The 121,896-nt window shown below is 33.2% G+C and overlaps 3 protein-coding genes across 8 annotated transcripts in view; 1 reads left to right on the top strand and 2 right to left on the bottom strand.

Annotated features, from left to right (window-relative positions):
- Positions 1-14,724, bottom strand: part of LOC128222271 (uncharacterized) — a 53,834-nt gene extending 39,110 nt beyond the window's left edge. Inside the window, exon 1 of the mRNA XM_052931232.1 lies at positions 14,703-14,724. The gene's annotated coding sequence lies outside the window, so the exon portion shown is untranslated. The remainder of the gene's footprint in view (positions 1-14,702) is intronic.
- Positions 14,725-24,576: 9,852 nt separating this feature from the next.
- LOC128222378 (uncharacterized) lies at positions 24,577-25,539 on the top strand. Its single transcript, XM_052931352.1, has one exon. It carries the CDS (start codon positions 24,577-24,579, stop codon positions 25,537-25,539), a length of 963 nt encoding a protein of 320 aa, XP_052787312.1.
- Positions 25,540-51,793: 26,254 nt separating this feature from the next.
- Positions 51,794-121,628, bottom strand: LOC128222651 (calponin homology domain-containing protein DDB_G0272472-like). Of its 6 annotated transcripts, none has more exons than XM_052931744.1 (12): positions 121,525-121,628; positions 76,465-76,501; positions 64,852-64,953; positions 64,462-64,524; positions 64,073-64,168; positions 61,991-62,035; positions 59,898-59,939; positions 58,944-58,991; positions 58,136-58,177; positions 54,931-55,032; positions 54,637-54,672; positions 51,794-53,677 (listed from the first exon to the last, which is right to left on the bottom strand). In XM_052931744.1, exons 2-12 carry the CDS (start codon positions 76,497-76,499, stop codon positions 53,671-53,673), a joined length of 618 nt encoding a protein of 205 aa, XP_052787704.1. In that variant the 5' UTR covers positions 76,500-76,501; positions 121,525-121,628; the 3' UTR covers positions 51,794-53,670. The 6 variants fall into 6 exon arrangements, with proteins under 6 accessions (XP_052787704.1, XP_052787703.1, XP_052787707.1 ...); XM_052931743.1 differs by lacking the exon at positions 121,525-121,628 and adding an exon at positions 106,407-106,692; XM_052931747.1 differs by lacking the exons at positions 64,462-64,524; positions 121,525-121,628 and adding an exon at positions 106,407-106,692.
- Positions 121,629-121,896: the final 268 nt, after the last annotated feature.

Consider the following 121,896-nt stretch of genomic DNA (forward strand, 5'->3'; position numbering starts at 1 on the left):
CCTGTGTGTATTTATATTCCGCTGGCTTAATTCTGATATTTGCGCAAGCGTCAATGTAACAAGTATACACAACGTATGCACTTGTACTGTGCAGAAGCTTTAAATACACATCACTTCATAAAATAAGCACATTCTATGCTGAAGCGTTTAAGAAACACCAACTCATTTATTCGAGTTATACAAGTCGGTTCACTACGCTTGAGCTTAGGAACTAGTCTACACCAATCTTGTTATCTCAATGTCATCACTTGTTAGCTGAGGGTTAAACCTATATAAAACTGCCATAATAAACACGACCTAAGTAAAAAACGCTTTATCGCGCTGTGTTCAAAAGCAGCAAGTACTAATGTTAGCTAAAGCTGAATGGTAATACTGTATAGGATAAATCTCTTCTTACCGATATCTAACATATTTGTTCGGATACAGAGGTAAAGTTATTTCACTAATAACGAGAATAGGTAATCAAAAATGCATCCGATTTAAAATGAAAATTTAAAGTATCGATTACATCGTAATAATTGATATTGTTATGTATCTATTTTGAGAACAAAGCTTTGCATATCAAATTTCCAAACTATTAATCATATATATAACATATTTAGGCATAATTTCTACACATAGAGGCTCATTGACTATAATACTGAACAGATAACGATAAGAGAATACCTTCGACTTCTAACACAAATATACGGTTCTAAGTGTTATGACAGCACAATGCATAGTTTTGACAGTAACGGGCGTAGATAAAAAAAATGGATTTTACTTTCGTGATAATTAACTAGATAGATAACTTTCAAGTTAGCTTTATTATAATAATGGAACTTCCAATAAAATCTGGCTCCCTCAGCAGAAATATGAAGCAGCTGAGTAAATTAAGTAAATAGTTTTGTACAAACTGAATACAACGCATGTAAGGCCAAATTTCTTAGTAAAAATAGTACACATTTAGAAGTTATAAGTAAGTAGTACCTTCATCATGGGTTTTGTTGAATGTAGAAAAAGGGCGTAAATGTTACATGGGAAAATATCTATCAAAACCATTGTTCGATTTTGCGATTATTTTAGTGAAATATCTAAATTCCAGAATTACCCTCCAATAAATCTTCATAATTCGAAGTTCATATTATATCCTAAATTGTTTTGGAAGATATTGACTTTAAAAACTAGCCAGGATTCTTTTTGAAATAAATACCTAGTGTTTTGCTTATTTTGACCTTGTGATATTAACTTATTTGATTTAGGTGTTAACAGCCATAACAGAAAGCCCTTGGGTTTATTTTTCATCTCATTCAACACCTGAAGTAGAATTCGTAATATTGAAGTCGACATAGCATGATCAACTAGTTTTGTGAATAAATAAAACTCGTCATATATTTATATATTTAATACGAATAGTATCATATGACAGAAAGATTCGCAAGGCCGATGCAACATTTCATTATACAAACACAGTATGTAAATATGAACAAGAAGAGCAAAGCATTCAATCAGTTGAGATGTAACGAAACGGAAAATGAATCAATTTGTCGAAATCATGTGAGTTCATTGAAAGTTGTAATTTTAATCATATTGCATTTTAATACATTTGTTTTAAAGTCGACCATTATGACATACATTATAGCGCTATACGCTGTACCAACATAAGATGATACATACATATGTATGATCAAAAATATTATTGTTATGTGTTTTGAAACAGTTTTTGCTGGAAAATACTGATAAGCGCAAACTAAACTTTTATTCCATAAGATAGCTACTATTAAAAAATGATGGAATTCTCATCTATATCAAAGATAATTTACCATTCAAGAATATGCATCTGATAAATGAAAATTTAGGATCATTACTGACAAAAGGATATATTTGCAGACCGACACACCTGTTCATTATACAAATATAGCATGTTAATATGAACATTTAGCTTAGTTTTAACTCATTAAAGGCGTAATGAAAAGTGTTTACCAATTATATTTTGTACTTCGAAAGTTATCATAATAGAAATTAATTAACCTGAACAATGTTGTTTAGTTTTATTTAACAATAGTATAATTAACCAAAATCTAAACAATCTTTATCGAATACAAATTATTAGGCCATGATGAATTGATTATTTGTTCAATAGCATTAGCCTTGAATATTAAATGAACAACATTTAACAACCATCCACAAGATAATATAAGATGATTTATTTACTAACATTCAACACAATATTTGATATATTTATATAAATTTGTGGTTATTTTGTGATATTGAAGCAATATATAAAAGCTTATAAAGTTGATATCTTTGTATCTCTCAACTCCATTGTGGCAAATGTGAAGCAAAATGACAAAGGTGAGCATAAACCTTCGCCACACATGCACATCATTAACCTGGGCAGTACTACATGCACTAAAGTAGTATGTTTTATGCACAAAGCAAGTAATCACGACATTGTTTAGAACTTTGATCTTCCTTCAATATAATAATGCTGTCATTTACTAGAGCAAATTATCACGACATTGTGTATAACTTTGATCTTCATTCAATATACTAATGCTGTCATTTACTAGAGCGAATTATCACGACATTTGTTTAGAACTTTGATCTTCATTCAATATACTAATGCTGTCGTTTACTCGAGCAAATTATCACGACATTGTTTAGAACTTGGATCTTCATTCAATATACTAATGTTGTCGTTTACTAGAGCAAATTATCACGACATTGTGTAGAACTTTGATCTTCATTCAATATACTAATGCTGTCATTCACTAGAGCAAATTATCACGACATTGTTTAGAACTTTGATCTTCATTCAATATACAAATGCTGTCATTTAAAAGAGCGAATTATCACGACATTGTGTTGAACTTTGATCTTCATTCAATATATTAATGCTGTCATTTACTAGAGCGAATTATGACGACATTGTTTAGAACTTTGATCTTCATTGATTTTACTAATGTTGTCATTTACTAGAGCGAATTATCACGACATTGTTTAGAACTTTGATCTTCATTCAATATACTAATGCTGTCATTTACTAGAGCGAATTATCACGACATTGTTTAGAACTTTGATCTTCATTCAATATACTAATGCTGTCATTTACTTGAGCGAATTATCACGACATTGTGTATAACTTTGATCTTCATTCAATATACTAATGCTGTCATTTACTAGAGCGAATTATCACGACATTGTTTAGAACTTTGATCTTCATTCAATATACTAATGTTGTCATTTATGAGAGCGAATTATCACGACATTGTGTATAACTTTGATCTTCCTTCAATATGCTAATGCTGTCATTTACTAGAGCGAATTATCACGACATTGTATAGAACTTTGATCTTCCTTCAATATACTAATGCTGTCATTTACTAGAGCAAATTATCACGACATTGTTTATAACTTTGATCTTCATTCAATATACTAATGTTGTCATTTACTAGAGCGAATTATCACGGCATTGTGTAGAACTTTGATCTTCATTCAGTATATTAATGTCGTCGTTTACTAGAGCGAATTATCACGACATTGTTTAGAACTTTGATCTTCATTCAATATACTTATGTTGTCATTTACTAGAGCGAATTATTACGACATTGTGTAGAACTTTGATCTTCATTCAATATACTAATGTTGTCATTTACTAAAACAAATTATCACGACATTGTGTAGAACTTTGATCTTCATTCAATATACTAATGTTGTCATTTACTAGAGGGAATTATCACGAGATTGTGTAGAACTTTGATCTTCATTCAATATACTAATGTTGTCATTTACTAGAGCAAATTATCACGACATTGTGTAGAACTTTCATCTTCATTCAATATACTAATGCTGTCGTTTAATAGAGCGAATTATCACGACATTGTGTAGAACTTTGATCTTCATTCAATATACTAATGCTGTCATTTACTAGAGCAAATTATCACGACATTGTGTAGAACTTTGATCTTCATTCAATATACTAATGCTGTCATTTACTAGAGCGAATTATCACGACATTGTTTAGAACTTTGGTATCATTCAATATATTAATTATGCCATTTACTAGAGCGAATTATCACGACGTTGTTTAGAACTTTGATCTTCATTCATTATACTAATGTTGTCATTTACTAGAGCGAATTATCACGACATTGTTTAGAACTTTGATTTTCATTCAATATACTAATGCTGTCATTTACTAGAGCGAATTATCACGACATTGTGTATAACTTTGATCTTCATTCAATATACTAATGTTTTCATTTACTAGAGCAAATTATCACGACATTGTGTAGAACTTTCATCTTCATTCAATACACTAATGCTGTCGTTTACTAGAGCGATTTATCACGACATTGTGTAGAACTTTGATCTTCATTCAATATACTAATGCTGTCATTTAATAGAGCGAATTATCACGACATTGTGTAGAACTTTGATCTTCATTCAATATATTAATGCTGTCATTTACTAGAGCGAATTATCACGACATTGTTTAGAACTTTGATCGTCATTGATTTTACTAATGTTGTCATTTACTAGAGCGAATTATCACGACATTGTGTATAACTTTGATCTTCATTTAATATACTAATGCTGTCATTTACTAGAGCGAATTATCACGACATTGTGTAGAACTTTGATCTTCCTTCAATGTACTAAAGCTGTCATTTACTTGAGCGAATTATCACGACATTGTTTAGAACTTTGATCTTCATTCAATATACTAATGTTGTCGTTTACTAGAGCGAATGATCACGACATTGTGTAGAACTTTGATCTTCATTCAATATACTAATGTTGTCGTTTACTAGAGCGATTTATCACGATATTGTTTAGAACTTTGATCTTCATTCAATATGCATATGTTGTCATTTACTAGAGCGAATTATCACGACATTGTATAGAACTTTGATCTTCATTCAATATACTAATGTTGTCATTTACTAAAACGAATTATCACGACATTGTGTAGAACTTTGATCTTCATTCAATATACTAATGTTGTCATTTACTAGAGGGAATTATCACGAGATTGTGTAGAACTTTGATCTTCATTCAATATACTAATGTTGTCATTTACTAGAGCAAATTATCACGACATTGTGTAGATCTTTCATCTTCATTCAATATACTAATGCTGTCGTTTAATAGAGCGAATTATCACGACATTGTGTAGAACTTTGATCTTCATTCAATATACTAATGCTGTCATTTACTAGAGCGAATTATCACGACATTGTTTAGAACTTTGATATCATTCAATATATTAATGCTGTCATTTACTAGAGCGAATTATCACGACATTGTTTAGAACTTTGATCTTTATTCAATATACTAATGCTGTCATTTACTAGAGCGAATTATCACGACATTGTGTAGAACTTTGATCTTCATTCAATATACTAATGCTGTCATTTACTAGAGCGAATTATCACGACATTGTTTAGAACTTTGATCTTCATTCAATGTACTAAAGCTGTCATTTACTTGAGCGAATTATCACGACATTGTTTAGAACTTTGCTCTTCATTCAATATACTAATGTTGACATTTACTAGAGCGAATTATCACGACATTGTGTAGAACTTTGATCTTCATTCAATATACTAATGCTGTCATTTACTTGAGCGAATTATCACGAGATTGTGTAGAACTTTGATCTTCATTCAATATACTAATGTTGTCATTTACTAGAGCGAATTATCACGACATTGTGTAGAACTTTGATCTTCATTCAATATACTAATGCTGTCATTTACTAGAGCGAATTATCACGAGATTGTGTAGAACTTTGATCTTCATTCAATATACTAATGCTGTCATTTTCTAGAGCGAATTATCACGACATTGTGTAGAACTTTGATCTTCATTCAATATACTAGTGCTGTCGTTTACGGATACCCCGCTACGAATTTGGCGTGATTTAGAAACTACTATATTTGACCTAATATTAAACGAGTTTATTTTAGCCGACAAAAACTAGAAGAATAAAATAGTTTCAGTGTGGTATAGATTATACTTCTTCGCGAAATATTATATACACTTTCTGAAACAAATAACAGTCCTTTATGTATAACTGAACTGTCGATAATTGAAAAGACATGTGCCGTTGGTAATCTTTACTCTTATCCAATTGGAGCGTAATCATGATAAGAGCTATGATTTCACAATCACTTATATTGTCTACAAACTAAATTCCTTGAGTAATGTTTTTCAATAGACGTGATAAACCTTACTGGTTGTAATCAGTACTGTATGTTACTATGGAAAAAATATCTTTCATGGAAAGGACTAAATTTAAATATTCATTCCTTTCCAAAGTCAATTATTTTAAGCCTAAAAGATGTATTCATTACAATTTAAGTTTAAACGGCCGACAATGAAATATAACTCATGTGATTGCATTGTTACAAGTAGGACGTAATTATACTGAACCCAAGTACAAAGTCAATATTCCACATTCATATAATTACCAAACTATATAATCAGATGTACTCGTTTCAATAGATCAGCCTTTAAATGCGAACAAAGGAAACACGCACTGTTAAATCATGGGTAGGATGACAGATATTTACAAGCATTTATAATATGGTTTAATTCTAATTTGTGTAAAATAAGTATAGGTTTAACATTTGAATGGAAATATAATTATACAATTTCGTACCATGCGCAGATTTATATGTATGATAAAAGAAAACATAGGAGACAAATGTAACAGTAAACATGAACAAAGCTCAAAAGAACAGATAACAAACAAGTAACAGACAAGAATATAAATAACGAAGAACAGGCTCTTTAAACGAGAGACAAAACTACCACAATTAACGATCATGGAATGTATTCATTGAAAGAAGTACACTAATAATATGTACTACAGAAACAATCCCAGTGTCATGTTTACAGGCACACTTATCAACGCCAAAAAGGCACCAAAACAAATGACGAAACACTTCAATATATGTTGATGTCTTTTCTGAACATTAAATTACTGACAGTTTTAAATGCTATACATTCTAAATTGTTGCCTTTATCTGTTTTTGTCAGAGTACTTTATAAGAACAAACATAGACAAAGATATCATCAAATATTTTGAAACTAATGATTTTTAAAAATGGCAACGTCCCTGTTCAGATCTGGTTAACATTTGTGTATGGACAATATTTTCTCTAGTGTGTTTAGAAGGCCAAAACACCTCTTGAGACGCAAATGATAATAACATATTAAACCTGTTCTCAATGTTAAAGTAATTGAAAGTATCACCATATCATACACTTTGAAACCGGTTGACAATACACTCGCTTGATATATGGCCATCTGATCAAATTGTACTATGCTAACTATCTCAAAAACAGACTTCATTTTTACATGAACATATTGATGATCGCAAACTTTACTTTTATTCAATAAGATAAATGTAATAGAACAAGTGTTCGATATTCCTAGCTATAAGTCTAAGCAATATACATGAGTCTTTATTTATGTTTGACTGTTGGATCATTTGACGGGAGATGTACATTTGTTCATGTCTTTTCTCAAGTCAATAGGTTTTCCGTCTTACTTCGGCAATCAAAACGTATTAATCATATTTTGGTTCAAAACTACCTATAAGACAAATCCGAATTTGATTTAAATAGATTATCGGTGTCATAAATGGCATATTATGTATTGTCGCATTTTAGCGGTATTGAATATGCGATATCATGCCAAGGGATAAGTTAAGTCATAAATTATGAAAACATTTAATACATTCAATCAGAAGAATACAAATCTTGTCACGCAATAATATCGACAGAATAAAGATATTTAACGACTTATGTTAATTTGCATTGAATAGTACTTTAACTGAACTATTATTCTAGCAGTATCACCTTACAATGTTACATTATAAAGCAGTTTTGTTAAATAATTCACATAGAAATAAATGGTATACTAGTCTACTAGTTTACTGCTATTATCTTAAATTATTAACTCCATGTTTATGTTACAGAAATGAATATTTGCTAATAAATCAGAAACTCCATAAATCCCCGAATATTTGCAAACTAGCTCGTTGTCAGATATGTCGGAGAAGGCAAGAGTGTCGTCATTTCCTTTCTTTTCATTTCTCTTGTCAGCGTCAACGCAAAGAACTCTACTTTAAATACTGTCTATATCACAAAAGCTATTGTCTTCACGATATTTAAACTGTATGAGACAGAATGAAATGATGTCAAGAAATATCTTATCAAAAGTTTTAAAATTTTTAATATTTTATAAAATTACAGATTTTAACTAAATAGAAATGAAGATGTGACTGAGGTTATTTTAAGGGTTCGGTTTGCGGAAAGGAAAATGTTTGCGTATAAAGCGAATAATGGACAATGATTACACATTTTGCACTTGTCATTTATCCACAGAAATTATATTTTAAAGATGCCTTCGTTCACATAAACTACCTTATATCTCCTTAAAACAACTAAGCAAGATTAATCGATTAAGTATTTCCCTGTAAAATGAGTCATCTGTCTGATTAAACGAATTACTTTGTCGTTTAAAGTAAACACAAAGTCGGAGTTGAATAAGATATGACTTTGTTTGAATAATGTACTAAGCCTTTTAAAAAATAATACAAGTCGTTATACAGGGATACTTCGTTGCATAGCACAATACCAATATTAACAACGTCACAAATTAAAGTTTTCGTAAATTACGTTTTATAATTTTCTTTCCTTTCACGAATTACTAATATTATTGATTTTCTTTAAGGATATGGTTTGAACATTTACTTTCAGCTTTCGGGATAGCGTACGGGTAACAAATCGCATTGAATTGAAACATCTCAAAACGGTTGTCATTCGTGTTTATGCAAAACACAATGAAGTTTAACACGTATATACAACACCGACCTTGTTACACACAGGATTTTTAAAACCAAAACCCAGGGCACAGACTGCTATTGCGAGAAGACAGATTGATACTGGCAGTGGACAGACTGCTTTTGCCAGGGGACAGACTGCTAGTGCCCGGGGACAGACTGCTGTTGCCAGATGACAGACTGCTACTGGCAGAGGACAGATTGCTACTGGCAGGGGACAGACTGTTTCTGGCAGTGGACAGACTGCTTGTGCCAGGGGACAGACAGCTATTGCCAGATAACAGAATGCTACTGGCAGGGGAAATACTTTTTCTGGCAGTGGACAGACTGCTTGTGCCAGGGGACAGACAGCTATTGCCAGATAACAGAATGCTACTGGCAGGGGACATACTTTTTCTGGCAGTGGACAGACTGCTTGTGCCAGGGGACAGACAGCTATTGCCAGATAACAGAATGCTACTGGCAGGGGACATACTTTTTCTGGCAGTGGACAGACTGCTTGTGCCAGGGGACAGACAGCTATTGCCAGATAACAGAATGCTACTGGCAGTAGAGAGACTGCTTCTGGTAGGGGACGGACTGCTTCTGGCAGGAGACATACAGCGTCTTGAAGGGGAGAGACTGCTATTGCCAGAGAACAGAGTACTACTGGCAGTGGACAGACTCAATAACAGAGGCGGGTGCTAGAATTAACGTCCAAAGAAGCTAAATTTAAGGGAGATCAAACAATTACGTCCGTGAAAAATCCTGGTAATACAAATTATGTGTTGTATGTTACCTGCTTTAGAACTATTTTGATTTCCACAGGGAAATGCAATATTTCCATGCGCGATGCAAAATCTTAATTATAATTTATATTTTGTGCAAATACGCACTTTCCTTTATATTTCATTGCCTGTACCATCACGCACCTGAACATCTCGTTCGCGTTACTTACGCATAACAAAATCTTATTCATTAAAGGCAACATTTGAACATGGGTCATCTTTTCTATTAGGCCATTCCACAATTCAAACGTTGCAGGGGAATGCCAAAAACTAAACAAAAGTTTAAATACAAAATTTGTAGAAGATAATACTGCATGAGTTGATTATTTGTTACTGTAATTGTTTGGGTGAAGAACAAAGGGGCATCAAATAGTATTGATCTTGAACGAATACACCCGTTAATCTCCATACGATAATTGTTTAAAATTGAATTGAATTAATTCATTTGACACCTCATTATTGTCGCAAAATATGTTTCAAATATAATTGAATAGCAATTCATATTTTAAAACTTAATAACATCACAGACCGACGCAGTAGTTCATATTTTAATTCACATAAATGATAAGATGTATGGATTTCAATTTAAACTTTACACTTAATAAAAAAAACTTGTTTAGCTTAGCTTTATCCCATTTCGTACGTAAAGAAAAGTGGTTTCCTGATGGGAACAAACAACTCAATATGTCCTAATGTTGACAGCCCATTGAATTATATAATACGTTATTAAATATTGTTTTGATATGGTTGGTTACCTGCCTAATTACCTAGGCTGTATAGTTTCATTATAAAAAATATATGGGAAATTCAGTTACCTGATAATTATCGCTAAATAACGTTGTAAAGTTGCATGGATACATTACTTAATTGTATACTAAATACATGTAGTAGATTGACTTAGTTTGTAGAAGGTTATAATTAACTTAATGATAACCATGCAGGTGTCCGGAAATACTATTCTACTATTGATAATTTATTTGTGCTGCGTTTGATAGCTGAATACCTAATATTAAAGAGAAAAAAATATTCTTCGTTTTCCAGAACAAATTTGACTCGGTGTGGAGAATAGGATTACGGTCAAACTTTACCAAATACAAATCATAAGACCATTTTAACATGATTCTATATCTTATATCATCAGCTTTAAATATGAAATAGTCAACATTTACCATCCAATCAAAACATGTAATTCGATATTTATTTTCAAACATTCAAAACAATATTTCTTATATTAATATTCATGTTTGAATACTTTGTGTAAATTAAGGGAAACATTATAGCTTGAAATCATTTCATTATTTATATCTCTAAACTCCTGTGTGACAATATGAGGGCAAAATGATGAATTAACATACATGAACTTTGCCACACATGCACATCATTAACTATGGCAATACTACATACACAGTAGGCATATGATATATGCACACAACAAATAATCAAGACAGAGAATATAACTTTGAACTTTATTCAGTCGTCAGAAGTGGTGATAGCAAGATAAAAATGTTCATGTTTTCACGTCCTTTATGATAACTGAATATCCCCAATTATAAGTCTAAGCAATATAAAAATTGTACACGAATATTTATTTATGTTCGACTTATTTATATCAAAAACATGTCTCTTGACTGTTAAACCATTCATTAAGAGTTGTTAATTGTAACGTGTGTTTGCACAAGCTTTGGTTTTTTCGTCATATTTCGGCCATCAAAAGATATTAATCATATATTGGTTTAAAACTAACATCTAATAAAAACCCAAATTTGATTCAAATAGGTGTATCGCTGTACAAGCGACATACAATTGATTGACGCAATTGTAGCGATATTGAGTATGCGATATAATGCCAAGGGTTAAGTTAATTCAGTTAAGTTATAACTTATCGATACCTTTAATTCATTCTACAAGAAAAACTCGACTCTTGTCACGCAAGAATATCAACAAAGGGATGATATTTAACGACTGATTTTGATCTACATCTATATCTTCTCAACTAATTCATATTCTGTCATCTTACAATGTTACAATGTGTGTAAAAACACTTAACGAGCGAATCAAATGGTTTACTAATCAGATACAATGAATGTCTGTAGCTGGTATTATAGATTTTTATATTTTCGACTCCATGTTTAGGTTTTGAACCAGTTTTTTTTTCGACACAAGAAATATCGCCGGAGAGAATAAATATCACATAATCTGCATATATCGACAGCAAAAACTGTTGAAGTTGCCAAAACTATGGTAAAAATATTGAAACAAACCTACCAATACATGCACAACGAGTTTTTAAATACTCTATTTGAACAATAGATATATGTAAGAGGTCAACGTAATTGTTCGACCAATGGAAAGGCAATAGGTTCAAGTTTCAGAATATATTTATATTTAAACACAACAGAAAGCAGTCTTTAATTTAATCAGGTTAAGCGAGAGATCTAACAGTTGATGGCCAAGTTTGAAGGAAGATTACAAAATAATATGTATACCACTAAAATAGTTTGCTAGTTTGTACTTAAACAAAATAAGTGGATATGCAACTGATACTTGTAAGTACATACTAGCAATCTTTGACCATTCAAGTTTTACATAGTAAAATCAGCCCTTATTAAGGTCGTACTCACTTAAACGGTATTTAATACAAGTATTTACCTCAAAACATTGTATATCTTTGATAAAATATATAGTTTATAAATGCCTACAATGGAATGTCTGACGCGTTCTGTATCAGAGCGTCACAGTAATATACAAGTACAAAATTGCTGTAGGAGACAGCAAAAAAGGCTCGCCCTAAATCGATACATAGCAATGTACAGTTAGTGTTAGTGTTTCGTTGGGTGGGGCGATATCGGCAGTTTCAGTACTGACACATGGAAATTTTAATCAGCCTAGGTTTGTTTTATTACATGTATATAATGCAACCATGGATGAGTTCACAAATCATATTCAAATAATGCATGACATCTTCCAAGCTTTATTTTACTTTATGACAGGTTTTGAGTAATATACTTTGTTTGAAAAAATAAAATAGCTGCACTTTGTGTATTTTGAAGTGCTGAAATTAGAACGAATAGGCACTTTAAATGACTATAAGACTAATTTGTTCTCGTCAAGTTAGTCAGGAAACAATGTAAAATGGGGCAGAATGAACTGAGAAATAAAAAAGTGGCAATATGCAAAAACAAAAATTTAAGTTAAAAAAGAATTGACTAGAAATGAGTGTGACATGATATTCAGAATGCAATCAACAATATATGGTATTGAAACACAGATGTGTCCTTCAAGTATGAAATATGCAACATGTAATACACAGTTTCATAACATATACAGGTACAAATAAACCTGAGAAAAAGCAAACTTAAAGTCTTAAATGAGTAGTTTGAAATGGGATAATTGGATGCTAACATATATATATATATATGGGAATGATAATGACATACTTTTAAAAGCAATGAGAAAGGATTATTGAAAAGTTTTATATATGGTCTAAATTTAGTTATTTCCACAAATGAATGTTATCATTGTGTAACAAAAGTTCAACGGAAAGGTTGGTATGCAATAGAGTGACATACTGAGCATTCAATAAAAGAACAAAAAAATACATTGGCAAAAAGTTATTGAATACAAAGTAAATGTTTACAATATACATGTAAGAAAATGAATGTGAGAAATGATCATATTCGAAGGACACGAAGAAACATGCAACAGCTATTCCAGTAAAACATATATCTCACATGGGAAAAACAATTATTATAATAGTACATTAATGGGTGTGTTTGTTCGATAATTTGACTTTAAAAGGATAAAATTGCTTCTGTAGGGGGTGAACTAATTAAAAATAAATGTCCCAAGTTGTTATATGTTTAAATGGACAATGACACTTAATCTGAGTCTATAAAATTTGAGCACAATTACTGTTCGAGATCAATATTAAAAAACAGGAATTAATAGCATGTACATTAAACTGCGGCCTTCAACCGTCAGACATTATAAAACAGTTTGGCCAAATTGCTATAAGATATCAATACTGAAGAGTAGTAAGCAACAGCATGTAAACGAAACTCCGGCCTTCAATCGTAAGTGATTATACAACAGTTTGGCCAAATTACTGTGGGAGATCAATACTGAAGAGTAGTTAACCATAACATGTAAATCCAACTGCGGCCTTCAACCATCAGAAATTATACAACAGTTCAGCCAAATTACGGTAAGAGATCAAAACTGAAGAGTAGTTAACAACAGCATTTAAATAAAACTGCGGATTTCAACCGTCAGACATTATACAACAGTTTGGCCAAATTACTGTGGAAGATCAATACTGAAAAGTAGTTATCAACAGCATGTAAATCAAACTGCGGCCTTCAACGGTCAGAGATTACAAAACAGTTTGCTGTTGGACTAAAAATTAGTTCACAAAACGTGCTATTGTTTACAAACAAACACCCGAACTTACATCGACGTCGCGTATAATCACTTTTGCGCATGCTCAAAAATTGAAAGGAGATATTGACCTCCGGGCCTTCGTTTATACCCATCGCATTTTATAAAAAAAACGGTTGTCATTGGTGTGTATGCAAAACACCTGCTTGCTACAGTGTAAGATCGCAATGGAGTTAACACCTTGAACACTTACAGTTATAGTTCACTCAGCGCCGCCCGTCAAATTCAACTGTTCTTGCTAAATCTATGAAATATATTTCGATCTAACACTAAAACAAGTATCCAGTCGATATAGTTATGTACTCGCATCAAGTATAAGCACATGCTCTCTTCGGGCGTTTCCGCGATACCAATTACTTTTAAACGAGTAACATAAGTTTAAAGACAAACAAGAGAAGGAGGACTGCGCATGCGCTTAAAAACTAGTCTATACGAAACTTAAAAACATGTTCATTATGTGCATGCCGTCGATGAACTCTTTCAAATTTAGTTCATTAAAACGGCCCACGACTAGTTAAAATAATATCGTTCAATACTAATAAGCAATCTTCATAATATAGCATGTAAGGTTTAAAATTGCTTATATTTAATTAGAGAACAAAGCTTTGTACATCAAACTTTAAATAGTTTCATTTAATTACTATACGTATTATACTTACTCGTTTATCCGCCGAGTTATATGTGTTATAAGCCGAACAAGTCAAGTAGTTTCACTGAACATGGACTTAAACACTAGTCTACAATACTCTTGGTACTTCCTTTTCATCGAGTGTTGTTAGCCGAGGGAGTCAGCTTTAATTTAGTTATTTAAAACGGCACAAGTAAACACAGCCGGCGCGAAAAAGTTTGATCATATTTCACAGAACACATTTATGCCAGATTAAGCTCAAAATAAATACAAAATAACTTTCGTTTATAATATAAATCTCGAGTAATTGACAACTAGCCTATCTGTTGGAATATGAAGGTAAAGACATGCCGCTACTAACGAGAACAGGTAATCCAAAATTGTTCTTTAATTTACAATGAATATCTTAAGTATTGATCAATTCGTAAGGTTTGTATTGTTTTATTTCAATACTGAGGACAAACCTTTGCATGTCAAATTTCTAAACGCGTCATCTTAATCATTAATGTTTTGTCATCGATACCAAATAAAGTTTAATTAGTCAGTTCCAAATTTTTAAGATATGTTAGCACTTAAGTTGACTGCTCTTCTTTCAATTGATGATATCAATTCTGCCCACTTACCGGATATATAAAGCACCTCTTTAACCTAGGTTATTCTTTTTTGTGCATATATTTATAAAATGAATAAAAGATAAAAGGTATGGCTTTGTAGATTTCAAAACCAAAAAAGGTACAAAGGAAAACACTTTAACTAGTATTTTGCAAAATATTAAGTGGAAACATTTCACGTTTGCATGTTAGCAAAGGTATTGGTGAAATTTATTTTCTGATATGTTCTTTAACTTGTTTAAGCACACATTTGGTTCAACGTCGTTAACCTTACTACTCAGGTTAAAAGCAGGTAGCCAGTTTTCATGGGCTTCCGATTATTAATGTTGATAACAATATTGTGCTAGATTATAAATGTTATTGTTCGCAAAATACTGTGGCATAAAACGGCATGCTCATTCGCTAATTTCATATCGTACAATTCAATCTTTATTTGGTTTGAATATAAAGATTTGTCATTTGTTATCCTGTTACTTGGAGTTTGAATACTTCTGAATACATATTTATTTCAATGCATTATCAAGCTAAGGTAAGACGGATATAAAATTATATCGGAGGTGTTTCCTTTTTTAAACATGATGCTCATGATATTAAACTGTTTTGTGTCAAAGTTTATCATAAAAAAAAAATGTATACAACGGAAGCCATGAAAGGATATGCATTAGATAGTATGTATATGTTATAGCTAACTTATTCCTATTTTTTGTAATTTTTTTATCAACAATCGGTAATGATGACCAGGTTTGTACGCTCAATTTCTGGGGTTAACGTTTTTCAACGCATTGTCATGGCTTGTGTTGATGTAAACCCAGTTTCGGATGTAGCCGAGCTAGTTTTCATGAGTCATTTGATTATGCTTCACACAACTGAACCGCAATGCATCACAACATATATTAAAGTAAGGGATGTAACAGTTTTATCGTTTCAATTGCAGATTCTCCATGTTTGTATGCAGACGTACGTACGGGTACAGTTATTTCCAGATATTTTTACATACAATAAGGCTGATTTTACTCATATTGATAAACATAACGGTAATTATTTTTTTAGGATGAGGAATGAAGGTAAATAATCTGGACATTGGATTTGATCGAGTTCCTAGTGAAATTTCATGAATTAGAACGTATGAGTAATAAAGTATATCAAAATAAATATTATAGGTTAAAGAAAGCTTGGCGAATACCTAACAATTGAGAATATAATTGGACAGTCTTTAGAGATAGCGACAGTAATTTTAAAAAGTTGCAGTTAACATAACTGTGTCTCATTAACACATTTTGTGAAGCGATTCACGGATGCAAATGACAATCGCTTCTCCCTCAATAAGTATTTGATAGCATATTAACTGTTTCCCTCCCAGTCCCTAATGTCAATAAAACAGTTTTGTTACTTAACAGTGCAAAAATGCGACAATGCAGCTGATTACTATTCAGTGTTGCAGACAAAAACGTTGCAAACGTGTGTTGGTTGATGACCAACAAGATCAAACTGTTGATATATAAGTGTCACATATTGCACAGCGTTTGTAACAAGCATGCCAATGGCCAGCAACATCTAACTCAAATAATGTTTAAAATTGTTTCATAAGCCCGTTTTAAAAACGCTTCAAATGTGGATATTCACACACTAATGAATGGGTCAATTGCTGCACGTTGGTGATATTATTTGAAACACTATGTGAGGGTATTTCATTCGCTCATTAGCAGTCTTTGTAACGTACATATTGATATAATGAGACTTAAAGCCACGAAAGTATACTAGCGCTTCACAGTGTGTTAGATAGATATCTTAGGTACCGTGGTGGTCAACAATCCTAGGCAATGCATATGTGTTTCAAAAGGAGTAATAGGAAAGATTTTAAGAGAGCGGTAATCGGACAACTTTAACACGCAAGCGTTAGCACCCTCAGGTCCGTTCCCGAAGATAAGATTACCATGTATATTGCCTAGTACTGATTTGTTTCTAGAAGCAGACCTAAACAAATGAAGACGCTTCAGAGCAAAAGTACGGCCCTCGAAATTGAGATATAAAACATAAATACCTACATATACATGTATTGATTTATTTTTAAAATTGTTACACTCTTTAAAAAAGGCATATTTACCACACATTGGCGGTGCAAGCCTGTCTTCATGGCTGACACCCCACCGTTAATGGTCACAAGAGTATGCACTTAACAATTAAGCAAACATAAAAAGTTGTTGTTGTGTTGTTTTTTTGTGTTTTTATGCAGTTTTAAATATATCAAATAACGTTAGCTGATGTAGACTCGGTAAAGAAAATACGAATTATTATGTAATGTATTTTAGAAAGCAAAACGAGACATAAATTTTTCATACGTTACAAAAATGCATCAGACATCTGGAAAATAAACAGGTACATGTTTCCATAATTCTACATTTTATGCATGTATTGCTCTATCTCATTTTGTAAAAGTTTCAATCAAGTTTGTTCATACGGTTTAAAAACATGCGATTTACCTTTGATAAGGAAGTTGTTTTACAGTGTATCTTCTGAAGTTTTAAATCATCAACCTCATTTTTTTTCAACTTTGATTACAATATCAGGTAGGCACGAGTCTACAATTTATGCCCATTACCCAAAAAACGAACACATCAATATATCACACATTTTCTTATTTAAAGAAAAAAAATGTGCTTATCACCTATACAAACAAGATCGGTATAACCCAGTGCATAAGCTGCCTTACCATATACTCAACGTAATGCAGGCTTTACTTTGAAATTGAAGTGATAAGACGAACATTTTATGATAATACAGATGGACAAATCAATATTTCAAATCCAAGGTATATTAACTCTTATCTTAAATATGTTTTCCTTACTCTCAATATTCAATAAACTCAGTGTAATGTTTGATGCGTCTGTTTTGGCCAGTCTGCATTGTGATTGTTAACTTATTTTGGTGGATAAATAGCGAAAAGCAAATTTACAGGTAGGTTGGAAACGTTTCATACTAGAATATTTATGTCTATTATTCAATCTGTAAGTAGAGCCGTTCGTTAAGGCCCGTTATTAGACTTTTATTAGCACCTTAAAAAAGTTTGTATTAAATTACAAAAAGTACAGACAAATCTGGATGCATCTAATCATATAAGGTATCCAGGATTTTATTTGAGAGATGTGTTTACCCGATTGGCATACAATTCATAATGATGAAATAATAATTGTGTTATCTTAAAGTGTGTATTTAACCAGACCGTAACCAATTCATCGTCCGGTGTAAAGCATATTATGCAGTAAACATATGAATGAATTGTTCATTAAATAATTGTGATTTGTTAACCACTCTTTTGTAGTGGTCTTATCATCATTCTTAAGAGTGCAAACTTGATAACAATAAAGTTATACAACGTGCCCTAGAAAGAAAACTGCAATGTGTAAAGTAAATGACAATACAACAAATAAAGCTTTAATTCTGATGATCATAAAGCGAAGTTTGTTTTTGTTTTTATTTTATTATAGATAAAATAATATTGTAATTGTAATTGGCTGATGAGGTTCATGTACAGGTATCGGCTAATGAGGTACTTGTAGAGTTATTGACTGTTGAGGTACATGTATATATATTGACTGATGAGGTACATGTGCAGTTATTGGCTGATGAGGTTATGGGCAGTTATTGGCTGATGAGGATCATGTAGAGATATAGACTGATGAGGTACATATACAGTTAATGATTGATGAGGATCATGTAGATGTATAGACTGATGAGGTTCATTTACAGTTATTGGCTGATGAGGCACATGTATAGTCGTTGACTGGTGAGGTTCATGTACACATTGATTAGTGAGGTACATGTCCAGTTTTTAACTATTGATATAAATGTACAGTTAGTGACTAGTGATTAACATGCACAGTTATGAACTAATGAAGTATGTATACATACATTGTCTGATGAAGTACATGAACAGTCATTGGCTGGTGAGGTTATGTCCAGATATCGACTGATGTGATTTATAAGCTAAGAATCAATGTTATAATTCAGAAAGGAAACTGTTTCATTGAAACACACTAATAAACAGGAAAAAGAATCAATAGTTGCTATGTAGTGCGATTTTGTATTATGAAGGTATACTGCATAAAAGCATAATTAACGAAATACCACAGATAATATCGCATAAGAGAAAAATCTATTTCGAAAACTTTATTCATTTATTAGCTCGACTATTCGAATAATATGGAGAGCTATACTACTCACTTAAGCGTTGGCGTCGGCGTCGGCGTCGGCGTCACACCTTGGTAAAGGTTTTGCATGCAAGCACACATAGGTTTATATCTCAGCAACGACTTGAGGTATTGCATTGAGACTTGATACAATGGTTCTCAACCATCCAGCATACTTAAACAACCAAGATAGATAACTCTTATTTGCATTTAATGCAAATAATTGCCCATTAATATTTGACTAAGAAATTCTGGTTAGTGTTTTGCGTTCAAGCACCCATAGGTTAATATATCAGCAACTACTTCAGGTATTGCATTGAGACTTGATACAATAGTACTCAACCATCCAACCTACTTGAACAACCAAGTAAGATAACTCTTATTTGCATTTAATGCAAATAATTGCCCATTATGATTTGACTTAGACATATTCAACAACTCAACGTAATGAATAACGAATTTAGATAACTGTAATTTGCAAATAATGGCCCTATATTATTAGACTTAAAAATTCGGGTTAAAATTTTCCATGTAACCACATTTATGTTAATATCTCAGCACATCATGTATTGAAATCTAATTTAACAGTAATCCATGCATGTTTCGCCAAAACCTTTCAATCTTTACACTGAAAAGCGGCGGAATAGTTGAGCGCGCTGTCTCTGTGACAGCTCTTGTCTTATTCTGGTATGATTTAAAAATATGTGCAGTGTTTACACAGATTCTCTCAGCGTTTGGGAGTATACTTTACCGGCACAAGATTATATTCAATTTACTTTCGGTCAACTAGGTCCAAATTAGACCCCGATAAATAGATCTGAAGCCATTGCAGAACGAATTTACAGGGGTGTTATTACAAATATGCTCATTTTTGGACAAGGTCCCTGTCCAACATATACAGTTGAATAAATTATCAGCTGTTTAAACTAGAGGTGAAAAAATACAAAGATCTAAAGAGCTTACTGTTTTTGGCTATATTGGTCGGGCCTTTATCTTTGTACTTTAGATAGGTATAAATAAGTTAATTAAAGACCTTGCCTCATAGTAATATAAAAACTATGTACTAAGTTCTCAAATATTTAGATTCATCAATTATATTGAAATATATTTTTTTTTTCAGTCAAAAATTGTCGAACAAGAAGAATGGATTATGCACATTTCAAAATGTTTAACCATACAGCACCCAATGAATATTGCAATTGCAATGACAAGACGCTGTTTTATGAAGAAGACGACAAACTGAATATAATTTATTTTCAGTTTATTTCTTATTTATAAATTAAAATTGATATCAACGGTTTCTGGTTGAATATTGACCCACTGAATATTTATCACAAATATTATTGCCCTAAAAATGCAGGTATGCACACGATATGCCTATTGGTTTGTGTGGGTGTATTTACCACAAAGCACCTCTCATCCATTGATTCAAAAATCTAGGGAGATGGTTTTTTTATCGACGTCAGACATAAATTCGACGAGTCGTGTATGAACGTATATATTGCTCAGACATTTTGGCAAATAACAATATCTTAACAATATCTTAAACACAGTTGATATATTGTATATGAATATCTTGATATCCAACATTCGGATGACTTGATATGGCCTGCCGGATAATTACAATGATATTCCAGAGTGGCACTCTTGGGGCATGTGAATATTAGTTAAAGTGTTACCATTGTCAATGAACTAAATGTTTTTTTAAATGCTTTCCATGTCTGATATGAGAGAGGTCTCAGACTGTTTCATTTTTTTTAAATAAGCCCGAATAAAATGGTTTATTCGATTACTACCGAGCATCATTAAAATATCACCTGTGCATGTGCAACTTGTATGACGTCATTTCCTGACGTAGTACACAAGTTGACACCTATGGTTGCCTGGGACAATGACATTAACTTAAATGTTAACCATATTTGCTAACAGTTTTGTATTTACTTCTTTTTTCTTCGTTAATGATTGCAGTAAGGAAAAAAAATAAAAAATAAATTATTAAAGTATTTATGTAGTATCGAATAGAACTTGCACACACGTCAAATTTGTTGATGTGATACGTGTTGCAAAAAGCACTGGACTGCTTGTGAATTAGGGAGGAAAACGAATTATCCGTTGAAGAAAGTTTTCACTTTTTTATAGAAGTTGATAGCGTATTGATAAAGCATTGATAAATCTGAGGAATGGTATCGTTTTAATTATTCTTTGGTATTAACTTTGACATATCGTTACACGGATGTTCCCCGCATATATCATGAATACAATGAATGAATATAAAGTCGAACATATTAACATACACATGGACTACCTATATAAGCTTTTCGAAGTCTACAAAAGTGGTCAAAATTTCATTAGTATGTCTGACAAAATGCTGTTAACATTCATGAAAAAAGTCATACCGAAACGTCTGTATCCAGGCAACATAACTTATGTCAGAAAATCTTTATATCAGTTTTTGGTTATTCGAACATTTAAAGTGGTATCTGTAACGAATGTGCGTTACAGCAATATTGCAGTGGTATTTTGGTAGTTATAGATTGATCCTGCTCAAATCAGCAAAAGACGAGCGTTTTGATAATCTATGAAATATTATATATACATAACAAACATATGAATCTGTAGCATATAGTAATTTGAATTTCTTTCCTTTAGTTTAATCATAAACGAGCCTCAAATAAATTACATACTGAATGTCCCTTGTAGTAAATAAATAATTTTAAAAGCTGGAAAAAAGAGAAATGGCAACTGGTGCTATTAGTTTTTTAGTTATCTTGTTAAACGTTATATTAATAGTATATACATTTATTATATTCATGATGATTCCTGACTATCAAAATATGTATAAATGGCTGTGCACACGCATATAAACACTTGCTTCTTGTACTCGTAATGTTTTCTTTTTCATGAAAGACGAGGAAATCCGACAACAAATGGATAGCTCTAGCCGGTAGTATCACTATTATTATTTGACTGATATAATTATAGTACACATCTATTGTTTTACTATCTGTGAAATATCTGTCATATCGTACAACAAATCATTATTGACCGAAGCATAAGCGGTCCTTATGGACAGCATGTTTCACAGCTGATAAATCAAAAAAATATTTCATTGCATAATAGTATTAAACTTGGCTTTTGTTTCGGAAATATTTTTTTTGGTAAATGTTGATTTGTTGAGGCAGGTAATCCAGAACTCTTTCTTAACAATAAATATGCAAAAAGCTGCAGAAACATGCTCAGTAGCAAACGCCAAAGACACAGAACACAAAATCACAAACAAGAAACACAGAACAGCACAAAACTCTACAAACAGCACAGTGCATAATATATATAATTGGTATGTTTATCAAGAACTGTTAGGTACTGCCTTGGAAAGGTCAGTAAAATGTATATTTACTGGGGGTTTAAACAAGTTTATGTGCACAAACCTCACCCTTATCCCAACGATTCTTAATAAAGTTAAAACGCAAAAGGTAAATCTTATCAAAGTATGTATTAACTTGAGAACAATTATCAATAAAACAAATAATAATAAAAAACGAAATGGTAAACCCCAAGCACTTCAATGATTAGAGATCCCAACTCTATCTGCAGACGGAGGGAAACAATTCAGAGCACCTAATGCAAATACTTTTCAAAGATAGATGCAGTCATCGTTAGAAACCAAAAACATCACACCCAGTCTGCCTTATAAAATAAAAGGTTTAAAACTGTGTGATCATAGAGTTTCATACTAAAAAGCATCATTAAACCGAAGATAGAAGATTGACAGCTATAATATTGCATGTGGGGCCTCCAACGGATAGACAAAAAGAGGATAATTCAGAAAATGAGGTTAAATTCTAAAAACATCGGAAAAAAGCATAAAAGAAAAAGAAAACTCGTGAAAATATGTTTTTCCATGACACTTCTCAAACAGAATACGATCTTACTCTGAAATAAACAAATATCCTCTATATCCTTGTAAACACAACTTAATTTTTTCGATTTTAAGGCATGTCCTTAATTCTTACGTTACAATGGTAACATGAATTTGAATCGATACAAAATAATGTAGACAGAAAGGGGTATTCAAGTGACACTAGAAGTATTCAAACACTTTATGTCAATGACGGTTATTCAACATGCATCAAAGGTCAATTACTTAGAAAAAATATTGATGGATGAAGTAAGCTCATAACAATCATGATGTCAACTTGAAGCATGATTCACCATCGTAGGAAATGCATTATGAATAATAAACATGTATTTGTTGTATTATTATTCATAATGCATTTTACCCACAGGAAATATGAGTATTAAACATGATCTTAGAATCAAGTTTTAATTATATATGAGTGAAGGAATTATTGACGGCGAAATATGGAAGGAGCAATAATTGTTTGTATCCTTTAGAACAACCAGAAGCCTGAAATTAAAAACATAAAAAACAACAATACCATTTCCTTCCGTAGAAATGATATTTAATTGCGAAAATTTCCCAACCAGTGAGTATAAGATGTCTAGGCCAATCGGATGAAGTTAACTTTTGAATAAATAATGATATGTTTTAAATGCTTCGTTTCAGGCCGGAAGAAACCCTTCAAAAGCTGATGAAAAATAATTTAAGGTAATGATTTTTGTTTTACGACTCTTTTATCAATCATTCACTTTGCAGTATCGTACATTGAAACAAGCAAGGCGAACATTGCATGGAAATGTAATGCCTGCCATCCATAATGAAAATGATTATATACAAACAGACGCGGTTATGGTTATCAATATGCATGATGGCGAAGATCAGACAGCACATATGGAAAACAATTATATGCAAACAAACGCGGTTATTGAAACGAATGATCAGAGTGGCGAAGATCAGATTAAACAAGTATAGGGATTTGACCGAAGCCAAGACATGACACAACATCTTAACACATTATCACCTTGTCATGAATTGTATTTGTATAACATTGCGCGCGAACTTACGTAAAGTGACGTCGCGGCGTATGGCCTTAACGTCGACGTCACTTCCGTTGTATATATGATGGTTGAGTAAAAGGATCGAACCTGACACGACGTGTTGTTTACTTACTCAGTCTTACAAAGACATTTTGGTGACAAAGCCAACATGCAGCTGACAAAGCTTACTTCAATGCGAGATGGACATAGGAAAGTTGTCGAAAACCTACTTTTGAAGTTTGAGGAGGAATCATCTAATTTTAAGCGCATCAAGTTGCTGGAAATTCTAGCGGAGAAGGCGGAAACCATCAAAGCCTTATGTGAGAAAATCGTAAGTCATGCAGAAATTGCTGACTTGGGGACGGAGCTTGTTGAAAGTGAGGAATACTCTACCGACCTTGAATTGAAACTGCTGACACACCGTAGACAAACACAACTTGCATCCGAGAACACAGACTTATCCAAGAGTGACGAAAACAAGAATCGCAATGCAGAGGCGATACAGATAAACGAACCGTCAGCGCCATCAGAAGTGATGCCACAGCTTTATCACAAATTGCCACACCTTTCGCTGCCGAATTTTAATGGTGACATAACCGAATGGCAAACTTTCTGGGATTGCTACGAGTCGTCAGTGCATTCGAACCACACCCTCTCTTATGTTAAAAAATTCAGCTATCTGCGATCGTTGTTACATGGAAGCACTGCCTCAAGTATTACTGGTTTCCCATTAACGAATGCAAATTACGCAAAAGCCGTTGAGCTACTAAAAGAACGTTTTGGCCAGACGCATAAGATCATCAGCACGTATATGCAGTCCTTGCTTGAACTGCCACGGCCGGAGAATACTCCGCACAGCATACAGACTTTTCGTGATAAAATGGACACATCCATCAGAGGCCTCGAGTCCTTAGGCCAGTCTCAAGAATCATATGGCGACTTGTTAATTCCCATCATCAGAGACAAACTTCCGAAAGAGCTGAGACGTAATATGGTCCGTGACCATGGCGACCGACCGTGGACGCTACCGGAAGTGAGACGAGCCATTGGAACGGAAATCAACGGAAGGAGAAATCCCAGTATTCCAGAAACATCACATGCCAACAGCATCCTTCCTTGCCGGAAATGGTAGAACAAACAGAAGCAGACGCACAAACGAAAGGTATAGAAACAAGTTACAAATTATCTTAGTCGAGTGACATGTGATTTTTGCAATGGAGATCACAAATCGTCTGATTTTGAAAGACTAGCCAGTGTTGATAAGAGAATTGAATGCTTGAAACGTAAACGATTGTGTTTCAATTGCTTATCAGACGACCATCAAGTATCCGTCTGCAAGTCAAATTTCAGATGTCGCAGTTGTCAGCCAAGGCATCACACCGCTATATGCGTACATCAGAGGACAATATTGCTTAGTTGTGGATTTGGATACGTTTGGTATAACCATGAGATATTAAATATTTATTTTTTTGTCGAAACAATCACTGAATGACCAGTATCGCCAGGAATGGCACTCTTTTATTATAGATTCTAAAAAAATACCCTTATTTTAAATCAAGTTTGTGCGTCAATATACGCAAATATAAAAATGCTCTTGCGTGTTGCCGATGCTCATCGCATAACCTTGAGATTGCAAATGGTCGATACTCTAATATTCATCGAGATCAAAGGTTTTATAAATTATGTAAAGATGTTGTTGAAACAGAATACCATTTTTTATGCATTTCATGCATTGCATGTGTTTGATTAGAAATAAATTAAAGCTTAAATTGTAAAGCATGACCAGCAACTCGCGGTTAGTGGCTTTGGTAGCTTCTGATATCATCTTAAGGAAAACAATAATGCGCATAGCAAACTTTTGACCGAAAACATATGTGGTCTTTATTTCCCGTATCCGAAAAGATGTCACTTATTGCATCCAACACATTTATGAAGAACATCTCTTATATAAAAACCGAACTGGTAAACTAGGTCAATAATCTGGTTATAACTGTAATCTTATCCATTTGACACGTATACATTTAAATTTGTGCATAAAACATTATAATAGTTTTCCCCTTACAAACCAATTACTCAAGTAGTTCGTGCTCGTATCCTGAGAACAAATTTCTCAAGTAGTTCGTGCTCGTATCCTGGGAACCAATTACTCAAGTAGTTCGTGCTCATATCCTGAGAACCTATTACTGAAGTAGTTCGTGCTCGTATCCTGAGAACCAATTACTCAAGTAGTTCGTATCCTGAGAACCAATTACTCAATTAGTTCATGCTCGTATCCTGAGAATCAATTACTCAAGTAGTTCGTGCTCGTATCCTGAGAACCAATTACTCAAGTAGTTCGTGCTCGTATCCTGAGAACCAATTACTCAAGTAGTTCGTGCTCGTATCATGAGAACCAATTACTCAAGTAGTTCGTGCTCGTATCCTGAGAACCAATTACTCAAGTAGTTCGTGCTCGTATCCTGAGAACCAATTACTCAAGTAGTTCGTGCTCGTATCCTGAGAACCAATGACTCAAGTAGTTCGTGCTCGTATCCTGAGAACCAATTACTCAAGTAGTTCGTGCTTGCATCCTGAGAACCAATTACTCAAGTAGTTCGTGCTCGTATCCTGGGAGCCAATTACTCATGTAGTTAATGCTCGTATTCTGAGAACCAATTGCTCAAGTAGTTCGTGTTCGTATCCTGAGAACCAATTGCTCAAGTAGTTCGTGCTCGTATCCTGAGAACCAATTACTCAAGTAGTTCGTGCTCGTATCCTGAGAGCCAATTACTCAAGTAGTTCGTGCTCGTATCCTGAGAACCAATTACTCAAGTAGTTCATGCTCGTATCCTGAGAACCAATTACTCAAGTAGTTTGTGCTCGTACCCTGAGAACCAATTACTCAAGTAGTTCGTGCTCGTATCCTGAGAACCAATTTCTCAAGTAGTTCGTGCTCGTATCCAGAGAACCAATTACTCAAGTAGTTCGTGCTCGTATCCTGAGAACCAATTACTCAAGTAGTTCGTGCTCGTATCATGAGAACTAATTACTCAAGTAGTTCATGCTCGTATCCTGAGAACCAATTACTCAAGTAGTTCATGCTCGTATCCTCAGAACCAATTACTCAAGTAGTTCGTGCTCGCATCCTGAGAACCAACTTGATTGAAGCTAAATTCTTTGAGCAAATACCAAGTTTATTGGAACCGAAATCGAACCACCTACCTGCGTACTGAAAACTATGTCAATGCACTTGAAAATTGCCTACCAAAAAAGTTTTCAGCCTCGTATAACGAATATAGTTATTTGTTTTGGTGTGAGATCGCATCAAAAGCTAACTTGTACAAGTGACATTGCCACAGGTGAAATACTTATTTTTGCTGTTTATAACATCTTACACTGAACCAAACTTTAACTTTGATTCATTTAATGTTATTATGTATTTGATTGGAAAATTGCGCCAATATTTAGTCGAATAATCATACCCGAAACACGCGCGTCAGTTTAGAATTTCGGAATTCGAAAAACTGGCTGTTAAAATGGTAGGTTATTAGGATATCAACCACCACTATTTGTTTAATTAACGAACGAAGAGCATGTATTATATATATAACAACATCTACATCTATTTCTGTTTACTAACATCGATTAGGCTCGTTCAAACGTCTAGGTGACCACTGTCATTTATATCCACCATTCTGTATTATTCTACAAATATACTTCACCAATACACTTTATACGTTGTCTGATTTTTATATTTATATTATCCTCACTAAAACGCTTATTTGATGAGCAAATTGTGATAATTTTCTTTGCAAGCAAAACAAGCAAGGTAACGAGATGTACATTTGATTGTTATTGTAGCTGTGAAATGATTATTATATAAATGTAAATGGAGTAAAATTGATGTTTTCAGGATAAGTGGATCAATTTCGAAGACTGAAGAGGAAACAAGAAGGTTATTAATATTTGCAATTGTCTCTTATTTTTTTTTTTTTTTTTTGGCTTTTATAAAATGTCCCTTCTCTTCAAATAAGGCCAATATTAATTTCGTTGAGCACAGGTTTATTTTATAAATGTATGGTCTATGAGAGGAAATATTTGAAACGGGAGTTGTAAGAAATCAGTATTATACGCTTGTCTTATTTTCGAAAAATAAATCGTATTGTCATAGCGTCTTCGTCGTCGTTTTCGTAGCGTACAAAGCATTACCCTCGCCATGACCCAAAATCGTTCATATTACACTTAATACATACATTGTCAGTGACAATACTAACATGTTCCTTTTTGAACAGCTATTGTTTAAAGGATAACTTAATATTATGAGCTCCAAATCTACCATTTGCTCTTAATTCGTTAAAACAAGACGTTTTGTTTCATGCATTTGATTACCAATTTTTGCAAAGAAATGTCAAATCTTGGAAATAAAGATGCTTTATATAATTGTAGATTTGGTTACCACTAAAAATATACAAGTAGTACATCAACATATACATGTATGCTAAATAAGGAGACATTTCAGATTGCGGGGTGAAGAGTCTGAGATGAAAGTTCGGCACGAAAAGTAAGTTTGTGTAGTGTTATTCTTTTATTTTATCAACTATTGTGACTGCAATGTCATTTCATGGACATTAAGATGTAGCGCGGAATAGCTTTTTTAATATTGGGGCGGCACGTAAATTGACAGTGTTTTTAACTATACAGTCGAAACTCGCTATGTCGACATTTTGTTTTGCTTAAAATTTAGACTGTTTATATTTCGGTTATATCGAATGTTTGTTTTCCCGATGTCCCAACTAATTCGTCATAGCGAGTTTTGACTGTATATTAAGAAATGGGAAAACAAGAAACGAAAAGTGTTTAGAGAGTTTTGCCAAGTAGGCTACGTATATATATTTCACTAGCACATATTAAATGTACATTCATTTTACACGTTTTACTTTCACATGTTTGAAATTCTTATTCATCAGAGGTTTGATAATGACAAATTTAACATCTGATTCAATCGCTGCAGAATCGAGTGCAAAACTGTAAATACTGATATCACCGTGGACCAATCGAAACGCTCGTCACATTAATCATACTTAACTTATTTATTTTTTCATTAAGTTTGTAGAGTTAAGCACTCTGTTTTGATACGAGTTTGAGTTTGTTTAAGGAAATATCATTTTCAGCGATTTACCATTAACACACAATGCCATCAGGTACGTAATTTTATCATGGACAAATATTTTAATGAAGTCATAGTTTGAACGCGAACAAGTCAATCATCATATATCGAAATAAAGATACGTAACATAACATTAATCTTAAACAATACATATCAGTTGCATATGTTTGGCAAATGTATGTTTTAGATTGGAAGTAGTTTTAATGGCAATATGATTAAAACATATCGGGACTATACTTAGGCACGGATATATAGGTCCGCGACTTGGGAAAGTGGGGTGGGGGTGGGGACAATAGTGTGCAAATGTTCCTTATGGGTGGACCTGTGGAGGGTGGTTTAGACATTGACACAATTCATTAAAAAGTAAATTACGGTATACTCGCCAAATTATAAATAATCAAGCATATCAACCCTAAAATGTGTCCAAACAATAAATGTGGTAATCATAAGTATATTCCTCTCAATGTCCTCTCGCATGTCATAAACGATGGACCAATATTACATAATTTGCCCCGCAGAGATGACACATATGGAGGGGCCATACACCAATATCGCGCATTCCAAAACAAAAGTCCAATTATGACTGACATAACTTATTTAACGGATTTGAAAATAAGTATAATTAACTTTCCCTGGATCTTAAGTAATCAGATAATTTTGAATTCATGTATGTTTAATATCGAACGACAGATATATCGAGGGTTCAAAAGTAAAAGGTGTCAACATCAATTTTGGTCAAATATGACATTTTGTGTTTTATCAAACATACGAGTTACCTTTTATATGTGGGTAAATTTGAGCAAAATACATTCAGGGAAAATTTGTTCAGGTAAAAGGTTACAAGTACAGTTGGTACATTCATCCCAACAACATGTAAACTTTTTTACAGTGGAAAAAGGTGCTAACTTTCCTTGTAACCTTTTACCAATAAAATGAGGCTGTATTTATTCAAAAACAGAGGTGCTAAAATCAGTTATCTCCTTTTTCCAGGAACTTTTCTGGCTAATTGTTTATCTTACCGGTCAAGCTGGGGTTTACTACTAGAAAATGAATGATAAATATCATTTAAATTGTCTTCATGTTTATGAATGTTGGGATGCTTGATTTGACTTCTAAGGTGAAACAATATTTTTGTGTTATGTTGTTTAACCTTTAAGTTGATATTCAAACGTCTGTTTTATTTAACTGTTCTATAATACTAGAACAAATGTTGAAGTGGGCTCATATTTTATAATCATACTAATTAATACCGTAATATCATTTTAAAATTATTAGATTTAAGATATCGTTTATTATATCATACAAATGCAAAAAAGGCTACACATTACATTAAAATAAAATAAGAAATGAAGTTGTACTACAGGGTTAAAATTGTTCTTTACTAAATGCATTGATCGTTGATTATCTCAATTGTTTTGTAATCGTTTTTCTCTCATTTTCTAAGGCAATAACAATTGATATAAAGTTAAACCAGCATTTATAAACGTGCTTATTGGCATAATCCTGATCTTTGATTATTTGATAAGAATTGTTTTATCATTTATAATATACTTAAAGGTCTCAAATTAATAGATTGTGTGTTGTCTTAAACTATGTTCTTAAAAGCGCATATCTCTAAACAATTTTCAAAACAAATCAAATATCTTTAACTTGTGTAGAGGTAGAAAACGAGTGGTCTGTCTGGTCAGTCAGTACTGAAGAATAAGTTGACACGTTTGTCATAACTCATCGTAACAGCAATGCTCTTTAATTCAATATGTTTTATGCAATCAACATATTGAAATAATCGTTGAGTGTTTTATGCTATACACATATCGTAATATGAACGGCCGTGAAAGAAAAACGTCCATCGGTTTTGAAACGAGTACCAATACAGACCAATAATATAATAGCCTTCGAACGGGGTTATTATTGTATAACATTAGGAAATTGATCGATTATGAGGTGTTCTATGCAAATTTGATTGAAGGTGTTACAAAATCAATGTTCAAGACGAACGCCGACAGGGGTTTAAAGCTGCTTCAAATTAACACAGATCTGGACTAGGTTATAGGTCATAGTTTCGATGACCTAAATGATAAGCTATTAGTAGAATGAATCCATAAAATTGTGAGGGCGATGTATTAAAAGTTTTTATTTTATTGAGGCACAGAATAGTTCTGAAACATGAAAGCTGTTACATTGGTCAATGGAATGTAGGTGTGCAAATGTAAGTGAGTTTTGTGTCAAATGCAATATTTCTGCAGAATTTCTTGTTGATCACAATACGAAAACCAGGTACAAGGGATGGTAACGACGAGGAAAACATATTAAGAAATTATGAGCAATAGAAATGAAACGGACAAAAAAGGAGATGTGAACATTGCGAAATGCTAGAGAAAAAGCACATTCTGTCAAATGGAAATTATTTATTCGGAAACAGCATTTCTGTTTAATTGTGTACATCATTATTACTGAATGATATACACTATTTCATAGAGAGAGACATAGGTAATGTTTTTATTACCAAATGCATATCCAGTTTTGCTTACTATCTGATATTAAGTCATCAATTTTTCAATATTTAACACTTTACTGTTACAGTTTACCTCATTTCTTATTGTGTTACAAAATGCATTAATCGTCTAAATAAAGAGACCGCATGACTTTATTGGTTGTAATTTTGTCTTAAGATACATGTCTAATTATATTTTTTATGAGCATTACAATAATTTACCTGGTTTTCCTGACAGTTTAAAGGGTTAACCTGCATTCAGCCCATTTCGCTTCTAGAAATATTCAAACTTGATGAACTATTATAGCGACAAAAGGTGCTATCTGCACGTATATCATAGACTTAACGGAAAACGGAGGGATTTCAATAGTTTCGATGTTTCCGTTTTTCGCCAAATGTTGAAATTGGAAGTTGGCACCTTTTACCTTTGAACCCTCGATATACCATATATATATATATGTCACTTCTTAAACCTGTGTTTCGAGGGTTTTCTCATAAACCTTAAAAAGGACCAATTGTAAATATCACCTGAACATTAAAAAACAATCAAATGAAATAAAACATATTTTCCAATCAGTATCACAGGAACTGGGAATATATATTAACAATAAATGAGCTACGCCGGGTTGAAAATATTTGCTTCTATATGGATTCTGTATCAGCCTAATTGTCGGACATATACTGGTACGACAAAATTTCACTATCGCCGCGATTTTGGAATTTTAACGAATTAAAGATGTAAATAAAAAATATGCGATTAACTTGTCATTAATTATCATACAAGAAAAATGAAGAGCTGGGCTTTTGTTGTCAGGATTCCTTGTTGTAATAGTGTTTGTAAGGCTTTTTTCAATCTACAAGGTTTGCCGACTCAAAGATAATCTATAAATAGAAAACAGCGAAACGTCTCTTATTGGCTGAAATTTTCCGCTGTTTGCACTCAGAATCTTGGCGATTGAACCAGAGTATGGTACGCATAGCATCACCCCTCTGGTGTGTACAATAATTATGTTTTAGTGACAAAACCCACATGTACCGCAATGACAATACACCCGGCTTTAATGCAATTATAGTTATGTCGACTAAAAGTCATGGACTTACTTTGACGTTCGTTTGAAGGGGTGCTTAAATTTCACAATCCCTTTGATATATTATATAAAACATTTGGTACACATGTTATCATTGATAATACTCACATGTACAGCAATGTTTATAACTATGAGTTTAACGGTAGTATTGTTATGACGCTATTTCGACTGAAAACACGGACTTACGTTGACGTTCATTCCGTAAAACTTTTTTTATACCGTTGAAATGTGAAGATATTTATTAGGAAAGGATATAAAAAATATGATTAATTTTAGTCAATGTTTAACCACTTTTAAAAAGTGCTGATGTTAATACTACTATTGCTTTAACTATTTTCAAATACCAAAGCCCAGTCCAAAACAATATTTGAAACATTTAAAAAAGAGATAGAGACAGTTTGGCATATAGACCGTCACTAATATATAACGATCCGCCTATGCAGCATGACATATTTGCTTCTTAGTTTATAGACCCAGACTAAGTGTTTTCTATTATTCGTCGGCCGCAGCATAACGCGGAAAGCGGGTTTTGTAGTTCCCGAGATATCCCTAAAGAAAATCAATAATATACATTACCAGCTTTTTGACCGAAACATGCATGGTTTGTATTGCCCGTGGTCAGAAGGATTCAGTTTTGATGAGGAGAACAATGTGATTGTACATTGTAAAGAAAACCGCATTGTTAGAAAAGCACATTTGACTGTTATTGTATGTCTGTTCATCATATAATATTGCATGGAATAATCATAATGTTTTATTTCAGGTTCAGTGATCAAATTTCTGAGATAGATGAAAGACGAAAAAGGTTTTTATTATTTTAATGTTTTGTCTTCTCTTATAAAATGTCCCTTGTTTTTTTTTTTCTTGAAAAGAGTCCAAGTTGTCTGTTGTGCCCACGATCTATTTTTAACTGTATTGGCAATGAAGGTTTGTTTTTTTTAATTTTGAAATGAATTATGACGACGACGACGACTACCTCTACTACTACAACAACTACAAATACGTCGACTGCTGCTACTACTACAACTGCTTCTATTACTTCAATTGGAACAATTATATGACGAATACTCCGAACATGATTTATTTTTGGTGTATAGTTTTCACTTTTTAGGGGCTTCACTTATATTGGAAATATTTGTTAAACCGCTAGTTGAGAGTGTATGGATTATACATTCTCGGTGTCTTAATATCATGCGAGGGCGCAGCTATAGTGTAGTATGAAAGCACGGAATGTTTATATCCAATTTATCCGCAGATGCTAACTGTTGAGATAAGATGATGACTAAGTATTGCCGAAGGTCAATGTTTGCTGCCGATGTCGGTAATAATCGAATAAGAAATGTAAAAATCTGTTATCCCTAGAAGGACTGTCATATCATGTAACAAGATCTTAAACCAAGTATTTTATCGGATTTATCATAATGACTATCAATATATATGAATAAAGCTAGTAAATATGGTCACTATCATTGCTTATCAATCTTGAAGCATCAATATGACACAACTTCCTTTCTGTGAAAAAGCTATAAATGTGTCAATAAAACATCCTAAGTCTAGAAAACATGACAAAAAAAACAACTTAAGAATTATACTTTGTACATTGCATTACTTTTTCTCATTACTACTCAAATTCACCGATAGTACAACACTGAACTATGTTCTTACATATAAGCAAGTTACTTGCAATCGTATCCTGTGAACCTAATGTAACGAAGCAAAAGTCCTTGAGCAAATGCTGCCATATTTTAATTTTAATCATACTGCGTACAAACCACGCGAGTACTGAATTAGTATTTTTTTTCCCTTGAAAATCACCTTTTACAATGCGGTTTTTAGACTCACAAGTCCAAATGCTAAAAAAATAATCATGCCTTGCTTGTAAATATAATACGTTTTGGTCTCGATACAATGTGATCCCTGAAAAAAAATCAGATATAAATACAATATATCTTGCATTATTTGCATAAAATGGTTAACAATTCGTAATAGTCTTTATTTTACTATTCACCGCTATCCCTGAACCTTATATATGTAGTATTAACCCATCATTTAGAGATAAAGATATTGTGATGCATGTGTGAATTGTTCCACAATAATGTGAACTCCTGTTATTTACTTTAGTGTTGTATGGCATGCAAAATTTAGTGACATAAGACTTAAAAGTCATTTAGTAATACATAAAGTGTAATTAATAACAGCAATCATCGATGAAATATAGCATTGTAAGAATGTCAGAAACTCTCGTAAGCCTAGGCATAAAAACGTTTTTGAGGGAAGCATGCTCTTTAGCCAAATTAACGTCATATCAAAAAGAAATATTCTATTCCATCCTTCATGGATGCGTTTGTTTTGTTTTTGATAGACAAACAGTGTAAAACACGAGAAACAATGCAATCATGTTTCGATTAATTCACCTTTCAAACGGTTATTTTACCATATATAAACAATCCACCGCTGTTTTCAATTCACCACCGAATATCACTAAATAAAAGTTATTCTATTGCTACTGTGACATCTATATCAGTTACTTCTGACTTATTTTGTTCTCGTATTTTTCAATTTTTCTACAATAAAATTAATGAATACAAAACCCGTACATACTTCTTTGTATGATTGTTTTAAATATATTAGTATTCAGTGTATGATTTAATCCTTGTCTTTTCAAGAGGGGACGTAAAGTTAAAAGGTTGGATGATGGAAACAATGTGATAATTTATGTTGTAAGCAAAAACTTAATGTTATGAGATGCAAATATAATTGTTATTGATTTTATTGGGATTATCAAAATACATTATATGGAGTAAAATTAATGTTTAGTTTCAGGTTCAGTAAACAACTTTCGAAGATTTAAGAGGAACTTAACAAGGTATGTATTCTTTGTATACTTCCTCTGCTTTTACTTAAATGTGTTGGCAAGTAGAGGAACGTTTGAATTTTGAAGGAAACGACGATGACGACTACTACTACTTCTACTACTACTACTACTACTACAACTACTACTACAACAACTTCTATTACTACTACTACAACTCCTACTACTATAACTACTACTACTACTACTACTACTACTACTACTACTACTACTACTACTACTACTACTACTACTACTACTACTACTACTACTACTACTACTACTACTACTACTACTACTACTACTACTACTACTACTACTACTACTACAACTACTACTACTACTACTACTACTACTACTACTACTACTACTACTACTACTACTTTTACTACTACTACTACTACTACTACTACTACTACTACTACTACTACTACTACTACTACTACTACTACTACTACTACTACTACTACTACTACTACTACTACTACTACTACTACTACTACTTCACATATCTTGTTTAGGTGATAATGTTTGTCAAATATGCTACAAGGAGTATATAATGTAATTCTAAATATTCCTGAACATAAACAAATAGTAGCTCGTTCTTACTTTTTGAACAAAGTTAAGTATTTGATGTATTTAAGTATAATGTAGTTCAATATTTAATATCGTTACGAACTAATTTCTGCAAAATGCATTTTTTATCATACATGTATGAACAAATAACACACTCTGATTTGAACTTCTGTAGACGATTTACCTTTGATTCAATGATCATTCACTACCTTATAGGGCACCTTTTGGAAATTTTGATGAAGCAAACACATTGCAAATAAATTACATTTACCACTTCGTATACGAAAATGAAGTATATCTATTTAATAAGATAACATGCTTATGCCTTATTTCTCATAACACTCGGCATTCATTGTATATATTTCAATTGATGTATTCCATATACACTCTTAGATTGACCCAACAACATGACAGTGACTGCCTCTTATCTTGGAAATAATACATATTTACTTGAAACGCCTTAAATTATGTCGTTTCGAAATTTTAAAAACAATTAACAAGAGGATAGTGAGAAACTAGAGAAATACCCAAATATGATAATTCCTTATTTCCAAATGTAAAGTCTATCGATAAACGTTACAATACCATTGACAAGAGGATAATGAGCAACTACAGAAATACCCAAATGAGATAATTCCTTGTTTCCAAATGTGTAAACTATCGATAAATGTTACAATACCATTGACAAGAGGATAGTTAACAACTAGAGAAATACCCAAATGAGATAATTCCTTGTTTCCAAATGTGTAAACCAGCGATAAACGTTAGAATATCATTGACAAGAGGTTAGTGAGTAACTGGAGAAATACCAAAATGAGACAATTTCTTGTTTCCAAATGTGTAAACTATCGATAAACGTTACAATACCATTGACAAGAGGATAGTGAGCAACTAGAGAAATATACCATTGACGTAAACCATAAACATGGGCCGGAAAGTATTACAGTGTACAATCAACGGTTCTCACTAAAATCATCGATGTTACCGAAAGTCACGTTGCAAGGTACATACACGACAACTTCTATTAGTAATACCTGCGGAAGCCACACGGACTTACATGTTGAAAACGGATACAAAACGCAGAGATTTGAGACATTTACCATGCTGTTAAACGTAATGTATGAACGCGTGCATGCGCTGAAAATAACTCTTATATTAAACGTTTGAATTTTTAGAAGGAACTTGTGCTACATAAATGGTATTTGTACATAAAGGAACAAAGTAGATAAGTTCAATGTATTGGTTTAAACGATCCAGTTTATGTCACTTCTACTCTAGTTGTAAATACTGTTCTACCAAGTATTTTCTAAAAAAAAAAGTTGCTTGTTGTTGTTTTTAGGCTTAGTTTGTTATTATTCCTTATCTTTTTTCAATCGAATATGATAAATAATTTCTAGATATTGCTAATGAGTTTGTAATTAAATATTTAAATGTGCACTTTTTAATCGTAATGCCTATATTTGATGTAGTACGAGACACGCTTACTATACTTTTGTTATAACTCCGAAAGTTTATCGATGTAATGCTATATCCAAACGCTTATTGATAAATCAATCATTCCTCCATATACTTTGAAATTTCCGAACTTTTTTATCTAGAGGGTGGTTTAAGACGCCCCTCTTTAAGGTTATAGGAATCATACTGCAAAGGCCCACAACAATTTCTTATTCAATAGAGCTTGTGATTTCCCTTTATAAAAATTGGAATTTGTAGTATCATATGATGTCTTTTTTATTAAACCTAACAGTTTCAAAATTTAAACATTTTCAAACAAATTTATCTGAAGGAACTTCATAGTGCTGTTAAGGGCCCTTGTCATTATGTATGATTTCAATTGGTATCTCCTCTATAATATCTATAAGACAAACTACAGAAACAAGTCCAGTAGTCGAAAACTGAAACATGTTCTAAGACAAAGTAGAAAATAAAGGTGAGTGTGCGGCCAAATGAACCCATTTGTATTTATTAATCATATGATATGTTCCAAATAAATATGCCAAGATTTTACCATATTCTAAGTTCATTAATTGACGTATGTTAATGCAAATGGCAGATATATTATAAAGTAGAGGTCTGTCGTGTTACATTATTCATTCAATACATTCCTGCAAGTTCAGGTAATTTATTGCAGTCTTACAACTGTTATAAATATAAGTCCGTGCACGGAAAACGCATTTCTGATATGTCATGACTATGGCTAATGTCGTATTCCAGAAAATCATTTCATGTATCATTGCTACCAAAAAGTTTATTTTTAAGATATAGTTTGAATAGTAGTATCCAAATTCAATGAGTAAGTACGTCTTTATCAAAGGCATAAATAAATTGTGCATGCGAATTTAATGATGAATATACACCATTATTAATCATTTAGCCTCTCATACATGCTTATAAATATTAGTATTTGTGTACATTTCATCTATTTCATATTATCAAAGTATTGTGTATCTTTAGGAAATTAAAATATTTAATTGAATTGAATTTGGCAAAACAAATACTAACAATACTTGCATACATGTTTGCATGTCGAGGAACAAGCGTTAAAAATAAAATGGTTCAACTAAGTTAGCCCAGGATAATTTTTTTCTACACTTAGGCCACACCAAATTAATGTTTGGTTCCTCGGATTTTTGCCCAAAAAAATTGGAGCGAGCGAGCGAAAAAAAAAAAAAAATTTTTTGTCAGTTTTCATAAAAACCGAAGCGAGCGAAGAGCGAAAAATATATTTTTCCTTATATTCAATATAAATAAGAAATACTGTTCAAAATAATTGCCCTTAACCCATTTTAATGCCATTTTGAACTGAACTTCTTATGGACATTGGGAAAATGTCGGAATACATACTATTTATTCATCAGTTTAGTACAAACATTATATGGATAAATCTAATTTCTTATATAATTAAAACGTACTTTAATATGACGATCATTCATAATAATAAATAACCCTGCTTTTAGTAAAAAGTTTGAAACGACTTATATAGATCTACCTGAATCAGTTTAACATCATATGCAACTGTATTTAGACATAATTTAGGATTGATTTTGGATTTGTAAAAATGATCACTTACACAGGCATCATCAAACATCAGACTCCTTATAACATAGACTAAATTTTGTATTTATTATCACAGGAAATGCAATGACATGTGCTTATTAAAACAAAAAGAACAAGGGTATTTTTCAGAGTACTTTTTTTGGTTATTTAGATGTTTTTATGCACCAGCCAATTGTTTATGCCCCCCCCCAGTCCGAAATAGCGGGTACTTTGACTTCCGGTCTCTCAAAACCCGGGTGAAATACCTGCAGGGACACACTGCTGGTAAAATCCTTGCCAAATGGCCCCGCAACCCCGAATAACTATGTGAGGCCCATTCCCGACTATTTTAATTATGAAGACAAAACCACATTCACTAGGCACTGCGGGGCCACCTGAAAGGTAAAAACACAGCCCATTGCCTCTGCTGTCCCTGGTATACCCCTGGAACAAGGGCGAGAGGTGGGCAGGGCAATGGTTACAATTGACAAGTGCATTACAATCCCAGATTATGCTGCAAATAAAAACAAAATATAAGGTGATAAACTTAGGCTTACTTATGTTGAGGTATATCCAGTCCAGTGTTTATATCGCTATTTGTGAAAAGATGTTTCTGAAAAGAAATATGTTCAAAACTGTTGTTTTGTCAGAATTTGATCAAAAATGAGCTTGATACATCAATTTGGACCAAACAATGACTCATGTTCCAGTTCAGCATCGTCGTAACGAGGTAAAATTTTGGTCTATTGTATTATGACTTGAATAAAATAGTACCAAGTTGATCATTCCGATTTCCATTCAAAACGAGTCACTAATTACGCAATATAATCGCTACCAGTCTCAGATACACATGCTTTATTGCATAATGATTGCTTAAAATAATGATCCTTTAGTGCATGAGACGATCAACAATGACTTCAAGCATGCTCAAAACATATTTATTGTCAAAAATAAGATTAAATTTCCAAACTTCGAGGCACATTGTTTATACCGGAAGCCGCCATTTTGATTGAACTTATTGAAACCCATGCTAAACCGATCGAGATACAGTATAAAAACACTACGCATCGGTAACTTTCCTTAAAAAACAACACGAAAACTAGCGTAAAAAAATTATGATTATTTTTAGCCTTTTAATAAATTATTACCTGAAAAAAATTGTTTGGCGATCAAAATGGAGGTGCGGGCGAACAATTTTTTTTTATTTTTTTTACATTTTCAAAAAAATAGGAGCGGTAAATCCGAGGAACGAAATATCAATTTGGTGTGGCCTTATTGTAGAAACTGTTCACAAAATAAAGTTAAATTGCATTTTTTTTTCCGAAAATACTTTCAGGCCAAAATCAGATTAATCTTTGCTTGTTTAAAATGATGTCGTATCTAGTTTACCTATCAAATACAGTTATGGATAATTGTTACAATAACTCGTTTTGCAAAATTTGATCACAAATCAAATGTACGCTTTTAGCGATACATTTGGAATTTATACGTATTCAAATATTTCATATAATACATTGTAGGCAACAAACAAATATGTCAGATCTGAAAAGGATCAGACTTTTGAATATTACTGTTATTATATCGTCAATAAAGTGTTCTTTTTCAATCCATTCGGATATTAAACGATTGACTTAAAGTTCAGTGATTTAGCATAGAACGCATTAATATTCAAGCTTATTGTATAAACATGGCTACTTACCAACGGACATTGTCAGTTATACACCCCCCCCCCAATTTTATTTTAAATAAAATGGGGCCCTTTTGTTATGGTTATCAACATTTAAAGCATGTTTCCCCGTCATTCATAACATTGTGTTATGGTTGTTGTCCAATTATTCCTTCGTTTATCATGTATTTTCAATTTTACCTTCTTTTTTTTCTCCACTTTTTATGTTAATATATCATGTGCATGTAATGCTAACAAATAATATTATTGTTATATAATTAGCAGATACATTTTATTTTTATTATGAAACAGTATCCTTTTGAATAATATGATATTTGTTCTGTTATAATATTCATCTATATTACTTCAATATTATTTCTAAATACATCTTTATTACGATGACTTAATAATTCAAAACAATTTGTCTTTGATAACAATAACAAAACTTCATCTTTACGTTTAAGGTAAATGTAAATCCTTGTTCACATTATCAGTGACATCTGTTACTTACCATGTTTGTTTGGATATACGCTGTTGAGTTTTTTTGTTTTTGTTTTTTGGTTTAACGATGTTCTTTAAACTTTCTGTTCTGTTTCTAACCCGTTTGGTATTTTAAAACACATCCAATGCAAAGGTTTCTACTGCAGTATATCTTTATAACTCTATGTTCTAGTGAGTTGGGTAACATGTCTTATCAATATAGCGTAAATCGAAGACTATTCATTTAGATTCTAGATAATATTTCTTTTAAATAACTGGGTTTACTTTCAAAGTGTTATTTTTAGTAAATCGGCCACAGTGTTCCAACATTTAAACTATTTAAGTTTACCTTTAGTCATAACAACCATTTCTCCATCACTATACACTTCATTACGTGCATTTAGCACCTCGTTTATATGTATCAAACCAATTTCGTATAATTGATTTTTGTAAATTATTATAATTCTGTGTTATTAAAAGTATTTAGAGGATTTATGAATATTGCATGTTGTATTGTAAAATTACATATTTCCAGAATATATTTTGTTAATTATCGTGCATTTGTTACAGTTACCAACAATTAAGGCGTTTGTGTTGGTTATAAACTGGTTTCGGTTTTATACACGAACTGTGCATTTGTTGGTACTGTTTCAAATAAAACCCAAACCATTTTTTTCTTTATTTTAAAGAAAACCGAAACCGGTTTTCAAAAACTATCGAAACCCCTACCGGAGGCGGTTTCATCGCTTCGTTCCTTCCGAAAACTAGTTTACTTTGAAACCAACATGGCGGATTGTGATCAACCATTTTGTTGAAACTCAATCCTTTTGAAAACAATTCCTTACAATGGAAAAATGAGCTAAATGATAAAGGTTATATTTATAATTAGAAAAAATGGCTACATGTAGTAGCTCCATCATGTTCTTTAAACTGTACACAAAACCATGCATTTGTTACTTCAAGCCAAACTATCAAAACAAAGTTCGAAACTGCTGAAACCATTTACAGCAAAACTGAAACTGGTTTGGTATCAACAAAAACGCCCTAAATATCGTTTCAACCTGATTATATATGATTTGTAATACATAATAGCAACTTATATATTATATGGCTTTTCAAATTCCACCGTTATCATTGTTTGAGACCATTGGTGACCTGAAAAACAAAAATGTAAATTCACAATATTACAACAAACAGAACAAACATCTTAAAATGCGATTATACTGAAACAAGGAAAGGCCATACAACATGCCCAACTTATACAGCCTAATAACACGCTAGACAAAACTCAAACAAAATCGCAACAAATTACAACACATGCCTTTTATGTCTGTAATAGTAAAAGTATCATATACATTTTAATGTTGAACTGGTTACAGTCTGTTTTTATATGTCACTCCTACCATTGTTTTATTATCATTTTTATTATTTTATTTATGAACATCTAGATCATCATTTGGCTGCTTTAAGTTCAGTTTTGGTAATCTTTCTTCTCATTTTGAAGGCCTAAAATAAATAAACCCGTTTACAATTAAAATGTATACATATTTGCTTTGCTTAAAGTATCGAGAGCAAAGTCAGTTTGTGCCTTTTCAGACCCATCAAGCAGAATTGGACAATCAAGACAAAGTGACCCCTCAAGCAGAAGTGATGTATCGTTAGCAATCTCAAATAAGTGCATCAACAGAAGATATTTGCCGTCAACGACCTAAAATAGGTGTATCAAGCAGAGGTGTTGTGTCTTCATCAAACTAAAATAATTGCATCAAGCAGTATGTATCGTCAGTAAACTCATAATATTGTTTCAAGAAAAAAAAAACACACACACTAATGCCATTAAGCGTTATTTGTAACGCATGACTAGCAACATGCTGAAGAGGTATTCTAGTATAATGTATCAGGAACACATATTCCTTGAACCTGAATTGTTTTCTACTTATAAAGACACTTCATGTAGCTGGCGTGTTTACCACTTATACGGACACCTTTTGAACCTGAATTGTTTACAATTGATACGGACACTCCTCGTGACTGAATTGTTAACTATTTATACAGTCACTATCTGTACCTGACTTATTTACCATTAATACTAACACTCCTTTTACTGGTTTTGTTTACCATATATACAGACGAACCTTGTACCGTACCTGTTTGCCACATATTTAGATATTCCTTGTACCTGACGTGTTAACCATTTTTACAGACCCCCTTTGTACATGACCTGTTTGCCACATATACAGACACCCTTGTATCTTACCTGTCTGCCACTTATACAGACACTCATTGTACCTTATCTGTTTGCCACATATACAGAAACTCCGTGTACCTGATTTGTTTACCATTTATACAGACGCACCTTGTATCAGACTTGTTTGCCACATATACAGACACCTCGCCTCATGGATGAAACGCCAGCCCACCATACAATAAGTCACCTCCTTGGGAAGACTCATAAACTTAGCTCCAAAAACAGGTACAAAGCCTGAATTCCGGTGAATGGCACTAAGTTGTTGGTAATATGCATGATTCACGCAAAATAATTAAGGCTGCGTACAAAGCAAATCGAGCATTGGTTGCAATATTCGGATAAACAATGATACTATCTTAAACAAATCTAATCTTCGACGCATCAAAATGAGTAAAACTAGAGTCTTACAGTGAATGTAAAGGTCAGAGATAACTATTTTTTTTACAACCGCCTGCCTCCGCCGGTAAAAAACTGTCTAACCCACGGAAAAAAAACTTAACTTGAGCAATAGTTTTAAACATGTAAACTTTATGGAAATGATCAGCATAATATAATGGCAATCACTTCAAATTGAATTACAGCTTGAAAAACGTTTACGTTTAAGTCGACACAATAATGAATTTGAACGCGAAACTTCGACATTTCGTGCCATGAATGTTGGCTCGCACGAATTATCCTACGTGATTTTGGGTGTTTTGTACCCATTGGGAAACCGATTCGGGACATGCCCTTGCCACTGGGATGTTAACCTGTTTAACTGTTGAACATCTACTCCGAATTATATTTTTCGCATTTTATATTCATGACCCAATTAAGCAGCTAGGAGACTTGATATAAAATATGTCAACACGTTTCTACGGTAGGAATACCGCATTAAATTGGTAAGGCGTCTGCAGTAACCGATTAGAGTTCCCCAGAGCAATGTCGTATCCTTTTATTCGCCCCTTCCCTTTTATGAGCTAGTTGCCAAGACGAAACTTAACACAAATCACCAATACCTAATCGATATCATACTGCTATAATGTTGTTACGACCCCCAAACGCAACAGAGAAAGATAAACAATCATCAAACATTACACTGAAGCAACAATTATTTACTTAAAACTTTATAACAGTTATTTCAAGTAAGTTTGGATAATATTAATTAGTACCTAAAAAAACGAATAAAGTATTTTACTGATCCTGGTAGTCTTAAATGTTTACAATTGAAGTCAATATGAACTATTGAATATACTTTATGAGTATTATTGATTAATATTAAATTGTACATGTCTTTTAGACTATTTCTTAATAGGTTCAAATATAATTCTTGCTAAATAATATAAATAAATTCAAGATTTTCGAAAGTTTTCTAATATTATACAGAATTGATTACTTTTTAAAAAACATTATTTTTTCATTAGACCCCAGATTAGAGAAGTTTGCCCTTATATACAGATGATAATATTCCGGTACATTCTACAAAATCTGCAGGAACGTTTACTCAAATTCTATAAGAATTTTGTTATTCTTAAACTTGTATAAATGGAATAAATAGAAAACTCGAGAACATTCTAAACAAATATTGACAAAACACATTCGAAAGGTATAAAGAAAAAAGAAAAATAGTTTTTTTTACTGAATCTAGGTCACCATAAATAAAAAAATAAACAAATAAAACGAAGATAACTAAACAAGAGATTTATAATACATACACACGTAACACTGTATATAATATGTGTGTGATTTAATCAGTAACAAGGCCATCTCATATGTATCACAACCTCCTTTTGCTCAGCATGCCGATGAAAAGCGACATTAACGGATTGGGATCATCGTCATCTGTCTATATCTAGGCCAACTGGATGGTGGTCATCCTGACCTCATCTCTGAGATATATGACTCACAGTAAAGATATTTATGGTCTGGTCATGTGGTATCTTTAAGCATGTTATGCCGTAATGATATAAAACATAAATTGATGTAATCGGTATTGGAGTCGTCCTATTCGACGGCCTCGTGCATACATCTAAAAGCAGCATGACAAATGTTTATTAATTATCAGTCTCCTACGCATTGATCCCCATTGATGATATGTGCACATCTCTGCCACCACGTACAAACGTAGCTGGGTTTCGGCTAAATAAAAAAGTTGTATACAGGTATTTATGCAATGTGTTATACAGATCCGTTCAATGATGTGTTTTTTTAACGCTAAAAATATATTTCATTTCAAATAAAGGTGTGAAGTTCTCTGTAAGGTAATTGTGCCATACACTGTGCTTAGCATGAATAACCGGCCCATTGTTTGTTGAATTCTCTGTAATGTAAATGTGCCATATACGGTGCTTAGAATGAACAACCGGCCAATCGTTTGTTGACTTCTCTGTAAAGCAAATGTGCCATATACGGTGCTTAGCATGAACAACCGGCCCATTGCCTGTCAAAATATATTTAAGGCAAACGCGCCGTATACGGCTCTTAGCATGAATAATCGGCCTTTTGTTTGTTGCGTTCTGTGTATTACTTATGTAAAAACTACAGACACAAGCTCAGTAGCAAAAAGGTAAACCCGGTTTTAATGGCACTGGGTAAACGCCAAAGACATAGAACACAAAAACAAAAAATCACAAACAAGAAACATGGAAGAACAGCACAAAATTCCACAAACAGCACAGTGAAATCATACTATATATAAATAAACTAGGTATGTTTATCAAGGATTGTTAGGTACCGACTTGGAACGATCAGTAAAATGTAAATTTTCTGGGGTCTATAAACCAGTTTACGTGCACAAACCTCACTCTTATCCCAACACTCCTATATAAAGGAAAAACGTAAAAGGTAAAGTATGCATTAACTGAGGAAACTTATTATTAATTAAAAAAAATAATAATAAACTAATAGGTAGACCCCAAGTATGATTTAATATCCCAATTCTATCTGCGGACGGAGGAATACAATTCAGAGCACCTAATGCAAACAACTTTTCAAAGATACAATGCAGTCATTGTTTTAAACTATGAGCATCACACACTGTCTGCCTTATTAAATAAAATGTTTAAAACTGTGAGTCACCAGTCATTAACATTTAACATTACAGCCAATGGCATGATACCATCATATTCAAACATCGAAAATCCTTTAATTCATTGCATAGCAAGCATAAAATACATCATTTTATACATGTTCAGGTGTATGAAAATAGCTTTGCAAAACTTAAGAAACAGGGTATTAAAAAACAATGAAACTAAAAAGTGCATGTTCTTCAAAAATATGCATATAATTTAGTGTCAAGATCACCATACAAACAACACTATCGACAGTTAGTCTAAAAAACCCGTAAAGGTGTGTTTCACTGACCGTCCCATGGCGGTAATTACATCATTTATAAATTAAGATATGTTGATGCGTTTGTGGTCTGCTTATGGTGTTTAGACGTTTGTATTTCTCGCTCGATGCCGTTTCAGCTCAAAGAGTGTGCCTCTAAACAGGTTTTTTAAAGTTTTACTACTGGACTTGTCCCTGTAGTTTTACTATTGTTAATTTGTTGTGACTGCTTTCGTTTTGATAAAGTGAATGAATGCCATTTGTTTCATGATTTTTCATGTTTACAAAGATATCACCAAGAAACTAAAACTCCTTGTTGATTGAATGCTCCGGAACAGTTCGTGAAACAAAGTATTCCTATTAAAGAAAGTCATAGTATTCGTATTAACAAACAGTGTTATTACACGCTAGACGTAATATGCGAGTACCATATAATTATACATATATATACATATAAAAAGATCAGTAAACAAGTGAAAATAAGTTTGAGACCTTAGCGTGTGCCTCTAAACTTGGCTTTTATTTAAATGATTGAGTACTGGGTTAGTCCCTGTTGGTTATACTGTACTATTGTTAATTCACTGTGCTTGCTTTCGTTTTAATAAAGTGAAATGTATGCCATTATGTTTTCATTTTTTGATATTTGCAAGATAATGGTTATCATCAAGAAGACACCAAACATTGTTAATTGATAGTATTAATATACAATGTTAATACACGCTATACTAAATAATTATATGAGAAACATATAATTTAGCTGCAAAATATGATAAGTAAGCACGTGTAAATTTAGTTTAAATGTGTAACATAAACCACTTAGTGACAGTAAGCACGCTAAATACTATGGAAAAAACAAACAAAACAACGAAGTGTAAAGACATGTTATAACGGGATGCTCTCAAAGTTTTGTTTCGACACTAAATATATTGTTAAATGAGTTTGATCGGATGGCTCGGCAGTCTTACATATTGATCATCGTATCATTGCCTGTTTTTTTATAAGATATTAACATCAATCTAGTTTCTCATTTACTGAGTGACAAAATACAATCAATGCAAAAAAAACATTAAAATGACGAACAACTTCAAATATATAACAGCTTCCATAATCGCAAGTACCGCTTCTGTTTCATTTGAACTCAGTTCATACCACGACGTCTTGATGGACTGAAACAAGAACGGTAATTTATTGTATTCCTTTAACAAGCTGTCATCTGTTTAGCATTTAACAGAATATCAGCAACGATCTATTGTATTATCTCTACAAACTATGTTAGTGCAAAAAAAAACAGGAAATAAAACAAACTGTTTGACTCAATTATATTAGCATGGAGAGTTAACCTCTTTTAATAGCAGTTTTTTCCTGTGGGCAAACCTTTAAAGTCAGGGAGAAAACTTACGTTTTGCACATGTTACATAAAAAACGATAAAGCACTACATTTTTAAATTGCAAGGAATGTTTGCATGAGATTAAGAAAGACGATACAAACAATAGTTGAAAAAAAAATCAGTAAATATTTATACACTCGAACCGTCAATGTTCTATTTACCGCTTCCTTGTAAATAGTTGTAAATAGTTTGAGAATATTATCTCGTCCGTGTAGGCATGTTGACGCGTTCATCGCGAGATTATACAATTCCTCTCAAAACATGATACTCAAAAACTCGTTTTTGATGTGCATTCTTAAACCTTTGTGACGTAGACACACATTTTACACGTGTCCCCGTTATCAGCTAGACGCTATAACATGTACAGTATACACAAACATGACGCAGAACTCCAATCATAGTCCACAAGTAAATGTATCTGATTCATATAACACATTACTAGCTAATCCCTCGGATATGTACCTTGACCAATTTAGTATTTAAAACCCTTTAAGTTTGACCTTACATTCATTTGATTAATGTCTCTTAATAGACAACGGTCAGTTATGTTCCGTAACAGGCTCATAAAATATCGAAATACCCCATGCTCGATAGTCAGGCGTTCTACAAACTGAGCTACCCAACCACGATAACTCAAATACTCTCTGACATATGCGATTCAGGACCGTGACAGTAGGTATTCGTCGCAGAATTCCTTAACCGTTCAATTAATTAACGTTCTCGGCTTGTCCAATTAGTCTAACATATAAAGTCGGGCATTCACGTCGCGCGCTATGTGTCACATAAAGGTGTGCGGTCAGTTCGGGAATCGAGACCGCTACTACTGGTGTGAAGGTCGGTGCACTTTCAGACATGAGCGAGTCAATATCTTGACCCAAAAACATTCTAATGAGTTATGAAAGCAGGATTATGTATGCGACCTGTTACCAAGTTATTTTTGTAGTTAGCGTTATGGTGAATTTAAGCGCTACCGATCTATTGATCATAATCGATACTTACACAATGATTTGTTTTCGACATCCAACATTAAGATGTATCGGGGTTTTAGGATTTCAGTTTGTTCCGTCAGACACCCATTTAGGTCGGCGTCAAACACACTCAATTAAACATTGTCTTAGATTAAACACAGAAGGATTCGGCGACTATAAGCACAAAGATATCTAATAATGCGATGCAACGCATCAATAACCGGTATGTATAATGTTTAGATCAAAGATAGCCAATTAATGAAATATAGCCTTTGAATATAAAATAAGCAATAAATATGCTATGGATTTATACCGAATGGCGCGGCCGCAATCTCCCGCTTCCAAAGCCGGTTATCAAGCGTTATCGAACATATGGAAAATTACAAGAATCTGTTCAAGACACTGATCAATTAGGTTTGCAATTTGGTTTACGTTGTTATGGGAACGTGCACATGTTTATCTGTTTTAAGTTATTCCGTTTGTTCATAAATACCATTACATCTACACATAATTGATATTGTGATCCCGATTTGTTACAGATATTAGATTACATTTTTACAATATATCGATATCAATAAATGTTTCGATTACCGCCTTAGCACAGGATCGCGAGCTTGAAGTTGATCGAAAACGTATTATATTCCAGGTTTTTCTACCAATTATACTGTTAAAGATATCTGCAAAGTAAGATGATAGTTATTATGGTCAGTCTGTTATTTGTTTCTGTACATCCAGTACATTAAAGATGTCTGGGCGGGTAATCGTGATAATTTCCTAACATAAGTTATTTTCTTATTTTTTGAATAAAATGACTAAACATATTTTAAAGCTTAATTTAACATGCGTTGGCACAATATTTGTCTTTGTAACTGATTTTAACTCCGAAAATATCCCCGTCAAACCTAATAGATATCACATAATACATGCATCTTTGGAACGGAATTTTATAGGGTTGCAACTAAGGAAGAGCAATTTATTGAAACAATACTGGGTGCTTTCTTTCTCTCGACATATGTAAAATCTACTTTTTGTATAAATGATACTCCGAAATGTAAATGTGTTTGTAAATACAAAATATACATTCGAGCTGTTATTTCGGTATAATATAGTTTACATGTAATTGTTCATAAAACAACTTCTGTTAAATTTTCAACTTAGTGGAAAAGTGCCTTTTCTAAGTTATCTAGTTGTTGTGTGCACTGCTGTTCAGAATATAAAATCATTCGTTCGCAGGTCATGTCTGTATTTAATTGTTGTGTTCACTAATGTTCTGACTACATTCATTCGTACTCAGGTCATGTTTGTATCTTGTTGATGTGTGCACTGATGTTCCGACTATAATCACTCGTTCGCATGTATCTAGTCGTTTTAAGGTTATATTGTTTGCTTTGTATAATTCTAAATTCGAAATGACTGACTATTACCTAATATAATGTTAGGTCGTACATTTGGAAAGTTCATCAAAAAAGGAGCATGAGTTATTGGGTGAACCGAAACCCGGACAAGCCGAAATAAAATAAATTTGTCAAAAATGATTATCAGGTGTTACCTAGTATTTTTACCTATAGATATGGGTTTTGTACGCTTTTCATATGAGAAACACTTGAAACCAAACCGCACGAACCTACGTGTTCGCAAATGCACATGAGCCCAGAAGGACTCGGGCACGTACACTGAACCGCCATTGCGGTAACTATTTCGAGCTCTCCGGAAGTGGGCTCGACATAAAAAGGATACTGCAACCTGTTTATTTCGTGTCAGTTCATACAATACATCTGGGCTTCATTCCTCAAACGATCATAAGTCCACCATAACATAATCAAGCTAAGCACACTGTATTTTTTGTATAAATCAATTTCTTTTATGAGTTTTGAGAAAACTCAGGGAAATTATGTTCAACATTATAACGGTAATTTATGATTTTACATTAACGTAAACAATGAATTCTTACAAGAAACTTTGACATTGGGAACCATTTATGTCCAGTTCTCAAATATGTTGGATGTCACAAATTGTCCCAATAGTATTTGGATGTTTCATACCCATTGGTAAACTCGTTCGGGATAATCCTTAGTAACAATGATACGTTGAAGCGGTTTTTGTTTATCCCAAAACGATTGCATATACATTGGCATATCATTTTATTTCTTAAAATATTGTATAAAATATTTGAATATCTGCTCCTCCAGGACAAAAACATATATTAAACGCTGACATATTGCCTACCGTCTACGACCGTACTTTCGGTTCCAAGATTCAAAACCACATATTTGAGTATAAAGAGTATTGGGATATTGTTGCAAATATTATTTTCTACCGTTGCGATATTCAATACATTTATATCGAATGAAGCGACAGTTTTAGAGTTGAATATCAACATTTTTCTCATAGGGCGAATGCATTTACGATAAAAAATTGTTTATCCCGATCCGAGCGCTGAATACGGTTTACAGGCTCTCCTTTTTCCCACTTCAAACTAATCCACCTGTACACCCTCGTACTATTGCATGCGCTAGTTCTCTTGAATGTGCTTTACTGTCTCTTCTATATACCCGCTTGAAATAAATCCACCTGTACCCCCTCGTACGTTTGCATGTGATAATTCTCTAGAAGAGATGCACTTGGCATCATCAAGCGTGTCTACATATACTTTTGTTACTACTAATTCAATTTAATGCTCAATCTTTGATAAGGATCTTTTTTTTAAGAAACTTGAAATTTACAAAAGAATCCAGATAAAAGAAGTTTGCCCATATATACAAAATCGAAAATTACATAAAACATTATCTATACCTAAATTTTCTATTCTAAAACAACTATTTATAGAATGAATACAATTCTTATAACATTCTAAACACATCTCGAATAATATATGCTTGACTGTCATAGGATAAATCATACTTTAGTTCAATGAATCTATGTCACCATGCAGATAAAAGTAGATAAATAAACATTAAAATACTCCGTTTAAAGAAATGGTTACTGAACAGCAAATTGAGGTGACTTATAAAGGAGTTGATGTGTATTGTATAGTGAAACGGCATACTAAAATAATGCGAACATGCGTAACATCCAATATTAGGTATAAAGCTCAAACCACAAGCTTTAACAAAGTCGAAGGCTCAAACCACGAAGTTAAACAAAGTCGAAGACTCAAATCACATGCTTTAACAAAGTCGAAGGCTCAATCCACAAGCTTTAACAAAGTGGAAGGCACAAACACAAAACCGAATTTAACGTCGCTTTAAACTATCAATAGAACGCCAATGGAAAAACATTATGCCTGATGACCCAATAATATATTGGAATAATATGAAAGGGTTTAGTGCGAAGAAAAAGCGTTTTTATTATATTATACATAAATAGAGTAAACCTTTTCTTTTCATTTCGAACTACTGCACAATTGGTAATTTTATTTCAGATTTGAGTTTTAAAAAACATAACCAAAATATCATCTGCCATAACTCTATCTTTAATGATTTGTTGGTCATTTGTGTTTACATGTTGATAAACACCTACTCAGACCCTTTTAAGTACTTCCACAATTATTTGGGATCACTAGGTTTTTATAAAGTCACGTTACAGCCAGTGGTTTGACACAATGAAATTCTTATAAGCACAACGGAAATCCTACAATTCACTTAAAGCAAGCATACAAATACAATCCTTCATACATGTTCAGGTGTATAAAACGAGATTTGTTCAAAAAAGATACACGGTATTTTACAATCCAAACAACAATGTCAACACTTGAAATCCACAGCAAACTTGCATTTTACTCAGCATTCCATATGGTTATTTCATCGATAATTTTGATGCGTGTGTCGTCCGTGTGTGGTGATTTACGTGTATTTCTCTACTTCATATGCCTGTGGGGTCTATGTGGGGTGACTAACAGTTTGGTTTTCTTGTTCTTTGTGATAGATTATTCCACTGTCTTTATCTCGGTATCTGCTGGTCCGTACCCATTCAGATAGAATCCATTTCGCTATTTCTAGACTTAGCATATGTTTTTATGTACTGAAACACAAAAGGTTAGGTAAAATATTCCTTTTAAAGATGTTATATCGTTTATACGCAGCATAAACTGTATATAAACAGCATATAAACAGCATAAATAAGTATATACTGTATAATCTCTACACAACACATCTGTAATTTCTGTGTACGTTAGTGTAAAAGAATAGGAAATACAGGCAATTTCATCTCAGATCTTTTCAGCATGCTGAGTAATGCAAGCGTCATCCTTTTATTATAGCTTTCATACCTATAGAAGCATGATAACAATCCGAAGTCTCGGATAAAATCAAGCTTAAACACTGACATTGAACTGCCAACATCATGTGTCTTTAGCAATTGTTAGTTGTCCAAGAGGTAAAGTATATGATACGGATGATAACCGACGGCTATATATGGTATATTGTGATAGGACGCTTTTCTGGTGATCTGTATCACGTCGAGTTCGATGTATAAACACGTATCCTACGTTGACGTGTTTACTGACCGAACAAGAGCTGCTAAGATGGTTTATTTTAATAGAAATCATCTTCAAGAGAAGTAGTAGTACAAACAATATTTCTGGAATTTCTACCTAACTAATTTCTAATTTTTGCAGAATTTATCAGGCCTGTGAAATGTAAAGGCGTATTCTATTTACCTAAGTAGCCAAATATGTTATATATGATTTTCGATCAGTTTTTAAATTATATATAGTTTTTACAATGTAGTTAAAACATTGTTATTTAACATAACGCACCAATCTTAAAAGTGTATATAAAACACCAGAAATGATATTGCAATCTATCTTAATCATTTCAATTATCCGACTGTATTAATTTTTGTTTGAGAATAAAACTAATAAAACTATATAAAGTACTTATATTGGCCAAATTTTGATAAAACAAAAAGAAAACTTTTTTATCAATAATTATTATAAAATTATTATGAATATAAGTCAGAGAACGTACAAAGCTACATACCCGGATATAAACGTGTTCCCCAGTATTGAAATGTTCCTGAAACAAATAACAATGTTTCATTATTTCGTTAGGTATTACATATTATGGAATAATATAATTCAATTTTTATTCATGATATTATATTCGGATTTATCTCATTAGTAGTAGTAGTAGTAGTAGTAGAAGTAGTAGTAGTAGTAGTAGTAGTAGTAGTAGTAGTAGTAGTAGTAGTAGTAGTAGTAGTAGTAGTAGTAGTAGTAGTAGTAGTAGTAGTAGTAGTATTTGTACAAGTAAGGGTTGCCATTCCAGCATTACCATTTTCTATCTGGACATTCTGTTGATAGTTGAGTTGTATTGAACCCAAGGAAAACTGCTATCGCAATGCAAATCAGCAAACATACCAACCATAACCTGAAACTAGATACAATTCAGTATAAATAAGTGTTCGAAATTTACTCTGTAAAATTAATTGTTAGGGCAAAATAAATTAACCCAAACTCTCAGGGGGAGAATCACAACGTCCAACTGCGAGTGCAAAACCGCTAAATCCCAACTACCAGGGAAGGACCTTTAACGCCCAACTGAAGTGCAAAACCGCTAAATCCCAACTACCAGGGAAGGAACACTTACGCCAAAATGTCAATGCTAAACTACTTAATATAAACAGCAAGGTGAGAACCAATAACGCCAAACTGTCAAGGGAGGATCACTAACGTCCAACTGCAAGTGCAAAACCTCTGAATCCCAACAGGCAGGGTAGGACCAATAACGTCCAACTGTAAGTGCACAACCATTTATTCCAACTGTCTGTGGAGGACCATTTACGACACTTGTAAGTGCACAACCATTTATGCCAACCGTCTTGGGGGGATCAATAACGACCAACTGTAAGTGCACAACCATTTATGCCAACTGTCTGGGGAGGATCAATAGCGACAACTGTAAGTGCAAAATCATTTATGCCAACTGTCTGGGGAGGACCAATAACGACAACCGTAAGTGCACAACCATTAATGCCAACTGTCTGGGGAGGACCAATAACGACAACCTTAAGTGCACAACCATTTATGCCAACTGTCTGGGGAGAATCACTTACGACATCTTTAAGTGCACAACCATGTATGCCAACTGTCTGGGGAGGATCACTTACGACAACTTTATGTGCACAACCAATAATGCCAACTGTCTGGGGAGGATCACTTACGACAACCGTAAGTGCACAACCACTAATGCCAACTGTCTGGGGAGGATCACTTACGACAACTTTATGTGCACAACCATTAATGCCAACTGTCTGGGGAGGATCACTTACGACAACCGTAAGTGCACAACCATTAATGCTAACTGTCTGGGGAGGATCACTTACGACAACTGTATGGGCAAAACAACTAAATCAAAACTGTCAGGGTAGGACTATTAAAGCCCGACTGTAAAGGCAAAAACTTCTTATCTCAACTGTCAGAGTACCACTAACGCATAACTGAAGGGCCAAAACCACCTAAAAGGACCACCACTTACCCCATACTGTAAAAACAAAACAACTACACCCCAAAAGTCAGAGGAGGACCGCTTACGCTGAACCATGAATTGATGAATCTCAATAATTATAACAAGTTTGAGTAAGTGCTTCCTAACGAACGTTATGGTAATTTGATAGTAGTTAAAAATGACTGATGACTGTAGCAATTTTGGTCTTTATCCATGTTCCATTAAACTTTGCCTTGATCAAATGTTAAAGCGTGTTAGTCTTGGCTCTTTAGTTCCATTTAGTAGTATTAGTACAAGGGCCTAAATGTTACTGGATAACCGCTAACCTCCAAGAGTAAGGGAAATACCACTGACGCCAAGTTGTTGGTAGACGACCATAAAAGCCCAACAGTTGAAGATTAACCACTAACGCCAAACAGGCAGGGGAGGACAAAATAATGACCATCTGTGACAGGATTACTCTTAATGCAAAACAGTAAGGTGAGGACCAATTATGCTTAACATTATGCCGATGACCACTTACGTTTGTAAGTGTATGACCACTAACGCCTAACATGATTTTAAGGACCACTAACGCCAAAAGGTTAGTGAATCAGCACTAACGCCAATCTGTGAGTGGATGACCACTTTCGCCAAACAGGAAGGTAAGGGCCACTAACTCCCAAGTGGATTACCTCTTACGCGCAGCAGGAAAGAAAGTATAAATAACGCACAGCTATGAATGGATGACCACCACCGCCAAACAGAGAGGGAAGGTCCACTTCCCCCAAACTGGTATTTGGTGACCACTTACGCCTAACTGGATGCGAAGGACCACCAATAGATAACTGATATTTGATGACCACTAGGGCCCAACAGGTAGGGAAGGACCACTTACGACCAACATTCATTTGATGACCACTAACTCCCAACAGGAAGGGAATGACCACTAACACCAAACAGATAGGGAAGAACCACTAACGCCAAATTGTTATGTAATGACCACTTACGCCCAACAGGTAGGGAAGGTACACTAAGGCCCAATTGTTATTTGGTGACCACTATCGCCAAACAAATAGGAATGGAGCACTAGTGCCATACTGATATTTAATGACCATTCACGCCCAACAGGTAGGAAGGACCACTAGTGCTAAACTGGTATTTGCTGACCACTAAGGCCCAACAGGTAGGGAAGGACCACTGGTGCCAAAACTAATAGTTGATGACCACTAACGCCCATCAGGATGCGAAGGACCACTAACAGCTAACTGATATTTTATGACCACTTAAGCCCAGCAGGAATGGAAGGACCACTAAAGCCTATTTATTAATTGATGACCACAAACGCTCATCAGAAAGCGAAGGAACACTAACGCTCAACAGGTAGGGAAGGACCAGTTACGCAAAACTGATATTTGATGACAACAAACGCCCAACTGGAAGGGAAGGACCATTAGGGACAAACTTATATTTGGGGAACACTAACACCCAACAGGTAGGGAAAGACCACTTGTGTCAAACTGGTATTTGATGACCACTTATGCCCATCAGGAAGGGAAGGACCACTTACACCTAACTGGAAGTTGATGACCACTAACGCCCAACAGTTAGGGAAGGACCATTGACAGCTTACTGGTATTCGATGACCACTTACGCCCAACGGGATGCGAAGGACCACTATTCTTTTTTTTAAATAATCAGGACTTGATAAAATAGGGACATCAGTACTGCTTTTTGATCCGGAAGGTTGTATTCGACCACTGGATTTTTGAAGATTCGGATTTCACGAGGCGCGAGTAACCCTTTTATTATATACATTGCTGGTTAGATCACTTAAAAGCCACATGTTTTCATAATAAATGTCATGTTAACGACGATTTTAAAGCACTACTTTGTTTAATTATGTCATTTTACCATCGCGCAACGAAACTTGTTATGGCGTGACGTCACAAGAGTGGTATACGGCCGTGTTGCACTGGAGTGGAATACGGACTACCGTATTTTGCGATATGTATCGCGTGATTTATGATGGGTATATAATATAACAAATTACCTAAAGTTCTTTTCATTCAACCTTTGAATGGTTTCGTCCTTCCTGGAACAAACTTATTATAATCTAAATAGTTCAACAATACTTTTTAAAAAGAAGATGATTTTATTTTACTATTCAAGTATACGCTATAGGTTCTAAACAAAAGGAGTAAATACATAATTTCTATTCCGCGTTGAATCATGGCCAAACATATATTTGCTCGTAGTTTATTTCTGCATAACATCTAATAATATATCTTATTCTAATGCACTAAAACGAAACTCTTATTGATTTCCAAATCAAATGAGGTGAAACCTATAAATCAACTTAAATATGATGAATCTGAACAGTTACAACAAGGTTAGTTTAAACATATTTAATTTAAAATGATTGTGCAATTTTTTTACAACGTTATATTAATCACTCTCGTTGGCCCGATTTTACCCAAGAGTGTGGTCTTGTGTTGTGGGGGAAACCGGAGAACCCGGAGAAAAACCACTTGTCCGGCTTGGTGACCACGAACCAAATGCACATGCGCCCGAGCCGAAAATCTAACCCGGGTCGCCTAGATGAGAAGCGAGTGCGCTAACCACTGCAGTAACCGGACAACCGAAGGTTGAGTAAGTGTTTCCCAGCCAAAGTTTAGGTAATTTGATACCTGTTTATATTGACTGTTGTATGAAGCAATGAGTCTCTTTCTTAATGTTTGTTTGGCCTTTAGCCATGTGGCATTAACCTTGACCTTGATCAACTGTTATAGCGTACTGGGTGTGCCTCTGAAGTTTCCCTTTATAAAATAATGAGGACTTAATAAAAAAAAACAATTTACCTTGACCTTGACTTTTCTTCTATCAACTTTAGAATGATTTCGTCCTTCCTAGAACAAATGCATTGTATATATATTAAAGCTACACACTCACAGAAGGGCAATTTAATCAGTAAAAAAAAATTCAGTCATGTAAGATAGCCGCAATAGAACGTATCTCAATTATTGGGGAAACTGTGAAATGAAATCATTTCAATACACAAACAATTATCAATGTTCTAACGTTAATGTTGAAAATTGCGATTCCATATTTTATTAGCAGTGTAACATCACTTGGTTCAAAACATTTAGGCTAAAAGGGATCAACCTAGGCCACAATGAGGAGAGGACAAACTACGTTTAACTGTGAGGGGGAAACAACTAACGGCGGACTTTAAGCGGAGGGTGTACTTCTAATTAACCAGTATGAGTGTAGTTTGAAGCCAAATCAGGTTTACATCAATATAGATACTAATCCGAAATTTATCATTATAACAAACTAGTTCAACTATTATTTTGACAAGGAGATGATTGTATTTTACTATACAATATACGCTATAAGATCTTAGCAAAAGGAGTAAATAAATTATTTCAATTGGTCATTTATCAAGGATAAACATATATTTTTACGTAGTATTTTCTGCATATTATCTAATAATGTATCTTATTCTAATGCACTAAAACGAAACACTGATTTATTTTCAAATCAAATGAGGCGACACCTAAAACTCAACTGAAATATGATGGAACTGAACAGTTACAACAAATTTTAGTACGTGTTTCCCAAACGAAGTTAAGGTAATTTGATAGTGGTGAAAACTGACTGTTGTCTGCAGCCATTTGTCTCTTGCTTAATGTTTGTTTGGCTTTAAGTCATGTGGCATTGATCTTGACCTTGGTCAATTGTTATAGCGTACCGCGTTTGACTCTGCAGTTCCATTTTATTTTTCGAAAGAACCAGGACTTAGAACAAATTACCTTGAGTTCTCTTCATTCAACTTTTGAATGGTTTCGACCTGCCTGGAACAAACGCATTGCATATATATTAAAGCTACACACTCAAGGAAGGGCAATGTAGTCATTTTTAACGGTACAACGTACAGTTAGTACAATTTACTTTCCGTCTTGGAACATTACTAGTATATACGCTGTGGCTTTAAGCATGATTGTTGAGGCAGCGGAGGAATACAACTTTGGTATGTTGACGATAATTGGTGGTGTTTTTTAAGTGTGATCATGCAGCGCCAGTATCAAACATTCAAGGTAAAACAAACACCGAAATATTTAATTTTCGTTCATGATTTTCGATGAAATCAGTGAAAATATCAATTTCAGTGCAAAAAAGGCGTGAAAATATCATCTTTCAGAACTACTTTTAAAATCCATTGTAGTTACTTCCCCTACATCAAAACAGAACACTTCTCTTAGGAAACAGAAAATGTTTGCAAATAGAATATTTGATGTTCGAATTTGCTTACATACCAAACAAATTACAGACGAAAACAACTTTTCAAACATTAATATACTGTTATATCAATTATCAGTTATTTGAACTGTTTGTCGTTGTAATAAGTAATACGAACTTCCCGGAAAAATCACACAACAATTTACAGATTTATTGATTTTTTTTTTACCACGAACGCCTCAAAATTTGTCAACAAACTAGCGTAGTTCTCATCATTACCTGCAAATCGACCTGTCAAAACAAAAGCAAATCAGACCGGTCTCTTACAGTAAGATGACTGAATATACATGTATTATGAAACACACTCTTAAACCAAGAAAATGTTTTATATCCAATGATTATCTGCAATGGCTTTGCAAAACATTCGACCTTTCAAATGTTCTTTCAATAAAATGCGGCGTAGTAATTTGGTTACATATTCATACCACGCTTAAATTTTTTTTTGGAACATGGATGGACTTCATTGATAACTGTTCATAAAAACTTTGCACTAAACAAACGAGCGAATAATTAACTATAAACAAGAATATTAGAGAACTCTTTCTCAACAAACCGGAAATAGAAAATTGACAGCTATTAATATGCACGAGGGGCGCCCCACGGCTAGCGGCGTAATTAGTACCCTTTTCAAAAAGGGGGGTAATTAAGAAAATAAATTAAAATTCTATAAAACTCGGAAAATAAGCATAAAAGAAGCAGAACATTTGTTTATTTCAGTGTAAGATCGAATTTTGTTTTTATATGACACTCGTGAAATAAGATACGATCCTACATGAACAAAATATCCTCTATTTAATTCATGCTTAAATATAAAATATGGAGTTTGTACGACTATATGATTAGAGTTACAATGTGGGCCGCTATGACCGTGAAGAAAATAAAAATGATAGGTTGTCTTTGGTGGAGTTTTGCTGTTTCCATATACATAATATAATGAGCTTCAGGATGGAACTATTGAAATATCATGGTCAACAATCCTTAAGAAACACACCTAGTTTTATATAGTATATATTCACTGTGCTGTTTGTGGAGTTTTGTGCTGTTGTTCCATGTTTCTTGGTTGTGATTTTTGTTTTTGTGTTCTATTTCTTTGGAGTTTCTGAAGAAGGGGAGATATCTTTACATTTAACATTTTGTTCAGTGCAAACATTTAATCAGCTTCCATCAATAAACTGTTCGTATTGTCTTTATATTCCAATAAAAAATTGAAAAACGAAACAAATAAATTAATCAACACACGAATACATAGACCAAATAAAAGTTGTCGCAATTAATCGAATGACAGATTTGAAATGTAAAACGTGTCAAAAAATGTAGATATGCATTGAAATAAAATATTTTCTTCCAAATAACTTGCTTTATCTTCTCTTCCTGCAAACTTGCTATGTCGCTCGTTTCTCTTAATCAAAAACGTACTCAATATAAAATCTGAACAATACGGTTGTGAAACTAATTCTCTTTCCTGGTTTTATTGACGCCAACAAATGATATTTCATGGTATGCTTCATTTTAAATATTATTTTTATTTTTGAATTAGATTAACTCTACCAACTTTCTTATTTTACGTGTACAACATCCAAACAAAATTAAAATATAGGATAGTTACTCGTCATGTATTCTTCTTTGCTGTATAAGTTCTTCTTCCAAGGCGCTGAAAATTGTAAAATGCATTTGTAAATTGTCAAGTGTGTTTTGTCTGAATTATGTTTACAATAATGTGTTCTGCAAGCGCAAAATGTAAAACATATATTATTCACAAATTTCTAGTATGTGTATGTGTTTTTAAAGGATATATTATCTTATCGGGGTACAACCTTACATGTTCTTTTGTGTTTTTGGTTCACCTGATAGATTAATGCTGAAACTTCAAAAAAAATATCATTATACATTTAACCATTTAATCAAAGTTTGTACTGTTTTTGGTGAAGTATGAATATTCGTAAGCATTACTCGGATAATATATCGGTGAGCGGACTTATAAAGTGGTAGAAACCTCTATTGAAACCATCAATAAACCGATAGTCAAATCCCTCCAACATATACCGTCTTTTCTACGATGTAAACACTCTGGCACATCGGTAAATAAATAAAATGGTACTGCATGTTACAATTTATGTTATAGATTCTACCACGGTAACGAGTCACGATCAATGTTAAATTAAGTTGAATTGTATATTGGAATTACAGTCAAAAATGCAGAAAATAATAAAAGGTGCTAGTGGGATGAGGTTAAAACAATTATCAAAGATTATGAATAGCGCCGAACGGGGGCGGTCAATTAATTGTGAGAGAACACAAACCCACACAATTGTTTTTTTAATCATAAAATTCAAACAATCAAACACCATCTTAAAGGGCAAGACATATCCTAGCATATATGTAGGAAGTAAGTTTATATGTTGAAAGACTAATTCAAAATAACTGTTTAACCATAATTTCCCTAAATAACTCTGCACACTCAATATAATTAATATCTTAAAAGAATGTATATAACGTAAAAGTCTAGAAGAAACAACAAACACATTGAAATACAATTCATTATATAATAATGACAATATACCAATAATTACAACTAAAAATGAAGTATTCAATAACTTTTAAAAAATGTTCTTTTTAAGCATATTTACCTCACTCAGCAATGACAACTAAACAAAAATAGTGTAATAAAACATTGTACTTGTCCTGGTGTCAGGTGTTTTATATCATTTTAAATCATAACTTCACAGCCCATCCCACATCACAAAGACATGCGCTTTACCAGCCACCGAACAACTTGTCCGTTCAACTGAAAGTGTAGTTCTCCCTCCAAAATTTGTTCTCCGTCAAGTTCATATGTTTTACTGAGTAGTGGTTAGCCAAGCAATTCTTTATTAAATCGGTACATAATCCATCTACCTAAACAATAACTAGTGATTACAATTTACTTTAAATCATGATAAAATAAATGTTTCCCATATAATTAAATTGAAAACAAAACAATGCTGATTAATATACAAGATTTGTGACAACAATCAGGACACGTTCATTCATGTCAAGGTGTTTTTAAAACTGAAATCTGAGGCTACCGGAAATAGGTTCTAATGATTTGTGCAGCACGGCCATTTATCAAAGTCAGTATCCTTTTGATATCACTTGTTAGCATTTTATGTTTTGTTTTGATTAAAGGATGAGGTTTCAAGAAGGTGTAACTTGTGCAGCTTTTAAAGGTAAAAGTTAACATTTTCATTGCTTTAATAAGCATATGTTTGAGGTTAACATTGAAGTTTTGGCGTAGGTCAGAATTAACGTGAAGTGTTTGTTGGAGATAAAGAGAAATGAAGAATTCGGATAGAACAATTTTTGTTAGCGGTTGCATTTATTCATGAGGCAAAATAAGTATTCCAAAATACTAAAACAAACATACACGATTGCATACTTCAGGTTGGGTAGCTCTGACAATGATGAAGTTTAGATTTATAGGATGTCTGTGGAAGATTTTAGCTTTTCAAAAACACTTTTTTCTTAATGATTATTCGTATGATTCTTTATGCATTACCGCTAGGAGCAAAGAAAGAATAAAAAGTTGTTTGAATTGATTGGTTTTGCAAAGGAATCAAAAAGGAGAACAATTTCTCAATAATTGCGAAAAATTGATGTTAAGAACAGGAAAAAATTATATATATATATATATATATATATATATACATACCCATTTTTATCTTGAAAATCTTTTAACTCCGCTTTAATTGCCCTCAATTCGTCTTTTCTTTCTTTTAGCAATGGATCCCATCTAGAGCAACTTTCTCTGAAATTGAAATTTACTTTTCTTGTTCTACTTATTTAAAATCATCCTCGAGTTATGTTCTCTTTACCTTATTTAAATGTTTATCTTGTTAATATAGCAAGCTGAAATTGTAATTAATGCGTCTTTGTGTTCTATACGTTCAAAGCAGGTTATGGTGTTCAGGTAAAATGTATATTTTACAAGGTTTTAACTCCGTAAATACATTAGGTTATGCAAATTGACGATATCAGGTAAGTAAACGTATGTATTAAGCATAATATTATATCAAGTTTGCAAGAAAAGCACAGCCATACTTCATCCGCTCACATTCCTTCTCCTGTTCCTCAATTTTTATTTGCTGATTTCGTTCCCTTTCCCTGAACGAAACAGGTAAAATCATTATAGATATTTTCAACAATGTGCAACCGGTACCAAAATTATTACTTTCGCATAAAACATATTATATTCAATCGTCATGTCTTACTGTATGTACGATATATTATACAAGTTTATATTTAATTAGGATTAAACGTGTGCTCGGTTATCGCGTCAATATGCAGTTTGGAAGCAGTTGTAGTTATATCAATTGAAAAAGTGAATTATAAACACACAATAATATTAAAGAGCTTTTAGTGCTTTATTTGGTCATAAAAAACATCCTAAAAATGTGTTTAAATATTAATAGAAAAATATTCACAACTTACATAGCTTTAAGTATCTCTTCATCTTGAGCACGAATTCGTTCTAAAAGCTCCGCTCTTTCACTCGTACGATTCTCAATCTCTTTGTCCTTATGTTGTGATTGCCTGTCAATATTTGTAAATGTAGAGACAAACAATCTTGTCTAAATACGTATAACAGAAATTTAAAAAAATAAATATCAATTTGATATACATAACAATGGGGCTAAAAGTTTTACAAAGACAACACTATTTTTGAAGTATATATCGTATGTTAACACAGAATTGTATCGTGTTTTTATAAACTTTGACTAAAAATATGTAACATATGACGAATGAAATTATTTATAAGAGCTTGTTTAGGTTATCCTCGATGAATTTTATCAAATATATTCGGGAAAATAAACGGATACAAGTTTATCAGCATTATTCAATCATGATTTTAAACATTTTCTTTAATTGTGCTTGTTTTATTAAAATATTTGTACACATCATAATGTTTCAAGTTTTAAATTTTCAAATTTTATTTATAATAAACAAGTCTGTCATTGACCCATGAGGCATAAAGTGCACAATGGTGACAAATACAATTAATATGTACTTGCGCGGTAACACATTAACGAATAAATTTGATACAAAATTAAATTAAGAACATGCATACATTTATAAATCAACTGTAATTTTACTCTTACTTTTCCGAGTTTATCAAACATTCTCCCTTTCAATCTAAATGCGAAAGTGCTTGGCCACCGATACATTTTGTGCTTCAAAATTGACCTTGAAATGGTAAAAACAATACCTAAATAAATTATGTTAACTTACTTCCGATATGAATAATTTCAGTTTTATGAAGAAAAAAACACATTGATTCATGGTTAGCAACCTCCTTTCCTAAAAAAAAATACTTTACTTGTCCTGACATTAATAACAAGATTCCAACGATTACAATAAGATTTGTGTATTTAAGCTGAATTGTAATTCATCAATACCTTTTTGAAAATATAATTATGTCGTCTGCGTATGACATAAGAAACATTTTAAAATCATCAACCTCTTAACCTACTTAGCCACTTGAGTTAAAATTGTCTTCTTTGTCACTCAAAAACATGCTAAATTAAAACAGAGACATACATTCACATTGACGAACCATCAACACACAATCAAATTGATCACTTAACTCATTACATTGTTTCACCCTTGATCCTTTAGACGAGTGCATAGATATAATGATGTCAAATATGTTACCTCTAATTCCTAGTTGTATCAATTTCATTCACAAGTTCTCTCTAACAACATAATTAAAATCTTTAGTAAAATCAATAAAAGAAAATTATAACTGTGTACCTTCATTCCAAATATGCGTAATTAAACCAGGTTACACAAAAGCATTATCAAGCGTACTCATTCTCGTCCAAAATTCAGCTTGCGCTTCTTTATAAACGCCATATTCTTCTGCCAAATTTGACCATCTATTATTTGATATTATTTTTAAAATTTTACCAAGAGTGCTTATCAATGTAAATGCTTTTACACTATCATTCAATATAAAATGGGTATTTAGTTAATAGTACAAAATAGTCAGTTTATCAGTTTCATATCTATCTATCGTTTGGGTGATTAGAACTTTTTAAATATTGTTCGAACTTAGTTAACGGTATATTGGATATACCTGCACATTTCTTTAACGAAGTCTAATACAGCTTTGCATGTTTATGTCGTGTTTGAGTTAATCTCAACGTTTGCGATTTATTGATTTACATTTACGTATCCGAGATTTACGTATACAAATATCTAGAATGTATCATATTTATTATATTTGATTCTGATTAATATTGTCGGTACAATTTAAATATTTAACACATTGTAAAGTTTTTTACTATGTATATAAATTATAGCATTCGACATTAAACTACTCATTACTACCGTTGGGCAATCAATTATCAGTCTTAAAATCACTAAATGTTCGCATGAAAGTTGGCGAAGCTATGTCATTAAACATTTTCAAAATTTATTAACACAACAATCAATATACATTTGTAATTTGAACATTTGTCATTCCAAACACATTCATTTAAATAATCCAACACACCTGAACTTACACGTGATATATAATAAAAAATAACTGTTTATATGAAGTATCCCATATATATTTATAGTGTACATGCTGCGAAGTGTTATCCTTGAGTAGAGGCTTTCGGCTTACTTACGAATAAGAAAAAAAAATCAATTAAACAACGGTTAGATAAAATATTTGGATCACAGTCTTTAAAACTATCGACATAAACGTATAAACTTTGTGACGTTATTATCCTCTACTCCCCACATATGTACAATTACCACATTTTTCATTACCAAAATAACTGTTCAATATACACATACCTGTTTGTTTGTAAACATCAAGAAACATAGTGCCATATTTATGTATTCGACCTATATCTTTTGAACAACGTGGTAAGCTTAAAGGCACCTAAAGCAAAGCCTAACTACATGCCCCACTATTCAGCTTAAAGGCACCTTGATAACGGCCTAACTGCATGCCATAATATTCAGCTTAAAGAACCCCTGATCAAAGCGTAACTTCATGCCATACTAAACAGCTAAAAGACACCTGGATCAAAACCTAAGTACATGCCCCACTAGTCAGCTTAACAGCGTTTACAAACAAAACTGCATACTCCGAAGTTTCTAAATGGACCCAAATATTCTTCTCAAACGAAGAACACAACCTATATGCACTGCGTTACTTAAAACAAAATTCAATCTAAGGCCGTCAGACGTTTTCTACAGGAATCAGAAAATCTTCTAAATGATGAACGTGAATGCAGAAAACCGCTTAATCGTGAACTAGACTCTGGAATACCACTAAATAGTGACTATAAATCGGAATACCGCTTAATGGGAGTCATAAATCCTTAAAACCATTTAAAACCACTATAATACGGAATAACTTATATTATTAATCAACTTTTACGTATTGGACGAGATACAGAGACAAATGCAGTACCAATTCCAGACAATTAAAGACAATGTATGACAGAACTCGCTCAATATCGACCAAACTCGGCAAATATCAACAAAACTCGACTAATATGAGTTTCCTCCGTTTTGATTTGCTATAAAACTCGCCTAATGCAGGATTTGAGAAATTGGCCATTTTTATTGGCTGTCGAAACTCGTTTTATATGAGAGATATGCTAGATATTATTGTTATAGGTAGCCATTTTGTTTTCCGTTTTCCGACTGTTTTGAAAAAAAAGATGTACTACGTATAAAACTATTGGGAATACTTGAACCTATTGAATGATTGAACCACTTTTTACGGTTTGATATCACAGTTGTATTAAACACGTTGGTGGATTTAAAGACTATTATGATTTTGTACACCGACAAAATGGACAACGAAGGTGAAACATAATGGGGTTTTGGCAAACGATTTACGAAATTCGGACGAAAAGACATGCTTCCTTACAATGTACAGTGATTTATTCATAATTATATGCAAAGTCACTTTAAGGATGCATGTCAAAATCAACAAAGTCAAGTCTAGAAAAGCTGACAACATGAATGAATAAGGGATAAAAACGGTTTCAATGTGAACTAAGGGTAAGTTATTAGAATGTTTTTAACCGAACTGGTAATAGTTAATTAATAAAATACTAATTAATAAGGTGATTTCATATTGACCAAGTTATTTGTCCTCGGTCAGCTGTATTTGCCTTCGCCCTTTCGGGTTCAGGCAAATACAGCTAACCTCAGACAAATAACTAAGCCAATATGAAATAACCTTGTTATTAACATTATAGTATTACTACTGTATATGTATTTCATAGAAAACGTCTCAATATTCCTTTCATACTGATACACGTTGATGAAAGGATGAGGATTAAATCCGAGTCACACAACAGTGCATTTTAAATTAGTGTAACGTGCGAGACCAATAAACACCAGCAGATCCCTTTAGAGAAAAGCATGCTCGACCCTGAAAAGGTCCGCTGGTCTTTATATACACTAAATTCTCTATCCACACAGAGCCCGGGCTTTGCTTATTTGCGTATAACCAACCAAGTTAACATACGTACTATGAACGTACTTCCGTTTATAACGGAATGCTATGAACGCACATCCGCCGACTATAGCGGACCATTACATTAGTATCTGGCTTCTCTGTTCTCTCTTTCAATAATGGCTTGGATAAACCCTTTTAACGGTCAATAATGGACACGTAACTCGGGATATTAACTAAAGGTGGCTTAACCCAGGTCAGTACATTCCTTCTGCAGTTCTTTAACCCTCTTCTTTAGTCGTATTACATCTTCCCTAGGCGAAATCAATAACAAACATATTTACATTTTAACGATTGTATTTTTTTTTTTCATTTTCTGATAGAGAAAAAATGAAGAGTAAGTTGTGAAATTAAAGATGATTTTCTTAAAAAAATAAAAAGCTTCGCTAACATAGTGGCTATTAATTTATAGCTCTTTTTTTCATTTTAGAGGCAAACTACGGTTTATATGTGATATAACTTTCTAAACTTGAACAAAGATGGACACATTTTAATAAAAATAATAAAAATATTTGGAGTGAACACATGATCTTAAATTATCACTGACACTCAAAATATTATAGGGTATTTATTGTTGTAAAAAAACAAGGTTTTTGCTGTATTTCAACCGTTTTGGTCAAATCAAGAAAAATCGAACATCAAACTCTCCCCAGCCCCCCCCCCCCAAAAAAAAGAAATAAATTAAAAAAAAAACTTGTTGGATTTATGTATTACCATCAATAAAGCATATAAAGAGAGGAAACAGCTAAAACTGATAAATATTTGCAAACTGCAAAGCAACAGTAAGGTTAACAAAGATGTAAAAGAAAAATCCTCTAACATTAAACATTATGGTTCATTAATCTTCAGATATAAGCCGTAATGGTTTCTTTTGTGTCTTGCAGGCATCAATTTTACAACAAAGAAGGGAATCGTATGTACATAGTGAACTGAAAATAATAATTATGTTATATTCAATAAGAAAGTGGCCCGGTTGTTGGAACATTCGTTAAATACATAACGATTAAATACATCGTTAAAATGACTAAAATCGCTAAATTTTCGTTAAATATCTTCGTTTAATTTATGTCGCTAAATTTCGGTTGTTGGAAATTTTAACGATAACGAAACCGTTAAATCAGTCGATAAGTTAACGAAAAATTTAAAGTACCTCAAATGGTACTTTAAATTTTAACGAATCAGTTAACGAAAACCAAAATGGCTGCAGTAATTGGCTGTTTAGTAAATATACCACGGAAAAATAGAGAATTTAGAGTAATAAACTTAAGTGAAAGCCTACATGATGAAGAATTGAGAAGAAGGATCAGGTTTGGAAGAAGAGGAATTGAGTATTTGGCCGATTTGCTGAGAGAGGACTTAGCTAGGGAAACAGACAGAAGTTGTAGCCTGTCAGTCGAGGAACAAGTCTGTATAGCGCTGAGGTACTACGCTTCAGGTTCATTTATGCAGGTTGTTGGGGACACACATGGGAGACATAAAAGTACTGTTTGTAGAGTTGTGGATAAGGTTGCCAAAGAGATAGTGAAGCGTCATAAGCAGTACATTAAGTGGCCAGTTGATAAAGCTACCAAGAGACGAGTGAAGTCTGAGTTTAGCAACATAGCTGGATTTCCAGGTGTTATAGGGTGTGTTGATGGTAGCCACGTCCGTTTGATCAAGCCTTCACCAGACCAAGAGAGAGGTTTTATCAACAGAAAAGGATTCCTGTCCATAAATGTGATGGCAGTCTGCGATGCAGAAGGTAGTTTTTAAAAAAAATATTAAACTGTAAATATTATACAGCTCTACATATAACATGAAATATACTGAAACTTACCCATCACTGTACTGCTGGTGTTGCTGAAGAGCTCAAATAAGACAAATCCAGCCACATTTCGTTATTTATTTGTTATTAAGACATAAAATTACTGCTTCAGTACAATGCTGGTTACTGCCATTAGTAAGTGCTTTAAAATTCGTTGATAATACAGATTTGACAAGAACTTACCAAGGCAAAAACTTTCCTATCAATGTCAAGGTCAACAAAGTTTAGGTATAACGGCTCAAAATGAAATGGTCAACATTCACAACTTCATAACCACAGTCATGTTATCTCCCCTTTACATGTTTTTATCCTTTCAGGAAAATTCACATTTATCAATGCGCAGTGGCCTGGATCAGCTCACGATAGCTTTATATTCAGAACATCCACACTTGGATGCCACATGGAAAGAAACCACAGGGGTTTTGAAGATGGGATTATTCTTGGAGACAGCGGGTATGTAAATGTAAAATACAATGTAGCTACATTATCATGAATTTCGACAAGATTTTATACCAGTATCAACTTATTATAATAAGCAATAACGTACAACGTTTATATCGCTAAAAGTAATATTGACCATGACAAAAATGTTCTGTTTGCTGATTTCAGCACAGTTTAGGAGGTTGTATCTGATTTAGATTACTAATGTGTTTTTAAAGGTCACGATAAAATGGCCTTTGTTTCTCTTAACTTAATACCACAATAATAGTGTTTAAGAAGTTTTAAGAAGTATAAAACATGTTTTATTTGAAGGTATTAAACGTTTTTGTACACACAATGTATGATATGATTTAATGCAGACTGTGTACTTTTGGCAGGTATGCGTGTTCAAGATACTTGATGACACCATACAGAGTTGCAGACACCAACCAAAAGACAAACTTCAATAGGGGGCTATGCAGAACAAGGGTACTTGTTGATTGAGTGTACGTTTGGACGTTGGAAGAGGAGGTTTGGAATTCTCCATGGAGAGGTAAATACAAAATGTTGCGTTAACATATTTCTTTCATGTACAAATGTATGTAAATGTGTATACACAGCACAACTATACATACAATACATCACATATATAAATTCAAAAACTGGTGCCGTCATTTTTTATGAAATTGTGCTCATCTGATACTCATCTGTGTGACCTGTAAATAAAGCAATGTGCTATTGTATATTTTTATAAAGTTGCATTTATTCAGAAATTAACGTTTTAGACATGACCAAAGCGGTATAAATATGAAAGAAAGTTGAGGGGTACATGTATGCCAAACACCAATGCAGAAAAAGCTATGGCCATTGTGAAATGTTTCAGTTGAGAAAGACACCAGCCAAGGCATCAGAAGTGATTGTGGCGTGTGCTGTTCTCCACAATATAGCCATCATGCTGCAAGAACCTGATGTGCCCGATGATGACAATGACGATGGGGCAGACGCACAAATACCATATGCAGGCAGAGAGACTGGCTTCTTGGTCAGGGATCACCATGCTCAAGTTTACTTTTAATATACACGTGGGACATTTTTTTAAGTTTGCCATGTGATGTTGCTGGAAACGTTTTTACATTAGTTTACTTATCATGACTGAGAACGGATAATTTGAATGTTGTAATTGTTATTCATCAACGAGGAACTGAAACATTCCAATTTCGTCTTTATTCTCTATGGAGGTGATGAGCTTGTTCATCAGCAGACGCTTGGTTTTTGAAGTTTCTATCTCTTCCTTTATGAGCAGTTTCTGTAGTTGCACCTTCTCTGTCTGGGAAATGAAGAACTGAAGTTGAGCCTCCTGGAGCTCCTCGGAGATTGACCTGCAATAATGTTAATTTGTATTACTGAGGTGAATTTATACAGCTTCTTTTTCTTTTTGTGACGCAAAGAATTTATTCATGGAATACAAGTTGTCGATAGTGTTTAGAATGTATATAGATTTTTAATGAATTTAATGGATTTCATGAAACCCTTTCACAGCACATGCTATTTATTAACATTGTACATGCCTCCAACTGCATGAAAATATGCAGCACTTGAACATTAATATATATATATATATATTTATATATATATATATATATATATATATATATATATATATATATATATATATATATATATAATTTTATATAAAATTGTTAAATCATACTAACTTTTTCTTCTTTTGACTCGTGCTACTAGTACATGTAGCTGGTTTGCATTCATTCTGAAATATGAGGACAGTCACAATTTTGGATTCATGCAAGCGCAGAAAAAACATCTGCCAATTTATAATTAAGTTTAAAATATATTTGAAAGGTCATGTGTTCTATGTCAATGTATCGGAATAGATTTACTAAAACGCACCAAATCAGAATAAAAATACATACTAAAAATCGACGTGAAAATACTAAACAATGTTTATGTGTTAAATTGTCTTAAAATTATTAACCTTAAACCTTTTGTTACATAAATTGAAGTTATAAATACAATATAAGCCACAAACCGTGAAATTCGCAGATACATCCACTCCTTCCTCTTGTTTTGATGTCCCTGGCGTCTCGTCTACTGAATGACTTGCCTAATAAAAGAATATATATATATATGTATAATATTATATTGTTATATTTTTGTTTATGAGTTACATTCACGATACTGTTTTATTGTGACATTGATGTTGTTTAGCAGAATACACTTCTATTGATTTTCTACTTATTGGCTGCTAGATTCCTTTAACATTTCTTGTTTCGTGGTTAAAGTACTTTTTGGCTGCTAAGTTCCTTAATTAATGGCTGCTAACTTCATAGGTGAAAGCATGTCCGACGATAAAAATGGATTTGATCATAATACTATCACGGATGTTTAAACCATGCTAGAATATCTCAACTACATCCGAAAAGATCAGCGACTTTAAATAGGTAAGACTAATTTTGTTATAGCATTTGTTATTATATCAACGATGTCTTCGATGAACATTTATGACAGTCTTGGGATGCCACGACTTTTAATTTTAGATTGTGTACAGTAGCGTTTCTATTTTTAGACTCATTTATTTTATTCACTAATTAAATGCAGACGATTTATTCGGTACTCTGTTTTTTTGCAGTTTAACAGGTAAAAATTGAGCAAGCGTATTGCTTTTTTAAACTACAGAGCAATACAATTCAGCAGAAATAAACTCATTAATAATAATAATATCAGAAATTGTGTTCATACCAAGATCAATGACTGTCTCAAGTCCACCAGGAATCCCACTGAAAGCAGCCTGATCTTTACATAACTCGACACCTTTGTTGTGCAGTTCTCCACATTTTTTTTCTGGGGGTCCACCTCCTCTTGCAACTATCGACATTTACTAACAACCTCATCTTTCTTTGCATCTCTTTGCAAATTATCCCATTTGTTTTTTATCTGTGTTGCTGTCCTTATTGTAACACCAACATTACTTACTTCTTTGGCAATTTGTTGCCAAACTTCAAGCCTTTTTTCTGGCTTCTTCACTACCTTTAATGTTTCTTTATTCTTTTCATACTGTTCCACAAGAACACTTATTTCAGTAGCAGTGAAATTAAAACTTTTCATCTTTTTCTTTTCAGATGTGTTGCTAACGTCGGCCATCTTGGAGGAAGTGAGTCAAGTGCATTATGGGTCAACCCAATAGTTTAAATGATCGTTAAATTTAGCGATTTCGCTACATATCTTAACAATTTCGTTATGTAGCGAAAATCGCTAAATTGATTCCAACAACCGAAAATTTAACGACTCGTCAGGTAACGGTAAGTAGGTACTTTAGCGATTGTTATTTTAACGATTCGTTATGATTTAGCGAATGTTCCAACAACCGGGCCACTGTTTTACACAAACTATAGAAATAAAGTAAACATTTGTGGATAAACAGACAGCATACGTCAACTATATGATGTGATCATAAGTTTACTAAGATTTGCAATGACAGTTTAATACAAGTGCTACTAAGCAAATATAAAAAACTAATTATTTTCAGGTTCAGTTAATCTGGAGTATAATAGCACTTTATATATCTATTCATTTTTTCTAAAAAAGAAAAAAAAATCCATACTATAGAAGGATGTGTACAATGTGTGTGTTGTTCATATATTAAAACAATAACTGCATCGTATTTTTGAAAAGGTTTTGCGTTAGGAGCTCTGAGTGTTATTCCTTCGTCTGCGAAAAGAGACGGGATCCCTAATCATTGAAGTGCGTGGGATTTACCGAGTGTATCATTATTTGTTTTCTTATTAAGTTTACTCAGGTTAATGCTAACTTTGATAATATTTACCTTTGTATTACTTATCCAGGGTTGTAAGGATACGAGTGAGGGTGTGCACACAAACTTGTTTAAACTCCAAGTAAATTGACTGACCCTTTCAAGGCAGTACCGAGCAATCCTTGATAAACACACATATATGTTTGCATAGTATACATGTACTGTGTTGTTGTGGGGATTTGTGCTGTTGTTCCATGGTTTGTGAGTGTTTGTTATTGTGTTGTATGTCTTTGGCTCTTATCCCGTGTCATTAAACGGATTTTAATGTTTATATTTACGGCTACTGAGCTTGTTCCTTTTTTGGTGACGACAAAACAAAGGTTAGCTCTTTGTCAAAGCAGTATGTATTTTTTTTTTCTTCACCATATGTTCATATTCTCAAATAAATGTAAGAGAACTGAGATTAAATAATAAGAATTTTGTTTGGAGCCTGGATACAAAAAAACTAAACTTTTCAAAAATTTGTTTATATAAATATACATCATTATACAATGTCAACACTTTCCGAACAGTTCCAAGTAATCAAAGGATTCCGGTACCGTAAAAAGGAAGAAAAGGGTCAAAATAGAAAGCAGTTATTCTTGCCATTGTGCTACAAAAAACACATCAGCACAGGAAATATCAGTTGGTATGGATTCGCTTCCAAAGTAAAATACATATTTTACTGGCTAGAATAAAGATATTTAGTATAAGTGAATCGCAAGGAAGACTAATGCCAAAGAGGTCTTTGTAAAAGTTCGGCAAGTAAAAAAACAAAACCCATTTGTAAAATTAACATCATCATGGCCAATGCAAAGGAGGAATCACATATGTAATGGTCATAATGTATCATTGCAATTGCCTTTGGCTCTTTAAATCAAGTGGACACAAAGCCGAAGCACTTTTAAAAATACTTACTTTACTAGGTCAGGAAAATACCATTATATCAGAATTTATTCCATATGCACGCATATTGTTAGAAATATACAATTTTAAAAGTTGAAAGATCAATTGCAGGGAGTAAATGGCATAAGAAAACACAGAAACAGTAATTTACCAGTCATTTGGACAGATATTGATTAAGTTACGAAACATTGAAGTAAGTCCAAAAAGACAAAAAAGAGAGCTTCAACAGAGGTTAAGATAGAGTATGTTCAAAATGAAATACAATCTATAACATCAATCGTTCAGACATATGAGGAATCTATATGATTAGGATCGGATATTGAATATTAACTTGCGTATGCGACAAGCGAGACGTAGACTGATCAGAGAAATTAAGGAATAGACTGAAATACAATATGTGATAGACACACGTTCGAAGAAAGTGAGGACAGAGATCGCGACACAGGAGTTTGTTTTTATGATTTGTTTATTTTCGTTACCTTAATAATTTGAAGAATAAGGTGTAAGGTGAATGACAAATTGCTAAATGAATAAGCAAAATGCTTCGAAAGTATAAACGCAAAAGAGGGAAAAACTTCAAGAAGCAGAACGACCGGGCACGGCATGTAAAGAATGATTTAAATAAGGTATACATACCTGCTTTCTCGTATGCGACGTTTATTCCCTTCCATTTCTGCAACAATAAAATATCGTTATTGAAACCATAAAGAACATTAAAGTTAACATATACAATGAAATATTGCACGAGTCCGAATCACAGGTAACACATTTACTAAAATATAACCCCAAACGTGACTGTCAATAACGAAATATGCACATGGAGAGGCAAATATATATTAAGAACATTTAATAATAAATGGACCTTAAAGCAAAATAGAACATCCACTGTAACTAACCAGGACTTCTAATCACAGCATCTGAAATACCATCAATAAACCCTTATAGACTGTGTTCCAGGGACCGATAATACATTTTGACTTAAGTATGCCGCTATTGTTTCACTTGCATCCACTTAACCCAACCCCAAAAATAAATGTGTATCTTAACTTGCCCTAGTGTATTTATTTGATATACAAGATAGTCCCGCAAAAACCTTGAATTGAAAACAAGAGCGTCGTTTGTAACATTCTACGAGGGATAACAAACGCTTGGGGAAATTTTTTCTCATAGATCTGAAAGTATATCACACCATATACGATTTTCCGTGAATTCGTAGAAATTCATTCATGTCATTGAGTGAAGAGAAAACAGTTTTTCATTTTCCTTCGTCGTATTTAAGTTTACCGTGGTATCGTGTGGTGGAGGAGGCTAAGGGGAGGAGTGAAAAGCAGGAGGAGAGAGTAGTAGTAAGGGGTGAGGTGGAGTAAGAGAAGCAGGAGTGAGATGGATTCGGACACGGGTTTGGTGTGGAAAGGAAGAATAGGAGGAGAAAGAATGATGAGTAGGAGGAGGGGCGTGAGTGAAGAGGAGAAATGGGGAGAACTTATGAGGTGTGAGGAGCAGGTGAAAAGGGTAGTAGTTATCATCATCATCATCATCATCATCATCATCATCATCATCATCATCATCATCATCATCATCATCATCATCATCATCATCATCATCGTCATCATCATCATCGTCATCAACATCATTAAAGTAATTCAAATAAGGGAAACATATAAAATGTATTATGGGTAAACTGTCTCATTTAAAAGAATCGTCATCCTATGTCATGTGCTCTTTTTCTGGTATATATGATTGTGATGTTTATATGCAAGTAATGAAATTTCATATACATATAAGACTGATATTTCTTTGATTTTATTGTTATTTGCTGATGATATGGTTGTTCTTGGTGAAACCCTGGAAGACTTACAAATGTCGTTAGACCGTGTATACAGTTATTGTAATACCTGGGGCTTAGAGGTCAATATTGCTAAAACTAAAATTGTAATTTTTCGCAAAAGAGGTGGCACAGAACGTAATGAAAAATGGTTGTATGCAAACGAAGATGTTGACATTGTAAATGATTTTAACTATCTAGGCGTAACTTTAAATTATACTGGCAGTTTTAGCCTAAATACCCAAACATTATATGGTAAAGGTTTAAAAGCAGTAAACACATTGTTGTTAAATCTTAAAAAGTATGAATGTAAACCTAGTGTACCTTTGTAATTATGTGATGCCTTTGTTTCATCTATAATTACATACGGGTGTGAAATTTGGGGATTTACGAAGTCTACACAGCTAGAGAAGATACATTTAAAATTTTACAATCGTCTTCAAATGTTGCTGTTTACGGTAAATTGGGTAGATACCCATTGTATATAAATAGATATGTACGACTTGTAAAATACTTGTTCAAACTTAAGAAAAGGGACAATATAATTACTCAATCTGTCATAGAAGACGCAATGTAAAATATTGGTAACAATCAGGATAATTGGTTCAATAAGGTTTAGAACCTTCTCACCAGATATGGCTTATATTATGTATGGTGTAATGATACACAGCTAAACGAAACCCAGTTCATTTGTATTTTTAAACAGCGTCTAATAGACGAATATTTACAACAATGGCATGGATTTGTTAATGAAAATGGTGTCTTAATCGTTTATAGAGTACTTAAAACTGCATTTGAGTTTGAATCCTTTTTAGACAATATTGTGACAAGAAATCTTAGAATTGCTATCCAAAAAATACGTATATGTTCGCATAATTTATATTAATTAGAACGGCACTTACGTCTTTGTCAAGTATGAGACTCGAACGAAGTAGAAGACGAATTTTATTTTATATTTAAGTGTACACCTTATGTCCAATTAAGACAAACTTATATTAAAGGTTATTATATAATAAAACCTAGTATGTTTAAACTGGTGCAACTTCTTAATACACAAAATACATCTGAAACATTTAGGTTAAGAAAATATATAGCGGAATCATTTAAGGTGCGTTCTACTTTATTAATTAATCAATAATTTTAAGCCTTGATACACATTTTTATCTCAAGCAGTAGTATGCTTTGTTAACATTTGTAGCCATTGGTTACTATTTAAGTTGATTTATACTATGTGAGTCTGTTGTATTGTTAGAAATTGATCAATTGATATCATCTGTTCCAACATATACTAGTATATAAAAAGCCAACTATTGGTTATTGTATTGTATATTATTATAGTTTGATTGATTCGTGTTTTCTATTCCAGTTCATCCTTAAAAATAGATTAATTATAATATTGATTTAATATTTCACACTACGTTGTATAATTGTAATTGTAATTTATTTAATATGTATATGAAACACAAAAAAACTGTATAGTTCACGTGTAATAAAATTATGTTCTGCTCTGTTCTGTTCTATATAATAACGTTAAACATCTGAACTGAAATTTTATAATATCTGTACTATTATACCCGTAGAAATATTAATTTCATACTGCTAACTAATCTAAAGTTGAATATTTTCCTTAAGGTGATGTTCTTGCTGACCTTGAATATTTTTTATCAACAATGTCATGGAATAATTAAGGGACACAAATTGTGTTGCACATTTTTTTGTTAAAACTTCGAAAATATTGCAATTTCGGATAATGAATGTATGAAAAGCAAGCCGAACAACACTACATTCATACTCAAAATTTGGCCTAGATTAGGAGGTCATGTACATTGTGTTCAAGTTAAAGTTGGAATGGTCAATAAATCAAGAACCTTTTTATGTGCCTGTGGGTGCGTGTCGTAGATAATGTTTTAGATGTAGTGTTAATAAGTGTGGCATATATACATTGTGCATTGTGTACAAAACATACTGGTTTAGCATGTGAAAACTGGATATTATGGATGGTAAAAAAATAATATCCGTCGACCCATTACCCCTAACCTTCTATCATATATGTTTGCAATGTTCGGAAAATATAAATATTTAAACATAAATAATTCCGGTTACTCATGTCGAGTAACCGAGGTTATCAACAAGTGAAATGTTAGTTGTTATTAACCGAAGGTCAACGTAGGGTCAATTCGCATGAGTTGTTTATCGCTCTTCTAAATTTCTATTGGTCAAGTAAATTCTCGCTTTACAAGTAATAATCCTTTGTGGTAAAGCTTTCTTTCGAATCAAGCCATCGTCAGTACAAGGTGTGTTAAAAGTTATGGAATTAATTTCATCGTCATTTAAAAAAACCCACCCTACCCCCCTGCATATTTTAGGCAGCCGAGCGGTACGCTTTATATACAAACATTAGCATAAAACGCATTATATTATCATTTTTCGATGTAAATAGTTGCTCTCTTCTGTTGTTTTGTTCGAATATTTCAGTTTTGCCATTACCATCGCTTTATTGAATGACGTAAAACCGGGGAAGCTGGCGACCCAGTGCAGAAAGTTCAATGTGCGCAACGGCCATTAGAAGTTGCAAGACAAATACCCCGAAGAATCCAAGTCCGGCGAGGCTCCCATAGACTATATGAGAAAATGTATTTTGTGTCTCCTAAGCAGAATGTGTAAATTATCATGATACCTTGCTTTTGTTGAAAGGGTTTTGTACGTTGAACACCGCGTCAATACCCGTTTTACTAAGTACGCCATACTTCTATTGGTTAGCGCTCGGCAGCACCTTTTCTATCCAAATCTTAAGCAAATTTATCATTAACCATTTTAAAGTGCTTTCCGAACATTGCTTTTCCGTGACGGAGTTCACTTACATTTGCTAAAGAATGAATACTTGTAATTGATAGTTGATACTGATTTGCATATTTGCTGAGCTGAACTAAATTGTATTGTTTAACTGCTGCAATAATTGATTGCTTATTTTCAACCCTGAGGCTTTGGGGTAGGTCGCCATGGAAGACGCCAAAGTTTGGCAGGTGACCAGTTGGTCTTTAATCGGGTCAACATTTTCGGACCATTTTATTTCAAAATTCATTTTGGGTCAAGTGGGCCCAAAATTAGTTTTTTTGCGCTATGGCCATTTGGGCCTAAATAATTTGTGCTGTGGTCAATTTGGCCCAGATATTTATGTATGTGAAAGGGGAGTCTCGCCAAACATTCCAAACCTTTTAAATGTAAATGAACAAAAATAAATATGATGAAATGGACAGCTAAGTTGTTTTTCTTCGTTTAAGAAATTTAATGTGTAACATGGAAATAAAGTTAAGAAAGCGTCGCCTTATTCAGGTTTAGGAAGAGTATGGTGTCAAATTAAATTGGTCTTGGTCAACTTTGTTGATAATTAGTTTTTGTTTTGTACATTGCATTTGGTAATAAATACTTTTTGTTTTATGCATTGCCTTTGATAATGATAAGTTTTTGTTTTGTACATTGCATAAGGTAATGAATAGTATTTGTTTTGTACATTTTATTTGGTAATGATTACTTTTTGTTTTATGCATTTGATAATGATTAGTCTTTGTTTATTTTACATTGCATTTGATAATGAATACTTTTTTTTGTTTTATGCATTGCATATGATAATGATTAATCTTCGTTTTTTTTACATGAGGTAATGAATACTTTTTGTTTAATGCATTGCATTTGATAATGATTTGTCTTTGTGTTTTTTTACATTGCATAAGGTAATGAATACTTTGTTTTGTACAATATATTTTGTAATGAATACTTTTTGTTTTATGCATTGCATTTGGAAATGAATACTTTTTGTTTTATGCATTGCATTTGGTAATGAATACTTTTTGTTTTATGCATTGCATTTGGTAATTATTACTTTTTGTTTTATGCATTGCATTTGGTAATGAATACTTTTTGTTTTGTACATTGTATTCGGTAATGAATATTTGTGTTTTATGCATTGCATTTGGTAATGAATACTTTTTGTTTTATGCATTGCATTTGGTAATGAATACTTTTTGTTTTATGCATTGTATTTTGTAATGAATACTTTTTATTTTTTTACATTGCATTTGGTAACGAATACTTTTTATTTTATGCATTACATTTGGTAATGAATACTTTTTATTTTATGCATTACATTTGGTAATGAATACTTTTTGTTTTATGCATTGCATTTGGTAATGGATACTTTTTGTTTTATGCATTGCATTTGGTAATGAATATTTTTTGTTTTATGCATTGCATTTGGTAATGAATACTTTTTGTTTTATGCATTGCATTTGGTAATGAATACTTTTTTGTTTCATGCATTGCATTAGGTAATGATTAGCTTTTGTTTTGTACATTGCATTCATTATGATTAGTTTTTTGTTGTTTAAATTAGGCAATGATTAATTTTTGTTCTGTATACCGCATTTTCATATACATGGGTTAATAATTGGTTCTATAGCAATTTTGAAACATACATAACAGTGGCTGATTTAATTCGTATATACATCCACTTTATCCTTTATCTAAGCAGATAACGTTGATTGAAGACATCAGTACGCACACGAATGTCGTTCGGGCGACCTTATTAAACAGCTCGTGATTAAGAGATACCATTCATATTGGTAACGACATGTTAACTGCGATGTAAGATAGCTGATCTAATGCTAATTTTAAAGCACACTTGACACATAAGCTTTTTTGCAATACAGATGATATGATATCAGCTGTCGAAATACTAATGCCCGATTTTTTATCACTGATTTCTAAAGCTGCACTCTCACAGATTGAACGTTTTGACATGTTTGTGTCTAGGAAACAGCATTTTTTGTGTAAATATCTGCAAATCAGTGATAAAAGACTGCTGACAAAAGATCAGATCGCAGATTTTCATATTTCCTTTCCAAAATTGATGTTTTATGCATTTTTTTTTAAACCGTAAGTAACGGTTTAAGCCATAAAACATTAAATTTGGAATGGAAATATGACAATGAGGTGTTATATTTCAGGTGTTACATTTTACATATGGAGGGAACAGTACCATATTTGACTTAAAATCACGAATCGTTTTATGATTGATATAGAATAATAATTCAAAGTTATACTTTGGAACAATAAACGTCATTGTATAGCGCTTAATTTTACAATAAGACATTATTATTCAACAAAACAGATCATAGGACATCCTATAGTTACATGGTCGACATACATTATGTTTTTTCCTAACCAAAACACGTGTAAAAACTATATATAGCAAAACAAGTATCTGTAATTGTTTAGCCTCAATGCCTCGTAAAATCGTAACAAATTAAGCGCGAGGACCATGGGCTACTTTATTTACTAAATGGAATGGGATGCTTTGACTTGACATGTTAGGATTATATTATTGAACAGTTAATCTTAATTCCAAACCACCGAATATGTAAAAAAAAATAGAAAAAATACGAACTAAACAGAATAATAAATGTCGAAGTAAACGTGTACATATGGATATGGATGTAAGAAAATCTCTGAGTTATGATGTGATCGTGTTATTCGTTATTGTTGTTTTTTGAAAAGCATGGAATATCTACACGAAATTCAGAATATACTCCCAATTTATTTAGAACTATAAGAGTATTAAATTTAAATATTTTCCGGATATTTTTAATAAATTTGGATGCTTACGAACATATCAATAAATATAACTTTGATTATTAAAGTACATACCGACAAGGAGGAAGTGAAAACGATATCTCAAGTGTAAAGTACAAAATCTTTCTTCATAAGGGGTATTATTCCAGCGTCCTGTTTCAATGAGAAATTTTAAGTTCATGGTTCATAGTTTGCAAAAGGATAAGACCTTTTCGATGGGCTAAGTTTAAAGTAAGGCTCAAACTGCATATGCTCCTTAATAACACGGTAATGTTTCCCTTTATTTGAAATTGTCATGGACTCTGACCATAATTGAATTAATTGGTCTAATAAAACTCCTTTAATAATCTGAGCATGTTTCTGTCGTTTTTCACATAAGTATTGCTTGAGATAATATAAAATTTGCAAGAACTTTTATATTTGTTCTTTGTTCAACATACCTTTAACAACAGTATTCTATCACAAACGACGATACGCTGTTATTGAAATTGAACATGGACTTGTAATGGTTTGTGCTTGTTTTCGAATAACAGCCATTATATTAATCAAAAAACGATTTAAATATGTCTTTGGGAGAATCTATTGGTTACATTATATGCATATATTCAGCGGCGAGAAGTTACAAAGTGAATATCTGCATAATGTGTATCTCGCTTGGAGTTCCAAACACTAAAAATATCCTAGAATATGGGAGACGGTGACGGGGGTGGCCATCTACAGTAAGGACAGTGAATTCAGTAGCTTGCACTGTCAAAGATATAATACTCTGACGCTTAGAAACAATAAAAAATATTGTTTTTTGTGCATATGCGGGGTTACACGTGTGTAAACCGTTGGTGGTTTGTATGTTATCACCCACATGTGAAACACATATTGCTTTATTCAGTAATATATTCCGGTCAAAGGAGCACATTTTAGGGACAGTGTGAAAGAGGAAGAAAAATAACAAGAACTTATTTCATTAAAAGGCACTCCAATAAAGCAAAGTTTATTTGTCTGAAAATGACACAACCACCTCAATGGTATCGGGAAGGAAACGACCTTCGATGGCCCGTGTTTTATTAATCAGAAAATTATACATATTCCCGTTTTAAACCCAAACCTTGTAAAGACTTTCGCCAACCATTTAAAGCCAACTTTTTTACAGCAGTTAATTAATGTACAGTCGAAGGTTTCACAAGGTTGATAGTGAACACTATGAATGAATGCTCATTTATATGAGTCAGCATTTATTGAGTCAAATGAAGTTTGGTTGAATCGACAACGCAATTCGATTTAAAAAAAAACTAATAAAAAAGGACTTACTTCATTAAACAGTCAAAATATTGAAAAGTTTGCTTAAAAAATACCTAACAAATAATAATTATATTATTATTTTCATTATAACATATAAAGAGCATGAGGTTGTTGTTATTTTTATCATTATTACATAAAGCTCTACCATAGTTTCTGGTTTTTGTAGATGATCTAATTGATATATTTCACTATCAAGACGCATTGGCATACAAACATCCTGTGTTTTTCCGTGTTGTACTACTTACAGTCCCATAAAGACCGAAACGCGTGAAATGGTTCCGAATAGAAATCTGAATGACAGAAGCTCTAGATATTGTGTTACGATAACAGTTCTGCTGTCACCGCATTAATATTGAGGGTTTGATGATATTGATTTTAATCTAACATTTTTCTGTACTATATAGAATATGTTTTATATAATACACAGCTTGGAAATCATACTGACTGGCCTAGAGGTTTATCCAATATGATTTTTCAAGCTGTTTACTCTTTAAAATAAAAATAAAAACGTATAAGTATTCAACTCATTAGTTCTGTTAAGTCCGTGATCCAAACTAGTCAATCTGTTTTGCAACATCGTTCTTAGATCAAATTATTACCAAAGTTGAATACTACCCCAAAGCTACCAATATCACACCTAAACAGTTGTCTAATCTATTGTTAAAATTGCAATAATATAACAATAAGAGTATTATATCGAATTCAATTTTGTTGAAACATATAGAGCAGGCGCCAGTGTAATAATAAGCCTTGAACACGCTGACAGTAGACACCCTGGGTCATAACTCCTCGTTGAAAATTCACACTGACAACATTTCTATATTAAATTGTGGTCAACACAATTATTGACACCTGATCAAAGTTGGCCTTTGATCAGTCATGGGGTAAGTTTACGGTTAATACAATTTAAATTCGTCAGTGGTCAAATAAACTCAAAAAAAGCGACTTGTGAAAGGTTACTAGAAAGAGTCTTTGCAATATATCGCCAAGCCGATTCGTATGAAGGGTTTTAACAGCTCATAGTTGTCTCTCGAAGAAAGCAACTTGTAGAACGTTACTAGAAAGTCTTTGCACTATATCGCTAAGCCGATACATATGAAAGGTTCTAACAGCTGATAATTGTCAATCCTTCAAAAAATGCGTGTTCTGAATTATATGTGTACATGTAAATGATTTGTAAACTGACATTTGTCATCAAATTTTCAAATATGTACAGACACTTGTAAAGTACACAAAACTATCAGAGATAAAATTGATAAATACTGCAGTTTGTGATTTTATCATGCAAACATGAGTGGCGAGTAAACATTGAATGACATATCGTTATTTGAAGGCGAAAAGGTATCTCATCATTTTAAGAGAGTTTTAAAATTTAGTGTTGTCAAACGTTCGTTAACTTAAAAATGGCATCAAACAATGAAATTCCTGTAGTCACAGGCGTTACAACGGAGGCAATTGATGCAAGTGCCAACGGAGAGAAGACTACCACGGAGAGGCCTTGGCAAGAAGACAAAGGAGTTCCTGAGAGCTTGCTGTACACTTATGAGAACAGTTTGTGGACAGATGTGACATTGGAATGTACAACAGAGGGGAGTTAATAATTACTATATTATAATTAAAACATATTATTTACAAATAAACAACGCGAAACGTGTTTTATTTAAAGGTAATTTCACATCGATAACGATGCTATGTTGACTTAAGGGCAGTAATATACGGTGATTTTTTTCAAGCGGGTTTGAAGTATTTTATTTCATTTTGTTCCATTGCAATCACTCTGAATCGGTTTGTGTTTAAAAACAAGTACAATTCAAGGATTTGGAGAAATAAAAAAATGATCATTTTTTCAATATAATCATGTTTAGCGTTCACTGCATAAGGTTCTGAGTATTAAAAGTACTTGTTTTCATATGTTTTACCATTTTTACCACGTACTAACCAAAGTTTTACGGTAGTACGTTGTGTGTTTAAACCGTAGTATAATAAGAGGGCGTTGTGATTTTAAACAATAGTATAACAGTAGTGCGTTGTGTGTTTAAACCATAGTATAACATTTAAACATCGTGTGTTTAAGCCATACCGGAACAGTTTATACTGTGTGTTTAAACAATTGAATAACAGAAAAGCATTGTGTGTTTAAGCCATAGTAGAACAGTAGAACATTGTGTGTTTAAGCCATAGTAGAACAATAGAACAATGTGTGTTTAAGCCATAGTAGAACAGAAAAACATTGTGTGTTTAAGCCATAGTAAACAGAAAAACATTGTGTGTTTAAGCCATAGTAAACAGTAAAACATTGTGTGTTTAAGCCATAGTAGAACAGTAGAACAATGTGTGTTTAAGCCATAGTAGAACAGTAGAACACTGTGTGTTTAAGCCATAGTAGAACAGTAGAACAATGTGTGTTTAAGCCATAGTAGAACAGTAGAACAATGTGTGTTTAAGCCATAGTAAAACAGTAGAACATTGTGTGTTTAAGCCATAGTAGAACAGTAGAACAATGTGTGTTTAAGCCATAGTAAAACAGTAGAACAATGTGTGTTTAAGCCATTGTAGAACAGTAGAACAATGTGTGTTTAAGCCATAGTAAAACAGTAGAACAATGTGTGTTTAAGCCATAGTAAAACAGTAGAACAATGTGTGTTTAAGCCATAGTAAACAGTAAAACATTGTGTGTTTAAGCCATAGTAGAACAGTAGAACACTGTGTGTTTAAGCCATAGTAGAACAGTAGAACAATGTGTGTTTAAGCCATAGTAAAACAGTAGAACAATGTGTGTTTAAGCCATAGTAAACAGTAAAACATTGTGTGTTTAAGCCATAGTAGAACAGTAGAACGCTGTGTGTTTAAACCATAGTAAACAGTAAAACACTGCGTGTTTAAGCCATAGTAAAACAGTAGAACACTGTGTGTTTAAGCCATAGTAAACAGTAAAACATTGTGTGTTTAAGCCATAGTAGAACAGTAGAATACTGTGTGTTTAAGCCATAGTAAAACAGTAGAAAACTTTGTGTTTAAGCCATAGTAAACAGTAAAACATTGTGTGTTTAAGCCATAGTAGAACAGTAAAACATTGTGTGTTTAAGCCATAGTAAAACAGTAGAACACTGTGTGTTTAAGCCATAGTAAACAGTAGAACACTGTGTGTTTAAGCCATAGTAAAACAGTAGAACATTGTGTGTTTAAGCCATGGTAGAACAGTAGAACACTGTGTGTTTAATCCCAATAAGACTCAAGAAACAAACAAAGTACAGAACTATACAGACTGACCAAACAGGCCTTATTGTATCTTTAAAATATATTTATTAGCACATGCTGGAATTTCCGCCAAAACAGGAGTTGAGAAACGATACTTTATCAATCATATTTAACTATATGCAATAATCTGAAATCATGATCTTGCTTATCTTTACTGTTTATGAGTAATTTTTTTTTGATGTTTTGGCCATGCGCCTTACTAATCAAACTTAATCCTATGATTTAATCATGTTATTTAAGTATTAACTACATATCCACAAACGATCCTAGATAAACTGACGAAAAGCTGTGTACAAGACCTTTTGAACCTTTGATAAATACGTTGATCTGTTCAGTGCTTATTTTACCGTAATATAAAATTAGATATATTGTAAACACTTTTCACATGAATAGCAAACTTTAAACGTGTCGATGACTTTGTTGTCCAAAAACCTTTTGACACGCCAATGAAATAGATATTTAAACACAATGACTTAAATATATATGTTTCTGTTCATCTTGAAAATGAAGTACACAATTCAAGTTTGTTAGCACAGTGTTTAGTATGTATTTATTTTATTTTCATATTTGAATGTGAATTGTACACGTCTTATATATGCATATCCAAACTATAGAATGCGAAAATAATTTGCAAGGTAAGTGTTCAAGTTGAACAACATGCAGGACATAACAAAAAAAGTGTAATACATCAACACTAATAAAGATCATTTTCAGCACACGATACACTCTTACATTTGTATTGTATATGCATCACATTTAATTTACTGATGTCAAGTAGCAAGCCAATTTTGATTTTGTGTAATGTAGTGATAAAATGAATTGAAGGTTATTTTAAATAATCTTCGTGGGTGAAGATCAGTTATTGTTGCTCGTAATTACTTGAAAATTATTAACGTTGAGTGTCTCATATTAGACTTTTTAAAAAAACAAAACATCTCAACATATTGCGTGTTGCCATAGGTAGGTGTTGAATACAATTCTCTGTAAGTTGAACAAATCCAGCAAGAAATCTTAACTGGAATATTTGTTTCATATGTCCATACCGGACAGGCCTATTGGAAATTATATGTTCCTGACGACGGATGCACTAATTAGGGATATAACATCTTTGGCATTTTCATCGACACTACAAAACAGCAAATAGATAAGATCGTCGTTTACGTAAAGGGTTCTCAAGCTTTTGATATGACAGGATGTGATCTAGTACAATGTAATGGGTACGTTTGTCCTTGGAATTCAATGAGCTGTCATTAAAAGGTAAAGCTGCTAGATTGGTAGGACATTTGCTAAACTATATTTTCTTGTAAGCATCCTTGTGAAATTTGTGGCCCCTCATTGTTGCGAAATACTTTATGATTTTAGCTGGACTTCTAAGGCTTTATCTGATGAACCCGACATGGAAGGGCTCCCACTTTGCATGGTATCAAATGTAACATTGTTATGTGGATGTTATATAATATATAGTTGATTAAAGACACGTACAGAATGACATTTTTCCGCCCGGGTTACAGCCTTGTAAACATGTAAAAAACCTGAGACTTCACGATTTACAAACACAGCTCTTTGCCTGTTCAATTATGAATTTAACAATATTTTTGGAAACTATTTGTTTTACTATTTTATACGACAATACATAATGTACAGTTAAAACATACTAACATGAACTGTCATTATGGATTGCTGTGATATATAATTTAAGTGGTGTCTTAAACAAAAAAATAAAAATAAGTACATTCAATAAAAACAACAAAAGATTGTCAAAAGGGGAGGCATTAACAACAACAAGAACAACAACAGCTACAACAAGTATTTTATAGGATGTTAATTAAGTGTATGTATGCCCTTTATAAATGCAATGTCATATTTGGTTTTTTACCTTATACCTATGCTACTTTTAAAAACTGCAAACGTAGGAGTTATATCGCGGAGCCATCAACCACAAAATTTGGAAGATGACTAGATTACTGGCTGATTTGTGTAGAGAGTCAAAGAGTAGAGTTATGGGGTTTAGAAAAATTAGTATATCCGTAGAAAGAAATAGGTCATTTAACTTGTTGCACCGATCTACAGTCTCTGAAGAGTTCCAACCTAGAACAGATTAGAAATAAGTAAGAGTTCGTAAAATATACATTGATACAGATATTGGTTTGTCGGTATAATTCTATAACTATGTTTGTATTGAAGGTTCTTCCTGTAGTTTTAAGATTACATACTGATATCAGTGTAGATATTTTACTCCTTTCAATTGATTGTTGTTTGTCCAAGACTTTGATTCCATTGATCTTATTTTCCATGGCGTTTTTGGCAGTGGTTTTAGTACCTTATTATTTTTGTTTTAATTGATATTTGATTGTATAGTTTGTATTGCATATTTGTATTAGTTGATATTTGATCTCTAGGATACGAACATCCTTTGAAAATAATCGATGATGTTTATTTGGCCGGGTTGCGGTTTTTACGAGGGCAGTAACAATTTCGCCTTCAGAGAATTATTCTTTATATGTCCGACCCCCACCCCCCTCCCCGCAGTGGGAATAATAACGCGTCATTTTGTAAATATCACTAAGAAATACAACCCAAGACATACGACATGCTGTAAGAAGGTTTGTATCATAATATACTGTCTGTCACTCTAAACGAAGTCCAAAATTGATATATAACTTGAGATGAAATTCAGATCGGAGTATCTCAACGATAAAAGTGTTACGTAAGAAGAAAATGATAACAATCCTTAATTTTGCATTTAATTAACGTCTTGTTGAAGTATATTTGTTGAAAAGGGTTTAATTTCCAGGTAAATGTAAACATTACAGGGGAAATTATCACAATTAAATTAGTAATTTTTTGTTTCAGGGTATTTTTCCTTGGTTGGATTTTGGTGAGCATTTTATTACTTAAGATTGTTAATATCATGTAATTGTTTGAACTGTGTTAAAATCCATGATGGATAAAATGGATTTAATGCCACTCATTGCGTCTGCTAAACTTATGGGATTAGAGGGTGAGAAACTTAGGCAATATGTCGATAAGGAAAAACGACACTTTTGTTGAGCGTGAAGAGAAAGCGCGTGAGAGAGAATGAAACGATTTGAGTTAGAACTGAGGGTCAAGGAGGAGGAAAATAAGGTAAAGCTGTTAGACCAAGAGGCCGAACTTGAGCAAAATAGAATGGGGAAAACTTCGCACGTATCGGTAAGTAATGTAAAGTTCCCGCTAAAATGCCTAAGATATCTCATCTTGAAGAAAGTAATGATGATATTGATTCATATATTCAGCGTTTTGAACGTTTTGCCATAGCTGAAAAATGGGGGAGAAGCATGTGGGCTACAACGCTCAGTGCTTACTTGAAAGGTACAGCATTATCTGTTTTTAGCAGATTGACGGTTGCAGATGCTTTGGATTATGATAAGCTCAAAGTTGTACTTTTAAAACGATTTAGGATGACGGAAGAGGGGTTCAAGGCAAAATATTGATATTTGACTCCACAAACAGATGAGATAACCTCGCAATATGCAGTTAGGCTAGATAGTTACTTAGAAAGATTGGTCGACCTTGCCAAGGTTAGCAAATCTTACGATGGTCTGAAGGATAATATGTTGTGAGAACAACTGTTGCAGATGGTGAATAAGTCATTAGCCCTTTATTTGCGGAACGGAATCCGCAATCGGTGAAAGAAATGGTAGAGTTAGCTGACCTCTACAACGAAGCGCACATGGGACGTCAACCGAGCCAAATAGGCCAGTTATAGCCTAAGTTATGATACATTTGTAGAAGACGGCACTTAGCAAGGGACTGTCCTACTTCAAGACATAGGGCTGCAATGTTTGGGGATAATCAAAGGTATGATAATATAGGTAGGGGACATAGTTATGGTAATGGTCGTGGTATCAGGTTTCAGGGGTGAGTCGCCGGAAGAGGCGGCAGCAAAATAGTTGTTGTGAAGCAAGAAAAAGATGTAGTAGGCGCTTGTTTACCGAAATTAGGTAAGTTTTTGGTAAGTGGTAGTGAGGTTCAATTGCAGTGCGGTTATATGCTACCGTTGTTAAATGCTGCTTGTAATGATAGGCGCACAATCTCAGATAAGGGCATGCAAGTGTGCGATGGATGGATAGGGAACAATGTGGTTCAAGTACTCAGAGACACTGGTTGCAGTACAGTTGTAGCAAACGAAGTATTGGTCGACTCTTCAATGTACACTGGTGAAACTAGAAGTTTTGTCCTCATTGATGGAACAGTTAGGCGATTTGCCGTCGCCAAGTTATATGTTCAGACGCCGTTTTACAAAGGTGAGGTAGAAGCTCTTGTAATGAAGCGGCCAGTGTACGACCTTATCATTGGGAACATTTCAGGTGTCAAGGACATCCCGTCGCTCTGGGAGGAGGTGGAGAAAACTACTAAGTACACGTAATCAAATGTGGAGAGTGAGAACGATACGTATAAAGCTGAAGTAGTAGACAGGGAATTTGAAAATGAGGTCTGTGTTTTGAACGGACTGGTTACCGAAAAAGAAACCGCGTTCAACGACGAAGAAAAAGTACTTGGAGTCCAGACACGAGCACATGTACGTGCGGAACGTCAAAGCACCAAACCATTGAAGATTCCGACAGCTGTATTAGACGTCAGCAGAGAACAAGTCATCAGAGGACAAAGGAAGATGATACCTTAAACGAAGTAAGAAAGGCTCATGATTCTGCATTTACGACGTGCTATCCTAATAAAAGCGAAGTGTCCTACACAATTGAGAAGAAAGTACTTGTGTATAAGCGGCCTGATCACAAGGATTCTGTTAAACAACTTGTTGTTCTGAGGCAATATAGAGATCACGTCCTGAGAATGGGTCATGAAAATTTAATGGCAGGGCATCTCGGAATAAAGAAGACAACATACAGGATACTTCATGAACTGTTTTTGCCAGGAGTGTGCTCTGACATTAAACGAATCTGCGTGTCATGCAGAGTTTGCCAGAAAAAAATTCTTAAAGGAAAGGTGACGCAGTTGCCAATTGGTGAAATGCCTCTCATCGAGACACCTTTTTCACGTGTAACAATATACTTGGTCGGCCCAATTCATCCACCCTCAGAAAGGGGACATAGGTTTATCCTCGCGGTAGTATACTATGACACAAGGTATCCAGAAGCTACGCCGCTGAAGAAGATAGATACGGAAACAGTAGCTGAGGCCTTGTTGGAAATTTTCAGTAGGATGGGACTGCCGAACGAGATTTTGACCGATCAAGGAAGACAATTTGTTTCTGACCTAATGAACGAGATTTGTAGACTTCTGTCAGTCAAGAACCTTATAACTACATCGTTTCACCCGCAATGTAATGGCTTTTTAGCTCGATTCAGTGGAACATTAAAGAATATGTTGATGAAAATGGTGGAGGAGCAACCAAATTAGTGGGACCGATTCATAACAGCATTGCTTTTTGCATATAGAGATTTTGTCCAGGAAAGTTTAGGGTTCACTCCCTTTGAACTAATATACGGACGTGCTGTAAGAGGTCCTTTGACTGTACTCAAGGTGTTTGGACCGGTGATAGTTAAGAAGACGAGACGAAGTCAACGTTCCAATATGTTCTTGACCTTAGAGACAGGCTAGATAATACACTGAATATAGCACATGAAAACCTACAAAAAGCAGGCACGAAATACAAGCTGTATGCAGACAAGGGTAAGAAAATGCGAAACTTTGACCCGAGTGACCATATTCTTTTTCTACTACCAACAGACAATAACAAACTGCTAATGCATTGGTGAGGCCCATATACAGTCAATTCTGAAAGGAATTAGAGAAACTACGTAATCGATATTGATGGCAACCTCAAATCATTTCATGCAAATATGCTTAAGAAATATATAGACAGACAGGGATATGTAGATGCAGGAGACGTGTGTGTTGTGGATGGTGACAATGAGACTTTTGATTGCACGCGGGCTTTGAGCATATATTTGCCTAGGTTGGTTGGGAATGAAACTGTTGAAGATGTTGATATACACACAGAACTGACCGAAAGCCAGCAACAAAATTTGAAAGCACTGATCCTAGCATACGAGGAGGTGATAAAGGACATACCAGGGAAAAACGATGTACTAAAGCATGAAATAAGGTCGCAGACTAACGAACCGATTCGGACAAAAGGATACCCGACTCCTCAAGCAATGAAAGCTGAAGTTAAACAGGAAATTGAACAAATGCTGGAAGCTAGAATTATAAAACCTTCAGAGTCTTCATATGCATCAGGAGTAGTGATAGTAAAGAAGAAAGATGGTATCAACCGCTTTTGCATAGACTATAGGAAACTAAATCAAGACACAGTGTTCGATGCTGAACTGATTGGCAATACAGATGAGATATTCAATAAGATGGGAAAAGCTAAGATTTTTTTTTCGAAAATGGACATGGCAAAATGATATTGGCAAATAGAGATGGAACCTTATTCGAAGAAGTTCACAGCATTCATAATAGAGCATGGTCTGTACAAATTTTGTCGAATGCCATTTGGATTGGTGAATTCAGGGGCGACATTCACCCGTATGATGAGAAAAGTTCTCAAAGGGTTGGATTCAGTTACAAATTACATTGACGATATCATTGAATACTCAACAGACCTTGACGAACATCATTAGGACATGAGAGCTCTTCTCGAACGCCTGAGGATGGCTAACCTCACAGTGAAGCCGTCAAAGTGTAAACTCGAGAATACACAGGTGGATTTTCTTGGTCACACTTTAGGCGAAGGTAAGTTGATGGCAAGTACGGAAAAAGAAACACACATGACTCAGTGTGAACGTCCAACGACTAAGAAAGAGGTAAGATCATTTCTTGGGTTGGTGGGTTACTACCGAAATTTTATTCCACATTTCAGTACTGTATCTGCGCCTCTCAGTGATGCCACAAGAAAAGGAAGTCCGAATAAGTTCATTTGGGACGACAGTTTGGAAAAGTCGTTCTGCTTATTGGCTAGCCATCTTTCAGGATCGCCTGTACTTAGGTTGCCAGACTACAAGAAGCCATATATAATGAGAACAGATGCTTCAAACTCAGGTATTGGTGCAGTTCTACTACAGGAGCACGATGGTGAGAAATTTCCTGTTATGTATGTGAGTAGGAAACTAAAGCCTAATGAGAAAAAATATTCAACAATCGAGAAAGAGTGTCTAGCTTTGGTCTGGGGAATTCAAAGATTTTAATTGTACATATTTGAGAGATAATTTGTTATGGAAACTGATCATAAACCACTGGGATTCATTGATAGGAACAAAGTTGCAAATGCTGGGGTAATGCGGTGGGCATTAGCTCTTCAGAGTTATCAGTAAGAAGTACAGTATATCAAGGGTTCAGCAAATAATGGTGGTGATATCTCAGCAAACACCCTCCCAAATCTTGTTAGAAATAAATCATTAGAGTGTCATCTTGGCCTGGGGGATATGTCAATATTTGTTTTTATTGTAGGTATTGCCTCTTATTAAATAATTTTAATAGTGTCTGAGCATTAACATATCAACCTATATCTTCCTCACAAACACCAGTGCCGGTCCTGGCGGATATGAAATTTCTAATGACTGTGCTAGCACTGTTTGCTTAATTAATATTTCTTGACTCGATGCTCTAGGAGCAAGTGTGCCAAAGTGGCCGATGAAATTGAGGCTCAAGGAGCCAGTGTGTTTATTGCCCAAGGGGCATTGTAACAGGAATAATATTTGTAAATTGGAGTAAATATTTCTTTATTAAAATCTCTTTATTCTTCTATTTTGATTATTATATGTGTGATATAAGTAACAGTTGATTCCCATATTTTGTATTTTGAGCACTGTGTGATTACCATAAGTCTTAATTACTGTTACATTTACGTACAGTTTTACCATTGATATATGATGCATGTATATATCGAGGATTAAAAGGTAAAAGGTGCAAACATCAATTTTGGTCAAATATGACTTTTTGTGTTTTTTCAAGCATAAAAGGTACCCTTTATATGTGGGTAGTTGAAGTTCATTCCTTATATGGGCAAAATTGAAATAATTATATTGAGCTAACTACTTTCAGGGAAAATTTGTTCAGGTAAAAGGTTCCAAGTGCAGTTGGTACATTCATCCCGACAACATGTAAACTATTTACAGTGGAAAAAGGTGCTAACTTTACATAGAACTTAGAATAATTTATTTATTTTAAGTTATACCAGTACTTATAAATATGTATATACGTATACTTCTGTTCTTTTATTATTTGATAACATTAGTTTTATCATTATTTCATGATTAATTAATATATACTTATTGGTATCAAAATAATAAATTGTGTGTTATCTTAAAACTATGTTCTTAACTGCGAACGTCTCTAAACAGTTTTTAAAATAAAAGTTTTTAACTTGTGTAGATGAAAGGAACGAGTGGTCTGACTGGTCAGTCAGTACTGAAGAATAAGTTGACACGTATGTCATAACTCATCGTAACAGCAATGCTCTTTAATTCAATATGTTTTATGCAATAAACATATTGAATTAATCGTAAAGTGTTTTATGCTATAAACATATCGTAATATGAACGTTCGTGATATAAACACGTCCATCGATTCTGAAACGAGTACCAAAACTGACACATAATACAATAGTGCCTTCGAATGGAGTCTTTATTTTTCTACATTAAGAAATCGGTCGATTATGAGGTGTTATATGCAAATTTGATTGAAGAGTGTTACAAAATCAATGAACAAGACAAAACGCAGACAGAGGTTAAGAATCAAACTAACACAGATATGGACCTGGTTGCAGATCATAGATTAGATGATCTTAATGATAATCCATTAGTGAAATTGATCCATAAGATTGTGAGGGCAATGTAGTTTATATAACAAATGTATTACAAGTTTTTTTTTGTTTTTATTGAGGAACAGAATAGTTCTGAAAAAAAGAGAGCTGTTACGTTGGTCAATAGAATGTAGGTGTGCAAATGTAAGTAAGTTCTGTGTCACATCAAATATTTCTGCACAATTTATTGTTGATCAAAGTACGAAAACCAGGTACAAGGGATGGAAACGACGAGGAAAACATATTAAGAGATGCCGTCAGTTGGACTGTAAGTGAAGCCGTATGAGCAGTAGAGAGGAGACGGACAAAAAAGGAGATGTGAACATTGCTAAATGCTGGAGAAAAAGCACATTCTATCCGATGGAAAGTGTTTATTGGGAAACAGCATATCTGTTTAATTTGTGTACATAATTCTTACTGTATGATATACACTTTTTCATTATCTAACAAAAGATCAGAGACATAGGTAATGTTTTGATTACCAATACATGTCCAGTTTTGCTTACTGTCTGATATTAAGTCATCAAATTTTCAATATTTAAGTTAATCTGAGTACAATATAGAACTTCAAGTTTTACAGACACTACAAAAATATGAAAAATACTTTACGTGTTAAAGTATACCTTATTTTTTATTATGCCCCCGAAGGTGGGCATATCAAAATCGCACCGTCCGTCCGTCCGTCCGTCTGTCCGTCAGTCCGTCCGTCCGTCCGTCCGTCCGTCCGTCCGGCTCAGTAACTTTCCCTTGTATGGACAGATTTTAAAATAACTTGCCACATATGTTCCACATACCAAGACGACGTGTGGCGTGCAAGACTCGTGTCCCTACCACAAAGGTCAAGGTCACACTTAGTGTTTATTCACAATGGAGTGCTGCATATAAGGACATAGAGTATAGGTTGTCGTGTCCGGGCTGTAACTTTCTCTTGTATGGACAGATTTTAAAATAACTTGCCACATGTGTTCCACATACCAAGACGACGTGTCGCGTGCAAGACCCGTGTCCCTACCTCTAAAGTCAAGGTCACACTTACTGTTTATTCACAATGGAGTGCTGCATATAAGGACATAGAGTATAGGTTGTCGTGTCCGGGCTGTAACTTTCCCTTGTATGGACAGATTTTAAAATAACTTGCCACATGTGTTCCACATACCAAGACGACATGTCGCGTGCAAGACCCGTGTCCCTGACTCAAAGGTCAAGGTCACACTTAGTGTTCACTTACAATGGAGTGCTTCATATAAGGACATATAGTATAGGTTGTCGCGTCCGGGCTGTAACTTTCCCTTGTATGGACAGATTTTAAAATAACTTGCCACATGTGTTCCACATACCAAGACGACATGTCGCGTGCAAAACCCGTGTCCCTACCTCAAAGGTCAAGGTCACACTTAGTGTTTATTCACAATGGAGTGCTGCATATAAGGACATAGAGTATATGTTGTACTGTCAGGGCTGTTACTTTCCCTTGTATGGACAGATTTTAAAATCACTTGCTACATGTGTTCCACATACAAAGACGACGTGTCGTGTGCAAGACCCGTGTCCCTACCTCTAAGGTTAAAGATACACTAAGTGTTTATTCACAAGGGATTTCTGAATATAAGGACATAACAGTGTAGGTTGTCAAGTATGGGTGGTGTTTTTTTAAGTTCAGAGGCAATTTAAAATAACTTGCCATATGTATTTGACACGTAAATGCAAGATCAACTTTTCATGTACTGATCTTGTTCGTAGGTCAATGTCACATTCGCGGGCATTTGTCACATACTATGACAGCTCTTGTTGTGTTACAAAATGCATTAATCGTCTTAATAAAGGGACCGCATGAATATATTGGTTGTTATTTTATCTAATGATATATTTTTGATGAGTATTATAGTAATTTAGTTGTCTTAGAAGTGGTTAAGGGTTTAACTGCATTTGGCCTAGAAATACTCAGATTTGATGAAATATTCTAGCGGGTGCTAACTGCACATTGCACCTTTTACTTCTTGCGGAAATTAATTTGAACAGTGCCAACTATATTTAGCACCTTTTACCCCAACACATTTATATCTAATGGCATTTGTCTCTTTACAAAATTGCAAAAATAATGTGTTTTACTGTATGCCTTGTCTTCTAACGTTCACAACGTGCCAAGCAATAGTCATTCTAGTTAGACTAGACAAAATAAGACCATAGACTTAACGGAAAAAGAAGGAATTTCAATATTTTTGTTTTTTTCAGTTTTACTCCAAATGTTGAAATTGGAAGTTGGCACCTTTTACCTTTGAACCCTCGATATATTTGTTTGATCAAATTATATTGTTGGGGAACACATTGTTCAATATATCCCAGTATGAAGATAATTGCGGATATCGTTGGAGACGAATTGGAACGTGTCGGGACGAATTCATAGGGTATAAGGATACGATTTTGAAGAGAATAAGGAGACAAAGTGGGGACATGCCGGAATGAATTGATAGTGAAGTGTTTGAATTAAATTTGAGAGTAATCGGAGACAAATTGGGAGAGAAGAAGGACGAGAGTTGAAACAAAGAGGAGCGCAGTTGAGAACGTTTGGAGTAGTGAACGGCAAGATACAATCAGGGACTTACACGTTTTTTTAACCTTGTCATTATAGTATGAACCATTGTAATCATTTTATTCTAAATTAAATTTAGTTAGACACATTGTTTCTTGTAAATCGTACACTCATTTAAGGGACTCGAAACAAATGTCACTTCGTGACACTTATAGAGAAATTGATTAACCTGAACACTGTTTTTGTTTTTTTACCACAATGTTTTTCACCCAAGTCCAAATAAACATTATTGAATACAAATAATTAGGCCATGATAAATTGATTCTATGTTAAGTATTATCAGCCTTTAAGATGAAATGAACAACATTTACCAACCATCCCAAAGATGTTTTTCGTGGATTTAACATTCAACACAATAAGTGATATATAAATATACATATGTGATTAATGTGTGATACTTAAGGAATACACAAAAGCTTTAAAAAAAGTTTATATCTTTGTATCTCTCGACTCCATCATAGCAAGTTTGGGGCAAAATGATAATTTTAAACATGAAGTTCGCCATACATGCACAGCATTACCCTGGGCTATACTACATGCACAGTAGACATATGATATAAGCACAAAACAAATAATCAGGACAGAGTGTAGAACTTTGATCTTCATTCAACATATTAATGAATGTGTTTACTAAATGCTGTGACGCTACAAACTTTTATATACATCACTATTTGATGGCATTAAAATGTGTTTTAAGATGTGGGTTTTACATTTTAGCCAACAATAACTAGAATTTTTGTTATGTAATACAGGTTATATTTCCTCGAGGAAATATCATATTTACTTCACTGAAACAAATAACTGTACATATGTATACATCAGCTGCCGATAGTTGTAACGTTTACAATGGGTGAAATGACGTAATTCTTGTCTAATCGGAATGTAATACTGATATTAACAATGACGTAACATTGACGTAATCTCTTGCGGTGCATACAAACTGAACGTCAATATTCATATTTGATATCATCGTTCCAACATCAATACACTAGATGAATTTAAATATTTGAAGACCTTTGCTAGCAGATTATGAACTTTTCATCAATGTATAGAACATGTTAAAATGACACTTTTCAAGGTCAGTTGTATAGCGAGAAATATCCGAGAATATATAGGTCTTTGTCGTTATTCAGATCCATGCTAACTTGTACAACCAACCGTACATATTATCACCAACCATACATATTATCACCAACCATACATATTATCACCAACCATACATATTATCACCAACCATACATATTATCACCAACCATACATATTATCACCAACCATACATATTATCACCAACCATACATATTATCACCAACCATACATATTATCACCAACCATACATATTATCACCAACCATACATATTATCACCAACCATACATATTATCACCAACCATACATATTATCACCAACCATACATATTATTACCAACCATACATAGTATCACCAACCATACATATTATCACCAACCATACATATTATCACCAACCATACATATTATCACCAACCATACATATTATCACCAACCATACATATTATCACCAACCATACATATTATCACCAACCATACATATTATCACCAACCATACATATTATCACCAACCATACATATTATCACCAACCATACATATTATCACCAACCATATATATTATCACCAACCATACATATTATCACCAACCATACATATTATCACCAACCATACATATTATCACCAACCATACATATTATCACCAACCATACATATTATCACCAACCATACATATTATCACCAACCATACATATTATCACCAACCATACATATTATCACCAACCATACATATTATCACCAACCATACATATTATCACCAACCATACATATTATCACCAACCATACATAGTATCACCAACCAATATCCAATTTTGTATTATCTTCCTAAATAGTATGCATCAAACAAACCTGTATGCCTCGGGCTGTACTTTAGCAAGAAAAAGATAGCCACGGTTTTTGAAATGTACTCAGTCCATATTACAATTAAACAAACTTTCAATGTTCGTTTAAAAAAATATCAAGGGTTGTAATTTGATTCAAAAGAGTCACATACTTATGATCATTGTACTGCACCATCACTTTGTCTTAGATTTAAATATTACTGTTTTCACTTAAAGTTTTTAATTTTTTGGAGTTATAATGAGATTAATTGAACGAATCATAAAAATATTTTTATGAAACATTTATAATACATACACCGTCCGTAATTTTTCTTTAGCAATACATTATACGTTAAAGCAGTGTTAAAAAATTAAATCTATGGATTGATTACATGTTTCACGTTGTCATTCTGTATAAATAATGTTCAAGGGCTGCTCTACAGGTTTCAATGGAAAGACTGCAGATTTATCAAATGCTCGATCTATACTTATATAAACATACACAGACTGTTTGCTTTATTTCAGTGGAAGAGTTGCATACTTAAACAACGTAAATACATGATCAATACTCGATCAACCATTGAAAGAAATATAACAAATATCGGTTCACTTTATATCACAAAAAATATGAACTTGTTATACAAACGCGGGTGTTTGAAGGTTTAATTTTATGCAAGCTTATATACGAAAAATTAGTGTGACAACTCATTCGTATCTGAAAACAAAAGAGATACATGTTTAACAATAGAGATAGCACTTTGTCACAATAAATTCCTATACATACGTCGCGCGTGTGCTACTGCGGGATATCAAAGAGTTTATTCGGAAGGCCTTTATCCAGTCTACTGGAGAGGTAATGGCCATTTTGAAATGTGCATTCATTAACAGTCTTTGAAATAATGTTGTTTTTTTCAATATCCCTAATTATAAGTCCAAGCAATATATACGTTTTTACACGAGTCTTTATTTTTGTTTGACGTATAAAAAAGATAAATTCTCGACTGTTGAATCGTTTGACGGGATGTGTTAATTGGTACATGTGTTTGCACACGCCAACATATTTTCCGTCATGACCCGGCTATCAAAGCGTATTAATCATATTTTGGTTTAAAACAACCTAAAATACAAACTCGAATTTGATTCGAATAGTTTATCGCTGTTAAAACTGTCATATTATTTATTGTCGCATTGTTAGCGGTATTGAATATGCGATATAATGGCAAGGGATAGGTTAAGTCATAGCTGATCCAAACATTTTATACATTCAATAAGGAGATTACAAATTTTGTCACGCAAGAATATCGACAAAATAAAGATATTTAACGACTTCTTTTGATCTACATTGAATAGAATCTCCTATTCTAACAGTATAATCAATACAACGTAAAGCAGTGTTTAAAAAACTTAACGAGCGAAATAAATGGTATAATAGTCAGATACAAGGAATGTCTGTATTCGGTATTGTGGACCTTTAATCATCAATTTCATGATAAGGTTTTGAGCCAGTTATTAATCGACTTAGGAAATATCGCCGGAGAGAAAATCTATCACAGAATCTGCATACATCGACAGCAAAAGCAGTTGAAAGTGCGAAAACTATAGTATGAATTTTGAAACAAACCTAACAATACATACAGCGAGTTGTTAAATACTGCAATTGAACAAGAAACATATTTCTTTCATGCTTTACGATGAAATATGGGGTTTTAACAGTGAAATAACAACAGTGAAAATATCAATTTGATATTTTCACTGCAAAATAAGGAGTGAAAATATCAATTTTCAGAACTACTTTTAAAATCTTTTGTTGTTACATGTACTTGCCTTGGTCAAAACAGAACACTGGACTTCAGTAAATTATGTCAAAAAAGGTCAAAAAAATAAAGAAATATTTTATAAATTTAAATAAATATATAATTGGAAATTAACAACTTACCGTTTATTACCGGTTATCCCGTTTATCAAACATTTTACTGATCTTTGAAGCTGAATGTTCGAACATTTGCTTTCATTCCAAACAAATTACAGACAAAAACAACTGTTCGAACATAAATAAAATTTTATAGCATCGATCAAATGTATTTTGAACTGTTAACCGTTGTAGTACGTAAAATGGGCTTCCTGGAGAATTCACACAACAATTTATCGGATAGATCCGATATTTTTTACCCCACCCACATCTCAAAATGTGTCAACAAACTAGCGTGGCATTTACTCTTCTGGAAAACAAACATTTAAAAGCGATACAGACTGGTCTCTGACAGTAAGATGACTGTATATTAACTTACTATAAAAACACGCGTATATGCAGTCTTAAAACTAAGAAGAATGGTTAAAATCCAATGAGTATCCACATTTGTTTTGCTAACACATTTGACCTTCCAAATTTTCATCCTATAAATAGCGGCGTAGTAATTTGGTTAAAATAAAAAGTGTTTTCATTATTTTTTGGAACATTTGTGCACTAATAATACTTCATTTTTTACTGTTCATAAAGCTTTGCAATAAAAAACGAGCGAATATTAAGCTATAAGAATGAATAGCAGAGAACTATTTCTCAGCAAACCGAAAGTAAAAAAGTTGACAGCTATAATTATGCATGAGGGGCGCCCTACGGGTAGCGGCGTAAAGCCCACCCTTTTCAAAAAAGGGGGTAATTCAGAAATAAATAAAAAAACAAATAAAACTCCGAAAATAAGCATAAAAGAAACAGAAAATTTGTTTATTTCAGTGTAAGATCGTATTTAATTTCACTCGTGATCATAAAAAAACTACATTTTCACTCGTGGCTTCGCCACTCGTGAAAATATGTTTTTCTATGACACTCGTGAAATAAAATACGATCTTACACTGAAATAAACAAATATCCTCTATATCAGATCAATTTTATAGTTTGACCAATGAAAATGCAGTAGTACTCAAGTTTCCCTAGACATATATTTCACTTAATTAACAGTCAGCCGATATATGTAATAATCTGGCGAAGCGGAATATATTAACAGTTGATGGTCCAGTTTGTAGGTAGTTTTATAATAGAATGTAGACCACTAAGAGCAGATTGTTAGTTTTTGCTTACACAAAATAAATGGTAATGCAACTGCAACTGTATTTTGTAAGTACATACTAAAACAAAACTGTTTTACCATTTTTTGTGTTCCATTCTTTGTAATTTGATCCTTATTCGTGTGGTACTTTCATTAACGGCAGTTAATGCAAGGTTTAAGCTCAAAATATTTTATATCTTTAATATATGTCAATATCCACAGTTTCAAAAAACCTACTTGCAATGAAATGTCCGGCGTGTTCTGTATCAGAGAATATCAGTAATATATAAATAAGAAAATAATTGATAAAGGGACATACGACCTGGGTAGATGAATTGTGGATGCTATACTGACCGGCTTATGAGATAGGTCAATATTGTGTAATAATGTATACGTCATGACATTGTTGTTTCACAATCACGCATTTGTGTTCTTAATATGTTTTCATGTGATTTTCAAGGTAAGAGTAATATGCTTGCAAGTGATTAAAATTTCCAATTGAAACATATCAGCGTGGGCAGACCTTATAAATCACAATCACAAAATATTGTAGCATCATTGCTTTCCATTTACAGGGTCCTGCAGTGTTCTTGTTAACAACAATACTTGAATTAAGATGTTACTTTAGTTTCGGATAACATACTTGTTCACTTAAATATTGCACGCATGCAAATGTCTGTACGTAGTAAATTTAAACGTTTAAGTGTGTTTGTTAAAGCGACTTAGAATGTCGATATATATATGACCTGGTATATGGTTTAAACATCTAAGTATCTTATCCAAAAGATAGAGTCTCTTGAATTTACAACATAAACATTATGTTTCACGACTTGTTTTTTTGTTATAAAGACATTTTTTAAATGCAAATATTGAGTATATTGTCATAACGATTATGTATATTGCAAAAGAGACACGCTCTCCTCAAAACAACTAAGTAGGCAGTTAAAACGACTAGGTATTACATTGTTACGACATTAGCTATGACGTATGCTACGTCATTTTGGTTAAAAAAGTATTATACCTTACTTTATTATTGAATATTTTTTTCCTTTTTCTTTCATGAATTTTGCTTTTCTAGACTGGACTTTGCTGATTTCGAATCCTTTAAAGTGACCTTGCAAATACTTTATGGATTCAGCAGAATGCATTGTACTTGCTAAGGAAGCATTTTTCCTTGATTAATTTGTAAATCGTTTGCCAAACGTTTTCACGTCTTCGTCCATTTTTTCAGGTTTCCAAAATAGAAAATGTCCTAATATTCACGAACAGGTTAAACACAACTGTAATAATAAACCGTATAAAGTGGTTGAAGTACAGCTTAGAAACAGTCGGTAAGATTTAAAACCAAACGGCTGCCGAATTTAAGCATGTTCGTTTTAGGTTGAGTTTCGGCAGTCAATTAAAATGATCATTGCTTCTAATCCTGTTTGTTCAAGTTAATTAGCCAATTAATAGTTTAGAAACTCGTATGAGCAAACTTTGGTCCGTATTGTGCGAGATTTGGCAGTTATTGTCGTCAATTGTATAGTATTAGATTGTTCCAGTATAGGGTAAAATACGTTTTAGTTAATAAATAAAGTCGTTATGACAGGATCATTCGTCACAGTAACAAGATACAAATATTTAAAACAACTACTACATGAAACGTTTACGTTCTCGTAAATGCACGTTTAACAATTTTTTTTCACTAATTGCTTTCATTATTAATGAATGTGTTTAATGTAAAGGATTTTAGCATTTACCTTAATGGTTCGTGTAAGCGATTGGGTAACACATTGCACTGCATTGAACCATATTCAAACGGTTGTCGTTCATGTTTATGTCAACAAAGTTTAATTTCATTCTACGTCTCCCGTCAAAATAAACTGTTTGTGCTTTCTCGATGAAATATACTTCGATCTAACACTAAAACAATTATCAATCATGTATAAACAAAGCATTATACACGCTAGCCTTACTGTACTGTTCGCAATACCAACTTCTTTTGTACGAGTCACATGGGTTCAAAGATAAACCACTCTGTACTACACTTTTTAACTCAATTTCATCTCTTACAATTATTTCATTTAAACGCCTTTATATTTGTTGAAAGAAACAGTCTTCTTAGCACTGTTCAGTATATCATTATGTTAGGTTTGAAATTGTTTTTATCTTATTTGAGAACAAAGCTTTGTTAATCATTTTTTAAATAGTTTCAACTAATAAGGATACATAAGTACACACTTACTCGTTTTATCCGAGTTATATGAGTTATAATCCGAACAATTCGAGTAGGATCACTGTACAAGAGCTAAAGCTTCAGTCTACACAAATCTGCCAAATTCCATTTCACTGCATGTAAGGGTTTCAGCTTATTTAATTTTGGTTATATAAAACAGCCCGAGTAAACACGGCCAGCGTGAATGAGTTTGATCATTTCTAATTTATGAAATCATCTACCAAAAACGGAACACAATTATGTAAATACTCTATAAGATAAATCGCGTTAATCAATAACTCAGCTATGTTTTCAATGTGGAGGAAAGTACTCCTTGATTTAATATTTAAATACGTATCGATCAACTTGACAGGCTTTGTATTGATCTATTTTGAGGACAAAGCTTTGCATATCAAATTTCCGAACTTATATACCTGAGGCACACTTTCTTCACGTTAAGGTTCATTAAATACAATACGTAACAGTTTTAAAAGCAAACGATTACCGAACTTGTCTGAATAGTTTCGATTTGTAACCCGAATCGACGGTTAGTATCATTGTCAAAGTGCAATGAACAATTAAGAAAGTAATGGGCGTAGAATTGAAAACCGACTTTACTCCCTTGTTTTTTATATACAAAAAAGTTCGAAATCCGAAATCTTCAATGTGTTACACATTAAGGTTGTTTGTTGAGTTTTGTGCTTTTGCTTGTGATTATTTTTGTGTTTTTGTTCTATGTATTTGGCGTTTACCCTGTGCCATTAAACGGTGTTTAAGTTTAAACTTTTGGCTACTGAGCTTGTTTCTGTAGTTGTTAAGATAAATATTAATACTTAGAAATGTACACATATAAACACAACTTTATTTTCTTACTTTCATTTTCAATACATCGCTTCCTTCAATTATTTAAAGAATATGCCGTAATTAATAATATACGAGGGGATTATTTCAGTTTCATCTATTTAAATGACAATATTTACTCCTACATGATGATTTGATAGCATATGGAATGTATAACTCCTTGTCACACATGTAAATAAAACCGCACTGTTAAGTAATTGTACAAACATATGAAAGAGGAGTGATATATGCAGCTGATTTTTAGTTTGTGTGGCAGACGAATACGTTGATTTATGACCAACAAGGTCAAACTGTAGATAAGGTTGGCGTGAAAATTAATCCTATTTGCATACTTTGTTGGGTTATGTGATACAAAATGTATGGCAATTATAGCAATTAAAGTTGACTTGAAATAATTGTAAGGTAACGAGAGCTCTGGTTACAGGTCTGTGTGTATATTCAAGTGTTAAGAGTGATATGATCAACTGCATGTTTTGTATATTTTGAAAGGAATTATTTTAATATATCATTAACGTTTTTAATCTGCGACAGGATAGCATGTTTTGCAAATAGCTCATCTTGAATAAATACAAGGCATTTCATATTGACATGTTTCACATTGTCATTGCTGTATAAAACTCAGTGCTGTTTTGCGTAAGCGACCTGGTTTCCAAATTTGAATTCCGGGTCACTGGTTACGCGGACTAACTACTGTACTTGGATTTGACCTTGATGCTCTTGATTCGTTTCGATGAAGACTACATAGGAAGTCATTTGTATTTATGTATTTCAAAGCCTAGTATGCATATTTTGTCAGGAAGTTAAATACACATGTCAGCCAGAATAAAGATCCAGCCAAGCAGAAGTATGGCAATGTCTGTTAGTGTCAATTTAAACAGATTTTGACAATTATTTCTGATAATCGGTAAAAACGTTCTACCTTCTGTATATCAGGCATTGACACCAATAACAACATTTCTGTAGATATAGAAATGGTTTTGTTTTCACCGAATCGGACAGACTAAAAGATAAATGTAGTGGGAGTTGTCTCATATTGAATTCAATACAATAGTACGCTTGTCCTTTTCTTTGGTGCTGTTCAAGCATGGACACTTGTCATTCTATTGTGGATTTTAATACCGGCATTTAATGCATAGTATATTGAATTTACGGTATGTCGATTGCAAATCTACCGATGCTTGAGCGGTGGGGATAATCATCAAACGTTTGTATATGAATAGAATATAGCAATGTTAATAATATTAAATCTTGATTGATACCTTGGAGTAACGGACCAGGTGCTGATGGATCTCAGTCCACTAGTGTCCATTTGTTTTAAAAATAATGAGAAATGAAGCACATTATAATATTTACTGCATTGCTGCGGATAACTTTGATCCGTATTCAAAATTGGTTACAATGTTTTCTTGAAGTATAAAGGATTCCATGGTGACCGAAGTGACGTTTTAAATCTGTTTTGTTGTTTATTTATAACCACAATTCGAAGCGTTCATGAAATACCGTTTCGAATTATTTTGTAAATTACGGGCAGCAGTTTTACTGGTCGATATATGTCACAATTAAGTTATCAGGCCTGTTGATCTGATATATGATAACTATAACAATTGTTTCGTACGATGAAACATGATAATAATAAGTTTTGAAACGAAAATAACTTGTACTGCTCAAAAAAGCAAAACTTTTTTGAAGGTATGATTCATTGAAGGATAACAAATGCGATCTATTCATACTTAGCAGGGGTAAGTAACCACCTATATTGTAAAAAGTTCATGATGCTACATCAAAATTTATGCTAAATTGCTGATGCCTGCAGTTGGTTTCCTTTGCAATGGGAAGTTGCAGTTCAATTGTAGGGTTGGGGTGTTCTTAAAGCCATGATCATTCAGTTCAATTCAATTACTTTACATGTACCTCATCAGTCAATAACTGTACTTGTACCTCTTTATTCAATGATTTTACATGTACCTCGTCAGTCAATAAATGTATATGTACCTTGTTTGTCTTTTTACAACAACAATAACATCACACGTACTTTTTTGTCAATAGCAATAAATGTCCCTCGTTATACATATACCTCATCAGTCATTAACTGCACATGTATCTCATCGGTCAAATAATGTACATTTATCTTAACAATCAATTATTGAACATGTACCTCATAAGTCAATAACTGTTTAGAAACCAAATCAGTCAATGAATGGACATGTAAATCATCAGTTACTAACTGCACATGTATCTCATCAGTCAATGACGGGACATGTTCCACATCAGACACTGTGCTTGTTCCGTATCTGTTTATGACTGTATATTTACCTTATCAGTGATTGACTGTATATGAACCTGAACAGTTAAGTGTTATACATATACATGTACCTCACTTATCAATCATTTGACATGTACCTCATCAGTCAGAAACAACTGTACATGTATTTTAATATTCAATACCTGCTGTTCGCATAACTCATAAGGCAATGACTTGACATATACCTCATTTGTCCATAACTGTACATGAACTTTATTTGTATTTATATTTGATATGTCAAGAACTTGACACTAACTTGAGAATATCTCATCAGTCAATACATCTACATTTACTTTGCGGTCAATATCTGTACGATTATCGTATTAGTCAATGCACAATTATAAAAAAAAATATATACCATATTTCTTAAAGATAAAAATGAAAATTTTGTTTTTATCGTCATTTTATTCACACGGTCTTCTATTAACTGCACGTTGTATAACTATATTAATTTTAAGTTCGAACTTATAAGACGATAAGGCCTAAACAAAAGAGTGGTTTAAAAAATGACAATTATTTTATGCACAATTAATTTAATTGTTAACTGTATAATATTCTTAATTTCGAACGATTAATTAGTAACGGTCTGTCTGTCAACAAACACACTTTAGGTAACATTATAATGATTTTATCATTATTAATTGTATGTCAATCGGGTAAACTCATCACTCAGTTTCAATCCTTATTAGCTTCTATGATTAGTTGCAACTAAACGTGCCTGGACATTTTGTAAATAAACTTTTTTGAAGATACTATTAGAAGTATGTTTAATGGCCTAAACAAATTTGTTTTACTTACATATTGACCTCTAGGCATATATATTCTAGCATGAAATGTTCCTAACGTACCCTTAGTTTCCGTTCCGATAAAATTGTTTTTGCTACTTATCCACCAAAAAAAAGGTAACAGTCACAATGCAAACATGACCAAATCGCAAGACGCATCAAACATTACACTGAATTTATCGAACATTAAGAGTAAGAAGTAACAAAGATCAAGATAAGAGTTAATATACATTACCTTTTATTGCATTTAATTTTCATTCTGTTCTATCAAAAATAGGTCGTCTTATCACTTTAAGTACAGAATAAAGTCCGTATTACGTTGGAAATAAGGTTATGCAGCTAAATGCGCTGGGTTATAACGATCTTGTTTGTTTAGGTGAAAAAGCACATATTTGTTTTCTTTGAATGAGAAAATGTGTGATGTAGTGTGTGTTTTTTTTTTTTTTTTTTGGTTTGGGTTAAAATGGACATTTTTGAATAGTCATGTATACCTGATATTGTTATCATAAATAACATGTTTTGCCTTTCCACTGAAATCGACCGAACTGTAAGCTTTAAATGATTTTTTTTATCTGTTAACTTTCGTTTCCGGTTAGAATGATATATTGTAACAACATGTATATGTTGTATAGCATTTAAAAAGTCGTCAATTCATACTTTCCATGTATTATGGTGGTACAAGTTTCTATATTGTCCTATGCCATAAGTTTATACATATACGTACAAATATAAGAAAATGATTGGTGCCGGGCCTAGAAGAGAGTATAATGTCGATAGTAAAAAGCACATGTTTTATATGTATATGTATATATGTATATATAGTTTTTGCTAGGAGTTTGAGGGTAGGAGATCTAACAGAAAAAACAAACATTGAATATTGAAAATTATTTTATGTTTCCAGTTCGGGTAAACACCTTTATTACTCATATTACTCATATTACTAATATTATTTTGATTAATATCATTGGTTTAGGTGCGTTGTTTGAGTCCCATATACGTATTTGACTTCTAAGGCATTCATGTCTAGCTTCCATCGAGACACTACACACTTTTAAGTGTGAACTACTTTAAATTAGATTGTAAGATTGAAAGATAATGGAGTTCATATTGCTTCTTAACAATAAGTTACATTAATGTATTCCATGCTAGATGTTATGCTGTAAGGCCAGATAGCACAACACAGGAATTTACAGAACATATGCACTAGGACTATTTATAAAAAAGCTTACATATGGGCCAAGCAGATTTGTACGGTGGTCATGACCTTGAGAAAAAAGTTAAAGTTTATGAATTTAAACTTTGCGAAGAACTGAATGCTCCAAAACAAAAATGGTTTGCAGAGTACATTAAACTATCCTACTGACTTGAAGCAGACCTTCCATTTCAGTGTAACGCAAAATGGTTTAAAATAATACGAGTAAATGGTATAACTCTACTGACAACCTTATTATATTACTGAGCACGTGCTTCACCAAATGCACTGTTCAGAAATAATATATATGTATTTTATAGCTGAATCGCATGCTTTGTTTAAACCAAAGGCTTTTGAATAACGTATTATGAAAATTTTACCGAATAAAATAAAGGAATACTGGCATAAAATGAAGATTTATGGAAAAATGTATATCGGTTTGTATTCCAGATATCTCAATTTTCTGTGTAACGTATTAAAATTTAATGAATTTGATGCTTTCTAAATAATACATATTTAACGATTCGTATTTACTTTACCAATTTTTCAACCGCTAACGCTTTTTCTATACTTCAAACTGTTGCATAAAAAACAACACAAAAAAATGATCGTAATGCTTATGTTGTACTTGCATTCTTTACATATCGGCTTTTAGACAGATCGGCAAAAGCATTGTATAATGTCCAACCTTTCGTACGCAAACATTTATGGGAACACTTAAATATGGCTTAAAATACCTCTTAACGGATGGATGGCAGCCATGAAAACAAGTTTTCACCGCGAATGAATGGTATGTATGCCTTTGTTAAAGATTATATGCATTTCCAATATTTTAATCCATATATATATATATTGGTGTTGTATCTCAATTCCATACTCTCCATCTCAATTCCATATATCACATAAACTCTGCCTCTCGAAGTAATCAGGAATCCTGATGGGTTGAAACATAAAACCTTAATTTTGTTCAGTATCTTGCAGTTTCTGTTTATGCTAAACTTGGTGTAACAGTAATCACAATACAAACAGGTCAAGAAAACATAAATGTTTTGGTTCAATTCTATCATCTTTTAAAGTAACAAAGCGCTAAGAAGAGTCATGTTTTAACCCATCAAAGGAAAAAATCTGGCACACACTTCAACAAAAATGCAATGCAGTTTAAGCAAAGTTTGTATAAGGGATAACAAAAACCTAGCGTATCTGCTCTATGTTCTAATATCGACAACAACTACCAAGACCATTACATTCCGTATAATGACAGAGCGGGTATGACAGCACCACAAATTTCCCTTCCAATACATTTAAATATACAAAATGATCAGGTTATCAGATTCTAGCATGTGCGTTCTAAGAACGTAGTATAACATAAACTGACTCTTTATATAATGGTTCCTGGGAAAGAAAAGTATTATTACTGCTATTGAATACACCTTTAATGTATGCATTGTCGCTGGTCTTTGACCAGCTCGGTCAATGAGACTCGAATCTAACTACAGCAAAACGCTGTATTTATCTTATTGGCAAGTAAACTTTCGTGTCTTTAAGTTTCATTATAAAAAATATGTATATATCAAAAACTGCTAATGAATAATAGGGATACTTTCAAGTAGTGTATCAAAAATACTTGCACCAACGTGAAGCAGAGGACCCACTCAATAGTCCATCTTTGAAGCGTTATTAAAACGGGCGTTTAAAACCATTGTCACCATGTCTGTATAATAGAACAGAAATCAGCTGCACTGTCGTACTTCTTCGTATTTTGCAATGTAAAGTATCAATACTGTGAGTGATGAATGCCATATGTTTTCAAATATCAATATCAAAGTCGCCAGTTTATTATTTTTCCTGTTTAATTATCTCCTCCATTGTTATGTTTTCGCGAGATTTGCTTTAACCTATAATATTTACTTTTATATATTTCATTACTCATAGGGCGTTTTTGTTGGTTATAAACTGGTTTCGGTTTTATTTCGGTTTCACGAACTGTGCATTTGTTGCTACAGTTTCAAATAAACCAAAACCAATTTTATCGATTTTTTAACGAGAACCGAAACCGGTTATCGAAACTATTGAAACCCCTTTTACCTTTTGATTTGTGCCAAAACATTTTCTTACGATGAAAATGCTCAACAAACTAAGTAGAAAACCGGAACACATTCAACGTGTACCACTATTGCAAATCTGAAATTAAAACGATAATACAGTGACGTCCCATAATTTGATGTTTGTTTTTATGCATTGCTGTTCATGTCTGAGCATAATTGTATATCAGATACCAGCTCGGCTACACCCAAAACTGAGTAATAAATCAATCATAACGATAATGTGTTGTAATCAAAAGCATTTAATCCATCCAGAAAATATGCATTTAAATAGTCATATTTACCTATTGTTGACATGTTTACAAATGCTATGATTAACGTTACCAATAACTAAAAAGGCCGTTCATGGCTTCCCTTGTATACGTCTTTCCCTTGATTTCCGTCTTATCATAACTTGATAATGCATTGAACTTAATAAACTTTTAAGTAAATTAAAACACAAAGGTCAAAAAGAAGCAGTTCACATCTGTCGGTGATAAGTCTTTTGTTACGAGCCAGGCGTAGAGAGAAAAGCAAAGCCAGCAACAAACTTTGCAAAATGTATTAAGTTACAATGTTGAAATACAATTTAAATACCTGTTTTACACTTTCAAATAGCTTAAATAATTATAATCATGGTTTATGTCCCTTTTTTCCAATTTTAAAGTCCAAAAAGCTGAATGTTTTTGAGAACTTAATAATTTAGAAAGTCCATACAGAAAACTCCCCAAAGAATAATCCAATTGTAAATCTGTATTATAAAATTTATGAGTGTCACAAAAGATAACCAAGGACCCCCCTCGAACTGAACTCTGCTATTCCTTATATATGAAGTCAAAGATCTTTCTAGAATAATCTTCTTCTAGAATATACTTGATAAGTAACAAACACAGAATTTTTCATACTTTTCTTTAACTTTCTTAAAGTATCCACAATGTTCCAGAATGTTCCAAATGTAAATACATGTAAAATTAAATTTGTGTTTTTCGACGTTTCCTATCCAATGAAAATATATTCCGTAATCAATACTTTAATATTCCGACACTCAATGATACGCAATCAATGACATGTATAACCATTGACTAACTCTAAATCAAAATATCAGTCTGTTTTGAGCGACCAATAGTTAAAATAATTTTGACATGCTTTTAAATTTACGTTTGGAAAGATCAATGATTAGAAGATTGTTTTTAATGTCCCTTTGATAATTTGGATATATTGAATTATTTTTAAGATATGTATTCAGTTGTTAATGCTTGCAAAATTTATGCGTTTGGTTAAAATTCCGTACAAACGCATTGACGTATAGACTCGCAAAATGGTTTACAGTCCGTTTGCGAAACACGATGTTACAGAAATGCAAAATTAATTAGTTCAAAATATTATCAAAAACAGGTACGTGTGTGACGTCTCGAGCGATTTCATTGAAAAACATTTACATTAAGCTCGATTAAGGCCGCAAAAAAACTCGACAGTTGCATATTTGTTACAACAACATTTTCTTCAGAGTTCAGTCGATTGAAAAATGTGGGTTTTTTTTAGAAAATTACTGGATAACTTGGATTATTTTAACAAAATAGCTATCGGGTAATTGATTAAATACCGACGTACCTAATCTAATATTTGTATCTTTTGCCAACTAATTCTAACAGAAAAAATAAATGTTCTTGATATAATGTACAATATCTTCAGCATCAGATAAAATATTATTTGATTTTTTAGTTAGTTGCATACGACATATTAGAATCATGTCCATTTAAGTCGTTTGTTCTTAATAAAATCGACAGAAATAACTAAAGTATGAAAGATTTAAAATTTTAAGACTTAATTGAATACCTTTCAAGCAAATACATAGACAAAACAACTGCAGAAAGTTCTCTAGTAAGTCACCTCAGCTTGCCAGTAAAAGACAACTTAGAAGAAAATATGTAAGTTAAATGTTGTTTATTTAATTTCTTTAATATTTGTATAAAGCAATATATGGTAAAATATGATTTAGTGCAAAAGATTGCATCGCGGACTCACTTTCGGACTGTAACCAGGTCGATCAGCGTCTATTGTTATAATATTATGATGCGGGCACTGATAGCGCTGATGTAAAACTAAAGGCCGGTCATTAACGGCACCAAAATTTACTGACTAATGCACGTTTTCTACCGATAAAGCCTGGATTTATATAGGGTTCACGCACCTTTTTGAGGTCGTTGCCATCTGCAAAGGCCTGCAATATGGTGTACAGCCCGAGTAAACACGACCAGAGTTAAGATATTTCAATAAAATAAAGAAAATTCGCGAGACATCATCAATGTGATATACTGGCTGCACGTTAAAGCTTCTCGATTTTATACTTCAAAGGTAGTTCAAGTCGTCCACAAGCATTATCAACGTTGAAGTGAGTTTAGTGTAACTTATGCGCTATTTGTTTCGTGTCATAGTTGTTCAAGATACAGGAAAAAAACTTCATTTAAACCTTTCACCAATTAACGTTTACATAACATCATGAGTCCAAGTTAAAGAGAAAAAAAAAACTTTGTCATATTGTTCTTCTGCACCATACTCATATATTAGACGCATTTCACCTTGTCGCGGTGTCTTGGAAGCTTTGTAATGGTTATATTCCTGAAGGTTCATAATATGACAGTTTTTTCCTAACTTTCATACTAGGCATAGATTAAAGAAACTTAAATGACGTGTTTCAAAATACAACACAGTTCCCTGTATGCAAAGTGCAGTATATATGCAAAAAGCTACAGAAAGAACTTGAGAAACAAAAACGCAGTGTTAATTCTTAAAAACTACACATACCTTATCACAATCTTTACACATTCACTTAAATGTTAACACATTGAAATCACTTTAAGTTCTAATGCATTGAAATCACCTTAAGTGCTTTCACATTGAAGTCACCACAAGTGCTCACATATCGAACGCATCATGTTTAAATATGTTCAGACTGCGAAAATAAACCGAAAACTGTGTATCTTGTTATTGCTTGACAGCAGGCCACGAAAATCTTAATAGAAATGTCAAAAAGTGGTATTTATGATTTGTTAAATGTATTGCTGTCATTAGGGTTTCAATTATATCTAAAAAGGTTATTTTATTCGAGATAACATGACGTCCTGTGATAAACTGTTTTTGTTACGGACGGGTCGATCTATTTACATAATGGTTGATAATGATTTAAACATATTTTCTGAAATGAATTTATTTGAATTTGTTATCATGCTGAGTCATGGCAATTGTTATTGGCAACTATATTCAATCCATTGCCATACAGCTTAACAAATACGCATGGTGGTGAAATTTGCAATAAATCAGTATAATTATAGCATAATATTATGGAAAAAGGTATGCAAACTAGATCATCTTTAAAACTAAGCATACCATTATATGATTTTTAAAGTATTTTATGAAAATGAAGGATAATTATCCTTGTTGATAAAAGCTTGATAAAAAAAATTGCAATTGTGTTAATAATTATTTTCTTTTGTTGTTGCCTATAATGTTACGAATTTGAACAAACTTGGCCGCCGTGTGTACTACATAGGCAAGTGAGATGTTCGAGGGTCACGATAACATGGACAGTTTTGCCGTGTGTCCAGGTTTTATTCGATACTACATAAAGATTTTAATAATTATCCTTTTTTACATATTAACCATACTGCAATCATCAACGAAAAAAATATAAAACAAAAATGTTAGGAAATACGTTACAGATTACGCAAATGTCATTGCCAATGGCAACTATTGGTGTCAACTTGTTTTTCTTCGTCACGAGATTACGTCATATTTATAGCATATGCACAGGTCATTCATTAGTTTAATGGTGATCGGGATAATCGAGTAATACATTATTTTCGGGATTGTTTAAAACATATGACAAAATGTGAGAACTCTTTCATAGCAAAGATGGCAAGCGTTTACTAAACTTAAAGTTCTTGAAAGTGGTTGCATTTAAAATAATATTCAAATGCTCCACGTTTTCCATTGCGGAATATCATTGAAATTAGCCGACAGGCCATATCCAGTCATCAGAAGGTTGGATATCAACAATGTATTCTTAGTCTTTAGGATATAGTTTTCATTATTTCAAATGTTGTCTAAGCAATTCAGATGTTTATACACGACTCGTCGAATTTATGTCTGACGTAGATCAGAAACATCTCCCTGGACGTTTGAATTAATGAGATGAGAGGTGCCAAGTGAAATATGGGCCTCCATCCAATAGGTGCATACCTGGGTACTAGAGATATTCTCATATCTGGTTTAGGACAACGCAACAGACAGACCAAAATTTGAATTAAACTATTTTATGGCGGTTTACACAATGTAGCTAATTAAAATACGCATGCATAAGGTAAATATACCTTTTATTAGAGAAATTATGGATGAATGGCATACCATTGATTGTCCCAATTATAGCATTGTTGATAAGGCGAAATAGATACAAAGCTTTACAATTGAGCATTTGCTAATAATGTCAACCAAAGAACAAATACAGACTACAATTTAGATTTGCATTGACTAATTTCTTAATGCATACCTTTTATAACATGCAACAATGTAAAGCGGTATTTTAATGTCGTTTGAAATGAATTGTAAACAGAGTATATGCTGTATGAAACTTCCATTATGGAATTATTAAATCTCAAACTCATATTAAGGCTTTGAACCAGTAGCTAAATTGTATCTTTTATGAGCACAATGCTTTGCTTTTCAAATTGCTTCTGCATAATGATTGTAAATAGCATAACTTCTGTCAACCATTCTACAAGCTTGGGAACAACGAATACTTTAGACAGTAAGCCCCACATCAGAATTATTATTTTTAAATGCTTAATCGAACACAACTACGGTGAAAACACATAGTATATTTCAACGTCTTATCCTCATTTTACGACATTTTTTTAATAACAAACACATTATAAAAGAGTTATTATCCACCCTCGATCGAATATCACTTTGTAAGCACCATCATCCTTATCCAAAATATCTGTATACGCATTGCTATTTTATCTATTGGGAAACGGAGTGAATGTAGTTGGGTTTATCTAAACCCTAGCATAAGGACTTTGAATGTAGTCGTATTTAACCAAACCCTAACACGAATTCTTTGCATGTAGTCGCATTTAACCAAACCCTAACAAAAGGACTTTGAATGTAGTCGAATTCAACCAAACCCTAGCATAAGGACTTTGAATGTAGTCGTATTTATCGAAACCCTAACACGTGAACTTTGAATGTAGTGGTATTTAACCAAGCCCTCACACAATGACTTTGAATGTAGTCCTATTTAACACAACCTTAAAACCAGAACTTTGAATGTAGTCGTATTTAACCAAACCATACATAAGGACATTGAATGTTGTCGTATTTAACCAGGCCCTAACACAAGGACTTCGAATGTAGTCGTATTTAACCAAGCCCTAACACAAGGACTTCGAATGATGTCGTATTTAACCAAGCCCTAACACAATGACTTCGAATGTAGTCGTATTTAACCAATTCCTAACACAAGGACTTTGAATGTAGTCGTATTTAACCAAGCCCTTACACAAGGGCTTTGAATGTAGTCGTATTTAACCAAGCCCTAACACAAGGACTTTGAATGTAGTCGTATTTATCCAAACCCTCGCTCAAGGACTTTGAATGTAGTCGTATTTAACCAAGCCCTGGCTCAAGGACTTTGAATGTAATTGGATTTAACCTAATCCTAACACAAGGTATTTGAATGAAGTCGCAATTAACCAAGCCCTTAAACAAGGAATTTGAACATGGTAAGATTTGACCAAACTCTTACCAACCATTATTACAAATAATATATAACTTTCAATCTAGTCGTTTTCAATCTGTTATTCAATTGTTTGAATCAACAATTACGTTGGGAGTGCCATGGAACACATCCGTGATTTAACATACTGAATAGTAGTTTTGCTTCAACAACAATAAACATCGTGATAGGTGAACGCAAGACATTTAAGGCATAGATTATGCAAAGCGTGCAGTTTTATTTGTAATTCTCGTATTGTTTGTTAATACGTGCTTGCGTCCGTGTGCGTGTGGGAATGTTCTAGCTAATTCGGAGTATGCCACGTTGTGATTATGTGAATGTCTGTTTACCCTAGCGCCTAGTTTAAATATTAAAAGGACACATTCAGAAATAAGTACAACTATAAAGAAATGTCCAAAATAATTATATATAATATGTTTGTTCATTACACTAGTTATCTTCAAACATTTGAAAGTTATAAGTTGGTATGTTTTTCATCTAGAGTTTTTTTTAATACAGAGAAATGTCGTAAATGTGGAATGGGAAATTTTGTAGGAAAACCAGTGTTCGATTTTGTGAACGTTTTACTGAAATATCAAAATTCCAGAAATATCATCCAATAAATCTGCATAATCCGAACTTCATAGTTTATTTTAAATAAAGATATTGACTTTTAAAACTAGTCATGGTTCTTTTTGAAAAATACACTACCTTTTGTTTCGCTAATTTTGACCTTGGTATATAAAATTATTTGAACTGTTAACAGCCATATACAACGAGTAGCCCTTGGGTTTGTGTTTCAATTATATTGATAAACAATCAGGAAAACCACAATGCAGGTAATCATTACAAGCCAAATGTGAACTATTCATTATCGTATTGAACTTACTTAAATAAACATTTTCAATATCGGAAGTATAGCGTTCCGATTAGACAAATACTTGTCAGTTTATCGATTCAGCAGAATCTAGACATTTCAAAATACAAATAGTTCATAATTTAGCCTCACAGTCAATTGGATCTTATCAATACAGAAGTAAGATTTTAAAAAATGATGACAGAACCAAGATTGTTGATGAGTTCTCACTGTCATCAGCTCAATGAAAAAAATATTTTAAATATAGTTATTCTTAAATATCGATAAAACCAAGGGAGGTAGCATTAGGACAAACGAAGCTATGATTCTTAAAATGGTTGCATACACTTAACTAACAATCATTGTCAAGATTGTCAGTTTCCACCTTGAATAATTTGCAACACTGCCTTTTTGCAAAGGACAGAACTTGAGCACAAAAAAAAACACAGTCATGGTTCTTGACAAGTACACATTCCATATCTCAATAAGCCAATATTTCAATTGTCATTTATATTTTGCTTTTAATAAATAAATATCTCAATATCAAAGAAGGTAAGAACAAACATGTTTGTAACATAATGTTTAATATTGTACTACAATATGATCATATTCATAAAGTTTCATTCACTGAAATATTTTCTTTCAGTTCTAATGAAAAGTTAATTAAACAAAGTACGCTATCATTAATTGTCCCAATTTCATCGATGTCAATCAATTACGCGATATAATGCATTGGGTAAGGGGTAGTCTAACATATTCATATTTATTACATTTTACAGACGAACACGAATCTTATCACGTGATAACTTAAACAAAAAGGAAGACAGGAACAACATTGACTATATTTTCAATGGCATCCTGTAAAACAGTTTCATGTTACAATGTAATTCTGTTAAAGAATCCAAGGTGAGATATACATTGCAATCAACAGGCAGTGTCTGTATATAAAATGGATATTTTTCATTCTCAATTTTTGGTGAAGGATTTGAACTAGTAATTTGTCGACCAAACAAATATCACCAAACGAGAAGATTTTTCATACATTATGCATTTAAGAATTAAAGAGGAATCTTAATGTCTGTATAGTCAGGAAAACATGTTGAATTGCCAACATATTAATACGACTAGTGACACAAACCAAACAATATATTCACACCAAGTTTTCTAATTACTATTTTCGAAGAAGAAACACATGCTTTATTATAACGTTGAAGTGAATTTGACTGACAATACAATAATAATTGTCATAAAATATTAAATAAACATTTAATTACAAGTATAAAAACAAGCTAACGTACCTATTTTTCGGTTAAGAGTACAAAATAATCTCCTTTAATTTATATTACATTTTTAACAGTCCCGTATGCATTTTTTTCCGTTGGCGGTATTCTGCTATTCGCGCATGCATAAATGTGACCAGTGGTTTACTGCGCAGTTGCTTTAAATCGATATCACGTCATGTTATAAGCACGTGCTTTGTCGAGGCGTTTACCCGATACCTTCTTGCTTGATCTGAGTCATAAGCCCAACATGTCTAGGAGGCTCACTGTAAATTAAGCATTAGTCTACAAGATTTATTTCCTCTGAAGTTTATTGTGTGCTGACCGACGAGTCGAAAAAGGTTTGTTCAATTTTAGTTATATCAAACGGCCCGAGTAAAGACGGCTTAA

Source organism: Mya arenaria, chromosome 16, assembly GCF_026914265.1.
Source record: "Mya arenaria isolate MELC-2E11 chromosome 16, ASM2691426v1".
NCBI classification, from domain to species: domain Eukaryota; kingdom Metazoa; phylum Mollusca; class Bivalvia; order Myida; family Myidae; genus Mya; species Mya arenaria.

Excerpts from the sequence above, each read along its gene's own strand:
- LOC128222378 (XM_052931352.1), top strand. The coding sequence starts at position 24,577 with ATGCAGCTGACAAAGCTTACTTCAATGCGAGATGGACATAGGAAAGTT.
- LOC128222651 (XM_052931744.1), bottom strand. The coding sequence starts at position 76,499 with ATGGAAGGGAATAAACGTCGCATACGAGAAAGCAG. Across the intron at positions 64,954-76,464 it reads CGTCGCATACGAGAAAGCAG|GCAATCACAACATAAGGACA; the intron begins GTATGTATACCT and ends AAATATTGACAG. Across the intron at positions 54,673-54,930 it reads GAATGTCCAGATAGAAAATG|GAACATTTCAATACTGGGGA; the intron begins GTAATGCTGGAA and ends TATTTGTTTCAG.